Raw genomic sequence first — 144179 nt, forward strand, 5'->3', positions numbered from 1 at the left:
ATAGAACTATGATACAAGCAACATACTGTATATAATTTTAAAATTTCTAGTAGCCACAATAAAAAAGTAAAAGGGAACAAATGAAGTTAACCTCAAATAGCCACAAATATTATCATTTTAACATATGGTCAACATAAAAATTAATAAAATATTTTATATTCTTGTTTTCATATCAAGTCTTTGAAGTCTGATGTGTCTTTTACACTTCTAGCACATCTTGGTTTGGACTAGCCATGTTTCAAGGGCTCGATAGCCACACGTGGCTAGCGGCTACTATATTGGACAGTGAAGTTCTAGAGTATAATAGGTCTTAACTGAGTGATGGAGGTTGAAAATTCAGGCTTAATTCAGGGCTAGAGTCATAATTCCTCTGTCACCGGGGTGGTTGGACATGGGAGAGACTGGATATAGGGAGACTTGAACTAGGCAGTTACAACATGCCAGATGAGAGATGGTTAGGCAGTGAAGATGAAGACAAAAGAGTAGTTTGGAGGGATATTTCAAAGAGTGAATCCACAAGATTCAGAGCCTGATTTGTTGTGCTGATGGCTTAGGGTTTGGTATAAGCATATCTCCAATCGATGCTGGGAATACCAGAGTAGGAGCAGGTTGAGGTAAGAAGGAAGTTTGTTTTAGACAAATTGAGACTGAGGTACCCATAAGACATCTTAACTAAGACCTCTGGCAGAGAGAGATGAAAATTAGTGCTCATTCTGGGGGTCAGCACAGACAGGGCAGAGAGGAGGCCTTCATACATGTCTTTAGTTTAATACCAGTAACCCAGGAGGCAGGGAGTAAGAGAACTGACTCCACAAATGTCATCTTCATGCAACAACAACAGCAGCAATGAATCAACCATGTGTAAAACCACATTGAAAGAGACTAGAGAATCTATTTCTTGTTTTGAAGTCTAACAACAAAGTAGATGCTCATGTAACTGACAGTCGTTTTTAGGAGCAGCAAAGAGGGCTAGCTCACTTTTCAAAGATTTTTTCCAATCCATGAGTCAAAGAGCTGATGACAAAGAAGGGGTTGTGTGGCCAGCCCCCGTCTGAGACTTTTCTTCTGTTTTCCAGCAGTGCCGGCTTTTCCAACACTGTCTGCTGCTTTTACTCATCGTGACTCTGCCTTGGCTTAGTGACAGTTCACCAGCTGGGCTGAGTGGCCACAGATATACGGGGTATCATGCAGCCTTGACTTTTTAGGAGAAAAAACAGTATTAGAAAAATTAGTGTGGGATTCTGAATGCAGAGATCTCACTGCAACCCAGGAGCTCATAGGGGCATGGCATAAATATCCGCTATTATTGTGTTACTTGGGATGGGAGCCAGCAAATAGTAATGTGTATATTTAGGAAACATTTACTAGTATCCAACCTTACACTAGGAGCTCTTCAAACACTGTCACATTTAATTCTCACAACATAGTTATAGTTTTCTGCTTTTTAGTGATTAAAAAAGTTGAAGTTCAAAAAGTTGGGTACTTTGCCATAGATCACAGAGCAAAAAAAGTGTCAGAAACTCAGATCTGAGCCAAGTTTTAGCTGATACAAAAGCTCTTACTCTTCATGCTGCACTAGATTTTGTAAACCTGTTTGAGGAAGACTCACCATCTAAAGGCAAGCATCACAGCATGAGGGTCTCTTGTGTAACCACTGCTCGAGGGGACATGGTATCATGTAGGTGTGAGGATCTGATGATGATGTGGGCAAAGGTAGTTAGAAAATCTGTAGGTTCTGAGGTTTGACCCCCAGGATGAAGAGTCAGAAGAAAAAGTAAAATGGTGTGTAAAGGGGGTTTGAATGTTGGATAAAGGATGGTGCCCTGGGTGGGCAGAGGGCTCTGCTGGTGAAATATAAGACAGTCCTGGGACATTGAAGCACATTGGCTGAAAGATACATTCTGGAGCAACACTGTAGTACCTACTGAAATATTCTTCCACTGATCTGCAGAAAAAAAAATCCCTTACATTCTTTGGGAGTAGGAAGTAAAATAGAGCTAGCAACGGTAAGAAAACTGAGAGTGGGGCACCTGATTTGAAAGCCTAGTTTAAGAATTGCAACCAGTTCCAAGGGGAGACCTCTTAGGGGCAACCATAGCTCTGTGGCCTTGGTAAGTTAGTTAACCAACCTAAGGCCCAAATTTCTTACTTGTAAAACGGAGAGAGTCATACCGACCCTGTGTGGCTGTTGTTGGGATTAAATGAGATAATGTGCATGAACCACTTGGTACAATAAAGTTACTTTCCCTTCACTCTTGCCTTTCTTCCATCTTTCCCTTCCTTTGTTGAACAGCACTTGTGTTTTGTAATCCAGAACTCTTAGGGTCATTACTATTTGAAAATTTCCATATTGAATGCACAGGTTCCTGTTCAGTTAGAAACTTGTCGATGTGGTATGAAGAACCTCTGGTTTACAATCAGAATAATTAATGGTAACACCTTAGTTCCAGTTTTTCAGGCCAAAAACATTGGGGTCATCCATAATTTACCTCTCTCTCAAACCCCACATCCAAAGTTAACAAATCTTGTTGATTTTATCTTCCAGATCTATTCAGAATCTGACCACCTCTCATCACCTCTCCTGCTACACCCTAGCGATAGCCACCATCACCTTTTATTTGAAATAATGCAGTAGATTCCTAATCAGTCTATTTGCCCACCTTGTTCCCCTTTGGTCCAGCCATTCTCAATACAGCAGCTAGAGGTACTTTTTTACCTTTTATGTATAATTCATATCATATATCAAATCTGTTGCAAACCCTCCTATGGGTCCTCCCTTATCTCACACAGAGTAAAAGCCAACGTCCCTACGATGGTCTGCAAGGCCCTACACAGTCTGGCTTCCTTATTACTTCTTTGATTTCACCTTTTACTACAGCTGTCCTCACCCCCAGCCAGTTCCAGCTACATTGGACTCGTATTCTTAGAGCATGAGCAGGCACCCTCCTGTCTCAGGGCATTAGCATTTGTAGTTTCCTCTGCCTGGAATGCTCTGTGTGGCTTGTTCCCTCATCTTTTAAGTCTGGGCTCCAATGGCACCTTCTCAGTGAGGCTATCCCTGACCACATTATTAAAAATTACAATATTCCACTCTCTGTTCATCTTCTCTGAAAGTATTTATTACTCTCTAATATTCTACTGTACTTTATTGAACCCTAAATGCTATCACTGGAGGTTTGTATTATTATTTCATGGCCCATCGTAAAGAAAAAAAATCACCAAATAAAATACAACTCACCATCATTTAAAAATGCATACTATTATGTGAACTCCATGACAGCAAGGATTTTGGTGTGTTTGATCATTGTCTAGAAGAGGGCTTGGCCCCTAGCAGGTCCTCAATGTATAGTTATTGAATGAATGTGTAAGACCTGTCTCCTGCCAAAAAGCAACTATGGTGATAAGACATCGACATTTAAAAATAAGCTTTGCATAATGAAGGTCAGTTCAGTAGCTGTGCCCCAAGCTCATGCTCTGGGAACCTCAAAGGAAGGGAACAGAATATTCTTGCTAAAGCTTTTATTTTAATTACAAACATACTGTGTAGCTAAACCTGATATGTGTTAATACATCTCAACAAGACCCGCCTCCATTCTTCCCATCCCAGGACCAGAGAACATTTAAAAAGGAAAAGGAGAGAAGATTTAGGAGTAGGTTAAAGATTTATTTTCCTTCCACTCTACAGCACAAACTTTTTTTTATTGCTCATGTGCCCACACTTGACCTCTTGTTTCCCTCTTTCACCCTGGACCCCTGTAACAGCTCCTTGACAAGGACATCTAATCATTTCTAGCATACGACAACATTTGGTTCAGATTCCGTTATCAGCATTACCTTTTTTTCTCTCCTATTTGCCCCACCTCCACCTTAAAGGAGACCCGGAATGGACCTCAGAGATCAGTGACACGTCCACCACTTCTTCAAACACTTCATGTAGAAAATCTTTCAGAGATGTGATTGTGGGACCCTAGACCTGGAAAATACCTGTCATCAAGACCTTTACATCTGTTAAAGGAATTCATTCCAATGACATTGCTTGGCCCTAAATTTATTGCTAGAAGTTTATACACACACACACACACACACACACACGCACACACACATTTTTGGGCTTTTTTTTATACATTTAAAATAAATTCATCTAAACTCACTTATTTCCAATGGGCAATTATAAATCAGTTTATTTAAATAATTGAAGAACTCCAATTTGATTTCTCTCAATAGCATGTATTAAAGGTTTCAGTTAGATTTTTGAAAAGTTGGTTTTCTGCTTTTGAAAAATGTGTGGATAGCATTATAATAATTTTTAAATATGTTACATATATAAGATGCATTTTCATTATATACAATGTATATTCAGTAATCTGAACTTAAGTTATATCTAGTATGTATTTTGTTACTTCCCATTATAATTACCTTATTCATATTCAGGGTAACAGATCCAACTAAAATGAAACATTAACCATGGCTTTTAATTTTCACTTAAAAGGAAACTTTAAGCTGCTGAAAGTGTTGCCTTTTAAAATCAGAATTACTTCCAGATTTCTATAGTGCTCTGACTACAAAAATACTTTTAAATATATACAGTTATTGTGGTGGGAGAAAAATTTGAAATTTCTATCTTCTTATTGACTTTTAAAGATTTTCTTTGACTACAAAAATACTTTTAAATATATACAATTATTGTGGTGGGAGAAAAATTTGAAATTTCTATCTTATTGACTTTTAAAGACTTTCTTTATGATTCATCTGAAAAAGTAACACATTTTTGAAGTCAAGCTATTTTCTAAAGCTAACATGTAAATCCACATTAGCTTAGTCACTGTGATCCATGGTCCTTAATCAGAAGTGAGTGTTAGGAGAATTCCTCACATATAAATGTGAACTTTCCCTTCACCAGCCCAACTTTCTAAATAAGATGAGAAAATAAAACACAATTAATGTATAAGCAATGTGTTCAATTCACACAATTCTTAGAGAATTCTTTGAAATAGACCTTTATTTTTTATGAAGTTACAGAATGAGAGACACATAGTTCTTAATATTCATTGTTTGGTTCTATGCTTGAATGGTATATTTTCTTTAATTTGTTTTCTATAATATAGCAAGGTGAACACCAGAATGGTGGCAGAAATTTGAAGCGATTTGAAATAAAATTAATTTGGGGTCATTAAAAAAATTATTGCATTACAGTAAAAGGTTTAAATTTGAAGTTTTCTTTATTGTAATAACCTCTGCTTTTAAAATTATTTTAATTTTATTTTTTAAAACACTTTATTGAGGTATGATTGACATAAATTATTTTAATTTTAAATCTACCTTCAACTTTAAATGATTTTAGATGTAGTTTCAACTGCTGCTAAATATTTTCTAGTCATATATAAAGAAATGTTTATAAAGAGAAGGCAGGAATCAGATCCTAAAATTAAGGAGCATGTAACTTTTCTAAAATGATGTCAAATATAAATTTAAAAGAGAAAAATATTAAACAAGGGCACTGTGGTTAAATAAAGTGAATCTTGAAGATATTTTAATAGCAATTAAAGTATATATGTTTCTGGTAACTAGAAGCCAAAAACTGATAATAGATAACACAAAAAATAAACAGAAAGATTGTTATACAGCAGAAACTAACACAACATTGTAAAGCAATTATACTCCAATAAAGATGTTAAAAAAAAATTAACGGAAAAGAATGCAAACAAAAAATACTGAAGAGGGCTTCCCTGGTGGCGCAGTGGTTGGGAGTCTGCCTGCCAATGCAGGGGACACGGGTTCGAGCCCTGGTCTGGGAGGATCCCGCAGGCCGCGGAGCAACTGGGCCCATGAGCCACAACTACTGAGCCTGCGCGTTTGGAGCCTGTGCTCTGCAACAGGAAAGGCCGCGATGGTGAGAGGCCCGTGCACCGCGATGAAGAGTGGCCCCCACTTGCCGCAATTAGAGAAAGCCCTCGCACAGAAACGAAGACCCGACACAGCCATAAATAAATAAATAAATAAAATAAAGCTTATTAATTCTCCAGGGTCACAGAGTGAGATATTATCCACTGATGCTTAAGTTAATAAATTTCCTGGGAACAAAATAAAAAGCTAGACATGTTTAAAAAAAAAAAAAATTCAACTGTCAAATATAGTTACATTTTAGTGATATAGTTATATATTTTAAAAACTAATTAGGGGCTTCCCTGGTGGTGCAGTGGTTGAGAATCTGCCTGCCAATGCAGGGGACACGGGTTCGAGCCCTGGTCTGGGAAGATCCCACATGCCGCGGAGCAACTGGGCCCGTGAGCCACAACTACTGAGCCTGAGCGTCTGGAGCCTCTGCTCTGCAACAAGAGAGGCCGCGATAGTGACAGGCCCGCGCACCGCGATGAAGAGTGGCCCCCACTCGCCGCAACTGGAGAAAGCCCTCACACAGAAACGAAGACCCAACACAGCCAAAAATAAACATAATAAATAAATAATAAAAATTTAAAAAAAAACAAAAAAAAAAAAAACTAATTAATCTTTGCTGTTTTGGTAGTGAGGTTTTTTTTTTTTTTTTTTTTTTTTTGGTTTGCTCTTTTTTTTTCTTTTTTTTTTTTGACTGAGCTGCGCAGCATGTGGGATCTTGGTTCCCCGATCAGGGATAGAACCCGTGACCCCTGCAGTGGAAGCACAGAGTCCTAATCACTGGACCACCAAGGAATTCCCTGGTTTGTTCTTTTTTGACTTTCTGTGAGCTAATGAACTCTTTCTAATTAACATAGCACTAATGCAATCTTTTTAAATTAACAATTTTATTGAGAAATATTTCACAAACCATGCAATTCATCCATTTAAAGTGTCCAATTCAATGGTTTAAGTATATTCACAGAGTTAGGCAACCATCCCCACAATCAATTTTAAAATATTTTCATCACTCCAAAAGTAACCTGTAACCATTAGCAATCTCTCCCTGTTTTCCCCCATTCTTCCTAGTCCTGGGCAATCACTAATTTACTTTCTGTCTCTATGAATTTGCTCATTCTGAACATTTCTTATAAATTGAATCATGTAATATGTGGCCTTTTGCGACTGGCTTCTTTCACTTGGCCTAATATTTCCAAGATTCACTGAGCATTTATCACCACTTTATTCCTTTTCATTGCGGAATAATTATTGTATGGATATATCACATTTTGTTTAGTCATTCGTCAGTTGATGGACATTTGGGTTATTTTCACTTTTTGGCTATTGTTAATATGCTGCTGTGAACATCTGTGTGCAAAGTTTTGTGTGGACATATGTTTTTATTTCTTTTGGGTATATTCCTAAAAGTGGAATTACTGGGTCATAGGTTAACTTTAAAGCTAACTTTAACGGTAACTCTTACAATTCTGAGGACCTGCCAGTCTGTTTTCCAAAGTGGCTGCTCCATTTTACATTCCCACCAAGTGGTGAAGGAGGGTTCCAAAATTTCCTCTACATCCTCACCAACAGTTTGTTACTGTCTTTCTTTTTGATTACAGTCGTCCTAGTGGATATGAAGTGGTATCTTACTGTGGTTTTGATTTGCATTTCCCTGATGGCTACTAATCCAATCTTAGTCTAAACCAGAAAGACATGCTTTCCAGCAACCAAAATACATTTTCCAGAATTTCAAACTTTTTTTCCCCAGAAAAATATATGCATTAAGCATGTTCATATACATGTGATCTATTCTACTTAATTCTCAAAGTGTGAAGGTTGGATTGATGGACTAGGAGACTGTCAGACCAAGTTCTCATTTCTTTCTCTTTATGGACACATTAATCTTTTTCCTATACTCAATTCTAGAGCAAAAAATTTTTGGACTCTTCATGATAGGAGTAACTAATACTATTTGATTGTCAGTTCTTCACATACATCGGTTCCTTTAATTCTTATCACAATGCTGGAGCAGGTATCATCGTTCTCATTTGGAGTTGACTGAGTGATGTAATTTGGCCAAGGCTACACATCTAATAAGAGTTGCAGTAGACATTCAAACCAGGGTCTGCCTGATTCCAAAGCCTATGTTCATCATCACTGCCCCCTCTTAACTCTTAAATATTGTTGCTCAGTTGGGAATGTCATTTGATATGGGTCTGGAGTATTATTTTTAAGTCCTGTGTAATTATTGCTCAAGGGAGTCTTCAAACAGTATCCCACTGTGTGGTGTTTCCTACAGGCAAGCGTTAATTGATAACTTGTTGTACATACTCTGGACCTAAGTCTATGTTAGGTCCTTTGAAAAAAATTGAAACTGCTACTTAATGAGCTCTTACCATGTGCTATATACTATACTAGGTCCTTGATATATATCATCTCTTTAAACTTGCACAACAAGCTCATTACATAGTCCTGAAGCAATTTACAGTCTAGTTGTTGAGATGAGACATATATTTGAGTGCACGAAATAACATTTAAAAAAGAGACAAATAACAGTACATGGTGCCATTAAGCAGCATGTGATTAATTTCCAAGTGAATCATATAGTGTGGAAGTCTCCCGCATTCCTTCTGGTCCTAATCCTTCTCCATCGTAGAAAGAACCTGAATCCATAGTAGATGGCCACACTCTGTCCTCTGCTGGAGTCAAAATTTCCATAATGGCACTGGAACACTTTCTTGGAAATAAATATAGCATAATGATTCTTTGTTTTATGAATACGGAAGTAGTCCTAAAGATGAAAACTCAGGAAATAAGTGAATAAGTTGGTTGCTAATGGCAGCCCTTGAGTCCCCAGCTTTGCGAAGGTTGGACTTGTCAGCGCCTTTCCGTCCAAGGCAAGGTGAGTGGATATTTGCCACTTTCCCAGAGGGTGCTCATTGGTTTAACTGAGTAGCACAGAGTGCTGATAAGTTATCAACACCCCAAACCCCCACTTCCACACCCCAGCCGGATGGGATCGGAGCCTCCAAACATTTGCAGATGGGTCCAGTTTGAAGTTATTCTCCCCGCCCCAAATCCTGAGTTTGCCATTTTTGAATTCAGTAGGGAGAAGTTTAAGATTTCACCGATTCATCTCTAGGCCTGTACCAGGGGCAGGAAATCTGGGGCCGGTGGTTGGAGTTAAGGGTTGGGCAGGGGCAAGGAACAAAGGCTTTCAAGACAGAAGAAATAGGGCCTGCAAAGGGCTCTGGACTTTCTAATGAGCAGGGTCTGAAGAGGATGAGTTTTGGTTTGTACAACACTCATCCTCACTATCATCCCAGCAACAGACTGCTGTAATGGAAAGATTCCAGTGTGCGGGGAAAGATGCCACTCTGGACCTTTCGCTGAGTACGCTTTCGATGTACTCTTCGCCAGTCCTCAGACAGGCCGTAACCGATGCCTCTAGAAAACAATTCGAATCATGGGGAAAATCTGAAAGCATAACAACAGTTTAATTAAGTGCCTAAATGTGAGAGTCAGGAGAAGATAACTAGCTGTCTTTAAAATTTTCTATAGATATGAATTATGATCATTTTTCAATGAGGTGCTTGTAGGGCTTCTAAAAACCAGCAGATGCTTTTATTTTCAGCTTTTTTATTCTTTTAGATAGCGGCCATCTTATGAACAGGGTAAGGCTCTAGATACAGCCTGGAAGAGCAGTACTGGGTATAGGGGAAGAGCACTGCAGCTAATTGGAAGCCTTGGGCAAGTTGCCAAACTCTCTGGCTCTCAGTGTCCTTATCTGTAAAATGGGGCATTAGTAGCACCTTAGCTGGTAGGGCTGTGGGAGGAATGAAGGGTTAGTACAGATAAGCACTTGGAACAGTGCCTGGCTCAGAGTAAGTGCTCCAGACATTTTAGCGGCTCTTAGCTCTTAAACAACATTATTATTTTTTTTTACTATTTTAATTTATCATCCATTTAAAATGGTTTCTCTAATTCTTTAACATATTTTTACAGCTATTATAACATTTTATTTACACTTGCTTGTCTTTTCATTTAATTTCTGCCAAGAAGTAAGTTGAATTGCATGGGCTTCTTACGGGCATTCACCGCATAAACAAAGCAAAATTTTATGTTTAACAAGATATTTCTAAAAAGTTGAATTCTGTATTTCAGACTCTTTTGCACCATTTGCTTTATTTATATAACTGAAATACAATTACCATTTTCATCTCTGCATAAAATAATTCATTTCGTTAATTTCAATTTACATACTACATTTCCAGAAATCTGCCCATTGTGGAATGCAAGGCACACTTAACAGTGACGTTGCCTGTAGTCAGGGCCTCTGACGGCAATTCTAAACCTTGTCTTCCAGTCACCAAGCAGTAGTGAAGCAGCAGCTGCTACTCTTCTAGTATTCTTTTTTCAAATATACTATGTTTATGGCTGTACTCACATTTCTGCTAATTTGGAAGAAGGGCTGGGGCAGGGTTTCTGAGTCAGTTAGCTTCCTTGGATGATTTGAAGCCCCTGGCAGCAGCTAACAAGCTGTGGCAGATTCATAGACAGCAGCAGCCTCAGAAAGGCCAAGAAAAAAAATCAGTAGAGCTTCTACGGTTTTTTCTTTTTCTTTTTTAATGGGGACTGGTGGTAAAAGATACATAAAGTGAAGTATACTATTTTAACCATTTTCAAGTGTATCCTTCTGTGGCATGAAGCACATGCACAGTGTTGTACAATTATCACTACCATTCATCTCGAGAACTTTTTCTCCATTGCTTTTTGAGTCAGCCCTGCCCTATTTGGGGAACCTGGAGACTGAGAAGGGAGCAAAGCAGATACAGATTCATGTTCTCTTCAGGTGGAGAGAGGTTTTTTTCCTTTCTTCAAACACCTCTTCAAACACAAAGAGAAAATACATGTACTTTAATTTTTTTTCTTGGGCTTTTCATCTCCTCTTTCTGTCATAATATTTTAATATAATACCCAAAAATGAATGTGGATTTTCAGATAAATTTTCTAAGCATCATGAGGGCTGAAATATATCCCTCTTGCAGAAAATACTGAAGTGTGAGCCTCTACTTGTCATGTTAAACTTATCAGAGAGTAGCTGAGAGCTTTTGCGTTCCATCTATGTGACAACCTCCTTCCCTAATCATATAGAATTATAAGAGTAGCCCTGTTTATTGCAGAAAGACAAAGTAACCTCAAAATATGTTGTATATTTGTAATACGCTTTTTTTAAAAAATGGTTGCATTCAGAAGAACTTGCTGAGAAACCATATGAGTGATTGGATAAGACAACCTACCAGGAGAGGTGTGTGAGGGGAATGACTAAAACTTAAGATAAAATAAAAGCCAATTCAAATGAATTTTGAGTGCTGTTGATGGTGATAAAATAGATAAGGTACTTAAAAATGCTGCTAATGGAAAATAAGTTAGTAAACCTGTGAGGAAATTTCTATGTGTATATTTAATATACATTTATTTCTATATAAATTATATATCATATATCTATTTATATGCTATTGTATTTATTATATATGTAATATATATGAAGAATAATTGGGGGAGATTCTGTATATCAAAATATAAAGATAGGTAGATATAGATACATACATCAAGAATCAAACACTTGATTTTTTCCCCAGTTTTATTGAGATATAATTGACATATCACATTGTATAAGTTTAAAGTGTACAACGTAATGACTTGATATATGTATATACTGTGAAATGATTACCACAGTAAGTTTAATTAACACCCAGGAACCAAACACTTTGATCATAACTTCACTTCTAGGGAATTATTTTAAGCAAATGGTTAGACAAAGATTAACACATTAGAATTATCACAATATTTATAATAGCTAAATTTTAGACAATTTAAATAAATGTCCAAAACTGAAAAGTGGTATATTATAACTGATTTATTTGAGGTAAAATGATATTGCAATTATAATTTGTTAATAAAGGATTTTAATGACGTATAAAAATGCTCATGATAGAGGGACTGTTAAATGAGAAAAGAAGAATATAAGTTTTCTATGCAGTGTAACCTCAACCATGTAGAAATATGTACAGAAAAAAGGCTAGTTATATCTGGATGTGGGAATCTGAGTTCCTACATCCATATGCCCATATTCAAACCAATAGAATTTCTTTGTTTTTCTACACTGAGCTCCATTTTATGGGAAAGAAATAAATAAAAAGTAACCATGTTAATGTGAAGAATTTGTTTAAAACTGCTTATCCCAGGGTCGGTCTGTGGGGAGTGAGCTTATTCTTCCACGACTGTTAAAAATGTCATGTTTAATGGTGCCCCTGAGGCACGTTACGTTCTGAGGCGCTTCTGAATCAGGAGTGGTTTTGCTCTGTATCGTTTTAATACTAGGTGAGCGTATTGTCTTCCAATTTTTTGAAATTGGTGGTCTATGTATGGGATCTACACAATTCTGTAAGTAGAAGATCCAGTTAACAGAACACTGCTTTCTTCCATCTTTATGGATAACCTGGGGCTTACAATCTTGTGACTTCAAGTTTTATTCACTTAAGGAATTACAATTTTTAAAATAATTATTTAATTAGTGGATGTGACTTGGCCCCAAACGGTCTCCCACATGAGAAGGTCTACATCTGAATGATGAGAATAAAGTAGTTTCCAAGGTTTCTTTAGGCAACATAAAATACCAGCTCACGCCAACTGAAGGGGCAATTTGTACCATTAATACATGAGGCAATGACAAAGGAGACAGACCACCAATGTATTTCACACAGACCACTGCATCTTCCCCATGAGGCTCTACTGTGGCAGAACCTTCCAGTGTTACCAATAGAAGACTGGCGTCTCTCCAGGAATTGAAAGGCTCCTTTTCATATGCTGAGCTGCCATATGTTTAGAGTTGATGTTGAGACTTTAAATGTTTTGCGTAGTGGCCACAGGGCTTTGCTTGTATGTGTGCCTTTGGAGCTGTTTCTGAAGACTACCCCACTGTGGCCGTTCTGGGTATTTTAATAGCTTTGTTTGCAATTTGGGATACATATTTTGGTCTAGGATCAAACATGAGCTGTGAATGAAAGATAAACATTTAACTGGCCAAAGGGACTTGCCTGGTGGTGCAGTGGTTAAGACTCTCTGCTCCCAATACAGGGGGCCTGGGTTCGATCCCTGGTGAGGGAACTAGATCCCACATGCATGCCACAACTAAGAGTTCTCATGCCACAACTAAGGAGCCAGCAAGCCACAACTAAGGAGCCCGTGAGCTGCAACTAAGGAGCCTGCAGGCTGCAACAAAGGAGCACATGTGCTGCAACTAAGGAGCACGCCTGCCGCAACTGAGGAGCACACCTGTTGCAAACAAATAAATAAATAGTTTAAATAAATAAATAAATAAATAAATAGGTCAAGAAAAATGCTTTCCTTCCAAGTGGGTCCAAAATGGCAGCTTAATTTTGCGTGGCACCTTTTTGGGCCCCATAGGCAGGACTCCTAAGCTTTCCAGATCGAGTATTTCAAGAATCTCTTTTTCCAACTGTTGACCTGACAGGAGGTGCCAGAGTATTTCAAGTGACTCTGATTCATCCTGTAGGGTCCCTGGGTTTTGTCCCTGTGACACCTGAACTGCATTAGAGTGGATGTATCATTTGGAGTCTATGCTAGACTCGAGCCAAGACAACAGTGGTCCTTGTTCTAACTTCTTCTGAGTGAGGAGACGCTTTCAGTTGAGTTTGTCAGGTGGCAAGCATTTTCCTGAATGTCTGATGAACAATGTGTTAGTTCCAGGAGACAGGAATGAGCTTAGAGAGAAATGATGGAGGTTTTTATGTTTAAGTTGGAGGGATGTAAGTCCTAGAATCACAGAATGAACCTAATACATGGCTCTGTGCTTAGTAGATTATTGAATAAATAAATGAATAAGTGTACATTACATGAGAAAAACAATGTCTAGATGGGCAATTTACATGGTACAAATGGACAATTTGAGAAAATTAAGACTGTAGAAGTGTTTGGAGTGGGGTTAGATTTAACGGCAGCAGTTGTGAGGAGATTAGAAGAAGGTATTTAAGAAACTAAACTACTTTTTGGAGTATTTGTTGGAATACAAGTATCTCTTTCAACATAACAATGCAAAATTACTCTCTATAGGACAAAGACCATTCCTCTGATGATGCTAAGGCCGTTCTAGTCATGAACATGACAAAGAATACTCACTTACACAGCAAACTCCAGCCTGCAGATAAGTTGTTTTCACTAATTCTTTAAACTCATCCTACCATTTGTCAAAATGTAGCTTTTCTTTTTTTTTAATTTAAAAAAATTTTATTGAAGTATAGTTGATTTACAATGTTGTGTTAATTTCTGCTGTACAGCAAAGTGACCCAGTTATACATATATATATATTCTTTTTCTTCTTCTTTTCCATTATGTTTTATCACAGAATATTGAATATAGTTCCCTGAGTTATACAGTAGGACTTTGTTGTTTATCTATCCTATATATAATAGTTTACATCTACTAGTTCCAAACTCCTAATATTTCTGTCTCTTATCCCTCTTCCCCCTTGGCAACCACAAGTCTGTTCTCTATGTCTGCGAGTCTGTTTCTGTTTTGTAGATAAGTTCATTTGTGTTGTATTTTGGATTCCACATATAAGTGATATCATATGGAATTTGTCTTTCTCTTTCTGACTTACTTCACTTAGTATGATAATCTCTAGGTCCATCCATGTAGCTGCAAATGGCATTATTTCATATTTTTATGGTTGAGTTATATTCCATTTTATATATATACCACATCTTCTTTATCCATTCATCTGTCGATGAACATTTAGGTTGTTTCAATGTCTTGGCTATTGTAAATAGTGCTGCTATGAACATAGTGGTGCATGTATTTTTTCGAATCATAGTTTTGTCTGGGTATACACCCAGGAGTGGAATTGCTGGATCATATGGCAACTCTATTTTTAGCTTTTGGAGGAACCTCCATAGTGTTTTCCATAGTGGCTGCACCTATTTACATTCCCACTGACAGTGTAAGAGGGTTCCCTTTTCTCCACACCCTCTCCAGCATTTCTTATTTGTAGAAAATGTAGCTTTTCTTAATACAGAAATCAAAATATTCTCTTTCAACTGAGTTTCCATTACACTTATCTTTTTTTTCATGAATTTATTTTCTAAGTATGAATCGAGAATCTACTCCATCCCAGACTCCATGATTAGTGCTGGGAGTGCAAAAATCAGGGTCCCTGACTCCAGGAAGCTTGGTGTTTAGGGAATATAAGCAAATAGGCAATTAAGATACAATGTTCCTAAAACATCTCTATTGTCCTTATTTTTTAAGATGTCTGCTTCTATTTATTTAGATGATCTAATTTGTACTCTTTGAGCACATCTCATGTATATTTGATTCCCTAGCATCTGGAACACATTCCATGCACTTAAGTAGATTTATTGAATTTATTCTAATTGAGTAAAATCTAGCATATGATAGATCTAGAAGTAGTATCCAGTGGTTATTATTTGTTCATATTATTATAGAACTTTTGTATTTTGGAAAAATACTGCATACACTGAGTCCAAATTGAGTCAGACCTGATTCCAAAATGTCACTTTATTTTCTAAAATTTATTTTAAAGGGAATATAGTGTTATATAATGGAAAGAGCTTGGAGTTTGTACTTAGAAGATCTGGATTTCAGTTCTGTATAAGTGACATCTTTTCTTAGAGACCCAGTTTTCTCATGTCTAAAAGAAGAACATAAAACTTAGTTCAGGAGTTTTTAAATGAGATTAGGTAGCAAATGTGAAAATCATTTCGTCAACTATAAAGTTAGATGAAATGTTAATGGTGAATCAAGGAGTCAGTTAGATACAAAAAGCTATTGGGCATTGTGGAGTCAATTATTACCTTTTCTTTTTTTTTCTGTTCATCATCTCCTCCTTGGGGAAACACCCTTTCTCCATTCCATGTGTCTTTGCTGTGCCTCTGCCCTGACCTCAGCGTGGCACATATGACTGAGTCTAGGCCAGACAGTTTCTGTCTCCTGGGAACTGGGATCTTGTGCAGACAGACACCCAGGCATTGAAGGCCACTGGAGTGGTGGCAGTATCCAAGGCAGTCTGCCAGCTCCCGAGTAGAACATTTTCGCTAACCTGTTTTCTGCCCTTTCTCAGACCTGGACGTTTAGCTTTCCCTTCCAGTCTGTGAGCTGCCCCATAGTTTTTCAGAAAACTCCTTTTTTTTTGCTTAAGTTAGTCACAAGTTGTGTTTCTTACCACTGAAAATATTAATTGATAAAGGCTCTCTCCCAGTTCAATTTTAATTAGTTTTAAGCAATATTGATTCTTTGTATATTCGTTGCATACACACTCCCTAAAATATGAGTTATGCTTTCTGATTTTGAGAAGCTCAGTCTCCTCTCTGTCCCATGTTTCCCAGCCTTCCCAGCTGGAAACAATGTCTCCATCACTGCTGTGGTCCATACTTCTTTGTGGAAGCACATGACACTGGCAGATTGCGTGGAAGTCCCCAGGAATGCCTCACAGGTAGTTTGCAGGAGTCTCTTGACCACTACTTGGTATTGACCATGCTCTTCTCCTGCTCCAGCTACTCTGGTGTGAATTCTCTAACTGCCTATGCCCCCAAAAGGCAGCTGTGCTGGCAGTGCCTTCTCAAAACTGTTGAGCTTTTGGAGCCATGGCCTTGCAACATGTAATGTCATGTGACATGCGGTGATGATGTAAGGTAGATTACCATTCAATGTCAAGTGAGTGCTCCTGAGAACAAGCACTGGGAATTCCACTGGCGGGGAGAGTTCTTGGAAGATAGAGACTCCCGTGGCTTATCAGAGGGTGTTTTGGGCTTTGATAGAGAGGAATGAAGTGGGAGTGTAGGAAATGGGAAAGCAAAGATGCTGAGGTGATAATGAATAAGGATTTTAGATAGCACTAAGAATAGACAACCTTGAATTGGAGGGGAGGATTCCTGTGGGCTCACAGAGCAGCACAACCAGAAAGGCTCACCAGAGTGAAGCACGAGGGTGTGGCTTGGCTGGGAACAGGTGGGTGAGATTGAGCCCCTCAGGCTTTGGGGTGACCTGGAGGGGGCTGGGGCTCTGACAGCAGCCAGCTCCAGCCATGACCTGCTCTGACCATTTACCTTAGAGTGCTAGGCAAATATTATCATTTTCAAGATGTGCCATGAATGACATTGGTTGGGAAATGCTGCTACAAGACAAGTGGAAGATGAGACTGGAAAGGTAACCTGAAGCCCTACTGCACAGGAAATTGGATGCCTGGGTGGAAATGAAGGAATGGATGGTGACAACCTTCTAAAGGAAGAGTTGCTTGATTTCTTGAGTGAAGGCAAAGAGGTGTGAAGGGTTTACCAAAGGTGACTAAAGTCTGAAAGGGAAGCCTATTTAGATACATGGGGAAGGTAAACTCTGAACTAGACATGTTAGTTGTTTTCAACTGAAGCACAGAGGGGAATTCTGGGGTTCTAAAAGGACAGAGAAACAGAGTCAGCTGAGCTGCCTCAGCCCTGGAGTGTGTACCCTCTGGCAGGCTGGCTCGGGCAGGGGCTATGCGTGCCACTCTGTCTCTCACCTGGCACCACTGGTGACAACAGCACACTCTGGAAGGACACCTGGCTGGGGTTCAGGTGAAGTGAACGACACAAAGCCGACGGGCTCCCACTGGCCAGTCTGTGCTGCCGACCTTAGTACATCAAGTGGTACTAGATCCTCCTGGGCTCGAGTCTCAATTCTGCCACCAATACCTAGGCTACTTCGAACACATCCAGAATCTCCTGGAGCCTTTGAAGCCTCAACCCTGAATCAGGGGCAATAAATATTAGCCACCTTTTTTTACTGTTATTTTAAACTTTCTAACCAAGTAAACTAACTTGCTACAGATTCACAACAGTGACTCAATGTGAAATAAGGAAAATGTTGGCATCGCCTTTGCCAGCCCAGGAAGCAGAAAAGTTTTATCTTCTATGTGAAAGCACAAACTGACTTAAAGAAGAATCTGTTAAGCTGTGAGAAGGTGACTCCGTGAGGAGAGAGCATCGCTGGTGTAAGAGTACGTGACAGCTTTAGTCAAATAGATTTCCCTTCCTGAGATGCTTAAAGAATCAATAAATGTTATCTTTTCCTAAGGCATGCTTAGATAACTATTTTTATATAGAAATAGGACATTTCACCAGATTGAGCATTCATGGATATTTTAAGATCCTCTGGAATTGTCAAGAAGCAGGGAAATTTTAGGTTTGTTATCTGAGAAGACTTCTTCACTGTGAGACTTATCATTTTATAGTGACTGTTCTCAAGGGACAGGTTGCAAAGTCCAATGTTCGTATTGTTTAGAAGCTATACTAGCCTTTATATTCAAAATTTGAACGTGGAGGCAATTCCTGTCCTCAGTAGGAAGAATCAAGATGTTCAGTTGTTTCACTTTCCACAGCTTTTCCACTTATTTTTAAGCCCCCCACAGTATACCACTAAGTAGTCTAGAATTAGCTAAAAGCTGGATTTCAAATGATCTTGATATCTCCCTGAGTTTTCTAGCATCTAAAGTCAACAGGTAGGCTGTTATACTAGTTCTGCAGGATTGAGTGAAGCAGTTATTAGAGAAAAATAAATGATGAGGAAATTAACCCATATTTACTGCCCTTGTCAGACTACATTTATGTTCAAAAACCATGATTCAAAGAACTGCTGGTAACTAGCTTTAAAGGCAGCTTGCTGCATTAAACAGTTACACATGTCGTCTCACTCAGTTTATTCAGCCACTTAGAAGTAGGTGATGAATTCCCATTTTACAGATGAGGAAACTGAGGGCTCAAAGAAGTTAATAACTTGTTAAAGTCACCAGCCTAGAAGGTAGTGGACTTGGCCTGGCAGCCAAGTCTGTCTGGTTCCAAAGCAGAGGCTCTTTCCATTGCATCTGCCACCTGAATGGCCAGCAGAAGCATTAATGACAGCCGTCTAGATCTGGAAGCATGAGTTCCAGCTTGGGAAAAGTTGATACGAAATGAATCACAATCAACGTTGCAGAGTAAGGGCTGGTTGTGTTCTATGAAAAGAGATGATAGGAAAGGACCCTTTCCCCCTGTATAAATATTTCTTGGGCCAGTCATCTCCCTGGGTACTTAAAAATTCTGGCATTAAAAACATTTCTTTTGTTTAAGTCACTATTAAAATGTTTTCAGAAGGTATCACACATTCAGCCTTTGAAGGTGTATCACATCTTTGTGTTAGTTAATACTAATTAACTTGTTCGAAACCTGTTCTCCAGAGAATAATTCACTGGGATGGGACAGGGAAAAATGTAATGCAGGGGAACTAAATTTTGATGCTCTGGAAGGTGGAAAAGAACATTTTAGAGAAGAAACTATGCGAGGATGGCAGGACGAGGTGGGGGATTGCAGTGAGGGACTTCTGCTGGTCCAGGAGTTAGTGTGAGGGCGGCGAGAGGGGCCACCAAGGGTTTATGTATCTCCTTGTTTTATCATTTTTAGCTAAGGCTGGCTCTGAATTGGGGTTTGGGGCACATGTGATGGGGAAATCTGATTGGGAACAGAGAGCACTAATTAATCCTAGTAATAGTCCAACTTACCTTGGAAGCGAGTTGAAGGCCTGGGGGCTATTGCTGTCCTTAAAGACAGACACCAGGAGACAGCAGGCCTGGAGGCTGATAACAGAAATCAGGCAGACGGGAAGATTAGAAAGACTCAGCCGGCTGGCAGAGCAGGTGGGAGCCGCCTCCTGGGGCGAAATGGAAAGCCAGTGAGACAGCAGGACCACCCTGAAAAGGAAAGGATGTGTAAAAGGGAAGGAAGGTCCAGAACCTGGGTTTTGTTCCTACATTCAAAAGAAAAATGAGCCTGCTGCTGTGTAGTGAGGAAGGATGTTTCTGTTAACACGGAGAGCTGGGAAGAGCCTTGGAGGCTGCGGGACGCCTTCTGGCGTGTTCTGCTTGACCTCCCACTTGACTCGTGGCACCTCGCCTGTGATAGACACCGTGAGCAACCCCCAGGCCTCCACTTGTGACTGTTGAAGTGTTAGTCCCATAATCCAGCCTACAAGTGGCCAGTAAGATGGGGTGCATGGGGCACAGTGCAAATTCCAGCCCCTTTGATAAGTCGTCTGTGGTCTGGGGGCTGCCTGATCAAAAGGTGCAGACTGGGATTAAGACCCCAGATAAGTAGAATGAGTGTCTGGGGAGAGGCCCCTTCTACCCTTTGAGGCCGACTGTTGTAACTTGTGATCTTTATTTAACCCGCACAGAGGTAGGGATTCTTTTCTATTTCGCCTCAGTTTAGTGGACAGTCTGTCTCTCTGATGGCCTGAAATATAACTACTGCGCACGCCAAAGTGAGGTATTTTCCCGTGCAATGCCAAAGGCTGGTTGTTGAATCTCCTCTGGGAGGGCAAACTCTAAATACCATAAATGTTTGATTACAAAAATATTGGGCTATGTTATCTGCTCCTCATCTGGGCTACATAAATAAATGGATCTCTGGGCCAGGATCCTAACTTACTTTCATATGTAGTCTATTTGCTGGCTATGGAAGTTTTGAGGATTTCGTCGTAGGACACTTTGACAATGAAAGCATTATCTCAGTGATTCATTATTTTTTTTTAAAGATTTTATTTATTTTTGAAAAATTTATTTATTTATTTTTGGCTGTGTTGGGTCTTCGTTGCTGCGCTGGGGGCTTTCTCTAGTTGCAGCGAGCGGGGGCTACTGTTCGTTGTGGTGCGCAGGCTTCTCATTGCCATGGCGCGGGCTTTTTTGTTGCGGACCACGGGCTCTAGGCGCACGGGCTTCAGTAGTTGTGGCACGCAGGCTCAGCAGTTGTGGTTCACGGGCTCTAGAGCTCAGGCTCAGTAGTTGTGGCACACGAGCTTAGTTGCTTTGCGGAATGTGGGATCCTCCCAGACCAGGGCTCGAACCCGTGTGCCCTGCATTGGCAGGTGGGTTCCTAACCACTGCGCCACCAGGGAAGTCCCAGTGATTCATTATTTAATGTTTTTGTTGCATATTTATATATAAATGTAATTTGGGTAAAATAGATAGATAAACTGAGGAAAATGAAATATTCCAGGGAGGAGATGTTGTGATAACTGATTGGCAAAACTGTGATGGAAAAATCTTGATACATGAGACACTGTTCTCAGAAGTACAGAGAAGGAACACTGACATGAGCCTGAGATGTAGTCCTAGAAAATACAGATTTGCATGGATCAAGCATTATTATCAATGGAAGTAAAACGGCCCTTTCTCTTTCGCATGCTAAGGAAGTTTTATCTTTTCGTGTAAGGATCTCATCCCAATGAAGCAAATTCTGGGACACTTCTAGCTAAGCTTCTGTGTATTTGCTTGCTGTAGAACCAGAGATTGAAAAACCCATTTCTCAGATTTATTCACCAGTACTGCTATTTCTCAGACTTTCCTTATAAATCTCATTCTATCTAGAAATATGTCAAGTGATGAAAGTAATTGACTCCTCAAATATTGTCACCAGAGACCTCTAAGGAATACCTTTGAAGGAATTGGCCACCTCAAGCTTAAGAAGGAGCAAGTGGAGTTTCCGAATTGGAAATTGTTTAGACTGAACAGTTATTATTAACTGAGTTATTATAACTGAGTTAATAATGTCAAATCACTTGCAAGCAGTTACGCAATTTGCATTTCTTTTACTGGACACCTGAAAAATGAGGTACCTGCTCAGATTTCCGAACTTCCAGCAGTTCCAACACGTCTGACCTCTTTGAGAAGACAGCCTCAGAGTGCCATGCTAGTAAAGTGTTACTTAATTAGAGAAACTAAATGAAGAAATTATACCAGTTAATTCTCTATACTGGAAACTATATTTATTTTTGCCTCCATTGTTCTTTTTTATTTTGTACATTATTATTACTGATGAGTTGAAACATGCAAAAATAGACAGATTACTATAACGAACCCTGCTTTACCCATCACCTCCAGACACCATTAACTCCTCATCAGTCTTGTTTCATATAAACCTCCCCAACTCACCTCTTTTTTTTTTTTAAAGGAATTCCTTTATTTTTCTTATTTATTTATTTACTTGGCTGTGTTGGGTCTTTGTTTCTGTGCAAGGGCTTTCTCTAGTTGCGGCAAGTGGGGGCCACTCTTCATCGCGGTGCGCGGGCCTCTCACTATCGCGGCCTCTCTTGTTGCGGAGCACAGGCTCCAGACGCGCAGGCTCAGTAGTTGTGGCTCACGGGCCTAGTTGCTCCGCGGCATGTGGGATCTTCCCAGACCAGGGCTCGAACCCGTGTGCCCTGCATTGGCAGGCAGTTTCTCAACCACTGCGCCAGCAGGGAAGCCCCTCACCTCTCTTTTTATTTTGAAGCACAGCTCAAAAATCATTTCATTTAATCCTTAAATATTTCAGTATGTTGTAGAGTTTTTTTTTTAAACCCAAGTATAGAGCAATGATTTAACCCCAGCAATAAAAGAATCTTTGAAAAATACCCTCCTTTGTAAAGGAAATTTCCCTCCATTAAAAAAAAAAAAAAAGAATACCCTTCCATTTTTAAGAGAATGTCTCCTCTAAAATGACTTTGACTAATCTGATTTTGGGGGAAGAGGTCCCTGAAAAAGATTTTACAACTTAAATTTGCTCCTGGTCCTAAGTAGTAGGGACCACTGTTTTCTGGAATTATAAATGGAGACGGGCTCGGTATTTAAAATGTGTTCCAAGATCAGCAGCTTTGCAGCATGGGGGTGGCACAGGGCATGCCTTAATCCTTTAATGAAAAACACGTCTTTATTTGAAATAAAGGAATTTGATATGTTTCTATTACATTGGTACTTTACAACTTTCTACTCTTCTAACAGAAACCTGGAAGTTTACATGTTCCTGGCAACCACATTCCCCTTTAAAACTTGAAATAAACAAAATCTCTTTGATGAGTGACCCTTAGTGTCATAACTGGTGGGAAAAGTGTAATGAAAGGAACTGGCAAAAACCATGAAAGTTCCATGGAACAAATGCTACCAAAATAGAACCACATACTTCTGCTAGGTGACAGTCAACAAAATAAATGTGTTTTTCGATACATTTCTTATGAAAAACCAAGCTGCAGTTCCGATGTCAAATCTTGCTCAGTTCACTTTATTGGAATTGCACTTAAAAAAATGCCCAGGGTTACAAAACTAAGCCAGTGTGTTGCGTAGTCCTTCAATGGCATATGGACCACAGTTTCTTCCCACTTATATTTGAAAATCAACATAAGCCCAGCATTGGCATTTCCATGGTAAATAAAAAGACATCACATTTCTCTTTCCCCAGGCCAGCTACTTTTCCAGTTCCCTCTCCCTGTGCTCAGGAAAACAACCCAGGATCTGAGGTCCTGTGAGAACCTGCCTGATTCAAACTCTGCCAGGAAAACATGAAGTGGTTTACCTTACGCTACAATGCAGGTTGGGTGAATAGTGGGCTGATCAAAAAGGATAACAGGCTGGAGCACTGAATAGAACCACAAGGAAATCCATTCCTAAGTGGGTTTCATTCGGCATCCCTGCGTCCTGTACTTGGTTTCAGATCTCTTGTTTAGCTCCCCTTTCAGTACAGCTCAGTTGATTTTTTAGTTAATTTAAAAGCAGTAAGAACATGTCAAAAAACCAGAAAGCAAATGGGACAGTCACAGCTTCCTTTCGCAAAGATGGTTATCAGCACTATCAGACATCTCCAGTCTTCACCCCTGGGAACAAGCCTTCGTTTAGATAGTGTCTGAGGATTAATTGGCAAGGAGCTGTCTCCTGATATTGAGTTTCTTCCTTCCCTAGCTGACAAGCACACACCACTCCCGCCGGTTTTCTGTGATATTCTGGCGCTTGAGAGTGGTTCTGAAATAGCCCCGGCAGACCTGCCTTCTTCCACTGTTGTGCACCTACTGGCCAGTTCCCAGAGACTAGAATATGGTTAGAAAGAAAAACAATGGCCCTCAGTGCCACAGTGTAGAATGGCAATGGGAGGAAGTGACAGAGACACAGGAAACAGGGAGAGAGGTTTTCTTACACAAACAAGCCCAGGGAGGAACAGGCTAGGAAAACAAAGGTAAAGCTGGAGAAAGCAGCCACCGGGCCCTGGGGAGAATGTGGTCAAGGGCAGGGTCCCCCTGAGCAGTGGAGCCAGGGGCCTCGGCGCCTGTGGCACTTCAATCGGTGACCAGGCCTTCAGGGGCTCCTGAGGTCTGAGGCCAGCAGAGGCCAAGAAGGAAACATAAGAATGCACTAACTCCCAGGGTTTGGCGTGTCTGGGAAGGGCTCACCCCATCCCTGTGGGAGTCAGGGGCCAGCCCCCGCTGCCTTTTCTGCCTTCCATCCGGCTTCCCCATATAGCAGCAGGTCATAAGCCCTGCCCAGTGCACAGCCCCTGCCCCTGAGCTGTGACTGATCTCTGGAACTGCCTGCTTAATTGTTTCTTCTTGCAAAAGCTGGAATTCCTAGCCTCTCTAACTGACGCTGCACCCTTGCTCCATCCTTCCTGGTTCAGGAGTGGGTTCCTCTGGGTTGGATCCTTGCCTCAGTTGCTCCCTCATCTGCATTCCCATAAACTCTCCCAGAGCCTGCATGATCTCTCATCATTGCTTGCTGCTCACCCACCTCCATGATCCATGGCCTCAGCACAGGCCTGCACTTAGTAGGTGCTCAGGAAAGGCTTGCTGACATAAAGCTAATTGAACTTCCTGCCTGCACTCTTGCTTCCAGGTAGACCCTTCCTGTCCTGGGGCTTCTGATGCTGGCCACTCCCTGGTGACCCCTCTTGGCCACCTGCAACGTTTACTCACTTTTTCTTCCAGAAAGGGACCAGGGACTATTCTGATAGAGCAATAGGAAACCCTTTTGCCCACTCCCTATTTGGGGAGTGGGTAGCATAGTAAAAGTAAGACTACTGTCTAGAGATTCCTGTCATCTCCAATAGTCCTTTGTGGAATTAGTCTTGGAAGGTTTTCCCCCTCCCCCATCCCCAGGGGGAAATGATCCATCCAGGGGCAGCTCCCCGGGTGGCTGGGGGGATGGTGATGGCTAGAGCTGCCCTACAGTCTCTACTGCCCTCTCTCCTAAGCCACCATGAATGAAGACAATGCATTTTTTTTTATATGCACTATTTCTTTTGTATGACTATTGCTGTTTTCTAAATGTAATATTAATAAAAGCATTTGACCAATCTAAGCTGGAGTTTCCCAAAAGGTAGCTGGAGACTTAAAAAAGGTGCTCTCAGAGTGAAAGGGAGGACCAGCTGAGCCCAGAGAATGTTGTTCAGAACAAATTTATTCCTTTACATAGGGTTTCACTTTGGGGGTATTCCCCCCTTGAGATATGATGCCGTATTTAGCATATAGTTTGACATTTATTCCTTCATATTTTGTGATTCCCCTTAATATTGCACAACTATTCAGTGACATTTACATGTCCATACAACTTTGTGTGGTGAGGTTATGGAGAAAGAAAGAGATGGGCCAGCAAATGGATGTGAGACCTGCCTTGTACTCTGAAGCCCTCCCCATGGGCCCTTGAGGAGGAAGCAGAATTTTACAGGGGTCCTCAGTAAATAGCAGCCAGGTGGCCCACGGTGGGGCAGGAAGGAGCTTTTGGCTCAAGGAGAAATAGTCAACTGGATGACTTGAAAGCAGGTGTGAGAGAGAGGGACGTTCCCAGGGTGGATGGGAAAAAAACCACCATTGGAATCACAAATTAATTGGGTGGTTAGTTGTTTAATGTATTAAGTTACAAACTCCTCTCATTAAATTACAAACTCTACATGGGTAGCGACTGTGTCCAGAGTTATATTCAATAAATATTTGTTGAGCGGGTGAATAGATACATTTATTACACTATTGATTTAATAGTTTCTTATTTACTTGTTCATTCAGTCATTAAAAAAAACACAAAAACACATTGACTCTCATCTTTGGGCTGAGCACTAGAGAGACACTAAGAATAATGTAGAGCAAATAAATAAATGAAGCTGCTCCATTAGGATCTGCTTCTCTGCTATAGTTCCCAAAACTCACTGAGCTTGCCCGGCAAAAATTACTTTTATTTATCCTGCTGGAAACCAGCACCTGCATACATGGTTCATATTTACTGGATTCGGCAACAACTTCCCTGTTTCTCCCAGCTGGAATTATCTCGTTTCTTCATCTTTCCAAGGGAGAGTTAGGATTCTTAGGAACTCTAGCTCACTCCTCTGTTAAAACTGTCACCATCATGGAACCATCCTAGTTGGGTTAGATTAAAGTGCATTTCTTTTTCTTTTTCTTTTTTTTAATTGGGGTATAGTTGCTTTACAATGTTGTATTATTTTCTGCTTTACAACAAAGTGAATCAGCTATATCTGTACATATATCCCCTCCCTCTTGGACCTCCCTCCCACCCCCCCCCCCCCCATCCCACCCATCTAGGTCATCACAGAGCACCGAGTTGAGCTCCTTGCGCTATACAGCCGGTTCCCACTAGCTATGTGCACAGACGTCAATCCCAATCTCCCAGTTCATCCCACCCTCCCTGCACCAGGCCCCACCCGTGTCCACACGTCCCTTCTCTACGTCTGAGTCTCTATTCCTGCCCTGCAAATAGGTTCATCTGTACCATTTTTCTAGATTCCACATATATGCGTTAATATATGATATTTGTTTTTCTCTTTCTGACTTACTTCATTCTGTATGCATTTCCAAAGTTAGAACCCATCTCCACATCTGTGAAAATGGAGAGGAGATGAGCTTAGATTTGACTTTAAGATGATAAACACAGGACTATTTTTTAAATGTTCTGGAAGTTATAAAGCTGATTACCTCTTAGTCTTGGGCAAAAACATAGGGTGGGGATTTTGAAACTAGAAAGAAATTTGAAAAGAACTTGCAAGTTTTTCTCATTTTATAAAGACAGAAGACAGAGTAGGACTTAGCTTCTATTTTTAGCTCTGCTGCTCCTTATTTGGTTGTCCTTAGGCAACTCCACCAACACGTTCTTAGTTTTATCAGCATCTACCCTATCTACCATGTATCTTAAAGAGATTATGGATATGGAAGAACTCAGAGAAGTTTAAAGTGCACATAAATGTACTGCTTCTGGAAATCTAGGTGGATGATGATTCGATTATATAGTACCTGGGAATCGGTTTCAGATAAAGCAAGTCAAAACTATTTCTTTAAATGAGATAATAGGTATAAAGCTCTTAGCACAGTCCCAGGCCTATGATGAGTGCTTGATAAATATTTGCTATTATTACTATTATTCTTTCCCATTCTGAAAAATATAATCATTTCAGAGCGCTACCAATTACACCTGAAAATAAACCTGTCTTGGTTTATACTGAAAACTCAGTATGTGCATGAAATATCTTTATTGTGGTTAATACAACAAGCTCAAGAGCAATATTTTCATGTTAAAGGAATAAAATCCATGCATTAAGAACTGGAATTAATTCCAGAGAGCAAATTGCTTTGATTTCAACCCTCAATAAGTTCTTATCTTTCTTTATCTACATTATTCACTTAAAGTATCTTGGGTGAAAACTTTGTTTTGAAGCATCAGATTTAAAATGTTATTCTATGACTCCAGTGGTTTTGGTATAATTGTTACACATATTTCTAATCAGTTTTCCTAAAAGTCCAGAATTTGGGGGGAGCAAGGATAATCATAATACTCCCTACTTATCCATACCATTTAAATAACTGGAACACAAAAGTGAGGTAATTTTAGCCAAATAGTTGGAGCTTCAAAGAACAAATCCCTTATTTTCTTTTTTAAAAAAAATCTCACTTTAGGAAGCGGTTTGTGTCTAACAGCACAAGCTGCTGAATAGGAATATTCATTCTTTAAGTGGGGACATGCAAAGGCCATGTGAATGTGGAGTTTTAAAAGTGTATAGCTGATTCAATTTGTTATAAAGCAGAAACTAACACACCATTGTAAAGCAATTATACTCCAATAAAGATGTTAAAAAAAAGTGATTCTAAGGGAAAAGTATAAATATCTCAGACCGCTGTTACCCATTCTATAATCTTCCTCCCCAGTTTGTGTTTCTCCTCTCCTTCTGCCATGGCTGATGTTTCCTTTGGGGCTGTGCTATTACTCACAGTGCTTCTAATTTGGTATTTGACTTCAATTGGATTTTAATTAAAATAGATCACGACTGGAATGAGACACCTTGTGAGAGAGTGAACTCCATCACTGAATGTATAGTCAGATCCTGGATGGCTGTATGGTGAGGATGCTGAAGAGAGCATCCTTTGGCAGTTGGCCTATGTAGTGAATAGAATCCTTTCCAATAACTGGAATTTTGCTCTACAGAGCAAATTTCTTTTTTTTCTTTTTTGCCGAATTTTCTTTTTCCACCATTTCAGAAAGACCTGGGGGCAGTAAGGAGCTATGAATCAAGTCTTTAGGTAAATGAGAGAAGGATTACTAGAGAAACTTGGTGGTGATGGATGTTAACTAGACTTATTGCGGTGATCATTTTGTAATATACACAAATATCGAATCATTACGTTACACGCCTAAAACTAATATAATGTTATATGTCAGCTGTATCTAAAAAAAATATAACAAAGAAACTCGGACCCTAAATTACAAAACCATAACATTTTAGAACCAGCAGATACCTTAGAGATTATCTTGCTCACTGATTCTCCACCTTGACTGTACATTAGAACCATTTCGGTTGCTTTAAAAAACAATACCAGTATTGGACCTTCACCCCAAAACACTAATTCCCTTGAATTGGCTTCACAGAACACCTTTCTTTTCTGACCAAAAAAAAAAAAAAGAAGATGAAACCTGCAGATTCTGTTAATTGCACCAGGTTCCAGAGTAAGTGGTGGCAGAACAGGACCAGCACCACCAGTGTCAGGGCAGTGTACTCCTATCAGAAATCACTTTTTTAAAGTCCTGTTTATTTCTCTCTTCCATCTCATTTTTTTACGTTCCAGGTGGAAATGGTGGTCCTCCATTTTTTCACCCCATTTCTTCACCTCAGCAGTCACCACACACCAACTACATCTTGGAAGGATTCATCTTGCAAAATACCTTGGAAACTCCAGATAGTTTTGTTTATTTAAAGGGCCTCTGACCAGGGACACTTGGGATAAACTGAGATTGTGTGGAGTTGATGAAGCTCCCCATGTTAACGCACACGCATCTTGAGAACCAGTTGACCATTTGAGAGGTTCAAAAGTGTAAGAAACCTGATTGGAATGGGGTCAATGCAAAAAAGGTATTCCGTGGTCTTTCGCTCTCTCCCTGAATTTTGATGAGTAAGCTGCAGTCTGGTTAAGTGGGTCACCCAAGAGGCTCCCAGGTGGCTCAGCCAACCTCAGGAGGAGACACTGTGGCCCTCTGACCTGAGGGCAGAGTTTTCCGTTACAGAAGTGAAATGAGGCTCCAAAGCTGGAAAGGGGGCATTGTCATTGGAAGGTGCCTGACTTACAACCCAGAGCAAAAACTCAAAGCTTTCTGTCTTCCCCCAACCCCTCCCCACCACGTTTCTTTTCAAAAAGCAACAAATTCTGGCCGGTTATCATTTCTTCTAAGTCAGCTTTTGTGCAGGAAAATAGAGAACTATTTTCATTGCCTTATCAGTGTCCCAGGAAAGGGGAAAAGAGGTCTGGCCTGCTATCTGTGCCTTGCTTGGGGACAATGAAACGCTGAAAGCAGGCTCCAAGGGTGAGGGGCTGCCACTTCAGACCCACAGAGTGTCTGCAAGGACCAGGGAAGGAGGTGATGGAGGAGGGGCTCTGCTTAGCTTACTGAAAACATAATAGCTCCTTGGGGTGGGCTGCTGCAAACAGGAAGGGTGTGGGCAGGATCTGAGCGCAGCTGCCATTCTGCTCATGCTGCCATTCTCACAGCCTTTGATCAGCAGGCAAATGGCATTTTGTGCCCTGAGATAAATGCCTGGTCAGAGGGTGTGGGCGGCTATGGAAGGGGATAAGGATTAAAGATGAAGGTGGCTTATAGACTGCCTTAAGGATGTGTGTTTCAAGTCTGGGATCAGGAAGGTGCTAGGTGCAAGGACACAGAAAGTTTCCCATGGATGCATTCATTCATTCATTCATTTGTCAAACGTTTGTTTGGCACCCAGTAAGTTCAAGGCTCTGTGCTAGACACTGTAGGGGGTGCAACGGTGAATAATACACAAGCCGTTTCTAGTCTAATATGGAAAATCTTAAGCGTGGGAGGTTATTTGAGATGCCAGAAATTGCAGGTTGGAGGGGAGCAAGAGGGGGGGTACTTGCTCAGCCTATATACATTCTCCCCCACCGTAACCTCAGATACTCGCTGCCCCCATTTCCACCCCTCCCCACCTTGGGATGTGTGCCCGGCAGTTGAAAATGACTGTGAACAAGGAACACTCTGGGCGTGTGAACTGGGTGGAGACAGATTAGTAAAAACAAGGGAAACTGATGCTTGGTCTAATAGAGAAGCTAAGGCTTATACAAAAACAAATACACAAATAAGCAAACAATAACCAAAACAAACAACCAAAACCTTCAAATATACAGTAAGGAGTGTTATTGCAGTGGAGGAGATGGAGGTCTTAAGTAGTGAGAAGGAGGAGGAGCGGTCCCTTCCAGCCAGGGCAGTGGTGGTCATTGTGATGATGGGTGTGTGAAGAAGAGCTTCATGGAAGGATGATTCCTGGAAGAGGCCTTGAAGGGTGGTGAGGTGGCAATGGGCAAGGGATGCCTGGAAGGATGGGAAGGTAGAAAGAACATTTTGGGGGCAAATGAAATATCACAAACAGAGTGCAGTGGCAGGGGTGAACACACCTAGTAGAAAATAGCTCCCTTTGGCTGAGAATGTACGTTTGTCCCGAGAGAGAACACTGGAAAGTAGAGTCGAGCCATTCTCTGGAGTGTTTCAAAGGCAGGCTAAGAATTTTAAGCCTCTAATCAGGCCACAGTGAGTGGAGGTTTTATCCTCTCACCCATCACTTACCAACCTTACACTTTCCCGTAGCCTGAAGGAAGTCCCCCAGATCCTGTGGTGTAGTGCCTTGCCTCTGGGCCAAACACAAAATTTGAGGGCCACACACCAAAAAAGTTTAATAAATGGCCTAAACCTTTTCTGAAATTCTAGGCAAAGGCCTCTTACCATTCATCAATTGATTTCATAAAGCAAATATCTCAGAGGTGTCCTATTTTAATTCATAATTTATAATTAAAGTATAACTTATAATGCATAATTAAAATTTAAAAAATTTTAAAATTTATAATTGAATAACATCCTGACATTGTTCCAGACCTTGGGGGATATCACACTGAACAAAAAATGCAAAATCCTGCCCCTAAGGAGCTAACATTTTAATTGCAGAAAAGCAACCAAAAAACATATGCATCAAGTCATGGTTATGAGGAAGAAGAACGCCGGGTAATACATCGGAGAGAGCGTTGGTGTTGGTGGGTTAGTTTGTGTAGGGTGGTCGGGGGAGGCCGCTCTGATACGTGAGTGATAACGTGGGCAGCAACATGACTGAAGTGAGAGAAAAGCATTCCAGGCAAAGGGAATTTGGTCCATCCTATAGTGGTTGCAAGGAGCGGGGACCTTGCCAAATTCACTAGTGATGGATACACGCATCTCTCCTTGGGAGGTGAGGAGACAGGTAAGGGAAAGCCCGTGCCGTATGCTTGACCTGGAAACCGTCACACAGCCTTCGGGAGCTTTGCCCCTTGGTGGCCAATCCTTTGTTGCTTAGTGTTGTATAGTGGTTTGATATGATTTCAAATCCAGTTGTTTGTGACAAAAATGAAATTGTTTTTAAGAGTAAAGGTGTTTTCAGAATGAAGTTATTCTTTTGATATAAAAGTGAAATTGTGTGTCCAGATGGCATCATCCACATCTGTGGTTGCTGAGAAGCACTCGGTAGCTCAGCTGCTCAGGGTGCTGCTGGGGGCCTATCAATAAGAACATATAAAGAAGCAGCTGTGGCCAGGGGACTGGTTTCTAAATATCCAGAGTTTGTGAGGACTGTCTGAGGATGTTCAGTCTGGGCAAGGCCACACTCTGCTGATCTAAATAGCTCTCGTAAGACCTTGGGGCATTAGCTCCTGCCTTAGTAAAGGCCACTCTTTGACCGGCAGTGGCGAAAGCCAAGCAGCAGCCCCAGGAAGGTCATCTTGCCGAACGACATCCCCGTTCCCTAGCAACGTGATCCAGCAAAAAGGGACTTAACATTTTCCCCAACTCATCTAAGGGTACACCTCAAACTAAATTTGGATTTTATTCCTTCATTTCCCCTTGCCTGAAACAATAGTGTAATTAATCTACCTTTGGTTTGGAGTATGTTATTTCTTTATTGGCCAATTAAGAGACATTATCCTGCATGCTATTGGCTTGCGAAATCTTGATAATTCCCACAGTGAACTTGTGTTGAATACAATATTGGCAAAGACATCTCAGTCTCTGAGCATAATTTGCTGCTCCTCCAAACAAAACACTCAGTATAGGCTTCTTAGGGTGGAAGCAAACAAAATTTACCCAAAATATCTTCATAGGCCCTGATTTTGGTGAGTAATCCTGGATTAGGAAAATGTTATGGTTTAGAATTCTTCTATGACACTGAAGGTGGTTTTGGAAGGAGACTGTGAAATTTTAAAAGGGTGTTGAATTGTTAGGGATGGGGAAGGCCTTCCTATAAATCGGTTCCTCGTTAATCCAAAAAACGGTGTCTCCTTTGAGGTGTAAAGGAGGATAACATCTCTGTTGCCTGCTTGAGAGCCAAGAACTCATCAGTAAACAATTCACGAATGTCAGAGTTTTCTTTGGCAGATGAAATCCCTGTTGAAACACTACAAAATTTGGTATATTTCTCCCTGCCCTGAAACTGCCTGTTGCTTTCCCAAACTTACGTAAATATAGTTGGAAAAGTTCAAAAAAGCGTGTGTGTGGAAAAATTGGCAAGTGGAATGAGTCTCATGTTTTGGTATACAGTGTGCTCCTAAAAATGAGAAAGTTGAACCATAGATGTACTCATTTCCTGAGAACTAAAAATGTTTTTTTAAATCCTAATTTTTAAAGAAAAATTTAGACATAATTCAAGAACTATTGTCAATATTAATTAAGATTGAGAGTGATCCTTCTTTTTTTTTTTTTAAAGTTATACAATTTTTATTTATTTATTTATTTATTTATGGCTGTGTTGGGTCTTCGTTTCTGTGCGAGGGCTTTCTCTAGTTGCGGCAAGTGGGGGCCACTCTTCATTGCGGTGCACGGGTCTCTCACTATCACAGCCTCTCTTGTTGTGGAGCACAGGCTCCAGACGCGCAGGCTCAGTAATTGTGGCTCACGGGCCTAGTTACTCCGCGGCATGTGGGATCTTCCCAGACCAGGGCTCGAACCCGTGTCCTCTGCATTGGCAGGCAGATTCTCAACCACTGCACCACTAGGGAAGCCCCGAGAGTGATCCTTCTTATAACTAGTATTGGTCTTTTGAAAATATTTTTATTTTAGTTTCATAAAATAATAAGGGAAATGTAATTTTAAAAAGGCTATCAGAACTTCCCTCTATTCTTTCCTTCTTTTTTGTAATGACATTTCTTTACGTGTGATCGTAAGAAGACCTGGAAGAAGACTTGGAAGACCTCTTTTCAAGGAGATGAGATCTGTTTGAATGCACTTTCCTGGGCTGCTGTGGGGATCTTCATTTTTTGGCCCCAGGAGGATCTTAACAATGTATGTATCAGGACCTCTGAAATAGTCAGCAAATGTCAAGTATAAATGGGTTATTCAACTGCATACTCATCAAAGAGGGAGTTTTAAACTAGAGAAGGAAACCTATTCTGAAGAGACTTAATTTTGTTCTGTACTGGATCCCTGGAATTAAACATGTACTCATACATACATACATACACAATCTGCATAGATACATAAATCTCTAGAAAATATAGCTTTTATTTTTCCCCTACTCATGACCACAAATCTTTTTCTTTTTTCTCCATATCTTTTGGAAAATGACCTGGGACAGCTTTAATGGTCTCTTTGTACCTTTACAGAGTAACAGACCCTAGAGCATGAACTCCAGCTTGCGTGAGGGATCTAGGTTCTGCCCAGGCTTGAGGACCTATCTGCCCGAAGATTGGAACTCTGGAGTGGCCCTGTGGCCCTTTGGTGTCTTGGCTTGGGCCCAACTGTAGGCTAGTGGGACTAATGGGGGCCAGGAGGAGGGGGATCTCTTCCCGTCTGCTCTAAGAGTAATGGTTTAGAAATGGCTGCTTTTGAATAGCCTGCCTGACCTAATTGGAAAACCTAGGAGATGTGCTATTGAACAGATTTCCCTGTCTGGGAATTTTTCTTAATTTCTGGGGCAGGTCCAGGATAAATCAGATATTTCAGGCATGGATAAAATCCATTTGACCCACACTTGCAACAGGGGCAGAAGACCCCTTAAGTGTAGTTCATCTTTCTTCAGCTACTTCTTAAGTCTGAGAAATTGGGTCAGTAACCTAACCTCCTTGAGCTTCTACTATGGCTTTATAATGGGTAGCAATTTCTTCCTCCTAGTGGTATCACAGGGCTTAAATGAGACACTGTGTAGGGCAACCATCATCATCCCTAGCACGTTGTGCCTGATGCACGTCAGTTCCCCATCCCTTGTCTGTGAACAGGGCACAAACATTGGTTCAGGTGCTCTGGCTATGAAGCCATACGCTGTTCTCAGACCCACCTGACAGCTGAACACACGATATTAACTATTTCAGAATTAGTTGTGAAATCATATGACATTCCACTTTCTTAAAATCAACATTAATTCATTCAACATGAATATCTGCTAGACTCTGCTAAGTTCTGGAGATATCAATGAAGTACAGTTTCTATCTTAAAGCAGTTCTGAGTTTAGGGGAAAGCCCAGCACATAACAGACAAGGATGGCTCCAAGGATTACTTGGAGTCAATCAGGCGAGAAGACTGGGGGATGAAAAAGGCTCCGAGGGTGGGAATCATTTTTAGTAAGGACACTAGATAATTCAGTTGGAGGTGCCTAAAGGAACATACTTGAAAACAACACTGCTCTTAAATACATTCATTCCAGAAGTCTTAATTTTTGTGAGTAACATGACTCTCTTATAGTTAACTATAAAAAATAAACTGACTTCATCACCCTGCATCTGTCTTATTAGGTACTCCTACATTTATTTTTGTAATCTCCAATTGTATTTACCAAGAAAATCGCCCTTTCTCCAATCATCACTTTTTCCAATCATCACTTTAAAAACAACAACAACAACAAAAACAAGCACCCAGATAATTAAATTCACTTAGCTTCCTCAAAAACATAGACTTCCATGAGTATGTCCTCTAAGCTGCCAGGATTGTGCTGAGGTCTCCGAGTGCTACAAACAAATATGTGCAGGCTCGCTGATCTGAGACACATCATGAGGTGTCCAGTGCTCACTCAGATGTGTTCGGTTTGAATGAGGAATGAGCATTAAGTGTGTACCATAGGCATTGCATAATATTGGAGCATCGTTTTGTTTGAGTTTTGCTATCGTAATGACTTGCGGGTTCAAGTTGTGTTTATGCAGCACTGTGACAAACAAATTGAAAAGTGAAAAAAATTCAACAAGCTAGCTGATTGTGTTCCCTTCTTATCACACCAATGATTCACTTTCTAACTTCAGCAGAATGAGTAAGTATTTTCATGGATAGCAGGTACAGATTTGGATTAAGTATTCCATCTGGAGTAGGTTATTTTTGTTACAGCTTAACTTTGTGAAGAAAATTATAAGAAACCACTATGTGTACTTGCATGAGGCTTGGTATTTACTTTTACCAAAACTTAAAAATCCGCGTACAGAGAGAGGTGCCCAGCCCTGCTGTATCCTGGTTAATTTGCAGTATAATTGCCCTTTGGGCCAGAGGTGGGATTACTTATGTAGCAGCATCGATGTTCACGGTTTTGATTTGTCATAGTGTCCGGAAGAGGGGTAAGTAATATATTCCTGTAAGGTAGAGCCAATTGCTGGCTTCTCTTTCTAAGAGAATTTTTTTTTTCCATTGAAGTGGCCTGTGAGATGCAGATGGCTAAGTGATTCCGTGATGCATGGTGTCTCACACATCTTAACCAGTTAGAAAGGGCTGTAGAGAATTGCATGGAATTAATCCCATCCAGAAGGTCTAGGGACAGCCTCAACTACTCAAACTCTAGTTACTTGGTTTACAATGTCACAAGAGCCCTTGAAGGGATTAAAACTGTGTATCTCCTGGCAGTTTGTCTGTTATTTCTTGTGAACCGTGTGTATGCCTCTGTGTGTGTGTGTGTGTGTGTACAACTGTGTTAGCATTTGTCAGGGGTTAACTTTAAGCTCTCACATTCATTTTATTCAATCCACCAAGCTAAGAGGTTCTTTGAAAATAGCCACTTCTTTTACATTTATAAAGACCATGCCATTTAGTTGACTTCGCTTGACTTTTTCGAGTGTTTGTTTTGAATTTTCATTTTATACAGGAAATAGACATAATCACCAATAAATTTAACTTTAATAACTTAGACCCTGGGAGCCTTTCCTGGTTGGCAAAAAAATTCCCTGCATGCTGCAAATCCTCCTTATGGGATATCCTATTTCTTATCTGGAGTTGAAAGTAGGATTAATCCACATGATTAAGAAAATCTTTCTAAAAGATACCCTGCATCCTCTTTAAAATTAAACTCTGCTTGGAAGTTTCTTTCTTTCTTACCAAAATCATAATCTCAATTTTAAAAGTAAAAGTAGATCACAGGATTTTGGTGTTTTCTATAGGTAGTTTTAAAACTCAAAGATAGTGGGATCCTACCCATTAATTATACCCCCCAAAAATGATGTTAGAATATAATTTTGAATCAGCTGATTATTAATAATCAATATTCATTTAGCAATATACTCAATAGATCAGAGAAATTGGGCAATATAAATAAAAAACTTTTGATTCTTACAATTAAATTATCCATATGAAAAACTTCTACATCATATATACTGCATATATATGGTGAGTGTACACACACACACACACACACACAAACACATACAGAGTTCATCTGCTTTGTACATCCCGAAAGCCAGAAACCCTTCTGTAGATGGCATTACTAAGGTTTCTCATCTTTCCCTTTTGCTTTCTAAGGGTGGAATAACATGGCTCCTTCCCAGACAGTCAGACGTGCTATAAAAAGTAACATCAGCCATGGGAATTATAAAGGCAGAAGGGATATGCCATAAACAGGGATAAACATCTTCCTTTATGCAAAGCTGCCAGATCCCTTTAAGCTGAGAACTGCTCCCCGTCCCCACGGTGGCCCCCCTTTCCTGTCCAGGGACCAATGAAACAGGGCTTTCCCTCCTAAGTGACCCATCGTGAGAGGCTTAGATAAGGCACAAAGTTGCCCTCAATAGACTTCAAACCCCCATCTCTGGGACAAAGTGGGAAAGCTATACTTTTGTTACCACTCTATCGAAGAGAAAAAATCCAAAGAAAACATTCACTGGACAAAGCCTACTTTGTGTGCTGAGAAACCCTGATCCTTGACTATTGTCTCCATCCTATTTATGCAACAGAGATGATTTTTCAGAGGTTAAGCAGAATTATCAGCAGGGCAATTTTAATACTCTATGTTTATTTGCTTAGCACACTCTCCATTTTCTAAGGGAAGAAAATATTCAAGCAACTTTCTTTAAACAAAAGTTTATAGAGGAGAAAACATAATGTTCATTTCTGAATAGGAAAGGCCTCTCATTGTGAAATGTTCTGATATAATGAGAAATATACTTTATGCCAAGCCTTAAGAAACTTATTCCATACACATTATGTGTAGATAAAATATGTTTTATATTTATATTTTTTATTATATACTGTATATTAGTATATATAATATACATTATTATTTCAATTCTTTTATATGTGAACAAGTGCAAGTTCTAGACATGATGTTTTTTTCTGACTAACTCCCAAATTCAAACAGGTTTTAAAGATGTGTAATGCTTTCAGGTCATGGAGGAGGTAGGAGATGGAGTGAGAGGTGGAGAGTGCCAAAGACAAAGAGATGCAGAAGGGGAAGCATGGGCTTGGGGGCCCTGTGGTCCAGGTTCTGTATCTCAATTCCACATCTTACTCATTAATAGACCTTAATAAGTATTATTTTATTTTGATTTTGAGCTAAAATGGTGGGATAATACCTCCCTTACAGACCTACAGTTACACTTGTAAAAACCTCCATTGTAAAGTAGCCGTGAAAAATGAACTCTAGAGGTGGTTAAGTATCAAAGGTAGATAACTTTGGAATGACTTAGTTTCTATTCCACCTCCCCTTGAGAGGCCAAGGTTGTTTTGAGAAGCCTTTGCTACATTATGCCAGTGAGTTTTCAAAAATCCATTACCCAGTCAACAAGTATTTACTGCCGACTCTGTGCCAGGCATTGTGCCAGATACCAGAGGGATTCTGCAATGTGCTTCAAGGAGCCGCAAACGTTTGATTTGAATTTTATTCTAGACATATATTTTAACTATTTGAAAAAGGAATAGAAATGGCATGCATGTTCAATATGCTATGTACTAAATTTTAACTCTTTTGACATCACTGATACCATAACTTGTGTCCTCAGGTTAACTCATTTTTGTGTAGATTCAAAATACAGCTTCTTCTGCCTTCTCTGAAAATATTTTTCCTTCTCCTAAATGTGCCATTGATTAGGAATGTAATGGTGCTTAAATGTTCCTTTAAAAATTCAGGTCTGCTCAAGTGTACTCATGTAAAACTGTACAAGTACATGACAGTGTTATGTGAATGTTGGGCTCGATTAAATTTCAAGTCAGGCCTGGGGATCTGCTCAGAACATGCCCTATTCCCAGGATAACTGTACAATTGTGCAAAAATAAACGACAAGCTACTTTGTTCGATACAGTTTGGGACTCTTACTGTAAATGTTGGGTGCTTTTCTTCCGACTTTTATATTTATGAGAAAGAATAAAGAGTTCGCATATTGTTGTTGATTCAGTTTTTTAAATGAAATGCTCCTCACTTTTTTGAAGCATATGTTAACTTTGCAAGGAGAACCGTGCACAAGTTTCATCATTTGTAAAGACTTGTATGGTTGGATTAGGATTTCTCTCAATACTGTGCAACCAAAACAAAATACAGCAAAAAATGAAATGCTGAGACTGATTTCAAATTATTTTCTAAATCAAAATACTGGTTGTGCTCAATGATTGATTTTGTAGTAACTCAATATTATAAATTAATTATATAAAAGAAGTACACTAATAAAATAATGTTTTGTCTGTTATATGCTGGGGCATAAAGTACTACTAAAGAAGTATAAAAATAAAAAAATTTAAAAAAAGAAGTATAGAAACCATGGCTCTATATATGAATTTCTCCAAAAAGAGGGTCATGGGGAAGATGGCAGGCAAATTGTTGCAGAAGCTCCATTTAAGACAGTGCTATTTTCCTTTTTTTTTTTTTTTTTTTCTGGATAAAATGGAAACTTAAACCCCAAACAAGTAGGTTGTATGGTAATACCAGCACGAGCGTTTTACAACACAACTGGATGTTGTATAGAATTGCGAGTGAGATCATCTTGGGACCTTCATGTTTTACTCATTTTATGCACAAGGTCCCTTGTGTAAAAGCATTATCAAATTGCCTCCCCTTACCCACTTCCCCCAGGCTCAAAACCAGGTGTATATCTGGACAAGGGTCATGTGGACTCTTCTGGTTTTGTGGAGCATATTTCCCCTTTAACCCAAATACCAATTCCTCCTTAATTTTTTTAAAAAAAATTATTTATTTATTTATTTATTTATGGCTGTGTTGGGTCTTCGTTTCTGTGCGAGGGCTTTCTCTAGTTGCAGCAAGTGGGGGCCACTCTTTATCGCGGTGCACGGGTCTCTCACTATTGCAGCCTCTCTTGTTGTGGAGCACAGGCTCCAGACGCGCAGGCTCAGTAGTTGTGGCTCACGGGCCTAGTTGCTCCGCGGCATGTGGGATCTTCCCAGACCAGGGCTCGAACCCGTGTCCCCTGCATTGGCAGGCAGATTCTCAACCACTGCGCCACCAGGGAAGCCCCCTCCTTAATTTTTAAAAAATTACCAAAAAATGTCATTTAGATGTTTAAAAATGAAAGCACCAGCTTTATAAGTGTTCCTGTGGGAATGTTTCCCTTGCTGTGGTCAATATTTAGAGTGGAGTACATCCTTAGTATCTATCATTGTTCTCAACACCAAGGAGTAAATATCACTTCCTGTTCGCAGATCTTACAAACTGAAAAGGAGGAAAGAAGAAATAGGGAGCAACCTGTCAGCATGTGAAGCTAATGCTTCCCTTAGATGATAAAGATTGGATAGAGGCTACGTGTTGTTTCAAAAAGTTTTTGTGCATTTGGGGGTGGGGTGGGATGGGAGTACTAGAATAGCTTTTATTAATGCAGTGTGCACTGCGTGAGTAATGATGTTCATTTATTACTCCATGTAGAGTCTTGATAGTTTAAATGTTGGCTTTTATATTAGTGATGAGTTACAGTTACTTTTTGACCTGTTGCACCTATACTAGACAACTAAATAGATACAAATTTCCATTTAGAAATTAGTGATATATTTTATTTTATCTTATTGTCTAGGACATTTGGTGTGATAAAATTGCTTTTCCATCAACTCACTGTCTCCTGGTTGGCTATTCCCTTTGATCTTCCTGGTCCAGAAAGGTTACATGCCTCTCCTGAAATCTGTTTGCAAATTAGCATTGGTATTATTAGCCTTAATGATGCCAGTTTTCATTTCTCAGTCTCTACCTTCCTCTCTTACCTCTTCTTCCAGTGGACTTGCCTTACATTTTTTGTTTGTTTTTCTGAAAGGAACGTTATTTCTTTTCTTTTAAAAAAAATTTTTATTTATTTATTTATTTTTGGCTGTATTGGGTCTTCGTTGCCGTGCGTGGGCTTTCTCTAGTTGCGGCGAGCGGGGGCTACTCTTGGTTGCCGTGCGCGGGCTTCTCATTGCGGTGGCTTCTCTTGTTGCGGAGCACGGGCTCTAGGCGCGCGGGCTTCAGTAGTTGCGGTGCGTGGGCTCAGTAGTTGTGGCTTGCGGGCTCTAGAGCGCAGGCTCAGTAGTTGTGCTGCACGGGCTTAGTTGCTCTGTGGCATGTGGGATCTTCCCGGACCAGTGCTTGAACTTGTGTCCCCTGCATTGGCAGGCGGGTTCTTAACCACTGTGCCACCAGGGAAGTCCTGGAACATTATTTCTAAACATAGACCATTGTTTCTAAAATTTTTCCCTTCTGTAATTTTCTGCCAATGTTCATAGGTATTCACGGAATTCTCTTGCGTAAAATTCGAACAACCTGAACGAAATTCTGCTACTTTTTCATTTTGGAACCACTCTCCCCAGTCAAGGCCAGGTTAAGATGGTCACTATATTTACTTCTCTCCCCATGGATCACCACCCAACTAGGCTGAACACGAACGAGTGTCTAAGCAGTGAAAAGATCCTTGATTATCTCTCTCATCCCCTACATGAGACACTTTAAACAAAAGACACTCAGAGCTGATTATCTGAAAATCCTGCCAATGTAAAAACTTCAAAAAAGTGTTAAAACAGGTGGAAAAGAATGTATCTTTATGCTTAACTCATATACATTTAAAATCATTGTTTTTGTTTCACAAAATAAATGTGTGAGGGCAGGAGTAGCCTAGAGGTTAGCTTTGGTCTGAGTTCTTGAGATATAAGCCTGACTGGGACTTATTCTGTGCTCTCCAGCAAAGCACTCCTTGCATCTATTTCCCTGACTGTGAAATGGAAATAATTCCACCATCCCAAGGGTCCTGGGGTTTACTGTCAGTGAAGTGCTTTGGATTCCACTGCTGAAAGGCACTCAGCAAGTTCAAAGCACAAGTATTAAGAAAGGTTTATCATATTTATAAACCAGTAAATCCTTCCCATGGGTGTAAAATGATTCTTCCTAGTTTTATTCCCTACACAGACTTAAAAAAAAAAAAGCTTCAGATTCTTCCATACTATCAACTTAACACTGTGCTCCAGCTGTTTACATGCACAAAACTCTTCCCATCCTTTTTTGATTTGCAGCATGCGCTGAGCCCAAGACAAAAGAACGCACTATTCACAAGTGTGACTCATGTGAAAATTGAAACTTCATGCTCCATTTTCTTAAGGGCCTTGCTTTCTTTCTGTGGGTTAGAATAATTGGGAATAAAGATAAACACTGTAATATAAACATGAACGTTGAGTCCAATAAAGTAAATTTGAATCAACTGTTCACTGGTAAACCTAGTGGACAAGTGAGGAAACACCAAGAGTCGAAGAGGTAGTGATGAACTTGATCCATTATTTCACTAGGCATTTTATGTAAATACGTTATTTTAGTTAATAGAAACAGTGCCCAATTACAAAACACATGGTGATTGTAGTAACTGGTGTTTTATACAAGAGAATAGGGAGCCCAGAAGAAGAGTAGAGGGCACCTGGCTGGCAGCACGTACGAAGGACCGTAGGCTGAGTAGAAAAAGCCCAACAGAAGTGATGGTACCACAGGTTAGAGGGAAAAACAAAGAAAGGTGACCTGCAATGTGTGCCAAGTTTATGGCAGACATCATGCTAAGCACCTTACATGCACTATCTGATTTCATCCCAATAATGGCTTTACAAGATAATTATTATGATTGCTTCCATTTTGTTGAAGCTGAGAGCTATGTCATTTTTCCAGGGTAATGGAACTACTAAATGATAAAACAAGAATTCCTACCTAGTTTCATAAAACTCCCAGTCTAACTCCTTATACCATGTCCTGGCACCATTTTGGAAAAAAAAAAACAACTCTGTTGATCCTCAAAACTATTGTTATTTTTCTTATTATGACTGGGTAACAAGCACACTAAAATAATGTTATTAGTTTTCATCTTGGCCTAGTGTGTCTCTTTCACTTCTCTGTGTCCATATTCCCTTTTCCTAAATCACTTTTGGACTGAAAACCTGCTCTTTGAATACTTAGATTGAACTCTGTTTTAAATATGATGCTGGTAGTGAAAATATACATATATAAGGTATAATGCTTGGTGTCCCCTTATGCCCTAATGATAAGGGTGGAGACGCATTGAGATGAAATTTGAGGATTTTAGAGAAATTTTGGCATAAGGTATATGAAAACAAAACCCCATTTTGGACATCATTTCAGGAAATTTTTTTCTGAGTTGTGTACTAGGAAAGGAAAACTCTAGTTCTGGGAAGTTCTATGAGAAGAAATTAGCATCTGGATTGCTCTGAAGAAAGCAACTTTTGCTCCAACCATTTCTATCCCTCAAAATCTGTCTCCAGAAAGTCTCTAGTAAGGAACTTTACCTTTGTGAGACTAGTCCCAAGCTGTGCACTGACCTACTAGTATCTCAGCGCTCACTTCATTAATCCATTCTCTCCACTGCCCTCTAAGGTTACCTCCTTCTCTATTTCTCAGATCTCTAGTTTTAGTTCCCTGCCTAAAGTTTATCTCTTCCCCTGTAGCCTGGGGCTGTGAATTGCCTTTGGTTCTATACTAGACCCCTACACTTCGATCTGCTTCTGGGTTCTCTCTGTTTCATCCATAAACTAAAAGATGAACAAGGATAGGGAACAACAATGCTTCTTCAGCGACCAGAAAAGCACTGAGGTGTATCTTCATTAAGGTTAGGGCAAGAGTGAGGATCCAGTAACTGAGAGTTCCTATGAGAAACAAATTTTTGTTGTTTATAAGACTCTAATCTATGGATTGCTGTTATAGCAGCCAGAAGGGACTCAGACATCCATACAGTGGACTACTCAGTGATTAAAAAAAAAAAACAACAAAAACCGGAACTATTGATACCCCAACAGCTTGATGGATTTCCAGGGCATTATGCTACATGATAAAAGCCTACTCAAGCAGTGCCCCAGAAGCCACCCAGATCTTTGTCAGCTGCTGCTTCACCACAGCTCACCACCACCCCCTCACATGTAGAGAGACCACGGGGGCCCAGCCTGCTCTGTGGAGTGGTTCCACAACAGGGCGGGAGCTGCTGAGGCTGGGGATAGTGAGAGACAAACGGGACTTGCCCCTGAGGCAGGGTAGAGAGACACCTACTGCCAGGTTTCCTGCCACAGCCTTGCCGTGTGCCCCAGCCTGAGCTGAGCAAACACTCCAGCCCTGCTCACTCCATGCCACAGTGTGACACTGGATCTGGGGCACTCATGACCAAAGAAAAGACTCGACCATGGGACACAAAGTTGACCTAGTCCTGAGGTGGAGCCTGGGTGGGGCAATGGCAGCCATTGTTAGCACTTACTCAACCTACCAAGGTGATAGCGGCCAGCACACCCTGAGGAAAGACGTGACTTGCATCCATGTCAAATCCAGCTCTCCCATCAAAGGCATTGTACAGACACAGTCTGTGTAAGGATGCTCCCCACATAAGAACACCCCTTCAAGATGATAATAGGTAACTGCTTGACCTATATTCATAGAAGCAGAGAAAGTTAGGGAAAATAAAAAGGGAAAGGAGCTATTCTCAACTGAAAGAGCAAGAGAAAACCCCTGAAAAAATAATGAAACAGAAATAAACAACTTACCAGATAAAGAATTTAAAACATTGGTAATAAAAATGTTAATTGAATAAAGGAAAAGAATTGATGTAAGCAGTGAACATTTTAACATGAAACTAGAAAATATATAAAAGAACACATCAGAAATGAGTAAATCAATAGCTGAAATAAAGAACACACTAGAAGGAATTATAGCAGATAAAGTGATACAGAAGAATGCATAAGTGATCTGGAAGATAGAACAGTAGAAATCACCTAATCAGAGCAGCAGAAGGAAAAACAAATTAAAAAAAAAAAATAAAAGCAATTTAAGAGATCTCTGGGATAATATTAAGCATACCAACATTTACATTATGGGGTCTCAGAAGGAGGAGAGAGCTAGAAGGGGATTGAAATATATTTGAGGAAATTATAGCTGAAAACTTCCCAAACTTGATAAAGGAAATAGATGTTCTGATACAGGAAGCACAGAAGGTCCCAAATAAGATAAGCCCAAGATAAACCCACACCAAGAAATATCATAATTAAAATGGCAATATTTAAAGATAAAGAGAGAATTCTAAAGGCAGCAAGAGAAAAACAAAGACTCATATATGAAGGAATCCTCATAAAGTTATCAGCTGATTTCTCTGCAGAAACTTTGCAGGCCAGAAGGGAGTGGCATGATATATTCAAAGTGCTGAAAGGGAGAAACCTACAACCTAGGATACACTACCCAGAAAGATTATCATTTAGAATAGGAGACCCTACAGGACTTCTCAAGCAAAAACTAAAAAGTTCATCAATACTAAACCTACTCTAAAAGAAATGTTGAAGGGTCTTTCTCTAAGTGAAAAAGAAGTAAGAATCTATAGGAAAGGAAAAGTCCCACTAGGAAAGGCAAAATCCCCCTAGGAAAGGCAAATACGTAGTAAGGACTGAGGATCAACCACTTAAGTAAGCCAGCACATAGATTAATAGAAAAAAAATTGTAAAAGAACTGCAACTACAATAAACAAAGAATAAGCATGAGGATGTAAAATATGAAATCAAAAACAAAAAATGTGGGGGAGGGGAGTAAAAAATGTAGATCTTTTAGAATGTGTTTGATCTTAAGTGATTACCAGTTTAAAACAAGTAGATATAATTATATGTCAACATATATGAACCCCATGGTAACCACAAATCAAAAACATACAATAGATACACAAAAACTGAAAGAAAGTCTCAAGAAATTTAAGAGGATAGAAATTATATCAAACTTTTTTTCTGCCCAAAATAGTATGAAACTAGAAATCAATTACAGAAAGAAAGGTGAGAAAAACACAAACACATGGAGACTAAACAACATGCTACTTAAAAACCAATTGGCCAATGAAGAAATCAAGGAAGAAATCAAAAAATACCTCGATGCAAATAAAAATGGAAGCACTACACTCCAAAATCTATAGAATAAAGCAAAAGCAGTTCTAAGAGGGAAATTTATAGTAATACAGGCCTTCCTCAAGAAACAAGAAAAATTCCAAATAAACAACCTAACCTACCACCTAAAGGAATTAGAAAAAGAAGAACAAATAAAGCCCAAAGTCAGCAGAAGGAAAGAAATGATAAAGATCAGAGAAGAAATAAATAAAATAGAGCAAAAAAAAAAAAAAAAAAGGAAAAGATCAATGAAACAAAGAGCTGCTTTTTTGAAAAGATAAACAAAATTGATAAACCTTTAGCCAGGCTCACCAAGAAGGGAGAGGAGCCAACTAAACAAAATAAGAAATGAAAGAGGAGAAATAACAACTGATACCACAGAGATACAAAAAATGGTAAGAGAATATCAGTAACAGGTATATGCCAACAAATTTGACAACCTAGAAAAATGGACAAATTTCTAGAAACATACAACCTGCCAAGACTGAATCAAGAAGAAACAGACAATTTGAACAGACTGATGACTAGCAATGAAATTAAATTTGTAATAAAAAAAAATTCCCAGCAAACAGAAGTTCAGGACTGGATGGCTTGACAGGGGAATTCTACCAAACATATAAAGAAGAGCTAATACCTATCCTTCTCAAACTATTCCAAAAAATTGAATAGGACAGAAACACTCCCAGATTCATTCTACAAGGCCACTATTACCCTGGTACCAAAACCAGACAAAGACACTACAGAAAAAGAAAATTATAGGCCAATATCTTTGTTGAATATAGATGCAAAAATCCTCAAGAAAATATTGCAAACCCAATCCAACAATATATTAAAAGGATCATACATCATGATGAAGTTGGAGTTATTCCAGGAACACAAGGATGGTTCAACATTTGCAAATCTATCAATATGATACATCACATTAACAAAAGAAAGTTTAAAAAAATCGTATGATCATCTCAGTAGATCTTGAGAAAGATTTTGACAAAATTCAACATTCATTTATGACAATAACTCTCATCAAAGTGGGCATAGAGGGAACATATCTCAACATAATAAAGACCATTTATGACAAACCCACAGATAATATCATATGCAACGGTGAAAAGCTAAAAGCCTTTCCTCTAAATTCAGGAACAAGACAAGAATGCCCCTCTCACCACTTTTATTCAACATAGTATTGGAAATCCTAGCCACAGCAATCAGACAAGAAAAAGAAATAAAAAGCATCCAAATTGGAAGGGAAGAAGAAAACTGTCACTGTTTGCAGATGACATGATACTTTAGAAAACCCTGAAGTCTCCACCCCAAAACTACTAACAAATGAATTCAGCAAAGTTGCAGGATACAAGATTAATATACAGAAATCTGTTGCTTTTCTATACACCAATCATGAACTATGAAAAATAGAAAATAAAAGAACAATCCTGTTTAAAATCACATCAAAAAGAATAAAATACCTAGGAATAAACTTAACCAAGGAGGTGAAAGACCTATACTCTGAAAACTATAAAACATTGATGAAGGAAACTGAAGATGATTCAAAGAAATGGAAAGATATCCGGTGCTCTTAGATTTAAAGAATTAATATTGTTAAAATAGCGATACTACCCAAAGCAATCTACAGATTTAATGCAATTCCTATCAAAATACACAGGGCATTTTTCACAGAACTAGAACAAATAATCCTAAAATTCATATGGAACCACAAAAGACCCCAAATTGCCAAAGTAATCTTGAGAAAAAAGAACAAAGCTGGAGGTATCATGCTCCTAGACCTTAGAATATACTACAAAGCTACAGTAATAAAAACAACATGGTATTGGCATAAAAACAGACACATGGATCCATGGAACAGAATAGAGCCCAGAAATAAACTCATGCACCTGTGGTCTATTAATATATGACAAAGGAGGCAAGAATATACAATGGAGAAATGGCAGTCTCTTCAAGAAAATGTTCTGGAAAAACTGGATAGCTACACGTAAAGCAATGAGATTAGAACATTTACTCAGATCATATACAAAAATAAACTTGAAATGGATTAAAGACCTAAATGTAAGACCTGAAAGAATAAAACTCCTAGAAGAGAACATAGGCAGAACACTCTGACGTAAATCGTAGCGATATTTTTTTGGATCTGTCTCCTAAGGCAAGAGAAATAAAAGCAAAAATAAACAAAGGGGACCTAATTAAACTTTTGCACCACAAAGGAAACCACTGACAAAGTGAAAATACAATTTACAAAATGGGAGAAAATATTTGCAAATGATATGGCCAACAAGGGGTTCATATCCAAAATACATAAACAGCTCATACAACTCAATATCAAAAAGAACAACCCAATCAAAAAATGTACAGAAGACCTGAAAAGACATTTTTCTAAAGACATACAGATGGGTAACAGACACATGAAAAGATGCTCAATATTGCTAATTATTAGAGAAATGCAAATCAAAAGAATAATGAGATATCACCTCACACCTGTCAGAAGAGCTATCATCAAAAAGTCTACAAATAAAAAATGATGAGGATGTGGACAAAATGGAACCCTTATGCACTCTTGGTGGGAATGTAAATTGGTGCAGGCACTATGAAAAACAGTATGAAGTTTCCTTAAAAAGCTAAACATAGAACTACCATATGATCCAGCAATTCCACTCTGGGTATATATCCAGAAAAAAGGAAAACACTAATTCAAAAATACATATACTCCAAAGTTCATAGCAGCACTATATATACTAGCCATGATATATGGAAACAACCTAAGTGTCCATCAACAGACGAATAGATAAAGAAGATGTGGTATATATATATACAAGGAAATATTACTCAGCTATAAAAAAAAGAATGAAATTCTGCCATTTGCAGCAATGTGGATGGAGCTAGAGAATATTATGCTTAATGAAATAAGTCAGACAGAGGAAGACAGATACTGTATGATATCACATATGGAATCTAAAAAATAATACAAACGAATATATATACAAACAGAAATAGGCTCAAAGATATAGAAAACAAACTAGTAGTTACAAGAGGGGAGAAAGAAGGGAGGAGGGGCAAGTTTGGGGTATGGGAATAAGAGATACAAACTACTGTGTATAAAATAGATAAAGAACAAGGATATATTGCATAGCACAAGAAATTACAGCCATTATCTTGTAATAACTTTTAATGGAGTATAATCTGTAAAAATAGTGAATCACTATGCTATACATCTAAAACAATATAATATTGTAAATCAACTATACTTCAATAAAAGAATACTAAGTTCTGCCAAACAACTTTTTCATTTTCCTTTGTTCTTATTCCTAGGCTCCCAAAGAAAATTTCACGTATGAAAAATTTACCCAAAACATAAAATATAATCTATATTATTTCAAGGTCTCTTGATTAATTACAGTACTGTACCAAATTAGAGCATAATAAAATTCAAGGTTTGAAAAGTAATGCATTTGTTCATTCTGCATTTTCTATCCCATTCTGATGAGTAATGCAGATGAGAGAATGTTCATTCCTCAAGTAAGTTGCAAAGTTTTAAAACTCATTGATTTGTTTTTTAAGCTCGCTGAATAGGAGGATGTCTGTAGTTGTTTAGAACCTTAATTATCTTTTTTTACTGACAAAATATAAGAAAGTTACTTACTACCTCCAAATCTCTAGGAGTGAACAGTTGGTCTTTTGACTTTCCCTGGCAGAACAGTGACTTTAAATCTTTGCCAGCACAGGTTAAGAGATCAACTCTTCTCTCAGGGCCCACAGAAGTCAAACTCCTGACTTGTAGAAAGTGTTTGATTTTTGTCCTCCCTTTTCATTCTTTTCCTTCTACCTTCCCCAACGCATTTTCACTCTAGATAAAACATACAAACTCATAATAAGGCAAATTCACTGTGTGCTGGCCTAAGCCACCTGCCACCCCTGCCTCAGCCCCACACAAAAGTAACAGTTTGAGCATAACTAGCTGCCCAGGCTTTCCTGGGGACACTCAGGGACGGAAACTCGTAAGCTTATTTTAGGACAAGCTGTTCTAAACCCCTGCTTCCAACCACTCCTAAAGTGGTGACGGAAGCTGCTGTGACCCCAAGCTTTACAGAAGAGCTGGTTATCCAGGGTTTCTCAAAAGGGATATATTGGGATTCTCTTCAGTGACATATGGGGGTTAGGAGAGTGAACATTAATACAACCATTTTTTAGGATTGCTAGCATATGGTGATAATAAAAAGCACGCTAACTTTTAGGTTTTTGTCACTGCTTTAAATTCTCTACAGACAGTGCATCCACTTGTTGCCTGTATTTGGAAAAACTACCCCTATCATCCTCGCTTTCAGAAAGCCACCGGTCTTCTCACTTCTCTGCTAAGAAGCATATCCTGCTCTCATCTTTCCAGACACATAGAGTGAGACTCAGATATGACCCAGAGGGTAAGCTCTGAAAGGGTAGGGGACAGAAAAAAGACAAAAAGAAGGAACGATTTTTCTTTTCATGCTGAAAGATAACTCTACAAAATCAGTTTTACTACAATTAACTGAAAAATAAATTCCAGATTACCATTACAAATACCGGTTTGAACTTGATCATCTTTGAAAAGTCTCTTTCTCAGTGTAAGAAGCTTAAGCACAAGAATATTAAAACCAAGACGTTAACTAATGTCCTTTTCTGACTTTTTACTCTTTAATACTTCAAGTCTCATATCAGCCATTGTCTCCTCTAAAAAGTTCTTGGCCACCAGAACTAGACAATGTTCTATCTTGGGTTATGTTCCGTAGCAGCAGAACCAGAGACAAGAATTTTTGTGCATATGATTTATTGAAGGATTCTTCTCAGAAGAAAGGGAGTGAGGGAAGCAGGGTAGGGTAGGGAAAGAGCTAAACAAGAACATAGTCTTAGTGGGAACCAGCTTCAGCCTGATCCGTGGAGAGCTCTGGAGCATTGCACCATGTTCTTGGGTCAGCCTTGGACTTGGGTACACAAAGTCAATCAGTCGTTGACTACAGGTTGCTCCTGTGGGGGAGGAACCTAAGTGTCCATCAGGAGAGGTAATTCCCATTTGGTCAAGGGTAATTTTCTAGGTAAGAAAGCAGCTGTGAGCCTTTAGCAGACAAACTCACAGTAGCTGCAGGATCAGCGCACTGGCCTGGAAAAAGGGGATCTTGGCAGGGAACCAACAGCATCTACGATACTCTATTCCTTGTGCCACTCATAGCCAGTTGCTTCTCACGTGAAATTCTCTCCATCCAGGAACATATTTTCCAAGACCTGGTTAGCCAGTGGGGTGGTGTTTAGTTGATCAACATCAACTGGCCAAGTCATTGTGTCCACAATCATTTCATGACTGGTGAATTCAATGGAGTTGATGGAGACCATGATTCATTCACCCTCTAAGTCTCTGAGGGTGGTACCAATCTCTGCCTTTCCCTCTGGGATGTGATATTGTTTTTGATGTATTATCTTGGAAATTTCAGGGATATTCACTTGTTTTTTTTCCTACTGTAACAGCTCTTTCTCTACTAGGCTGAAGAAGGGAATCTTGACAGGGCAAAACAGTGGCATCCACTAAAAGGTCTTTCCTTTCTGCCCCAGGTCCCTGCTACGTGGCTTTATCTTAGTCCTTAATATACTGGCATGATCTGTTTACATGACTGTGTCCCTCACTAGGGCAAAGATCTTTCCAGATCAGTTAGAGAGGTTCATCTCCATTTATCTTTGTACCTCCCAAACCTAGGACAGTGCCTTTCAGATAGTAGGTATTCAATGATTACTTGTTGATTTGAACTCTCACCAATAATAATAAAGCAATAAAATAATGAATGAGGTAAGGATGTAATGTATGTGTGTAGCACTGTATCTTTTGGGGGCTGAAAGACAGTAAAACCTACAAACCTATTGTCTATAAAACAATAACAAAAAAACAAAAACAAAACAAAAAATGAAACAAACTACATACAAGGCTAAGGTACAAGTTATTTCCATTGCAAAAATTTTTTTTTCATATTTATGAATCCTACATTCCAGTAAATACAAATACAACTCTAAGACTCTTATAAAACAATATCCTCCAAATAATATTTTTGATATGACAGAAGTTCATCAGTAGTTCTCTTATCTTTTGAGTCTCTCCAATTAACATTCTGAAAGTAAAATTGGAAATTCTCTAAGTTGTAGGGTTAGGATTTAATCCTTGGACAAGTCCTCCTCAAGTCACAAAATCTATAAATTATTCTTTTGAAAAACAATAAAGTAGGAGAGAATTGCTTGATGGAAGAGTGAAGGGGTAGTGATAAAGCCACCCAGGTAAAGCCAAGGAAAAAGTAGGCCCTAATGTGTATGTGTGATACTGACAAAAAGACTTTGGGAGTAGTGGGGCTTCAGACAAGGAAATTACTCTGTACACTCAAGGCTTTCTTCATAGTGTTACTTAGTTTAATCTCAACACTGAGGTGTTTCCCCAGTGGATTTTGAATGTTTTTTTCTGAGTGCTGCACTAATAACAACCTTAACAAACTCAGCTTTGTTTTCCTTGCTATAAAAATTTTGCAAAGATTATCTTTTTAATCCGTACAACTTATGCCAAGTGACTGCTAATTTTCTTTCTGATGAAAAAGCATCCATGATTCTTGCAGCAAATTTGAAAAGTAAAGAAAAACATAATGGAAAAATAATCAAATCCTGCTACCTGAAGACAACCACTATTAACAATTGCACTCACTTCCAAACATTCCCCTCTTTGTGTGTGTATGTATACGTATACATATATATCCTATTTTTATATAACATAATGTTTTGTGAATTTTATCATGACATTAAAAATAATATTTGTAAAACCCCTTTTTTTCCCATGCTGCGTGGCATGCGGGATATTAGTTCCCCAACCAGGGATCGAACCCATGACCCCTACAATGGAAGCACAAAGCCCTAACCACAGGATTGCCAGGGAATTCCTTGACTACATGATATATTGTCATGTGATTGTACTATTATTAGTTTAATTAATTTATTTAAATGTTCCTCAATTTTTGGACATTTAGATTTTTCTTAATGTTTTATTGTTATTATGAATAACACTGTAGTGAACAACACTGTAGCAAATAGTTTTTGGTCTACCTTTCTAGTCACTTAATTCATTCAGTATTCATTTAGTCAACAGATATTTACTTAGTCCTTATTACAAGCCAAAGGTAATGCACAATAAGCTAAGCATACAGCAAAAGGCAAGCTAGGCCACTCTCTGCCCTTTCTGCCATCATGGAGATTTTGATCTGCCAGGAAAGAAAATTCTGAAATTATTGTAATTACAAGTGGGATGACTGAGAGGAAGTGCAATGGGTCTTATGTGTTAGTGAGGTTGGCTGTCATAACAAAATACCATAGACTGGGTGGCTTAAACAACAGAAATTTATTTTCTCAGTCTGGAGGCTGGAAGTCTGAGATCAGGGTGCCAGCATGGTCAGGTTCTGGTGAGTGATTTCTTTCTGTCTTGTAGGTGGTCCCCTCTTATTCAGTGTTCACATGGCTCTCCCTCAGTACTGTGCTTGAAGAAAGAGATTTCCCTCTCTTCCCTCTTCCCTCTCCTCCTCCTTCCACCACCAATTCAATCGGATTAGGATCCCACCCTTATGACCTCATTTAACCTTATTATTTCCTAAAAATCTTATCTTCAAATACAGTCATTTTGGGGGTTAGGGCTTCAACATATGAATTTGGGGGCAGGGGACACAATTTAGTCCATAGCACCTTGGGAGGGAGTCTAGTTGAATATTTTCTTCAAATGTTTAAAAAATTTAAGGTTTTACTAATTTTCTTTTGAATTTAGATGTACTCTTTTAGGGTTGCCAGACTTAGCAAATAAAAATACAGAATGCCAGTTACATTTGAATTTCAGATAAACAGCAAAAAAACTTTTAATATGTCCCACACAGTATTTGGTGTCCTGTATTTTCTCTGGCAGTCCTTTCTTTCATGCTTTAACATGACCAATGTTACTTTTTTATCCATGTAAGGGATCATATCCTACATATTTGTTATTCTTCAGGACACCTTGTTGAATTGACATGTAAACAGTGATATTAAGTATTTTTAAAGTATCCAGGTAAAATTTATTGCTCCATTTGTCTGACATTTCTGTGGGTAGAAAGTTTTTTAAAAAGCTATTTCTCTCTATCTTTTTCTTTTAATCAAATTTGTATGCCTTTATTATTATATGACTAAATTTTTTAATTATTTAATCATCAGTTCCTAAAGCATCAAAACATATGTACTTCTCTTCATTTTAACATAAGATGTTAAATGGAGGAAGTCTTGTTTAAGAAAAAGCATTCTTAATTCCTTAATAATTCTTCATGGAACCCCCATTATAAAGTGAACATTTAGTTTTCCTTGAAAAGTCTGTACTCCTGGAAAACTTTTTATAAATACTCAGAACAATGTGGCAATGGTGTAGGGCTTTCAGAAGACGTGTTGGTTGCACCTCTTCACATTAATTCTTTGTCCCAAGGCTGCTTTTCACTGTATTTTAGGCAAGGTCTCTCTTATCTCGAGAGTAGGGTTTCAGCTGCGAGAATACTTTGTGACTCTCAACCACTTTCTCTGCCTTAAAGTCTTTGTTACTGTTCCTTGAAAAACACTCAAGCCAAGAAGGTGGCACAATTAACATTTGCTTCAGTACTCTCACAGAAGCTCTACCCAAGATAATTTTACACTCAGCCATAGACACATTATACGAATTTTTTTCAAGGGATTACCAACTGGAAATGAGAGCTGAAATGTATCCTATACAGTACAATTGTACATACCAAGTACTAGCGTCTTAAGAGACACAATGTCACCTTATCTATGGAATCTAGCTACCCAATGAAATAGTCAGCAAATATTTATTACATGGAAGTATCTGATTTGAATGTCAATGTTCTCTAAAGTACTTTACTGGTCTCCACAATCCTTTTCAGGTTTCCTAAGATTGCTTTTCTTTCTCTTCTCACCTCTAAGTCCATAAACACCTTGCATTGCCTTGCTTATCATCTCTGAAGAAATACACTCTACCAGAATGACCCAAGCTCCTGGCTAGTAAATGCTGAATTGTAAACTGTTGAGGATGGAGAACATAGAACATACAATTATGTTTCCCTCTTTTAGTTAGGTGTTGATTTAATCAATTCAGAGAATGGGAAGCTGTGAATTAAAAATATTCTCACGACGAGTTGAGAGGAATACCTTAGTTTTCTATATCCAAAGGAGAAATTTCTTTAGAAGCCTGAACTACAAATGTTTTAATACAATTGCAAGTGACAGCTTCTTTGCCATGTACTTTTCTTGCCTAGCAGTGACTTCCAAGCTCTACAGTTCTTTTAGAACCTAAGCTTTGTGGGCATAAGACGTTTTAGTTACCTAGCTCACTTCTCTATCTCTAGGGCCTATAGCAGTGTTGGCATATAGTATAGTCCCTTTAAATATGTACTGAATGTATGAATAAATAAAATATAGCCAAAAAAAAGTGTGTTTGGTTTCACCCCCCTGGTGTATAATCATGAACAAATGCTTGGTGAAGTAAGAGGGATACTCATGATTAGCCCTAATTTCTTTTCTACTGTCGAGGTGGGTGTTCATCAGGCATACCAACTCTTTCTAACTGATGTTTTGAAAACTTCCCTTGTTAAACATTAGTGACTTTTGTCCTGCCATGTTTACATACCTGAGACCAAGCACAGGCACTTTTTGAAGTTAATTAAAGATTCACTTATGTTAAACATTTCCGGATGATAGCAAGAGACCAACTTGGCAGACAAGAGAAATAATCTCTAGTACTTCCCTCTGTGATTTTTCTCAGACAGGTCTTGAAGGGTCTGGTCCTAATGGGATTGACAGAAGCAAGATGGGGTGATGGGAAGATGCTGTGCTACTGCCTAAAGCAGGAGAATGCAATGCATTCAGGGACAGAATCACCCACAGCGCCCTTTGCCTATCTGAGTGCACATTATCCAGGACAAATGCAAAATCCCCTATCTGACTCCCCTCAGCACCCACCACCTTTCTGGTATGCCTTCTATTAATCTGTTGTGTGTTTGAAGGCTAATTTTAATACCAGCTTAAAAGGTGACCTTATCAGATGGCTTCCTAACTTTTTCACGTGAAAGTGTCCTTTTATTTATTTTCTCCCATGATCAACTAGGTTCTAGAAGATTTTCTCTATTTAAAAATGGTATTTATAAACGAATAATTAATTTTTCATTTTCATATTTATTTTATTCAATTTGCTTATTGGAGTTTTTCATCGGCAAATGATAAGCTGTTACCACAAGGCATTGATTTAGTTCCAGCCAAGAGCAAAGAGACTCAGTGGTAACCCCAAGGAAGTTTATCATGGGAGAAATATATGACTGGCCTTAGGCTGTTTGAAATATTCAAAGTAGCTGCTGTGGACTCCTGCCGGTCTGGGGCTGAGAATCACATTACACTGCACATTGGGACCAACTGGGGAGCTTAGAAATACCCTATTCCAGGCCAAACAAATTAAAATTTCTGGGCCCTGGAGTGATTTTTTTTTTTTAATAATAAATTCATGTGGTTAAAAAGTCCAACAATGGGGCTTTCCTGGTGGTGCAGTGGTTAAGAATCCGCCTGCCAATGCAGAGGACACGGGTTCGAGCCCTGATCCAGGAAGATCCCACATGCCGCGGAGCAACTAAGCCCGTGCGCCACAACTACTGAGCCTGCACTCTAGAGCCCACGAGCCACAACTACTGAAGCCTGTGCACCTAGAGCCCATGCTCTGCAACAAGGGAAGCCACCGCAACGAGAAGCCTGTGCACCGCAGCAAAGAGTAGCCCCCAGTCGCCGCAACTAGAGAAAGCCTGCGCGCAGCAACAAAGACCCAACACTGCCAAAGAAAAACAAAAAAAAGTCCAACGATGCTGATTTTGATGCATGACTAGAGTTAAAACCGTTACACAGTGTAGCATACCTAAAGCAAATGTTAAAAACAAAACAAAAGTAAAAAATAGAAAGGAAAGGAAAAAGCCTGCCTAGGAAGATGCATCAGTATCTGTGAGAGAGGCTTTTGGAACTGTGGGTCCGGTGCTAATGGCAACTCCTGAATGTGAGGGCAGAGGTGCCCCTTTCCCCCGAAGGACCTACCTTCCCAGGGCACGTCTCAATAATAGAACAAGGCACTGCCAAATCCAGCAGGAAACAGGAGAGTGAGCTCCAACTCAAGATGTCTCAGGATTAAATTCCCTGCATTCAAATACGTGTGGGCACATTAATTTCTCAATTGGAGTTCCTTCAGCCAAACAGTCCTGCATTTACAATGGCTTTCTCTCCTTCCTATACGGCTTTGGTGTCATCCCTTCTGTCATGCCCAATGTTTGCTAACATTTTGGTGACAACTAAGGTTACAACGTAGGCTGGTAGTAAAGGTCAGGCATCTTTGCAAGATTTTCTACTTTTTCCATGGTCCTCCAGGCCCCAGCCCTGGCCCCCTTGCTCCTGACTGGTGACCATTCAAAACCTCAAGAGAAGTTATGTGTTTATTAAAGATGTCCAATATTACCCCTTAGGATCTGCAGATGAACAAAAGCATTCTGAGCAGGGATATTATTGCTGTTGGAAAAATTGCTCATAAAGGACGAAATCGTTGAGAAGAAATAAACAATAAAGTGAATGCTGAACATTTTATGAAATGTGAAAATTCTCTGGTTCAGTATATTTGCAACTGTCCTGTAAAAATAAAGAGAAGACTTCCATAGGTTCTTTTTGATAAATTTAGTATATCTTGTAGTACCTCACTGATTTCAAAAAACAAATGCCTATGCTTTTTTCACTTATCATGTCTTTCTAAAAGCCGAGCATAGTAAGGGACCTAAAAAAATTATTGGACTCAGCTCTCTGGCTAAGTAAGGGAATATAGGAACTGTTCAGTGACTACCCTCAGAGGCAGCTTAGCTGGGTGGACAGAACAAAGGCTTTGGAGAGAGCCAGACCTGGGGTTGAACATATGTTCTGTTCTTTACCAGCTGTGTGATTTTATGCAAATTACTTAACCTTAATCAGGCTCAGAGTTCATATCTATAAAGTGAGGCTGATAATACCTGTCTCACAGAGTTGTTAGAAGGATTAAACGAGCAATCTCTGCAAAGCTTACTGGGTCTGTTGTTTAGGGATAAGTCACACATATGCTACCATTATTATTATTATTCAAAAAAGTAGATGACATTCCCTTTTCTCAAAGAGTTTACAATCTTTTGAGGGGAAGGATTGATGCCCCCCCCCCAAAAAAAATACAAGTTAGAATATAATGAAGTTCTCGACTAAGAAGAAAGATAAAGGAAGGGGTTCTGGATTAACGTCAAGACTGGGGTCTAGCTCTGGGATGGACTGTGTGACCTTGGGCAAGTTATTTAACCTCTCGGGGTCTCTCATTTCCTTACCTATAAAATGCAATTATTAAAGTACATCAGGTGTTTTCAACTTCTAAGTGTCCACGAGGAATGAGAATTCTCAAGCCATTTTGAGTATTTCAAAAAGCTCAGTAAAATTGGGGTTTGCACAATAAAGGTGCTCAGACTAACTAAGTTGTCAAAATTCTCTGCTTTTTCAGGATTAAAAAGGTCACTCTTGAACAATAATGTTAGTTTTCATGCAGATGAGAAATTATGGTCAACCATAATATTGTAGGAATTTGCAAAAGAGATAATAAAGTGGATTCTTGATTATTAAAAGATTGGAAGGGCTTCCCTGGTGGTGCAGTGGTTAAGAATCCGCCTGCCAATTCAAGGGACACGGGTTCGAGCCCTGGTCCAGGAAGGTCCCACATGCTGCAGAGCAACTAAGCCCACAACTACTGAGCCTGAGCTCTAGAGCCCGCGAGCCACAACTACTGAGCCTGTGCGCCACAACTACTGAAGCCTGCGTGCCTAGAGCCTGTGCTCCGCAAGAAGAAAAAGCCACCACAATGAGAAGAGTAGCCCCTGCTCGCTGCAACGAGAGAAAGCCTGCATGCAGCAACAAAGACCCAACGCAGCCAAAAATAAGTAAATAAATAAATTAAAATGTTGGAAACTACTGTAGGAGTTAATATTTTCCAATACTCTTTTCTATTTGAGTTTTTTAAATTTTCGGCCGCACGGCTTGCAGGATCTAGACCAGGGATCAAACCCAGTGCCATGGCAGTGAAAGCGCTGAGTCCTAACCACTGGGCCATCAGGGAAATCCCTTTCCTATTTGATTTTAATCACATGTCAAAAGCACATGTTCCTGAAAATCTGTGAAATGGATTTTCAGTTTCATAAATTTTTACTCTTATTTTCCCCAGGCTCCCTAACAAAAACCTATGCTCCGATAGTGCTTTGCTTTTTGCCTCAGCCTCTGTTTCTCCTTCCAAGCCTAAATCTTCCTCATGTCCCAGCCAGCTTGACTACCCCAAGTCACACTTCTCTCAACAGCTATAGTACTTCAGTTCACCAGCCTGATACTCCATCATATAGTTCCTTTTCTACTTTGTATCTATGTCTTAGTTTCCCAGTTAGACTGTAAACTAAAGGGCTCATCATTGTTTTAGATTGATATTCTAGCTCTTATTTTCCATAAAACTCATGAATTTTAATTAAATAAATTGAATATTTATATACACATCTTCAAATTATACGCTTCTGAAAATATCTTGGCTCTCTGAGATGAAGGATTTTTAAAAATGTATTTGTGGAGATTGACTAAGTGAATTGATCTATATGGGGCAAATATTAAAAAAGAAACTGAAGTTTGGTTAGAATATAAAGCTGAATTGCAAAATGTATATTTATATTATGCATTTTAGGTCTTGGGACCAAGCCTAAGTAGGGCAGCAGGTATAACGGCATTACATGTTTAATTACACATATGGCATAGAAAATCTTAGAAATGGACAAAATGATCATTAGGACAAGTCCAGTTTGTCCCAGCACATGGGATTTAAATTCACACTATTTTATTGCTATATATTCTCAGGTACATAGAATAATTATATCACCGTACTGTGTGGAATGGGTTTTTTACAGCCTTGTTGACCTACTATGCCACTTGTTCAGACTGAGATTTTATCAGATTTCACAATTGCTCTACTGTTAAGAAGAAGGTGTTATTTTTCTGTGCATGGCAAGAGAGTTTTGGTAACTGTCTTGAAAGAAAGCATTGTTTTTTTTTCATCATTTGATCCACTATTTCTTTCACTATTTGCCATTTCTTCTGACCATGGATACTCTTCTATTTTCATATATTCAAACTATTTTTAGTTTTCACTTAATTTTTAAGTCAGTGTTTAATGTCAGACTAAAATTATTAAATGTAGATATTTTATAAGAGATTAAAAATGTTTCCAGTGTAGTTTTCATCATCACTGCCATTTCCTCAAACTGATCTTATTAGCATAATTCTACACAATGAAAAATATAATGATGAATTATCTCATATTGGACAAAAAAATGACTACTGAAATTCATGTATTATACTAAATTGGGAGATTAGAAAAAAATTTTTAAATTAGCTTAAAATATAAAACTAGCCAAATTCTTTAAATTCTTTAAGTTTAAAATTTTAAATCTTTAATGAAGACTCCTTCTGGGACTGAGGATTTAGTTGACATTTTTTGGCTAACCCAGGGACAGGGAGGTGACCCACCTAGTTGTGGTTAGAAGAGCCAGCACTGAGGACTTAGCCCATGTGGTTGGGAGATTGGTTACACACAGGGGATTGAACAAGTAACTAAATATGTGGAGGATAGTGAGAGCCAGGCTTCTCACTGTTGGAGATTAAAGTTACAAATATGGAAAAAGAGAAGGCCAGAATAAACCCTGAATTGGAATTTGCAGTATTGATGGAAATTCATGGGTTGTTTTCTTTGATATAAATAGAAGTAGATATAGGTATAGATATAGATATAGATATAGATATAGACACAGACATAGATAAGATATCAATTGTATTAGTCTGCTTGGGTTACCACAACAAAATACCACAAACTGAGTGGCTTAAGCAACAGAAACTTATTTTCTCACAGTTCTGGAAGCTGGAAATCCAAGATCAGGGTGTCGTTGTGGTTAGATTCTGGTGAGACCTCTCTTCCTGGCTTGCAGACAGCTGCCTTTTCAATATGTACTCACTTGGCCTTTCCTCAGTGCATGCACATGGAGAAAGAGAGAGAGCTTTCTGATATCTCTCCTTATAAGGTCACTAATCCCATTGGATCAGGGCCCCACCTTTATGACCTCATTTAACCTTAATTGTCTCTTTCTAGGTCCCATCTCCAAATACTACTACAATGGGAGTTAGGGTTTAACTTAAGAATTTAGGGGCACACAGATATTCAGTTCATGGTATATATATATCTCCCTAGAATCCAGATCTTGGTTCACTGAGAAGAACCAGGACTCCTTAGAGAAATGACTTATTCCAGGGCTTGGGCAAATAAAATTCAAGATGAGTCTAGAATATTTTACTAAGCCAGGTAGTAAGAAAGTGTTCAAATGATGACACAAAAGCCAGCTTGAATGAGCTCCCACTTGCCAAATCTGGGATAATTTAAATATCAAAATAAGTAATAAAAGTAATGGATTATAATTCATTGAATAAAATTTAAAAACTGTCTATTAATATCTCTCTAGATAGATGATAGGTAGATTAAAGGACCAGAGGGAAAGCTCTACCTTAAAGTAGAAAGAATGATGGAATTATGAAATTACCACTTGGCAAGTACAATTACAATAATCAATTCAGGCAAAAAAAAATCATTGGAGGATACCCAAGCTAGCTGGTGATAGTTTGATGAGCAACAGGATATTTACAGTGTTAATGTGTATCTTACCAAAATACTTGTTAATCACTTACTAATAAATAGAAAAAAAAAGAAAAAAACTGGCAGATACCATTGTAACCAAGTGGTAAAAGTTAACAGCAGCCATAATGGGACAAATTGACATCATGTGCTTCCTCATATCATACTCCAAGAAGAACACAGCATCACTGCTGTGGTAGTATTGTCATAAAGCATACCCTGAATCTAACCATGAGGAAAAATCAAAACCTTCAGGTTGAAGACCACTGCACTAAATAGTCCTGTTCTCTTAAATAATATCAAGTACCTAAAACACAAGAAAAGACTGAGAATTTTTCCAAGTTAAAGGAACTAAAAAGACATGGCAACTAAACACAAGTAATCCTAGATTGGATCCTCAATTTATAAAGGATATTATATTATATAATTTGAATGGAGTCTGTGAGTGTGATGGTGGTAATTTATTTATGTGGATTTTCTGATGATTATGATTGTTCTGTGCCTGTGTGGGAGAATGTCCTTATTTTTAGGAAATGGACACTAATATCTTGAGGCATAAGGGGGTATTTTGTCTGCTACTTACTCTTTTTTTTTTTTTTAATATTTATTTTTATTTATTTATTTATGGCTGTGTTGGGTCTTCGTTGCTGTGCGAGGGCTTTCTCTAGTTGCGGCAAGCGGGGGCCACTCTTCATCGCGGTGCACGGGCCTCTCACTATCGTGGCCTCTCTTTTTGCGGAGCACAGGCTCCAGACGCGCAGGCTCAGTAGTTGTGGCTAACGGGCCTAGTTACTCCGCGGCATGTGGGATCTTCCCAGACCAGGGCTCGAACCCGTATCCCCTGCATTGGCAAGCAGATTCTCAACCACTGCGCCACCAGGGAAGCCCTGCTACTTACTCTTGAACGGTTCAGTAAAAGTATATTTATTATATAGAGTAATTAAAGTGATGTTAGATATATATGTTCATATTTTACTTATACATGATGTATGATATATATGCATATGTATATATAGAGAGAGAGCGAGAGAGAGAGAATGGGATAAAATGTGAACAATCAGCCAATCTGCATGTAGGTTACATGGGAGTTCTTGATACCATTCTTGCAACTTTCTTATATGTTTGAAATTATTTCAAAATAAAAGGTTAAAAAATTAATGAATTTCAGTACAAACAACATAGGAAATTAACTTAAATCAATTATCTAAGACTGAGAATTAGCAAGTGTAAAAGAAATTACCCTGAGAGAACAACCTAAGGTGAAATATTAGAAATACTCATATTTAATAAAAATTCTTTCAGGGAAAATCGTAATCTGTTGATAAAGAAAAATAAGCTGAAATGAAATCAAGAGATGTCAGAGTTTGCCAGAGTTAAGGCATAAAAAAACCTTTATTGCAACTTAATTACTAAAATTATATATGGTTATTCCTTACTCATTCTAAAAGGGAACATACTGAGGTATGGACTTATTGGACATAAAAACATCACTGGACTTGCTTGAAAATTAAATGTAATTATTTTCTAATTGTCCTGAGTGATCCAGGAAAAATGTTGCTAGATTCACATCATCATGCTATTTGGCTCAGCCCCACGTATGTATTAGATGTTTCTCCATGGTAATGACTGGGAACAGACACGATATTTTTTTTTTACCATAAGCAGTGCCTAATCTATAGGCAATTAGAAGAGCATAGTGTAAGGATGGGAGTGCTCTCTTCTCACTGGGATAAAGAAAATGGAGGGGCTGGGGTGCTTGTTGGAGGACCATATCCTTTTAAATCCTATCCAACAATGACAGATGGACTTACAACAATGACAATCCAACAATGACAGATGCATTAACTCAAAGTATATTCTATACCAGTGGTTCTCAAAGTATGGTCCCTAAGACTTCAGCAACAGCATAGCCTGGGAACATGTTAGAAATGCAGGTTTCCAGGCTCTGCCCCAGACCTACTGAAGCAGGGATGCTAGGATTGGGGCCCAGCAATCTGAATTTATTAAGTTCATCAGGAAATTCTGAAGGTTTCGAACCACTGATAACTCATCCACTCAGCAAGTATGAAAGAACACGGTCTGTTAAGAAATACTCAGGCACCTGTGTCTCCTCAGAAAAGGAACTAATTCCCAATTTCCTTACAGTTAAAAGCCTTCAGAAAGAATCATCGTAATTTACATGGCTCGAGCCCTCAGAGAACTGCTTAATATGACCATAAATAAAAATTTAAAAACAATTAGAGAGGCACCAGAAGCTCTTTTTATCCTCTTGTGATCCTCTACATGCACCACGGACTTGCCACTTGGCTATAATAATTTAAATCCACCTCTATATTAAGGTTCTTGGTTTGCAGTATTTGCATTTGGGAACCAGCTGCCTGTCATTTTGTGGCACCATGGAATGATTAATAATGCACTGGATGATTTATATAATGCGCTGGATCACTCTGTGAACACATCCTGCTCATTAAATGGAAATGGCTTAATACAATACCTGCAGGCCAGTAAGCACAAAATTCTTCTACAGGGTTAAGCAGAGGTGGGGAGTCTGTTTTAAGTTTAAGATAAAGCAAGATTGGGAAGTCCAGACAACCTTGTAAGAGATGTGGAAGGGATGAGGAGCAGAGGAAGGCAGAAGAGGGAAGGGTGTTTCTAAATTCCCATCTGCCTGGAATGAGAGCCAAGGTGGGTCTCAGTAAACGTGCACTGCCTGCCCTCCACAGATTCCTGAGTGGTTCAGGTGCATTTGGAAAGGATGCAAGAGCACTCCAGTCACATTTTATTTTGGTGTTTCTAACACAGACAGCGTTTTAATCAGTTTGGGCTACCATAACAAAAATAAGATAGACTGGGTGACTTCAACAACAAATGTTTATTCCTCACAGTTTTAGAGGGTGAGAGGTCCAAGATCAAGACAGCAGCAGATTTGGTGTCTGATGAGAGCCAGCTTTCTGTTTCACAGATGGCCCTCTTCTCACTGTATCCTCACATGGCAGAAAGAGGGTAAGAGAGCTCTCTGGGGTCTCTTTTTATAAGGACACTAATGCCATTCATGAGGGCTTCACCCTCATGACCTAATCACCTCCCAAAGGACCAACCTCCAAATACCATCGCAGTGAGGATTAGGTTTTGGCATCTGAATATTGGGGAGACACAACATTTAGTCTATATCAGATAACTTTTTCAGAACTTAGGAATCTTGCTGATTTTAAAGGAGAAGATGCTTATTTAAGTAATTTGGATTGGTTATTTTCTCTCCCCAAAGGACAATCCCCATGCCTCTGAGATCTTTGAGGCCAAATTCTGCCTGAGGTTTCCCCTGACACCTGGAAAAAGTCATTTTACCTTCATTTATAGATTACTTATTTCTCTCTTAGAAGCAAAACCAGCTCTTGACACATGTATGATTATCAGTTCCATTTAACAGCCCCTTCATTGGCATTCCTGGACTTGAAGCCCCTCTGGATCAAAGATCCCACTCATGGGATGGCCCCCAGGCCTGAGACACAGGCAAGACTAAAAATTTCATTCACCTGGTGGGCAGTCCATCCAGGAGGGTTATCCCCAAGCCAAAAGCTGCAATTAGTTTTCTGAGCCCTGCAACTTCAGATCCTTTAAATGGTGCCGTGGAGGAAGTTCTGTGGGCCAGTGATCCTGGGGGCTATAGACCTACTCCGAGCTATGCGGCCAGTTATCTTAAATCCAGCTCTGGCTTCCCATCCCTGCCACTCCCTGGGATCCACTTTACCTTTCTATTAGCACTTAAATCTTTTTACCTACACTAAGGCCCGCTACCCTAAATTCACACCCCGCTTCTAATGGATGCTGCCATAAACCCACCATCAACCAACTCTTTGAAGGGCAAACAGGTTTTAATGGGTATTCTGGTATATTATGTAGTTGGTGCAATGTACAATTTCTGGTCTACACCAGAGCTGGGAGAAGTGAGCACAGTTCATTTTGATTACATTTATCCTCTGTGCTCCCACCAGTTTGAACTATTTGCTTTTCCTGGAACGTTCAGGATTATGCTATGTAATTTTTACCTCTGATTCTTTGAACATAATGTTCCATCACCATCAACAACATCATAGTTAACATTTATGGAGTATCAACTATGTGCCTGATGCTTTCCTAAGAATATTACACATCTTTGTTCATTTGAACCTCACAACGCTTTTTAGGGAGTTACTATTGATAGCTCTATTTTCAGATAAGGACATTGAAACTCAGGGGATTGTGTAGCTTGCCAAGGGCTTATAGCTAGTTAGTGGTAGAATAGAAATCAAATCTGGTTACTGTGACAGGGGTGCTTCCCCCAGCCCAGCCCAATGCTTGCACATCCTTTAAGATCAGTATCATCTGTTGCACAAGGTCTCTGTGTCCTCCATGTCTCTTCTCCCATGGTACTTTCCACCCCATCACATTGCAGGGCTTTCCCTTACACATCCTGCTCACCTCTTGTTTCTGACCCGAGCCTCTGTGAGTGGTACTCATGTAGATCATGACATGACACATTGTTAGTATTTTTTTGCCTTTAGGATATCTGTGTTTTTATACTGCAGTTGTGTAAGAAGCCATGTTTTTAGCTGGATTGATGAAATGTGCCGAAACTGCTTGAATTCCATCTGATTACCTTAGAACATGAGGTGATCAGAGTAAAGGTAGGAAACACTTAAATGAAGGGCAAGGGGGACTTTTCCAGGTTTGGGGTGTCTGAGAGGCCAGACCAGGTGGGAAACTCTAATTCCTGTGCTATTTGAAACTGGGCTGCTGGACAGGGTATAGATACTGTGTTTAGAAATGGGGGAACAGAATCCTAATTCCAGATCTACCTCTCACTGGCTGTGGGACTTGAAGCAGAATATTTAAAATTCTCTGAGCATCAATTTCCTTTATTAAGAACTTTTTAGTTCTTAAGTTCATTTTACTTCAAAGATGTAGTTAAAACACTGAATATGAAAGAATTCTTTTATTTCTTAAAAGTAGGGCAAATGAGGATAATTATTCTTACAAAGAACTTCAAATTCTGTCATTCCAGTTAAAAAAAAGAAAATGCATAGCCTGAAAGAAAAATATTATGTGTTTGCAAATAACTGCTCTCTGACGCCTTTGCATTTGCAGTTCATAGAGAAAACAAAAAAGTACCTTTATAGGCCTACTTAGAAGTAACCCCAAAGGGCTGAGTATGCATACTTTAGAGTCCTGTGATTTTTATCAACCCTTGCGAGCTGACAATAGCGGATTTAGCAAACTCGGTGTTTCACAGAGGTGTGGGCAGCATTCTAGGGCCTGGTCTCCCATAGACTAACCAACCCCTTCCTTTTTGAGTTTTATCTACAGTTTCTCTATTAACATTAAGTCAATGCTCTGGGAAAGTCTGTAAAACAAAAAGTCCAGGACGTGACTTGGACAGATTGCTGACTGTCTTTCACAAGCTGGATTTTATGAACTCTTCCATGTATGACAGTGTTTTGTTTTGGTTTTAATGTATTCGATGGTGGAGGGATACTGAACCAAACCATTGTGGTGAGGCTCACAAAGATTTAATAGAGTCCTAAACAGGGCACAGAGAGGAATTCATTATGTGCCAGGAGTGAGATTCCAATGATATATATTCAAAATGGGACACTATCATTAAAAATTGAGTGTATTGAGATGAAAATGCTTGAATTTATTAGCAGGTCATGCACTCAGATGGTAAAATAGACCATGGTTACAATGAAGTATAAGAAGGAAAGATCATCAGTGATGAATAACTAAATATCAAACACCACACCTCTGCAAGTTTCACAAGAGATCCAAACCCTGTAAACTTATTAATCCATAGCAGTTTCTAAATCTCTTCTTTCAGAAGCCAACAATCCATTCAGTCAGAAATGTAGCTGGGTGTTTGTTGCTGTCTGAATGGCGAGCAGAATTATCCACTTTCCGCCTTGATATTGTTCGGTGTACCATCATGGTCACAGGCACAATATTGTCAGTTTCTCTGCCCCTCACTGTGGAAGACAGGGCTTGATATTTTCCTGTGGTACCTGATGTTGCACAAATCTAGAACTTTTAAGAAATTTGAGGGCTTTCCTGGTGGCACAGTGGTTGAGAATCTGCCTGCCAATGCAGGGGACACGGGTTCGAGCCCTGGTCTGGGAAGATCCCACATGCCGCGGAGCAACTAGGCCTGTGAGCCACAACTACTGAGCCTGCGTGTCTGGAGCCTGTGCTCCGCAACAAAAGAGGACGCGACAGTGAGAGGACCGCGCACCGTGATGAAGAGTGGCCCCCACTTGCCGCAACTAGAGAAAGCCCTCACAGAAACGAAGACCCAACACAGCCAGAATAAATAAATAAAATACATAAATTAAAAAAAAAAAAAGAAACTTGAAATTTATCTGGAGAGAAAGCATACAGAAAAATAACTATAACGTTTAATATTCTTTGAGCAGTTGCTGTTTGCCAGCACTCTATTAAGTCTTTACGTGCATTTAGTTAATCCTTAAAACAACCATGTGGGTAGATATTATCATTATTACAGGTGAAGACATTGAGACGTGGGGACATTGAGTACTTTTCCAACATCCCAGCTAGTAGCAGAGCTGGAGTTTGAACCCAGGTGTGTCTGGCCTCACATCCTTACCTCCTAGCCACTGCAAATGGCATTAAAACTCTCTACCAAGAAATACAGAAACAAGTGCAAATATGGTGCAGACTGACTTCATGAGCTTTGTGAAGACACAGAATAAGGAAATAGAGTTTGTTAATAATGATGTTGTAGAGATAAAGTTTGAATATTTTTCATTGATCAGAATGGACATAGAATTTTACCAAGGAACACAGTGAGGAGACTAGAATATAGTAGCGAGTGTGGTCGATCCTTAAACAACATGGGTTTGAACTGCATGGGTACACTCATAAGTGGATTTTTATCAAAATGTACAGTCAGCGCTCTGTACCGGCGGGTCCGCGTCTGAGAATTCAGCCAACCAGGGATTGCACATTTAATACATGATGGGCGATTGATTGAATCCATGGATGCAGAGGGCCGATGATGGGATTTGATTATGTAGGAATTTTGATATCCCCTACTTGTCCTGGAACAAATCCCCCGTGGACACGAGAGACTAGGACTGCCTATTTTATGTCAGTTTCTACCACTAAACTTCAGCCCTTTATAATCTCGCCTTACTTCCTCCCTAAACACCCTGTCCTGCCAGCTCCCCACGTTCCCCCTACTGTATGCTGAGTTACTGCCTGAACACCTGAAGGAAACGGGAATGGGGTCTTAGTGTAGATTTGAACTCTGTCCTTTTCATCGAAAGAAGTGGCATTATGTGGCTAAAGGGACTTATTTTCTGAGTAATCAGCTTCCAGGCTTGACCATGGCCACTTCCTTCTCGCTGGCCCACTTTCCTCCACCTCAGATCCTGGCAAGCCAGGTGATGCAGCAAGGCCAGTGCCTTCACCACCTGCACCAGGTTACCTTACCCTTTGAAATCTGCTGTGCTTTCCTTTGTTTCCTCTATGTAGGCCAGGCTGCTCGGGCCCTTTTATGGGGCTCTTAATCGGATCCCCGGGGTCTGTAACGAATCTCTTCCCTTCCTTCGTGCTCCCGTCACTTTGCCCAAGCCTATCTCCTCAGCATTCACTTCATCTTGTTCGACCGAGCAGACCCCACTCTTTCATCGAAGTCATTCCCAGGCTTTGTCCAGCAGTCTCTCTACTGGGAAAAGTCCTTTCCTCTCTTTCATTTCTTCTCCACTGTCCATGATCTGAGTGATAATTGATCTCTCTTTTTGGCAATGAAAACCTCAGAGGAGTTGTTAAACTTAGTGATCACTTGTGTGCTTGCTGCTGTATTGAGGGTCTCGTGCACTTCTTACTCTCCTCTTGTACGGTGGGGTATGCGGTTATGTTCCTCGCATTGTTCTGTGCTCATGTTGAATTTCAGATTTTAAACTTCTAAATAGTAGGAACCCTCTCTACTTTACGTCCTGTTGAAATGTTTTGAGCTACACTGTGTGTATTTAGGCAATTGAACCCTATTTGGCTATTAGAACCAATGGAATACAATTTAAATAAAAACAAGATAATACTAATTTTTGGACTGCTTGTGTGGAATTCATTTATTTTTCTTTCTGAGTTTTGGCTAGCACATGTGAATTTTGTGGTAGAGTCATACAAATTCTAAATAATTAAATAGAATAGTCTGAAGTGGTGAAAATGCCAGATTACATTCATTTAAAAATGAAAACAGTTGTATCACTTTCAAGAATGTATAATGATATGAATCATTTACAAAGTATTAACAATATTTGTTCAAGGAGACCTACAGTATTATCATCACAGTCAGGACGCCATATATTATATTGAGCACAGAAAGACCTACATTTGAATCCCAATTTGCCACGTAAAACTTTATGTTCCTGGACAAGTCCTTCACCCTTCAGACTGTGCATGTCTTCTCCCAAATCAGTACTGAGGATTTGGTGAGATACTGTATGTGTGTGTGCTGAGCAAATGATAAGTATGCAAAAAGTTTAGCTAATATTAATATTTTAACTTGCTTTTTGAAAAGATGCTTCAAAAGCACTTCATTTCTTTCTTCCTATAATCTTAATTACATTTGTAATTCACTCAGCAAACCCTTTTTTCCTAGTGCTTTGTCTGAATGATCCATCCACTCTCTTTAAGAGATTTCAACTCACGAGAGCTAGGTGGAATAAGGATGAGAGAAAATTTTCTCTGCTTCCTCGGCCCCCAGCATCTTCTCATATCTGAACTGAGTGCACAGGGAATTGTAGAGGCTAGAAGTGGGAGGTTTGATGGCCTCTCCTTTGCACGTCATGGTCCATAGTGACGCTCAGAATTGAGGCCCTCCTGCTTGGAATCCCCCTCTTCTCTTCCAGTCCAAGTTCGCCCACACACTGTCTCAGAATTCTTATAAAAGCAGGAATGATGACACTATTGCTATCACTGAGTAGAGATAAGAGATGGGGGCTTGGAATTCATTCTCCTGCCAACAGTGTCGAGATGCAAATGAGCAGTGTATCAGAGCAGAAACACTGGTGCAAGGCTGCAGGGTCTTTGTCATAAGTGAGTGTTTGGGGTTTGTTTGTTTTTGTTTTTTAATAGGGAGCTGTGGAAAAGGTCTGTAAGATGCCTGAGGATTTCACCAGCATTTCCATGTTGGTAAGGAAAGGTTGGGGAACTTGTTTCAAAGGGTTTAGGATATACTAGTGGGGAGAACAAGTTGGATTCAGTGTTAACCAATAAAAAATAAATGATGCCTGATGACTGGATTAGTGTTTCATTTCTGCACTCTGGCAACTTTCTCACAGGGATCTGAACCCCACCATGGGTGGCTGACAGGATCCACAGAGGGCAGAGCCCGGCCTTTGCAGGCTGAGTGCTTCGTTTGTGAGAAAACGATTAATTCAGGGACTCTGGAAAGTCTCCTGCATCGAAACAGCTTTGCTTGTTTACTTAGTTATTTATTTGCATCTACTCTCAAATAATCACTGAAAATGTATTACTATTTTTAGCAAAATTTCTGACATATCTAAAATCTTTCAGTGACCTTTAGGATAAGTGAACTCTTTTTTTCTTTCCATTTCTTTGAAATGTTGCACTATACATTCACCTGGTATTTTCCAAACCAGTTATTCTAACACAGAGGCTTCTTAAAACATTTCTGCACCTCAAATATATACATGACATTAGTTGAGAACCTGAATTTCCCTTTATTCTTGTTTTCATTAATAATATAAACCTTTTCTAAAGATAAATACCCTGAAATGACTTTATGCAATGTAGAAGTAGATGAGTTATACTGAATAGCTTCTAGAATTAAAGAAGCATTCTGAGAGACTAGCCTTACAAAATGTTTCTTTGTCTTTCATATTCGTTTTACTTAGGGGATAGACAAACATGTAAAAGCTTTTCATTCAAGTTTGGCTTGGTGACAGTGAAAACAAACAACAGTCAAGTACTAATAGGCAAATGCAACTCTGTAAGTGTCCACGTGAGTCAGTTTGCTAAGGAGAACTGTCTTAATTAACCTACAGTATATTTGACAACAAAACAAACAAACATAAAACCTTTAGAAACTGTGTTTACTTTAACATCTGTGGAATTCTTCCAAAAGTCCTGAAGGTCTTGTACATGTTCAGGTTTCGTGTGCATTTCCTTGTCCCTCCCCCAGGGTGATTTTTCTAAAAGGCAAATCTAATCATGCCATTTCCCTACTTAATGGAAACTATCTGCAAACCAGACCCTTTGAGAGCAGCTTCATCGCTCCCCACTTTCCTCATTGCCCTCTGTGCCACATTCCTGTGGACTAGTTTGTAGGCTTGTGAATGTGCCCGCAGCTTCACTCTTTGTTCAAGCTGGTCCACCTGAGAGAAGTGCATTCTCCCTTGCTTCCTCTCCCCTGGGCCTGCCAGCGGACTATCCACTCTTCTTTACAACTTGGTTCAAGCATTACCTCCTCTCTCAGCCTAGGCAGAGTGCTGTCCTTCTTGCCTCCCTATCACCGTCATTGTCTCACATCCTTCTCTGACCACACCTCATATTGTTAGGTTGCGTCCTATCTTCCCAACTGGCTTAAGTTCCTTGAAAGAAAGATCTGGCCACAATATTCATTTTGTATCCCAGTACCGGTCACTTAGTAAGTTCTCCAAAAGTGTGTATTGACTGAATGATTGAATAGGTGAATAAAGAAAGAATTGGATTAAAGATGATATTCTCTTACAATAATAGTTGATGATTCCCTGCCAATAATGTTATCAATCCATGCTTCCCAGATTGTCTCCACCCCTTCCATTTGTGATTCTGCTGCAGGTTTCAGGGAATCACAAACAGTCCAGAGTTGATGGTTAGAAATTTATCATTTCCTCCAGGGCTCATTTGGCTTTCTGTGGTTTGACACCATGGTTCTCTGCCTGCTAGTAAGTGAAAGGGAAAAAAAAAACCAAAAAACAAACTAGGAAATGTTTCTGCAGAGTATTAAAGAAATTCCAGCCCATTCTCACTTGGCTTTGAGACTTAGAAATCTCCATGCTCAAGGACAGTGGTACCACTACACCTGGACCTTTGGGAACTGATCCATTCAACAGGGAAGTAATTCCTTCAAGAATCAAAGGACCGGGATTCCTTGGTGGCGCAGTGGTTGAGAGTCTGCCTGCCAATGCGGGGGACGCGGGTTCGGGCCATGGTTTGGGAGGATCCCACGTGCCGCAGAGCAACTAGGCCCGTGAGCCACAACTACTGAGCCTGCGCGTCTGGAGCCTGTGCTCCGCAACAAGAGAGGCCGCGATAGTGAGAGGCCCGCGCACCGCGATGAAGAGTGGCCCCCGCTTGCCGCAACTAGAGAAATCCCTCACACAGAAACGAGGATCCAACACAGCCAAAAATAAATAAATAAAAATTAAAAAAAAAAAAAATCAAAGGACTGCCAAGGCTTGAGTCTGGGTGGTAGAAAATAGCACGTGTGTGTGTGTGTGTCTATTATGAAAGGGAGCTTATCTTACATGTCAGAAAGCAAGGGAAAAATCTTACAGATTTAGTGGAGTTTTACCCTTAATATGTCCAAAACTGAACTCCTAGTACCTTTTAGCTCCAAACCTCCTGCCCCTTTCCCTGCCTCAGTTAATGGCAACTCCATCCTTCTAATTACTCAGGCGAAAATCCTTGAGTTATCTTTGAGTCTTCTATTCGGGATTCAACTCCTTCCCACCAGCCCCACAGCTGTCTTGTTGCTCCATACCACCGCCATATCTCGCCTGATGACTCCAGTTGCCTTCTACCTGGAGCTCCCGTAATTGCCCAGCTTGTGTGTTTCTGACACCGTAGCCAGAGTGATCCTGTTAGGACATGTCAGCTCCTGTTGCTCCTCTGCTTCAAACTCTCTGAAGCGTTGCAGCTCATTCAGAGTAAAAGCCAAAACCTTTCCTAGGAGCCACAAGCCCCACATCATCTGGCTTCCTCGGACCACATTTCTCCCCACCTTCCTGGCTCTCTCTGCTCCAGCCACACAAGCCTTCCTCTCCCCGTTCCTTGGACCTCCAGGCACACTGTTGCCTCAAATCCTCTGCACCTGCTGTTCCCTGTGCTTCAAATTTCTGCCCTGCTTGGATAGATCCCTCACATCCTTCAGCTCTTTCGCCCAAAGCTATCTTCTCAGTACAGCCTTTCCCTAATTAAATTTTACTCTCCATCGGCACTTCATCTCCCCCTTCCCTTGCCTCTTCAGTACTTACTATCCCACTGTTCACTGCTGTATCCCTAGCACTTAGAACAATGCTTGGTACCTAAGAGATGCTCAATACATATTTGCTGAATTAATGTTGGATATTTTAAATCATTACTTTCAGGATTAGAAGAGGTATGATTTTTCTTTTGGCTGACATTCAGAACGTGGTGTTCAGCAGGAGACTATGGAAGTTTATCATGGTCTGTGCAGGGGAGGAAAAGGGAGAGGGAAGAGATATTTCCTGATTACAATTTGCGATCTTAGGTGGCTTTTCTTAGATGGTTACTTGTTTTTGCTCGCCTAGAAAGCCTTTAGTCAGATTCTTGGAGGGGTCAGAGGGCGGAAAAAGGAGATTTCAACACAACAGTGTCAGCAGCAAGAACCATGTGTTCCAAGATGCAAATGACACTGGAATTTTTATTTTTTAAAGATTTTCTTGAAGTGAAATGTCTACTCTATTTTTAGAACTGTATTTTTTTTAAAAAAGGCAAAAAAATTGAGCATTAGTGAATGTAGCCACAAATGGTATGAACTCAGAATAAAAACTCCAAGGGGGTGTTTCTGCAGAGGCGAAGAGGACAGGCTGAGTGGGAAGGGGGTGGGCAGACTCCCAGAGCTGAAGTGGTGGGAACACCGAGGGGCTTCAGGCTCCCCGCTCTGACTGTGGCATTGGCGCTCCTCGTGCCATCAGGGGTGTTTACCAAGGCTGTTCAAGGAATCTGCAGCCTAAGGAAGTTTGCTGCTTTGTCTCTGGACAAATTGCCAGGCAGCAAACAAGGTCTAGAGCCAGAGAGCCAGCCTGACTTGACAGGGAGACTGTGTGCCCACCCTGCTTTCCCGCTTAGCGGGTATTTGGAGCTGCTGTCCTGTCTCTCCTCACTCATCATGCCACTGTTGCTTATTATATGTAAGGCAAGTACATCTGGACTTCAGGTTTTAGGCCACACGTTTTCTGAAAGGCTTTCAGCAAACTTGCAGCATTTACAAGTTTGTGAAATTCTCTGGATCTATTCTTGGGCCCTCTACCTTGATAACACTTTGCTAAGAGATGTTGTTTTCTCTTCTTTATAACTGATCTTTGAGAGCCACTTAAAATCTGCTGCAAGAGAAATTATTACAGTGGACATTTGGTTGTGTGTTGTTACTATTTTGTCTGAAAGAGCTCAAGATTTTTGTTCCCAGAAAAAAGGCCCCAAATCAGTTTTCTATATTTGATGTATGTATGTGTGTGTGTGCATGTGCTCATACCATGACATTAAAGATATGTGTGAAAATCCACTGTCAGATTTGGATGAACAAATTAAGGAAGAATTGAAATATTTCATTTATTTTTATTTAAACCTGAATGTCTTTAAGGATAAATGAGCAAGACTGTAACATATGTTAAACTCTTCCCAGGATCTCACTGCTTTGTTAAAGCAAACATCCACTTTTTCCTTTACACAGATGTCTCACGTTCACTCATAGACCCTCCACTCTCCCAGGGAAAAGGACTAGATTTCAATATCTTACAGGGAAAAGTTAAGGTAATTTTTATTTGGGGAAAGAGTGGACTTTGGAAGCCCTGAGATTCTCCCTCAAGTATATGATGGGCTGTATGTGGCTAAGGGGTAAGCATTCTAAGTTGCTCCAGAGAGAAGAGTTAGAACCTCAAGGAGAAATTAGAAATAAGCAAGATTTTAGTACTAATATTGAATAAGGCTGTCTAAATGTGGAAGAGCTTTATTGGAATGCGTTCTCTGTTTCTGCAAGCATATTGGTTGACAGATTACACAGATATTGAAGAAAAGAATACTTTTCAGGGGCATATATATCTACTTCTAAAATTCCATGGTTGAAATAAGATGACATCAACTGAAGGGTTTTGTTTGTTTGTTTGTTTATGGTTATGGACATCTCTTTATCCTAAAATTTTACAATTGCTATTTTGAATCCAGATGAAGTCCTTTGCCTTTTTCTTTTCCTTTTTCTTTTTTATTAAGCTTCATCTGGCTGTCTCTCTTGGTAATGAGCTCCCCTACTCTGGAGAAATTTTCCCAGAAGTTCCATGCCTACTTGCCGGGGTTGCTATAAAAGGAACTCTTAGCCTGGTAGGAAGGTAGGAGGGAGAAAGGAAATGAATTAGCATTGTGCCAGGTACTTGATACACGTCATTTCATTTAAGCAACCCTGTAAGTTATGAAATATCATCTTTGTCTAACACATGAAGAAACTGCAGCTAGGTGATGTTGTAAAACTTCCACGAGGCCAAAGAGCTGCTAAATAGTTCAATAGAGATTCACATCTGGGCCCACCCCTACATGGCCTCCTCTCCCGACCCTTCCACTCTGATGCAGGATGTCTGTACAGGGAGGCTGGTTGACCATTGCCACTAAATTGATTAATCAAATCAATCAAATAATCAGTTCCTTCAATACTTTAAGCGATTTGTTCCTTCAGTTGACAACTTTGATTTAGTTTGCAAAATTGGACAATTGTTTTGGGGTTTGCAGAAAAATCCAAAGATATCTCTTAGGCTCAATTGCCAATGAGATGAATTATTTATGGGCACTATATCAGAGAGTTTGACCTGGCTTTTTCTTTTTTACCTTTTTTTGTTCCAGTTTAATTGAGATGTAACTGACCTGTAACATTGTATTAGTTTAAGATGTAAAATGTAATAATTTGATGTACGCATAGATTGCAAAATGATTACCACAATAATATACGTTACTTCACATTGTTACAAATTTTTTCTTGAGTTAGGAACTTTTAAGATCTACTTTTGTAGCAACTTTCAAATATACAATACAGTATTGGTAACTGTGGTCACCATGATGTACATGACATCCTCAGGACATGTTGGCTTGGCTTTTAAGCAAGAATATACAGAGACTAATGTGTGGCTGTGTGTTGAGGGAACAATGTTAAAAGGTGGAAGGATAGATGGAAAGAGGCACAAAGGCCGACAGAGTGCATTCCTAAATTTTTTAAATCAGAAGTTGCTCAAGTTGGAAAAGATCTTAGAAAACATCTTCTTTCTGCCTTGTCCTATTGCTGATGCCAGAGAGTTGGATGAGCAGCCCACAGGCATACCCTAATGAATAACAGACGGGCCACCTGTCTAGTGACGCCTCATCTAGAATTCTCTCTACCCTCAAACAACCTGCTTTAACAGATAGATGATCCCCTAGGAGAGAAAATGAAGGCCTGAAGAAAAGACCCCAAGTTAAAATTAGTGCAAAATCATTTGAGTTAGTGACAACACTGACCTTTCGAAGGTCTTGGGGGTATGTACAAGTTTTAATTTATGATTTTAGGTCAGGCTGCTTTCAGTGTTTCAAGGTAAAGAGAAATTCTCTCACTGGTGAAGCAGCAAATATCACCAATACAAATATTATATCTGTTTTGGCAAAAAGATTGCCAAGTAAATATTTACATGTTTTGGTTCAGTTTTTCTTTGGGATTCTGTCCTAGTCACATTCTTAGCTGAAAAAGAGCTGACAAATGGATTATCAGGAGGCACCAATGTTCTTCCTCTCCCACAGACAAGCATACATTGGGAGTGTGGAGTCTTAACCACTGGACCACCAGGGAAGTCCCTCCTAATTTGGTTCTTAAGGGGAGAAGAAAGCTCTAGCATTTACTTTACCATCTTCTACAGTGTTCTCGGCCATCATGGCTCTATACTGCTCTGTAAAATTTGAAGACAGGGAGCAACCATAAGGTTACACATACTTCTTTCCAAATAACTAAAAACCTGTCTCCAGTGTTCCCCACCCTCCTCTCTTCTCTATAGCTCTATTCCCAAGCACTACTCTCAGTTTTATTTATTTTATTTTATTTTTTAACATCTTTATTAGAGTATAATACTCTCAGTTTTAAATGGATGTTACGTTAAATATTGAAAAACTGCAAAGATCGAGAGCGAAAGAGAGCGAGAGAGAGCGAGAGAGCGCGTGAGCTCTGTAATAATCGCTTTGAGAGCTGCTATATTCTCTCTCTTTTTTAAAAATTTTATTTATTTATATTTTATTTTTGGCTGCTTTGGGTCTTCGCTGCTGAGCAGGGGCTTTTCTCTAGTTGAGGTGAGCGGGGGCTACTCTTCGTTGCGGTGCGCGGGCTTCTCATTGCGGCGGCTTCTCTTGTTGCAGAGCACAGGCTCTAGGTACGTGGGCTTCAGTAGTTGTGGCCCGAGGGCTCTAGAGCGCAGACTCAGTAGTTGTGGCTCACGGGCTTAGTTGCTCCGCGGCATGTGGGACCTTCCCGGACCAGGGATCGAACCCATGTTCCCTGCGTTGACAGGCGGATTCTTAACCACTGCGCCACCAGGTAAGTCTGAGAGCTGCTACATTCTTATCTCTGGGGACCCCTGAAGAGTAGAACAACTTGCTTGTAACTTTATTTCTTTCCATAAAATGGAAGTTGCTTGTCAATGCCTTTCCTTCTCAGTCTATATACTCCTTGGCCCACAGGCCTGGCTACTGCTTCCCAGAGAACACTGACTCACATTTCCATTAGGCAAATCCAAGTGGACTTAGTGGGTTGCCTTTCAGCCACCTAATTGCTGCTTTGGGTGGCTGAGATCCCAGCCTTGGACCACAGTTTCTGAGCTCTCAGGAAAATTTGGCAGAGTTGCAAACTGTCTGATAAAATGTCTCCTCACACTAATTCTAGCTCCTTCCGATGAATCCTAAACCTCAGTAACCATAATGAATTGAATTCACACACTGCAAAACCCCAACATGGTTCAATTCTGACTTTGGAGTATAATCATCTGAAGTTTAGATTCTAATCAGAGCTCTGGCCAGAAAGGAGCCTGCCAGCTTAGCCAAAGTAGTGGTATTTAGGGGCTCAAGGATCTGAGGATGGGAAGCTCATTTGGATACTGTAAAGCATATGCATTCCATTTAAGACCCTTCTCCTGAGACTGGCTCTGACTCCTGTGCAGAAGGAACATGAAACTAGCATACTCCTGTCAGCTGTATAAATATCATTTGGCAAAAGATATGAGCCAACATGCCAGCAATTAAAATACAGCCTTTCATCTCCATCATAGCCTCAGCTAGGCTGTCTGCCTATATCTGACCTCCTTTCTGGGCTTGTAGGCTTCGTTTAAGCCAATAGAATGCTGCGATGCAGCAGCATAGAAGATAAAGAGCAAGCTGACAAGAGGACTCCAGGAGAGCTCCCATAATAACTTCAGTGATGCAAAGATAAGCAGTGGGTTCTCTGCCTGCTGCAGGCATTGGAGCATTTCCCACGATTTTCGGCCGAAATTAAAAAACTCTATTTGAGATGCTATCTATTTAAGTCCAATTTTTCCATCCTCCCTGCTTTGACTGGTTCTCATATGGGCCAGATTTCCCCTTGTTCCTGAACTGAGAAGGACTGGCCTCCCCAGGTCTTGTCCAAACAGAGGTGAGACACAACATTTATTTCTATTCAGCACCTAGTGCAGAGATTACCAAGCTTTCTTGGTTCATGGTCCCCTTAGTGTCTTGGTAACTTTTCTTTATGACTTTTTTTGATGAAAAAAAAGCCCAGTTCCATGTATTAAGTAGAAAGATCCAAACAACTTAATAGTAGTAGGTTACTCAGTGACCAAAATGGACATGTCACCGTGTTAAAATACCTTGCAGCATCCTTCTGAGTTTGCTGTGGTAGCCTGGGGCTGTACTGTACACAAGGGGGAGTTTGACATAGTTACGTCCTGTCTAAACAATCTATCGGAGTACAGTAAACATGTTATATAGCAAAGCAAGATGGTACGCTATAATAAGAAAGGTATTTTATTGGTTAAGATGTTTAATTGCAGAAAACACTCAACCTACTTTGAACAGAAAGGGTTTATTAAAGATTATTAGGTTGCATATGGAATTTCTAGATATGTCATGGAAGCAAAGTTGGATGTTATGCAGCCAAGAGAATTGTCCAGCCATACTGCAAAACTGTTTAGTGATATCATATGATATTTGTCTGACTTACTGCACTTAGTATGATAACCTCTAGGTCCATCCATGTTGCTGCAAATGGCATTATTTCATTCTTTTTGATGGCTGAGTAATATTGCATTGTATATATATACACCACATCTTCTTTATCCATTCATCTGTCGATGGACATTTAGGTTGCTTCCATGTCTTGGCTATTGTAAATCGTGCTGCTATGAACACTGGGGTGCACGTAGTTTTTGAATTAGAATTTTCTCCGGATATATGCCCAGTAGTGGGATTGCTGGATCATATGGTAGTTCTATTTTTAGTTTTTTAAGGAACCTCCATACTGTTCTCCATAATGGCTGTACCAGTTTACATTCCCACCAACTATATATATATATATATATATATGTGTGTGTGTGTGTGTGTGTGTATTGTGTATATATATATATATATATTTAAATTGTTGAACTTTTCCATGAATTAGGGCAGTGCCTGGTATATAGTACAGTTCAATATTTGTTGAATGAATGTAATCAATCAATGGCAGATTCATAATGAGGACATACTGTAAAATAAAGAAATATCTAGTAAAGTGGTACATGATTTTTTACTTCCATATCTCTGGGTCCCCACCCTATCATTCAATCCATGAAAAATTTGCTAAGGAAATCATGAAAAGTATGTGTACCACATGAAACAATGTGTTCACCAGCACTAGATACAGAATAGCACGGTTTAGAGACCAAACAGGTGGCCAATTACACCTCCATACACTTTGTTAACCACTGACAGTTTATATGGCATTTTCACATTCATCTTCTAACCATATCCTCACAACACTAAAAATCAGCTGGGCATATTATCCTCATTTTAAACATGAGGAAAATGAAGTTTAGTGAAATAAAGTTACTTCACTTGGTCACACGGCAAGAAGGTGGCAAGTGAGGAGCTCAAATGCATCTGAGAAACTCTCAAATTCTTGGCCTTTTCCCATCACACCAGGCACATGGACCCTAAATGCATTGTGAAAATGGAGCTCATTACCTACACCCTCTCTCTTCTTCTCATATTTGAACAGCTGCACCAAAATAACCAGTAAGTTTTGGGTTGGTGCAGCTGCTGAATTCAAGAGAAAATGATCTGGAATTTGTAGCATGTGCTCGGTGTGGAAGCACCTTCTAGTCAGTGTCTGATGTGTGAAATTGCCCAGTGTTTGGATTAAATGTTTGGATTTAGAACACAACGTTGTTCAGACTGATTGAAGGATACATTCTGCTGGTGGAAAGAAATCTGGTGGCATGTGAACATGGATGAGGACTTTGAGGAAGTTTCTTTATCAACAGGTGCAACACTGATGTCTTACGTTTAAATGATTTGTGTGCATTTCTTGAGAAAGGGCGTCATTTGGAGGATCCAGAGGAGATTTCCTTTCCTTAATGCAGCTGTGATCTTGGTTAGATGGAAGGACAATCCTTCTGATGAGCGTCAAGGAAGACCTCCTGGACAGGTTTCCCAGAGTATTTGTAGCTCTCCAGCCCTTGAGAGAGAGAAAAGACGGGAGTGAGGGTCCTCCAGCCCAGCCCTACAGACACAAGCCTGGAGACAGCAAAGTACTGTTATTGTGAAGACTGGAGACTGAAGTCTAAAGACTTAAAAGTCAGTGTTTCTGGGAAAGTTATTTCCCCTGATTCCAGTTGCCTGGCACCTGAGAACAACTGAGAGAGACAGATGGGCTTCATATGGAAAATGAGAGACTGAGAGATGACAAAGATATCAAAAGTATAATTAGGCAGTGTTTAATTGTTCCTACAATAGACAGTTCAAATAATAACATATATTCTATAAAAAGTAGAAAACAGGGACCTTTTAACATAACGTAATATAATTCAGTGGCATAGATATATTGATGTTTATAAAAGAAATTACCAGCACAATGTTGGTAATGAGAGGGGCCCTATATCCTCTGGACCTTGCACACATAACATTAATGGAAGATTTAGGCAATTATCTGCACAACTGAAAATTTTCTACATCACCTCAGTTACTGGAGCTCTCAGGTGGAAGGTTTCTGAACCTAGATCATCACCATAATCTGCAGGGCTCTTTTTACTTTGTGTGGGTAAATATAACCATATGACAGTGTGTTTGTCCTCCTGGCAAAAAAAAAAAAACAAAACACTTTTGGTCCAAGTTCCTCTCACCTGAATGGTTTTTTTTCCAAAATAAAGATGCTCACATTTTACCCCTAGAGATTCTGATTCAGTAGATTTGGATGAGGCTGTAGAAATCTAAGCTGGAAGCAGCTTGCAGGGTAATTTTGATTTTCAGCTAACTTTGGGATGCACAAAACCACAGTCCTTTTCCTGGGCTGTGGTATGTAGTGGGCTGTTTAAACAAACTCCAGTTTTCATTTGCTTTCTTATTATTTTCCTAGCTGTGCTGATCACCAAAAAATTCCACTTATTTGAAAGGTCCAGTTTACTGGATTTCTCTGTGTTAACACAGTTCTGTACTTTCCACTGGATTTTCCCCCCCTCGGAGTGTGAGAATTTGACATGGAATTGTCTATGCAGACTCCAGCGTCTAACATCTGCAGCTTCAGCGTATCACGCCTCTAGTCTTATGAGAGGACACATCACAGCCTCATATTTTTTCTAAACCTTAAAAAAATGTTACCTGCATTTTCATGATTTTTCCTTTTTCAGTTTGATATTTCTATTGCCATTAAGAATAGAAAGGGGGCAGGGATAAATTAGGAGTATGGGATTAACAGATACACACTACTATATATATAGTATATATATATATATATATATATATATATATATATATATATATATATATATTATAATGGAACCTATAATGAAAAAGAATCTGAAAAAGCATACATATGTATCAGTTTGCTGTACACCTGAAACTCACACAACATTGTAAATCAACTATACTTCAATTAAAAAAAAAGAATAGAAAGGCTGTGTCCTCCATGAAGAGAAAAAAATAAATAAAAGAAAGGGTACATTGATGTGCCTCCTGAGAAAATAGCAGATCATGAACAAGGGCAACTTTGAGTGGGATTTCAGTCTTACCCAAAAACAACAACTCTCTTTCCTCAGCAAAGAGCACGATGTTCAACCTTTTCACGGAAGGATTTAGTATCCTTTTCAAAGCAATATATCAAAAACCACACACAATGGAAACATTCCCTCTCACTGGGGCATCAAAGAAGAGGGAACTTGCACACAGCCTTTCTCAAATGAAATCTTTTCATTTGCAGCCTCAGATATGTTCTCTGGGGATCATTGACTTAAAACCATGAAGAAGAGGATGAGGGGCCATCATGCCATTTCCATTAAAAGCAGTTGTAGAGGCCATTTTCCCATTTTCTTTCTCTTCTTCCTTATTTTGCAGTAATTCTTGCATTCCAATAAAATGAGGCTTCCTACAATAGGCCAGACAACACTGTTCTTCCTTAGCCCTAATGCCAGTTGCTTTTCAAGTGGGTGGTGGGATAACTAAGAACATTTGTTATTGGGGCAGAGTCTCTTCAAGACTTATTAAAACAAAGTATTCTGCTCTTTCTTTTTGTGGGGATTTTTTTTCTCTATAAAATTTAATTTCTTTTGGGAGAGGACCAGTGGTCAGTTAAAAGTCACATCACTCCATCTACAAAACCAAAGTGAAACAGGAATAGAGACTTTTCCATTTAACACAGAGTTCTGTTTGGTTGACCTTATCCTGTGTACTAGGAAATGCACAGGGAAGTGTAGCGATATAAATATTTGTATACATTTTGTTGTTGTTCGCCACAACTCGTACCAGGCTGTGGCACGCGGACTTCTAAAATGGCTCCCAATGATCCGTGCCTCCTCGTATTCATGCCCTTGGGTAACACCCTCGCCTCTTGTGTGAGCTGAACCAAATGAGTAGACGTGGCAAAAGTGATGGCTTGTCACTTCCACAATTAGGTTACAAAGGACTGTGACTTCCTTTTTGCCAGCCCTCTCTGTCACGGGCACATTCTGTTGTTATGTTGTGAGATGCTCTATGGAGAGGCCTACAGGACAAAGAATGAATGGAGACCTCCGGCCAGTAGCTCAGGAGGAACGGACTCTAGCCAATAATCGGCAAGGAACTGAATCCTGCCATCAGTCCCAGGAGTGAGCTGGATACAGATCCTTCCTAGTTGAGCCTTGAGATGACTGTAGCCTTGTGAGAGAGCCAGAGAGAGCCAGAGGACCCAGTAAAGCCCTGCCTGGGTTCTTGACCCATAGAAACTGCATGATAATAAATGTGTCAAGCTGTTGTTTCGAGATAATTTGTTACAGACCAATAGATAACTAATATACATGCAATGTTTTTGTAAATGCTATCTTTGAATGTATACATACAGAAAAATATGTAAATCATAAGGGCACAGTTCAATGAATTTTTATAAAGGGAACACACACATATAATTACCATCCAAATAATAAAGTAGAACATTGCCAGTGTCTCAGAAGCCTCTCTGTACCCCTCAGATCATTAATCCCCTTCCTGAGATAATCATTGTTTTGATTTCTATGATTATAGATTAATTTGCTTGTTCTTGGGTTTTATGTGTTGGGAATCAAGCATTATATATACTCTTTCATACCTGCCTTTTTTTTTCTCTAACCATTATGTTTTTGATGGTCATCCCTGTTGCTTCAAGTAGCAGCATTTCATTTATATTTATTGCCATATATCACAACTTTTAAAAGCCATTCTACTATAGATGGACAGTTGGGTTTTGGTTTTTATTTTTGTTTTCTCACTATTTATTAGAAATAATGTTGCTATGAACATTCTTATCCATGTCTTTTGATACATATATTTTTTTTTAAGTTTTTTTTTTAATGCTATTCTTGTCTGCTTACATTCTTTTTATGTATGTATGTATGTATGTATGTATGTATGTATGTATGTATGGCTTTGTTGGGTCTTCGTTTCTGTGCGAGGGCTTTCTCTAGTTGCGGCGAGCGGGGGCCACTCTTCATCGCGGTGCACGGGCCTCTCCCTGTCGCGGCCTCTCTTGTTGCGGAGCACAGGCTCCAGACGCGCAGGCTCAGTAGTTGTGGCTCACGGGCCCAGTTGCTCCGCGGCATGTGGGATCTTCCCAGACCAGGGCTCGAACCCGCGTCCCCTGCATTGGCAGGCAGATTCTCAACCACTGCGCCACCGGGGAAGCCCTATATATATTTTTATACATATATTTTGCATTACAGTTGGGAAAGGAATTTGTAGATCAATGGATGTGTATTTTCTCTGCTCTAGTAGATACTACTTAATCATATTCCAAGGTGGATGTACCAATTACAATAATATAAGCAGTGTATGAAAGTTTGAACCCCTCTCATCCTTATCCATGTGTGGTATTCTCAAGTTTATTTTGAATTTTAGGCAGTCTTGAGGATATACAATAGAATCTCATTATAGCTTAGTTGGTATTTTTCTAAAAATTAATAATGTTAAGCACTTTTTGTATATTTATTGACTTTTGAATATTTTCATTCATAAAATATCAAGATACATTTGTATCCTTCTTTAGTAAAATTTTTATCCTCTTTAAAGTAATATCAAGATATATTTTTTAGAAATATAGATATTCAGTTTACCCAGCACCATTTGTTGAAAGATTGTTATTCCTACTTCATTGCAGTGGCATTGTATGTGTTTCCTAAGGCTGCCCTAACAAAATACCATAACTGTTTGGCTTTTAACAACAGAAATTTATTGTCTCACAGTTCTGGAGGCTACAAGTCCATATAATTGCCATTATACAGATGAGAACACTGAGGCTCAAAGAAAAGGTAAAGCTTGTCCATGTTTCACAGCTGCTAAGTGCAAGTTAGGATTCCATCTAAGGAAGTATGTCACCCAAGTTCATGGCCTTGACTGTTACACCAAACTGCCTCCTGGCAAAATCAGAGCAGAAATAACTCTTGGGATTGAGATACAGCACAGGCGAGGGAGAAAATGACATCCCAAATCTGATCATAGAAAAAGTAAATAGAGTGCTTAGAAACAGAGTGCAAAGAAATGTGCTTTGGCAAGGCAAAGTGGGTACAAAATTATGAGTTTGATACAGGACAAGGAGGAAAAGGGCAATACAGAGGACAGGACACATTAAATAAACTATGAGTAAGTATATGGTGCATACGGCTTGGGAGAGAGCATTCTTCGGCATGTGGTTTGCACAGTCCTAATGTGGGGGGCACAGCTGTCAGCAGCGGGGTAAGAAGAGCCAGAGGCTGTTTAATGCTGAGTCCTGGCAGGTCCTTAAGGTCAGGAGATTCTGACCACGATGGTGGTAGTGAAGATTTGGTTGATAATTGCTAGGTTTGAAAGGTAAGTATCAAGAAGGCAAAGATGTGGTCAGGATGGTCCACAGGGGTCCCAGCAAAGCAGTGGGAATCTGAAAACTGGAACTGAAGAAGCGGGGATAAACTCTGTTAACTCTGGGCTGTAATTACCAAACCACTTCCCAGCCTTTCTCAAAACACAGAGATATATATTTAATAAGTGTGTTGGGGAGTTTACAAAAGGCATTTTGTTTGTAATAAGTGACATTAGGCAGTTTCCGTGTCAGCAGATAGGACTGCCATTTCTATTCCTGTGTTGCTACATGTAAATAAATTGCTCCTTTTATGTAACCCAGTTTGAGATTCCTATAAACGCTGGGGATAAAGAGCTTGTTTTTTGGTTTTCTTCAGACAAACCACATGAAGAACCCAGGCACCAGAGTGGCATCTGGGCCCCTCCCCCATCCGGGAAATGCAGAACTGAAAACGACTTGTAATAAAAGGATTAATGAAGGAACGCATACATCTCTGCCAATTAGCCTTTCTCAAAAAGGCAGAGTAGAAAGGACCCTCCTCCTCTTCAGTAAAGCACTCCAACATTTAGCATCCTTTATCGTTAGAAATGCCCAAATCTAAATCTTTTTTTTTTGTTAAAATTGAAGCTTTCCCCCCTGTTCTCAGGGGAAACAAACAGGTTGCATGTCCAAATTTGTCTTCTCCTTTAATGTCACTCATATTCTCTTCCTTCATAGCCCACAGCATGGTTTGCAACCATATACTTACACATGTATTTATTTGTTTACTGCCTCTCTCTGTCCTCATTTACGGTTTAGTACCCCAAGGGCAAGGAGCATGTCTGCTTTGTTCACCACTGCAGGCCGGGAGCACAGTTCTGTGCCTACTCCGTAGTGGGCTGTCAACAGATATTTGTTCAATATATAAATGGGAGAGAAGGTAAGGTGTATAATGTTGAATCTACCCTAGTTCTTTGTCTAATGCCAATGCATACAGTGGGCATTTAATGTCTGCCACTGCCATGTTAGATGCAGTCAGTACGTCGTCCTACTTTTGCCTCAGCTCCCTTCATTGCACTTCCAGAGATTGTTCAAAATAATACTCCAAAGTCTCTCACTTTGCCTAGTGAAGCCCCTACCTAGCCTTTTCTCTTATCAGTCAATCTCACACAATTGTAACAGTTTAAGCTTTAAAATTACCACATTCAAGGCTAGAATGAACGATGAGGTACTGGATTAGAGCTGAAGACATGATTATGAACTCATGGTTAGCTTAATATAGATACTGTAGGATCCATATAGAAATAATTATAGAAATGTGTGTATATATAGTTAGTATACATACATTTGTTTCCCAGATCTGTCTGCTAAGAGGGGCGAGAAGCAGTTATATCCCAATATCAGCAAGTAAAACCTCCACCCAGATCTTGGTTTCTAATACTCTTCTCCAATAAAATGAATCAGTAATCTGTGGAGAAATGACTGGTCCTAAGGCTTGGTTAGGGAATATACAAGACAACCTCAGTCATCTTGTAGTACCAGAAAATGAGGAAGTGCTCCAACAAAATGGCATGAGTACCTCAGAGGGACATAGGAGTCTACTGAAAGAGAATTCAAAGACCAAAGATGGTACAACTCATGGATCAAAATACATAAAGTAGCATTGGCAATATAAGGCAAAATATATAATAAATATCCATCAGCCCATAGTCTAAACACATGATTGAATAAATAAATAAATTGAGGGGGGAGACAAATTTATACAGAAGAATTCCAAATAATTTGTATAGATACTCTGCCCTCAAGGAGATGGAGCGTAACACCCCATTCTTTAAACGTGGGCTACACTTAGTGACTTGCTTCTAAAGATTACAGTAAAGAGAAACCTGGTACACACCACCCTAGCCAGGTTATCAAGATTAACATCATCAGTGTTAAGTCATGTTGATAGCACGAATCCTTCATATGATTTGTTGAGAATGGCACCTTACCTCTCTGGTCTTTCTCCCAAATCAATAACCTCAGTCTAATCATGAGAAAAACACCCAACAAATCCCAACTGAGGGATATTCTACAAAATACATGACCAGTACTCCTCAGACTGTCAAGGTCATCACAGACAAAGTCTGAGAAATTGTCACAGTCCAGGGACACTTAAAGAAGCAAAATGAATAAAGGTAATATGGTCTCTTGGATGGTATTCTGGAACAGAAAAATTACATTAGGGGAAAATACAAATAATGTATGGAGCTCCGTTAATAATAATGTATCAATATTGGTTCAGAGTAGGAGTTTAACAGCAGAAAGAGTGAAAGATGCTCATATTCTGGATATGTCATGACAGTATGGTCAGCAGGATTTGATGGTAGATTTGATCTGCAGAATGAGAGGGAGGGCAGAATCAAGGATATTTCCAAGGGGTTTTGCCAAAGCAACTGGGTGAAATGGAGGTACCATTTACTGAGATGGGAACAATGAAAAAAGAGTAGGTTTGAGTGGCACAATTAAGAGTCTGTTTTAACACTGTGGCAGAGATAGCTCACGGTCCACAAAATCTGCCCTCCTTCCATAGAGCAGAGTTGTATTAGCAAAGCAGCTGCCCAGCCAGAGCCCACCTTTCACAATCCCCTGTGCCATGTGACAAGTCTCACCAATACAATGTAAGTAGAAATGATTGTATCTCTCATTGGCCAAGGCTTTTATGGAATAGATGTGCCTTCTCCAGATTCTCTTTCTATTTTCTCAGCTGGATGCAGAGGACATTGAAGTCCTAGGGAATAATGAGCCACACGCATTAATGATCTTGGTTCCCTGAATCACCACATGGAAGAAAGCTCCCCAACAACCCAGGAACAGGTGCATTAAACAGTTACTTGAACCAGCCAAAAAATTCTACTGTGTTAAGCCGCTGATGTTTTGGGTTTCTTCTTATTCTTCTCTTCTACCTCTTCCTTCTCCTCCTAGAATTAACCTAACTAATACAGAAATATAAATATTGAAATGTCTCTTAGACATAAAAGTGGAAGTGTCAAGCTGGCATTTAGATACATGTTAGGTGATCAATTTCTTTTGTTGATGGGGTTATTACCAGAATGTTATTTCAAGGAAGTGTGGAAATGAGTGTAGTATAACTGAGCTCTAAAAAACTTCCATAGATCTTTCATTAGAGCCTATAAAATGAGAGGAAAAGAGATCTGTGGTTTGGTCACCAGGCCATTTAGATGACAGCAACTGGTCAAAATACTGGATGAAAAGAATCCTGACTGATCATTGGGTGTCTTGATGGGTGTTTCTGGTGCCATGTTGTGGGAGCTCTGAATGGATTCTGTTCCTCTTAGCATATTTATCTATGTCTTAGATGGAAATACAGAGGATAGCCTCATAGTCTCCACTGATGACAGGGAGATCAAAAGTTTTGTAATTCACTGGACAGCAGGATTAGCATATAACATTATTTAACAGATTTGAACAGTAGTCTGACTCTAACAAGATACAATTGAACAGGGCCTCCAAAGACAAATGCCCAAATATAGGAGGGTGGAGACTTGTCTTAGCAGAAACATGTGTGAAAAACAATTAATGGATTATAGACACCAGTTAGTGCAATTTGAGTAAAAACAAAAAGTGGCAACTATGAAAGTTATGCCACTTTAATCTGCTCTAACAGAAGCATAGTGTGCTTATTCAGGAAAGGAATATCCTTTTTTCATACTGCACTTAACAGATGATGCTGGAAGCATTGAATGCTACGTATCCACTATATATTTCATATGGTCATATGATATATAATATAAATGCACAGTATATGATGTTTTATTTTAAATGTTTCATCTTGAATGGAATATAGACAAACTAAAGAGTGGTAACTATAAAAATAGTATCTAATCACTTCTGAACATTTGATACATGCCAAGTATCATGCCAAGCATTTTACTTACATTCTTTAATTTAACCTTCCTAGTCCCTTAGGATCTAGGCATGATAATTATCCTCCAGTTTACACATGAGGAGATCAAGGCTCTGGAAAATTGAGTGACTTACACAAAGCCAGACAACTAATAAAAGATGAAGCCAAGATTCAAATCTAGGCAAACTGACTGTAGGGCTCACTCTCTTACCCACTCCCCTGTGGAACTGAAGAGGCTGGTCTCTGAGGATAAGATGAAAGAACAAGGAGTAAACTGGCTCAAGGACAGGCTGACTTGACGGATATGATAGCTGTCCCCAGATAGTGGAAGTTCTCTCAGGTGGAAGAAAGGTTGAACTTGGGCCCAAAGGAGAATGTACGAAAGCCTTAAGGAAGCAAGTTTAACCTAAATTAAAAGAATGATTTTCTAACAAAAAGAACTGTTCTTGATAATAAAGATTGTCTTGAAAGACAGTCTTACTGTCATTACTCAAGGTACTCAAAAGAGAAAGAATGTGGAGGGAATGGTTTTTACCAAGCCATGGATATTTCCCAAATATTAGATGCTGAAATTAATTTAGTAGGATATTAACAGTATAATTTTTAAATGAAACAGAAAATGTAGAAGAGAAATTATTCAAAGTACAACATTTGTGAAACTTGATTTGTTTGATGTATGTACATGTGCTCACTGAGTTGTGAAAATGTTATTAAGTAGGTATGAAAGCTGCTGGCTAAATAATTGGTCTCCAAACCTTGGCTGGTCTTTGAATCAGGGCTGTTCTTGATAAAGTTATCTCTGGTATTTAGTAAATAGAGAAACATATAAGCAACATGCTAGGTTTTTCATTAAGCTAGATTTATTCGATTTAAATGGTCTACCTTTAGTCTGAGATTATGTCCTTCTAAATATATCAGTGTCAAAATGTCCTTTCTTTTTTTAAAATGAGGGATGGTAAATAGTATTTCCAAACATTGCCACATTGCCCATTCCACATGACCTTTTTCAGTGTAGACTTTGTCGCTCTTCCATCAAAAGGTAGAATCTGTTTTGCATCCCCTTAAATCTGGCCTGGCCCTATGACCTATATTCAGTAACGGAACACAGCAGAAGTGATGCTGTTTAACTTCCAAGACTTGGATTTAAGAGATCTGTAGCTTTTTTTTTTTTTTTTTTTTTTAATATTTATTTATTTATTTATTTATTTTTGGCTGTGTTGGGTCTTCGTTTCTGTGCGAGGGCTTTCTCCAGTTGCGGCGAGCGGGGGCCACTCTTCATCGCGGTGCGCGGGCCTCTCACTATCGCGGCCTCTCTTGTTGCGGAGCACAGGCTCCAGACGCACAGGCTCAGCAGTTGTGGCTCACGGGCCCAGCTGCTCCGCGGCATGTGGGATCTTCCCAGACCAGGGCTCGAACCCGTGTGCCCTGCATTGGCAGGCAGATTCTCAACCACTGCGCCACCAGGGAAGCCTGAGATCTGTAGCTTTTGCTCTCATTTAATAGCCTGCTTCCTCTTGGAACCCAGTACTGTCTAGTGAGGAAGCCCGAGTAGCCAGGTGGAGAGGTCCATGTGGAGGAGAAGCAATGCCCTGGGCTGACAGCCCCTGCTAACTGCCAAGCTGACATGTAAATGAGGCTGCTTTTCCAGCTCTTCCAGCTGAAACCATGTGAAGTATGCATTCTCAGACAACCTACAGAATTGTGAGAAATAATAAATTGCTGTTGTTGTGAGCCATTAGGTTTTGGGGTAGTTTGTTCTGTAGCAATAGATAATGAAAGCAATAGATCCTAGCCAATTGCCTGATTTTTTGTTTTAATATTCACTCTTGGCAAAATAAAAATGGACAATCTAAAGTATGTCTCTTGCTTTATTTTTTTTTTAACTTTCTGGTTCTATGAGATTGGGCCCATGGTTGCCTCTGTACTAGGATTGACCTTCCTTTCAATCCTGAGATGCTACGAGATGTCCCTTCCTTTGTGAAACTTCTCCAAATACTTTTAATGGAATAAACAGTCTTTTCAATTATTGTTTCATAAAACTAGGACCTTAAAACTATTTTAGGGTTTCTCACACCATTGTGTAAAGATCTACACTTCCATTTGGTGAACTACTTGAGGGCAGGAGCTCTGTCTTATCCATCCTAGTTTCCTCAGCATCTGTATTAGCGCTGGGCATGTAGTGTGTGCTTAATAACTTAGTGGAGCTGAATTTTATCTTCTTTTTAGAAAAATTCTCTGTAAACATCTTTTGTTGCTCTCAGTTACCAGCATGCTAGGGGAGAGTATCCTATTAAATACATAGATGCTTAACTGATGGAAATGTAACAAGAAGAGAGTAAGAGTGTTGAAGAAGGCTACAGGAAAAGGGGAAATCACCATGCATACGTAAGGGCTGGTATGGTCATTGCTGTTAAGTATGTCCCTAAATATCAAATTACTGTAGTACCAGAAACAAATGGCTATTATTCTATGTAAACACTGAAGAATTTCTGCAAGAACTTGAAGCAAATCCTAACTAGCAAGAGCCAATTCTTTTAACCTAAAGCTTCCTGTTGGCACAAAAGAATCGACTAAAGGAAGTTTGCCATATTGATACTTATATTCCTGACTAGGTGGATGTATTGTATCCTTTGCTCATGTCCTACTTTTCACACGAGACCTAAAACAGAACAATTTTATTTGATATTTTTAGGTGTTAAATATTGTAATTGAACCAATAGTAATTAAACCATCCACCAATTATACTAGAACCATTTACTGATTATAGCAGTTAGTTATGATATAATCATTTAATTTAAACACCTATTTTCAAATTACTGTGTATGTGATTGATCAAAACATTTACTGTAATTATTCACTGCTGTGAGTTCCTTGCTACTGATACAGGTTACTAACATCCACTTGAAAGATTGCTAGAAGTTGACTATCAAGGGGGAAAAGAGGACTTAATGAATGTCGTAACATTCATTTTATGTCCACAGATACTTCTTTTCAGAAATTGTGTCTGTGATAATGGTAACCTGGACTTTATCACTGAGTACATCTTCAGTTGCATGGATTTACATGGTGTTTGAACAACTGAATTGCTCAAATTGCTGAATCTGTGTAAAGCTGTATTGAATCTATTTTTCTCCCTGATTGAAAATGACTAATTTTTAACATAGCTAAAAAAAAACCTTTGTAAAAATTAAATTCTCCTAGTAAAACATAAACTGTTAAGATTTTTTTGTCCTTTATTAAATGAGTGCAAAAGAGCCATTGTTTTGATCTAAAATTTTAAGATTTTAAGAGGAAAATGATTATGAACTGGAGAACACTTTAATTCTGTGGTTTGGTTCCATATTATCACAAGATCTGAGAGCATCATTGAAACATTCCTCCCCAAAGAGTTCATTCATAAAGAAACCAAAAGGAGAGGAAGTGGGGAGATCATTGGGCAATTCTTATTTTTGTAATAAACCGTACGTTAGTTTTGACTTTCTTGGATCTGATGATCTTCATCATAAGAGGAAACATCTTTAAAAAATTAGGAGGATTGTGGTTGTTGAGTATAGGAATTCCCTGTCCCATTTCAATGAATTAAACAAAGCATTTTCTTAAAAGGGAAACGGAAAACATTTTCATTTTAGATATTTAATTTTTCAATTTTTCATCCACATTTTACTTGCTCTTAGGGCCACTGGATGTGCTAAAACCAAGAATCATTTCTAGAGTCTGGTCCCATGAGTTTGGAGTTGGGAGTTGGTGGATATATTTTTAAGGATATTTTACTTGTGTGTAAATTCTGATCTAGCACATGATAATCTTTTGGCATTATCAGGCAAATGTCATCACTCTTTATTAATATTCTTTTGGTTGGGTGACATTACATACCTTGTACATTGAAATTAGTATTATATTAAATCAAGGGAAGTGAAAAAATAATTCCAGAAGTGAAAATGAAGCTAAAATGATATCTATTAGGTGTGGAGGGATCACCAAGGAGTTCCATAAAAGGATAATACATAACATGCAAATATGGAAAAGGCAAGTGTTCTATGGTGTTCATATCTGAAAGGGCTCATGTAAGATTCTTCTGTAACTTCAGAAAGGCAGACAGAGATCACAACTATTGAAAGAGAAATTCTTGATTGGGAAATAGTAGTAGAGTAACTGAACAAGGTCTAATGAACCATTGTTTTCATAAACACTAAGAACTGATCAGAGATAACTTCAAGAGCTGAAGACCCTTGGAGTCCTTGGAGTCCTCCTAGTTCCTCTGCCCACACTCAGCAGGCTCCTACCTAGGATGTTCACCATCATATCCCCTCAACACACAAGGGCTACACAAATGCTAACCTCCTCCAGTACCATGCTCACTGGGAATTGAAGTTTGGGTTTTCTAGAAGTGCCAGTGGCCTCTAAATTTTTACCTGGATCCCTGCCTTCTATCAGAGTACAGTCCTCCCTCACAATGCCAGTTCCCTTGTTCCTTAGCGCTCCGTGTTCTAGTTGTTTCACTGATCCGTCCTAGAAGCGCAGAAGTCACAGAATTCAGTCCAGGCTCCATTCCTCAGGGACATCAATCACAGTGAGGCTCCCTAGGCTCCAGTTTAGCCCCTAGGAAACTACCCTAGGCTGTAGCTCCCCACCCCAGAAATTCTGCAAGGAGATATCCAAGGCGTTACCCACAAAGCATCATCTGCATGAACTAAGAACTCTCATTAGAAAGTAATTAAAAGTTCTATACTCCCCAGGATCATGTGATGATTCTGATTCCCATTCTCACTTACCAGATTTCTACCATCCCAACGTTCACTCTTACACCCACACCCTGTAGACCCCCAGCTAGTATCCCTGGTGAAGATGGTAGAGGTGAAATACAGCTCAGATGAGGAAAAGATATGAACTTAGAGATAAACAGTGGGCCATGACAACCAATTGGGTTAAGAATGTGAATACAGAATACAAAAAGGATGGTAAAGATTAAATGAATAAAGACAAAGATAGATGACTTTGGTTTTAAATGACTACAAGTTTAAAATGACTCCTTTCTGGATTAAGACATGATATGAACAGTTAAGTGAAAAGAGATTTGGGTTCCAGACAAGGGATGTGTAGGAGACAGATAGAATATAATTATGATATGATTTTAAATTGCAGTAACTGTAGGGTCAACCTAGGATAATTTCCCACAATGTCCCCAAGCTATGGGGGGTGCAAGAGAGATACAGTAGTAAAATATCCATGGTCAAGAGCAATTATGCTTTGCTCTCAAACCCAGAAAACATCAGAGAGTAAATAATTGAAGAGTGACTCAGAAATTAGAGCTATGGCTCCCAATAGCTGGCCCTGGACAAGAGCCAAGTATACATGCTGTATCCTCCACTAGAGCGTAAGTTCCTGAGGGCAGTTACGACCCTGTTTAATATTATGTGATGGTTAAACCGTGGGCTCTGGGGTCAGATCACCTAGATTTGTGTTCCAGACAAACCCCTTAATAGATATGTGTCCTTGGGCAAGTCAGCCAATCTGAGTCTCAGTTTTTTCATCCGTGAGTTGAAATAATAATAACAGCAATAACAACAACAACAATAATGCTACCTACTTTGTAGGGTGGGATTATAAAGAACAAGTGAGAAATACATGTAAAACACCACAATGGTTAGTAGCAACACAATAAATCTTAGCTATGATTATTATCCTTTGTAAATCCAACGATACATAGCACAGTGCACTCAAAGGGTGGTGCTCAAGTAGACATTTCTTGAATAAACTGAATACATAAATGAATGAATGAGTCTCATCAGGCACCTTAGAAATGGAATGTTACATAGAACAAGCCTCAGAGTCTCCAGGGCAGAGGACGGAATCAGTGATGGCCAGAGGTCACAGCTCTTAAATTCCCAGCCTTAAACTGGCTTCCTACCATGTAATGATTCTGCAGATTTTATTTGGTTTCCTTTCTTTTAGGTTTTACTATGTCGCAAAGTCATCTTGGGCCTTTTGTGGACTGTTCTGAGGAAGACCACCCCAGAGTTTTACAACACAAGGCTTTGTTTTGAGAAATCTTATGCAGTTTTCCACTTCCGGCATTTGAGAGGAGCCCTGCATCAATGTGAATCTTCTTGCATCTTGCCCTTCCTGTGGATTGCCAGGGAGACATTATAGGTCCAAAGAACATATTTTGTGCTTTACTGTCAAAGCCGTGACTCAGATTTTTCCAAAGGTGATTTCTCATTATTATAAGATATTAAAATAAAAGACATCCTTTTGTTCATAAAATGCTTTCACAAGCTTTTTACTTATAGTTTAAAAGAACACTGTTTCCTATGGCAGAGCCTAAGCATCTTGTATGTGTTTTGTCTAAGTAACATTTAAAGCTTCCTGATCTTTCTTCAGCCTGATCTCAAGTTCAGAACTGAGGTGTCTCCAGGAGAAGAAGAGGGAAAGGTGGCTTAGAACAAGCTCAGGAGATTCTTACAATTTATTCAATAGCCTAAAAGTCCTCAGCATCTGCAATGCGTTTTTGTAAAATATCCGAGAGCTTTGCAGCACAGAAGAAAATCCAGGTATACCTTACCCTTGCTTCCCTATTTTTCCACTAAAATAACAATAAGCAACAGATGAGGGAATTTGCACAAAAACATGCACATAAAGTGCTCACTTCCTTTGCTGATGTTATGCAACTATATGCAACCAAGTGAATCAGCAAAGAAGGAGGGCCGTAATCCATCCTTTTAGCAACAGTGCAGAAGCAGGGCTGGCAAGCTCCAAAGAGCTGCATGGAGAGGCTACTTTTGCTGCAGATAAGTTTGCAGAGAAGAAAATTGGAATTTAACGGGGAAGAGGTGGGTGAGCAACTTGGAGATTTCCGGGTAGCCTTTCAGGAGCTGGAGGAATTAACTAGTAAGGGTGCAGTGGGAAATAATTAAGTCCTAAAAGGAAATAGCTCAACAGCTTGAGATCATGGCTGCAGCTTTATGGAAGTATGCATCCTCCAAATCTCCATGTAAGGAATTTTTGAAATGCATTTTAAAGGAAAACCAAAGAAGTCTTTTAATTCTCTTGTCTGAAAACGACCAATGCATATACTATGATTTTTCTTTTAATTGTTGCACAAAGTAGGGCCATGGTTCCATTATGTCTGTCACATCCCTCTGTTTGGCATTGTGGTAATTTGCTGGGATCTTTGTCTCTATGTGAGGGATGCCACATACCACCCTGGTTCCCACCAGAGTCAGCGGTCTGTTTCCTCTTTGTCTTCCTCTGAACTACCACTGCATGCCTTTCACCTCCCCAAATGTGCTGTCTTGCATTATTCAACTGAAAAGATGCTTTACTAGCACCAGCGTCCTCAGATGTGGTTCACTCAAATCGCATCCTACCAGCAACTAAATAGTAACTGGCATCCACCAGCCTCTGATGAGCGAGGGAGCTGAGAGACAAGACCACTTCTGGCTTAAACAAACAACAATAAGAATATGTGCAGATTCCAAAAGAACACACACAAAATCTAATAAAGACTTGATGGAATGAAAAGAATTGAAGACAATCTCAGAGACCTCTGGGACAACACTAAATGCACCAACATTCAAATTATAGGGGTCCCAGGAGAAGAAGAGAAAAAGAAAGGGTCTGAGAAAATATTTGAAGAGATTATAGTGGAAAACTTCCTTAACATGGGAAAGGAAATAGTCACCCAAGTCCAGGAAGCACAGAGAGTCCCATTCAGGATAAACTCTAGGAGAAACACACCAAGACACATATTAATCAAACTAACAAAAATTAAATTCAAAGAAAAAAATATTAAAAGCAGCAAGGGAAAAACAAAAAATAACATACAAAGGAATCCCCGTAAGGTTATCAGCTGATTTTTCAGCGGAAACTCTGCAGGCCAGAAGGAAGTGGCAGGATATACTTAAAGTGTTGAGAGAGAAAAACCGACAACCAAGACTACTCTACCCAGCAAGGATCTCATTCAGATCTGATGGAGAAGTCAAAAGCTTTTCAGACTAGCAAAAGCTAAGAGAATTCAGCACCCCCAAACCAGCTTTACAACAAATGCTAAAGAAATTCTCTAAGCAGGAAACACAAGAGAAGAAAAAGACCCACAAAAAAAACACCCCAAAACAATTAAGAAAATGGTAATAGGAACATACATATCAATAATAACCTTGAATGTAAATGGATTAAATGCCCCCACCTAAAGACACAGACTGGCTGAATGGATACAAAAACAAGACCCATATATATGCTGCCTACAAAAGACCCACATCAGACCTAGGGACACATACAGACTGAAAGTGAAGGGATGGAAAAAGATATTCCATGCAAAGGGAAATCAGAAGAAAGCTGGAGTAGCAATTATCATATCAGATAAAATAGACTTTAAAATAAAGACTGTTACAAGAGATAAGGAGGGACACTACATAATGATCAAAGGATCAATCCAACAAGAACATATAACAATTATAAATATTTATGCACCCAAATAGGAACACCTCAAAACATAAGGCAAATGCTAACAACCATGAAAGGAGAAATCGACAGTAACACAATAATAGTAAGGGACTTTAACACCCCACTTACACCAATGGACAGATCATCCAAACAGAAAACAAATAAGGAAACACAAGCTTTAAATGAAACAATAGACCAGCTAAATCTAATTGATATTTATAGAACATTCCACTCAAAAGTGGCAGAATACAATTTCTTCTCAAGTGCTCATGGAACGTTCTCCAGGATAGATCACATCTTGGGTCACAAATCAAGCCTCGGAAAATTTCAGAAAATTGAAATTTTACAATCGTCTTTTCTGACCACAACGCTGAGATTGGAAATCAATTACAGGGAAAAAACTGTAAAAAACACAAATACATGGAGGCTAAACAGTGCACTGCTAAATAACCAAGAGATCACTGAAGAAATCAAAGAAGAAATTTTAAAAATACATAGAAACAAATGATGACGAAAACACGATGACCCAAAACCTATGGGACGCAGCAAAAGCAGTTGTAAGAGGGAAGTTTATAGGAATACAATCTCACCTCAAGAAACAAGAAAAATCTCAAATAAACAATCTAACCCTACACTTAAAAACATCTAGAGAAAGAAGAACAAAGAAAACCCAAAGTCAGTAGAAGGAAAGAAATCATAAAGATCAGAGCAGAAATAAATGAAATAGAAACAAAGAAAACAATAGAAAAGATCAATAAAACTAAAATCTGGTTCTTTGAGAAGATAAACAAAATTGATAAACCCTTAGCCAGACTCATCAAGAAAAAAAGGGAGAGGACACAAATCAATAAAATTAGAAATGAAAAAGGAGAAATCACAACTGACACTGCAGAAATACAAAGGATTATAAGAGACTACTACAAACAACTATATGCCAATAAAATGGGCAACCACGAAGAAATGGACAAATTCTTGGAAAGGTACAATTTTCCAAGACTGAACCAGGAAGAATTAAAAAATATAAACAGACCTATCACAAGTAATGAAATTGAAACCGTAATTAAAAATCTTCCAACAAACAGAAGTCTAGGACCAGATGGCTTCACAGGCAAATTCTATCAAACATTTAGAGAAGAGCTAACACCAATCCTTCTCAAACTCTTCCAAAAAGTTGCAGAGAGAGAAACACTACCAAATTCATTCTTCGAAGCCACCATCATCCTGATACCAAAACCAGAAAAAGATATCACAAAAAAAGAAAATTATAGACCAATATCACTGATGAACATAGAGACAAAAATCCTGAACAAAATACTAGCAAACAGAATCCCACAGCACATTAAAAGGATCATACACCATGATCAAGTGGGATTTATCCCAGGGATGCAAGGATTCTTCAATATGCACATATCAATCAATGTGATACACCATATTAACAAATTGAAGAAGAAAAACCATATGATCATCTCAATAGATGCAGAAAAAGCTTTTGACAAAATTCAATACCCATTTATGATAAAAACTCTCCAGAAAATGGTCATAGAGGGAACCTACATCAACGTAATAAAGGCCATATATGACAAACCCACAGCAAACATCATACTCAATGGTGAAAAACTGAAAGCATACCCACTAAGATCAGGAACAAGACAAGGATGTCCACTCTCACCACTCTTATTCAACATAGTTTTGGAAGTCCTAGCCACAGCAATCAGAGAAGAAAAAGATATAAAAGGAATACAAATTGGAAAAGAAGAAGTAAAACTGTCACTGTTTGCCGATGAAATGATACTATACATAGAAAATCCTAAAGATGCCACCAGAAAACTACTAGAAGTAATCAATGAATTTGGTAAGGTTACAGGATACAAAATTAATGCACAGAAATCTGTGGCATTCCTCTACACCAACAACAAAATAATCAGAAAGAGAAATTAAAGAAACACTCCCATATACCACTGCAACAAAAAGAATAAAATACCTAGGAATAAACCTGCCTAAGGAGGTGAAAGACTTGTACTCAGAAAACTATAAAACACTGATGAAAGAAATCAAAGATGACATAAACAGATGGAGAAATATACCATATTCTTGGACTGGAAGAATTAATATTGTGAAAATGACTATACTACCCAAAGCAATCTACAGATTCAATGCAATCTCTATCAAACTACCAATGGCATTCTTCACAGAATTAGAACAAAAAACTTTACAATTCGTATGGAAACACAAAAGACCCCGAATAGCCAAAGAAAACTTGAGAAAGAAAAACAGAGTTGGAGGAATCAGGCTCCCTGACTTCAAACTATACCACAAAGCTACAGTAATCAAAACAGTATGGTACTGGCACAAAAACAAATATACATCAATGGTAGAAGATAGAATGCCCAGAGATAAACCCACGCACATATGGGCACCTAATTTATGACAAAGGAGGCAAGAACATACAATGAAGAAAAGACAGCCTCTTCAATAAGTGGTGCTGGGAGAACTGGACAGCTACATGTAAAAGAATGAAATTAGAACACTACCTAACACCATACACAAAAATAAACTCCAAATGGATTAAAGACTTAAATGTAAGACCAGACACTATAAAACTCTTAGAGAAAAACATAGGGAAAACACTCTTTGACATAAACCACAGCAAGATCTTTTTTGACCCACCTCCTAGAGTAACGGAAATAAAAACAAAAATAAACAAATGGGACTTAATTAAACTTAAAAGCTTTTGCACAGCAAAGGAAACCATAAACAAGACAAAAGAGCACCCTCAGAATGGGAGAAAATATTTGCAAATGAAACAACAGACAAAGGATTAATCTCCAAAATATACAAACAGCTCATGGAGCTCAATATCAAAAAAACACACAATCCAGTTAAAAAATGGGAGGAAGACCTAAACTGACATTTCACCAAGGAAGACATACAGATTGCCAAGAGGCACATGAAAAGATGCTCAACATCACTAATTATTAGAGAAATGCAAATCAAAACTACAATGAGGTATCACCTCACACCAGTTAGAATGGCCATCATCAAAAACTCTAGAAACAATAAATGCTGGAAAGGGTGTGGTGAAAACAAAACCCTCCTGCACTGTTGGTGGGGATGTAAATTGATACAACCACTATGGAAAACAGTATGAAGGCTCCTTAAAAAACTAAAAATAGAACTACCATACGACCCAGCAATCCCACTACTGGGCACATACCCTGAGAAAACCATAATTCAAAAAGAGCCATGTAGCACAATGTTCATTGCAGCACTATTTACAATAACCAGGACATGGAACCAACCTAAATGTCCATCAACAGATGAATGGATAAAGAATATATGGCACATATATACAATGGAATATTACTCAGCCATAAAAAGGATGAAATTGAGTTATTTGTAGTGAGGTGGAGGGACCTAGAGTCTGTGATACAGAGTGAAGTAAGTCAGAAAGAGAAAAACAAATACTGTATGCTAATGCTTATATATGGAATCTAAAAAAAAAAAAAAATGATATTGATGAACCTAGCTGCAGGGCAGGAATAAAGAGGTAGACATAGAAAATGGACTTGAGGACATGGAGTGGGAGGGCAAAGCTGGGGTAAAGTGAGAGTAGCATCGACATATATACACTACTGAATGTAAAATAGTTGACTGTGGGAAGAAGCGGCATAGCACAGGGAGATCAGCTCGGTGCTTTGTGATGGCCTAGAGGGGTGGGATAGGGAGGATGGGAGGGAGGCTCAAGAGAGAGGGGATATGGGGACATGTGTATACATATGGCTGATTCTCTTTGTGGTGCAACAGAAACTAACACAGTATTGTGAAGCAATTATACTCCAATAAAGATCTATTAAAAAAAAAATAAAGACTTGATGCCACAAAAGGCTGTGTTAGTGGATGTTGCTGGAGTTCTTTTCCTCCTGGATTTTCTTGTATTGGTTTGTCTCTGGAAGCTGTGGGTCCAAATCTACACTCCCCATTATGACCATGAGTTGATTCACCTTTGAGTGTGCTGCCTCGGTAGCTAAGAGATGGGGCCGGGCAACTAAGGGGCTTGTTAGATCACTGCTCCAATGGAGCCAAAGTGTGAGCTCCAGCCCACAGAGTCGCTAGGCTCAGTTCCTCCAGCCACCCCACAAAGGCCTGGGCTTGGCCACAGAGGCATTGAGTTAAGGTGCTGGTGAAGTTTCCATGCCGTAGTGCCAAGAGAAGAGCCTTAAAAATCATTGCTTCACTGGTAGTAGCAAAGAACTTCATTAAAACTAAGTAGTAGATGTACGTAGTTCCACTTAGTAGTGCAGAGTAGAGAGTAGTTGTACCTACAGTGTATAGAGAGAAGTGAATATCTGAGAGCATCCAGAAGGCTTCACAGGAAAGGAGATATTTGAACTGGGTCTGGAGAGAAGCAAGATAGCACTGTTGCCCTGTGGAGAGAGAGACAAAGCATGAGCCATGAAACCCCACGGTGCATTCAGGTTTTCTAGAGGACTTAACTTTTTTTTTTTTTGGCTGCGTTGGGTCTTTGTTGCTGCATGCAGTCTTTCTCTAGTTGCAGCGAGCGGGGGCTACTCTTCGTTTCGGTGCTCGGGCTTCTCATTGCAGTGGCTTCTCTCGTGGCAGAGCACAGGCTCTAGGCACACGGGCTTCAGTAGTTGTGGCACGCGGGCTCAGTAGTTGTGGCTCGCGGGCTCTAGGGCACAGGCTCGGTAGTTGTGGTGCAGGGGCTTAGCTGCTCCGTGGCATGTGGGATCTTCCCAGACCAGGGCTCGAACTGGTGTCACCTGCATTGGCAGGCGGATTCTTAACCACTGTGCCACCAGGGAAGTCCCCACATTTTTTTTTAATAAAAGTAGAGATGATGACAAATTTCAGACAGTGCAGTAAAGAAAATTCTTTTTCAGACAACATTAGGAGGCGAGTGAAAGTTTAGCTGTTTGGATGCAAGAGGGGCAGATTGGCCCTGAGAGTCTGGCCCAGAGCGCTTTCTGATTGCACATTCTCTTACTTTCTTTTGGTTTCTGAACTCCCAGCTTCTCTCAAATTCTAATTTTTTGTGTTTTGATGTGCAGTCGTCGTGGTGGCGTGGGGAGAGGCAGGAGAGAGGAGAGGGAAGGCACTCAGGTTCCAGGGAGCTGCGAGGCAGGTACTGGCTGCTCAGGGACGTCTCCTCTGTGTGAGGGAGGGAGGGGGGCACGGGCGGCCCCTCTGCCCCAGGACGGAGCCTGCAGCGGCCCTCGCGGCTCCTTCTCCAGCCTCACCCAGCGCTGCCCACGCCTGACACTTGGCCCTGACCTCCCACGCTGTGCAAGCCCAGCACACTGGGCTGTTCTGTTGAGTGTGCCCCAGGTCTCCAGAGGGAAGGGAAGGAGGTAAAGGGAGGTCAACAACAGTCCCCGGAACCGTACACGGCCGGCCACTACGTGTGTCCCCGTGTGACTGAATTCTCATTCACAGGTATATTGAGCTAAAGGGTCCTGTTGTGGGAAAGGGACTGCAGGTTGGATTTCATGACTTTTTCACTGCAGGGGAAAGAGGCAAAGAAGAGTGGAGACTCCCCCATGGTCATCAGCAAATGTCCGCGTTTCATCTGGCCTGTCTGTGTAAATCTGCTTCCCTGCCCTTGACCCTGAACGACTTGATCCTGTCGGAAGGCAGCTGCTTTGGTGGCAGGGTGCTGCTCAGCAGCCGCCTGGGGTAGGGGGGCGGGGGGGGGGCCAGGAGGTGGCCACCCGACTCCAATTGCGGCTGCTCTGGGTGAGCAGTGGCAGCGAGAGGTCCTGTGAAAATTGTCTGGGCTGCTTCTGCTGGCCCTCCTCCAACAAGAGCCGTTCACAGGCCTGTTCTCAGGCGGCCTCGTTCCAGAGGCTCTAACTGGGAACACAAAATGCATGGCTTTTTTTTTTTTTTTTCCTACCAACCTCAAAGAGGTCCTTTTATGGACAGACCAAGCCTGCCTCCTTTTTGAAAATTCCCGTTGAGAAGCTGACCTCCTTTGACCTGGGCGAGGCAACAGGTGATGACCCTCTCGGAGAGTGGGTGGTCAAAGCAGCTCTGCCTCTGGGGTGTCCGTGGAACTGAAGACAAATAAAGCTTTCAGCCTGAAAGGACACAGGCGATGCCTCAGGACATGCCCTTGAGTTTGGTGGTGCGTCAGGGCAGTGGGACTCCTGGCCTCACAGAGAAGTTGTGGCTGTTCCTAACCCTTGGGGAACTCACTGGGTTATGGTGATCGTGTTGGCAAACGGGAGAGCGGAATGTGTAACTACCCTTTGGGAAAAGTTCCTTGGGTTTTTACCCACATATACTTGGTTGCATTTGGCTTAAAAACTTACCCTCAGTGCAATCTCCTCTGTAGACAGTTGTGGAGAAGAGATTCTGAGTTAGGTCAAGACTGTCAGCATCACTGACTGGATGGGAAACGATACACTAGGTTGAAGAGATTTTTCTTGAAGACTGTGGTGTCTGGGATTTTTCAAATCTCCCAGAAAGCATTAATTTGATGTCGCTAATTTATCAAGACATAATTAAGCACTAAAACAGGAAATGAAATGAAATTCAAAATCAGCTCCAGCTACCACTCAAATGTCAGCAACTTGAGGTACAGATCTTGTTTTAGGAAAGGACTAACAGACCTGGATCTATATAACAGAAAGTCAAAAGTTTTGTTTATTTTTGGTGCAAATGCTTTTGAGTCCATTTTAATGGCATTCTTTAGCCATGTATTTAGATCTCTATATTTATTTTATGTTTGAAGTGATAAAGAGGAAGGAAGCTACAAAAATGCTGGGCTCTTATATAGAAAACAAGTTTGTGGTTATGAAAGGGGAGAAGGAAGGGGGAAGGGACGAATTAGGAGTATGGGATTAACAGATGCAAACTACTATAAAATAGATAAGCAACAAGGATAGACTGTATAGCACAGGGACTGATAGCCATTATCTTGTAATAACCTGCAATGGAATATAATCTGTGAAAACACTGAATCACTATGCTGCATACCTGAAACTAACATAATATTGTAAATCAACTATACTTCAATTTTTTAAAAATGCTGTGTTCTTTTTCTACTATTAGGAGATTTGGAGTAGATGACTCACTTATCCCTTTTGTGTATTTTCATTCTACTTTCAAACACATTTTTGTTTTATTTTTTATTCTGTTAGACTCTCATTTATTATACATATATGTATATTAAAAAAATTTAATAGGTATTTAGCACTCATACAGTGCCTTGCACTAAATTAATCATTTCAATTGGTGTTATAAATCTGGAAGACACAGTGGTTATCACAAGTGATATAAAAGACCTAAGGAAAAAAACAGTGCCAAACACAGAGTTCTTATAGACTGTAGAATTTAGGTGTGTATTATTTCACCCAGACAAGAAGCCAACAAGGCAAGTATCATGGCTTCTGGGAGTTGACCCAGAGTCAATCCCAAGTTGAGTCAAATCTCATCCCCAAATCATTTGACTCCTCCTCTTTGCTCTTTTAGCCATTGGTAAGGAGCATAGGGAAAATCACTGGCAATTAAAAAAAAAAAATTCTTACAGTGCTTGCTTGCTTCTGAAGAACTGAGCCCTGGTCTTGAGTGGCTGTTAGGCTCTAGGTCACTCCCTACTGCCCTGTATATCCCAGCGTCTGCATCTGTGAAATGGGGATACTTAAAACACAAGTTATTCTGAAGCTATGTCTCAGGGGGTAACAATGACAGTTATTTACATAGAGATCATTCTTTATTGCTTGGAAAATTCTTTTTTGTAAACAAAGATATTACACAAAAGAGCTTTGAAAAGTAAAAGACTGTACAATTGCAAGTGATTACTGTGCTTCACTTTCTAGAACTCCTGTTTCCCCAACAGTAAAAAAGATGGCTTGTAACAGTCTCAAATATTTAACAGGAGTTTGGAAAGTCACTCAGTGTCACTTGGACAGTCTTTTCTGAGCTAAAGAGATGGTCATTCAAAACATTTATAGAGCATCTATTATCTGTTAAGCATTGTGTTAGGTACAGGACAGGTGAGCAAAATCCTTAATCCTTTGATCTCGCCTCCAGGGACTTGCATCTTCACCTCACTTCCGCAGTCCATAGTAATTGTTACACCGTTAACCTTGGCAACTGAACTTTTAAATTTCAATATCCCACATTTTTAATGTTATCTTAATGCAAACCAATTAATGTTATTGAAATCCAAGATAAAAATTGTCCCGTATCACACTACCTAATTTGCCTGTGATATCATCTACTACTTGTCCATATGTTCATCAATTTTTGCATATTTACAGTATTAATATCAATAGAGTTCTTCAAGCTGTACTTTGTCACTTAGTATTATACCAGAAGACTTTATTTTTAAACTTTCCTAGTTTTTCTTTTCTGCCTCTAATAATCTTGTTCTAATATACTTTCTCTGTCCACTGTGGTGGATATAATGGTGGATATTTGCTTGCTTAATAGCTATTCTAATCTCCTTCTACTTTTCTTCCTATACTAAAAAGGCTTGAAAACTAAACAATGACATTTCCCAGATGCCCTTGAAGCTAGAGCTGATTGTGATTTACCTTCCAGCACACAAGCTACCAGGGCAAATTTAGGCCCTGGACAGGAATGATAACCTGAGTCAAAGTCCTCAGTAAATGAGAGAGTGATTGGAGAGTGGTGGACAGCAGAAAAGAGGGAGGAAGGATGATGGTGTGAATCTAAAACACGAAACGTTTAGCATGAGGTTGGGAGACGTTCAGACAGTGTGGGCATTTTATGAAATGGCCAAGGGTGCCCATGACCCTCTATTGCCTTTCTCCCCTGCCCCCAGTGCTTTCATTTCAGTACCTGAGGGGAACTTCAGCTCAATGTAGCTGCTATTCCTGTAGATTCCAAAGGGTCAAATTCTATCATTGAGCCTCTGCTCACGCTGCTTTCCCAGTGCCAAAGCCCAATCCCTTCTTCTCAGTTTACACACTTCATGGTCAGCCGGAAGCTTTTTCTCTTTCATGATTTCCTTGTCAATTGTGACTCTAAGAAGTGTGTGCTGTACATGAATATCTAACACAGCTTAGTTGTGTCTTCATCACAGACTGCCATTTATTACTACTCTTCAATGGTTCAGTAGATCTTGTTACACAACAGTAGTGTCAAAACCTCATTATTCTTCTCAAGCCTTCTACCCTATCAACTCCCCATTCTTTTTTCACTCTTTCATTTCACGGAGAAAATAAAACATATCAGTTGAAAGAATCCCTCACATTTCTCCCTCCTCACAGTCTTCCTTCATGTCTTCTTATCAGGGAGGAAGAGGTACCCCTCCATGTGTCAAAGACACACATCCTCTACTGGCATCCAGTTCTCTTCATAATTTCCTGAGCATCTAGATGTTCCAGCACCAGCCCAGGTGCCAAGTAGAGGGTGATGATCTACACAAACATGGTCCCTGCCCTCAGAAGTTGAGAACCTAGTAGAGAACAGGTATTTGGTTATTATAAATAGGATGAGTGTAAAGTCACACAGGGATTCTCTCTCCTCCTGCCTTCTTGGAAACTGCCATTGGCCACCCCCTACCATCTTCACTATCTCCAAGCGCTTGCTTTTTATAACATCCCCACGATTAGTATTTATGCTTGCCGCTTCACCTTAAAAGTAAGATAAAAATTCCTTTATGCCTATTTCTCTCTAAATATAGTCCTACATTGTCTTCCATTCCCCAGCAAAACTTCTAGAAAGAGTTGCTTATAATCACTGTATTCTTTTTCTTACATCCTCCTGCAGCTTGGCTTCTGAAACACTTCCCACCTCCATCACCAGATCCCAGGAACCTCTCCCACCAAAAACAATGACTTTCATCACGTTGTGAACACAGTGCGTATTTTTCAGTTCTTGTTTGACCTCTCAGCAGGATTTGAAGTTCTTTATCATTCCCTGTTTCTCCAAACCCTCTTTGTTTAGCTTCAGGCACTCCACAATCTTAATTCCTCTCTCCTCTTTTGCTACTCTATTTCCATCTTCTTTGGAGGTTCATTTCAGCTGTTAGACCTCTAAGATTCAGTTCTCCCCTCTTTTCATGTGCTGTCTTCCACCTAGGCGATTTCATCCATTCCTGAGCCCTAAATTAACATCTTCAGAGAACTGTTCCACATTTATACCTCCGGCTCAGATCTTTTCTCTGAATTTCAGACTAGCATACCTAACAGAGCTTGGGTAATTTCCTCTGGGAATGTTTCACAGAATTCTTGACCAGCTTAAGGTCTCTTACAGTGCATTCCCATTTCACTTTGTATTTTTCTATCTACTTTATTGTGATTTTATTATGTCTTCTTCCCTGAAATGTACTCTGTGAGGGCAGGAACCCCAGTACTGTACCTATTTTATTCATCACTTTACCCGCAGTGTCTAGCAAAGTGCCTGCTTTGTAATTACTATTTATTGAAAGTCTGAATTGATCAATTTAATGATTTTCATTTAAGCCATTGTGGGAGTTGTCTGTTTTAAAGGACATCAAAATTAGTGTGTCTTTCACCTTTTACAATATGATAGCCCTTTAATAACTGATACTTTTGTGAAATATTTATAAAAACAAATTACTAAAAAAGTGAAGCCAGCAATAACAAAAAAGACATACAAAATGCAAGCCCCAATTTTTCATTATTAGATACAGCAGACTTGTTTTTACTCTATGGGATAACTGTAAAGGTTTCTAAATGTTTACTCTAAATTTCTGCAATTTTCCGGATGCTGCATGGTGACAGCTCACAAACCAGCATTAGATAGCTGACCATACTTTGAGTAGTGCTGGGTCGGATGACAGAGGTGGTCATACCTCTCAATTTTTTTGCATTTGCATCTTTCCCTGATCATTTTATTTGCCAAGGAACATTAGAGAAAAGTCCTTTTTGTTTTTGCAAAGCACGTAAGGAGCTGCTTCTCTAATGGTCAATGAATTGAGTATCCCTCATAGTTCAAGTTGTTGTAGAGGGTACAGATGTCACGGATGGTGCTCTGGGGTGGTGCAGGGAGCATCAGTGTGCACGTGTACCACGGAGACTGCTCGAGACTTTTGCTGCGTGGTTATCACGTGGTCCTCGACAGCGTGACCACTGCGTCAGTGCCCTCTATCGTGCAGCCTTATCCTTGGCACTGAGTGCCTTCAAACCAAAGACTTCCTGAAGATACCTGCATCCTTTCATTGTTTATCAATACTACATTCAGAACCCCTCAAACACTACAAATATTATAGCCGTTAGAAAACTCTTGCATTATTTCTGCTAAACATATGAGAACTGCAACTTCTCATGGAATTGCCAAAATTTTTTTTTCTAGGACCAAATATCCATGACACTAAAAGTTCAGGGTGATGATATCTATAGTTTTCCCACATATTTTTTAACAGTAAGACTATGGGGAAGTTTCAACCTCTTCCCCTTGTCAACTTTGGAATATTTCTCTGTTTAATATTTGAAGAACTAATAAAAGCCCAGCCTCACACTGGAACCTCAGATTATCTCAGGCAGAAATTGCTGGACAGAAGCTGTGTTTTTAATATCTTATTAAGGTTGCCAGATTTAACAAATAAAAATACAGGACACTCAGTTAAATTTGAACTTCAGCTAAACAACAAAAAATGTTTTTAGTATGGATGAAGCACATATCCGTTAGATGGGACACTAAAAATGTATTCTCTGTTTATCTGAAATTCAAGTTTAACTGAGTGTCCTGTATTTTATCTGGCAACGCTGTCTTGGGTAAATTATTTTATTTAGATGGGCGCTTTTTCCTATGTTACCACTGTGGGTTTTTTTGTTGCTGTTGCTTGTTTCTTTTTTTGTTTTTGGACTCTTTTCTTCACTATTTGAACACACTTTTTAAAAGGCTCTCTGCCAATCCCCAGCTCATTATCAATGACATCATTAGCATCACCATAGCTCTAAGTTATGTTGAAACAGGATTAGAACTACTGACAAATTGTAAAGACAAGAGGCTCCCAAGGAAGTTAGGATCAAATTATGATCAAGAAAGGAAAGGAAGGAAATGCCAAACTTAGCCTGTAGATAATGCCCAGCATAGTGAATGCTCTGTGAAGGCAGTCAGACACGAAATACCCCTGGGAGGCCCATGGGCACTCAGCCTCGCATTTCACAGATGGAGAAACTTGAACACAAAGGGAGTTAGTGACTTCTTGAGGGGGCAGGAAGCAGCTGTATAAAGGGATGGGGGAAGAGAAGAGAAAGAAAATCTTCTGAAAGCCAGTCTTACCTGGCAGGGTGTGGAGAAGGCAGACATCACTGAAATGTGGATATTTTATTGAAATATTTTTCTTCTAGACGAGTGGGAAAGTTTGGTCTCTACAATCCCACCCTTTATATGCACAAATCGCGGAACAAGCACAGTCTAAAATTTGGAAGGGACGTTAGAGAACATTCATCCCAATTCCTTCATTATATTGATGGAAGAATGGAGGCCAAGGGTTTGAGTGACTTTAACCAAATTGTATAACTTGTAGGACTCCGCCTGGGTGTAGGCCTAAGGATGTCTACTTCTTAATGTTTTCATCCAGCTACTTTTTAATTAATAATTGATCCATAAACTATAAAAAGAAAGCCAGGGTGAGTTTTTTCAACCAAGGAAAGTGACTCCAGTAAATTGGGGCATAAAAGGGTCTTAAAATATCTCTCTTTTAAGTAAGTTTAAGAGCTGCCATGTAAGAATAAAGTCTGATCCTCTTGTTAAAGGGTAAATTATAAAAGAGATATGACTTATGCAAGTATAAAAAAACCATGTCAAATATTTGATTTAACTAATTAATTAATGAGGGAACCAGTAAGATGTTACAATTGATTTAAATGGCAGTTTGACATACAGAGAGAATATATTATCTACCTGAGTGCTAAGGACTGAATTGTGTCTGCCCCTCACAACTCCCACCCAAATTCATATGTTAAAGCCCTAACCCTTCATATGACTGTTTGGGGTTAGGGCCTTTACGGAGGTGATTAAGGTTAAATGAAGATTTAAGAGTAAATCCTTGATCCAGTAGAACTGGTGTCCTTGTAAAAGAGCAAGAGATACCAGCGATCACTCTCTCCCTGCCATGTGAGGACACAATAAGGCGGCAGCCACCTGCGAGCCAAGAAGAGAGCTGTCACCAGAACGTGACCATACTGGCATTCTGATCTCAGACTTCTAGCCTCAAGACCTGTGAGAAAACAAGTTTCTGTTGTTTAAACTACCCTCTCTATACTATTTTGTTATGGCAGCCTGAGCTAACACACTGAGAAATCCATTTGCATTGCCTTGAACAGGAATCATTTGCATAGCTATGGACAGAAACATTAGCAGTTTTGTACGGTTAACTTCTCTCTACAGAGTTGTAGGAGCCTAGTCAAAGACAGACAAAGGCACACAACCCTATAGAATTAGATAATCCCCATAAGCTACATCATTCCATGGAAAGGCTATCTAATAATCTCTCTTAGCCATTTAAACATCTTCTATAATTTCCCCTCACGATTTTTATGAAGATACATCTGTAGGAAAATATTTTACCCTTGCTACTTTGAGCCTGCCTGCACTTCACTGGAGGTCACTCCATTCCTTACAGCACACTTTTTACAGGCTTCTATGGACAGAGAGCTCTACCTACTTCTCTTTCCTCCATTTTCAACTTTTTACTCTCCTCACTCTCCATCCTTTTCTGTGATTGAAAGTGTTAATTACATTTATCTGCAGTTAATTTGTATAAAATAAATATAAAACCTCTTTCCATTGGAAGATTAAAACACTTCCAAAATCAATAACCAGTTTATTTAGGAGAAAGAAGAGGAAGACTCTTTCCTAAATGTGTCATACTTCTCAGAATTAAGAGGCATCTCAATAGATAATTTTGTTCTTCATATTTAAGTACCTAGAAGATAAAGTTTTATTTAAACTATTCAAAAATGATTGAGTCATCCTGTTTCTAGATGATTCATAATAAAAATTTTATAACTACTGATAGAAATATAAATATTCTTATTGTAATGGTACTCATCCTTAGAGAATCACAGATTTAAATTTTTGAAGAAATTTAGAGATTGAAGAATATTTTCTCACCAATTTTTCATTCCTTTTGTATTACTCTTCAGAAAAATTAAGACTGCTTAAATATTTTTGATTATCTCAACACAAGAGGAATTCCTTTCTCTTGTTAAATAGCTCCAAAAATAATCATAACTCCCCCTAAGCCTTAAAACATTAAAAATATACTACTAATGCAAAATAATTTTAAGAACTTAGAGAAAGCTACTATTTCTCTGGTATGATAGCTACCAATTACATATATTAATCCATCTGTTACAATGAAGCTCTTCCAAGATTATTTTCCATCTTCTGAATTCATATCATCTAATGATGAGAAGTCTAGATTTTGGAATATATATATAGGTTACTAAGAAAGCTTTCAATTCTGCTTAATTTAATCTTCATGTGACTTTGGCTTCTCTATAAAATTCCACTTATTTTCTAGACCTTTATGGAGATTTATAATGACAATATTATAAATATTTTACATGAAAATAATTATAATTATTCTATTCAGGAAACCTGTAACTGTACTTATGGAAATTAAAAAACGCATCCTCTAAAGTTAACCAATGAGTTCTTTGTAAAGTGTATCTTTACAAACTCATTGATTTTAATGTATTTTTGTATATCCATCCACTGCTGTTCTTCTTTTTCTTTTATGTTCAAAATTTTCCATCTTTGGCCAGTAGCATTTTCTTCAAGTTGGCTCCTGAGTCCCTTTGTTACAATTCCAATAGTCTTAGAAAGCTTTTACGTTTTTTGATATGGCATATTCCATCTTGTTCATCCTGGCCCAGGCCTGGAATCAGCCATTTCTTTCAAGCCCTGGTTTCTTCTTTAGGAGGAAAATAGTAGTAGTAGTAGTAGTATTTTTTTTTGGTTGCGCCGGGTCTTAGTTGCGGCAGGCTCCTAAGCTGTGGAATGCAAACTCTTAGTTGTGGCATGCAAACTCTTAGTTGTGTCATGCACGTGGGATCTAGTTCACTGACCCAGGATTGAACCCGCGGCCCGTGCATTGGAAGGTGGATTCTTAACCACTGCACCACCAGCGAAGTCCCAAAACTAGTATTTAAATTGCATAGTCCGTATGCCAACATTAACAATATTACAGAATCAATCCATTATTCTAATAACTGGCAGAATGGAAAAGAATCAAACATCTATATTGCTTTTCAAGAACAAATTGTACCTCAGGATAACCAAATAAGTGAACATTCTTCTTTATGAGAAGATTTCCAATTAATACGTGCAGAAAGAATGGTAGAATTGGAATGTTACCATTTTCAAGACCCTAATGAGATAATGGATTTAGACAGTTATTAAGTAGAAAGTTGTTGAACAATTTATAATGGATTGGGCTGACAATATCAATCATTGATCAATTAAACAATTACAATGATAAAACAAAAAGAGGGATAACCATAAAATATGTACCTTCTGATAGGATGTAACAGGAAGTACAGAACATCACTTACATAATGTCTCTCTCCCCTCCCCCACCAAAAAAAAAAAACAAAAAACTGGAACCAAATCAAGCCTCTAGATCTAACTACCAGTTTGCTAATATGCTGGAGACAGTGGACCATGTTAAATGACACAACAAGGGCACAATTCTACATCCTGTTTTCCTAATAATTTCCTAAATTTTAAAGAACTAAAAAAAGGGGGAGAAGGAACTTATAGACTAAGAGAAACTTATAAAGCATATCAACCAAATGAGTGTGCAGACCTTGCTTGATCCTGATTTGAACAAAACAACTATACAATATGTTACAAAACAATCAGGGAAGTCTGAATATTTTTGATAATATTAGGGAGGGGATATGAGGATATATGTATACATATAGCTGATTCACTTTGTTATACAGCAGAAATTAATACAACATTGCAAAGCAATTATACTCCAATAAAGATGTTAAATTGAAAAAGAAGTTATTAATTCGATCATGGTATTTGGTTATATTTTTAAAATGAAAGAGTAGATATGAAGCAAGTTTAAACATGTGCTGATAATTGTTGATGGTGGAGGATGGGTTTCTGGGGTGTCGCTCTCTACATTTTGTAATCCCCCTATTTTTGTATGCTTGAAATTTTTCACCATGAAATACTGAGAAAATTTTAAATCCATGTATCCTTTCTTTTAAGAATTGCATTTCTAAGAATTTTGTCTTGGAGATATATTTGCATTTGTGCTGAACAACATGCATACGTGAATATGCATTGCAGTAGTGCTACAATATCAAAAGATTAGAAAGTATCTAAATGTCCATCACTGAGGTACTGCTTATATAAATTAAGATATATCCATACACTGGAGTACCATGCAGTCTTTAAAAAAGAATGAGGTAGCATTAGATATAAAATTAGGAATGATCTCCAAGACATAATGTTAGGTGAAAAAAGCAAGCGGAAAAACAATTTATATATCCATATATTATTGACTCTGGACATATCAGGGAGCACATATTCTCAAGTACCATTGGAAGATATTTTGTCATCATGAGGAAAGCTGGTGTGAGAACTAAGCTGATACAAGGGCAGAGCTGAGTGGATGTCAAAGGCATGGAGCTATTTCATTTTCTAAGTCAACTTGGTTTTCCATGCTTGCAGTCTAAAATAGCCTAATGAATGCATCAGGGCTAGTCCTGCATCACCAGGAGAAGATCACAGGAAAGGATTGGGGTTGGGATGTGGGAAAGACACAAATCACCTCTTCCAAAAAGTGACAAGTCAAGGAGAGATATTAAAATTTTTCATTGATAGCAAAGCACACTTTAGAGCAGTTTAAAAAAACTCCTTTAAAAGGTTACTAGTATAACCCCTGAAACAAATCTAGTACATTCAGATGGGATATCCAAGATTTCTGTCTAATTTTCTGCCCTAAGATCTTCCTATCCACTCAAATGTCCAGAAGTGCATTCTGGTATCTATAACACATAGTGTGCTGGGCAGGACTGTAAAGGTTTTTTTTGAAACCTAAAATAAGCAAAAGTTTCCTTGTCTGATTTTTGCTCTAAACACTAACCCAACCTGAGTGTGTGTGCGTGATTTATAAACCACAAAGAATTCTGGGCCAAGTTTCAGGTGAAACTTCTTTTTTCCCCCTGGTTTCAAGTTAGGCAAAAATCAATGTTTCGGGCCCATTAAAAGTGAAAGTTATTGAGGTCAACTGACAGGAATTCAGATATAAGATTTTCCAACTCCGGTCTAAGCAGCAAGCTGCATAGAAAAAAGTTCTTTTATTCAGATCATTCCAACTGGTAGGCATGATTCTCCACAGACAAAAGGGCTTTGCTTAGTTATTGTTTGTAAACTAAACTTTAACAAATTCGATCAGGTAACTCATCCAAAGCTAAGAAAGTTTAAGTCAAAAGGATCCCAGGATTAAATTATCAAAGCAAGCCTTTAGGGTGCTTATTTTAGGTGGTTTAAATGTAATCATTATTTACGGAGTTTGTAGACCTCCGATTTGGTCTACTAAGGAATAAAAATGGCTCAAGTCTCTTATTTGGCTTATTAGGTTCCAACATCTTCTCAAGGGTAATAAAGGAATCTCAAATAACATTCTTTCCAAAAGTTCATCCAGGCCTTTAAAGTCTCTGAATTGAAATTACTCTTTTATTAACCAGATTCATAGTCCTAAGAACGCACGTTTCCATGCTGATCTGCAGAAGAGAGAGGTAAACACATTTATCTCTGATTGTAAAAGGCAGGGAGTAGAATTTATAAAAGAGGAGACTACGTCACAGATGAAGGGCTCAGATTCCCAACCCAGGAGAGAGTTGTCTTTTCCCTGCTCCAAAAGACTGAGTGGCTCTGAGAAATAGGTGCCTGCCCAGGTCAAATAACTAACATATATATATATATATATATATATATATATATATATATATATACACATACATACATATACACACACATACATATATATATATATATATATATATATATATATATATATATATATAATATATAGGTATATATATAAATAGGACCGCAAGCCCCACAATAAGCAAGTGAGAGGAAGAAGACCAGTAAGACAGGAGCAGGGCTACCAAAAAGGAGAGTGGAAAAAGAAAGATCAGGTCAGAGAGAAGGACTACCTAGAGCCTTGGAACCAAGGTCAAGTGTTCATATTCTTTTCTAATTAGAATGGAGAGCCACTGGAGCATTTTTAACAAGCCACAGTCTCTCCTTGTAAAGTGGTAAGTGTAACTACTTCAAAGGAGTGAATCATAGAGTACCTGTTTCTTAGTAAGGGTTCAAGAAATGGTACTGTTGCTATTTTTTTCTGGATGAGAAAAGCACTGCCCACCTCATCATTCTTTGCTCATCAGCACCATATTCCGAGAGCATCTTACTTGTCCTGTATCTCATTATGTCACAGTCAACTAACAAGTCCGAGAAAGCTACTTCTGCAGCGCTGTGCGGTACGGGAAGCTCCTGGAGGATGGGTGTGCAGTAAAGGTGGCTTCTCAGAGGTCTTACAACATCCCTGTTCTCTCAGAGTGGAGGGCACCACAGGATCACTAGTTTTTAATTGAAAAAAAAAACCTGCGGGTTTAATAGTAACTCCAAAATTGAAAATGTGACTTGAGTAAGCATCTTCAGTAGGGTGACAGCTCATACGCTCCCCCGGACCCCCAGGAGATTTCCTTAACCCCACTTATGGGTCAGGCAACAGCAACATGTTTTTCCTAATCTTCCAGCCTGAACCAAATTAATAATGTCATAGTTCATCTTCTGTGAAAATACATGAATGTTTCTAATACTATCTCACATTGTTATTTTAAATAAGGATTAAATGACTGTTCCAGAAGAATCATTTGTGGTTCAAGTAGTCTACCCTTGGCCAACAAATACTTTTTGAGGGTTATCACCAGCCAGGCATTAAAGTTATTTAGTACAGTGGTTTTACACTTTTTTTAAAGGCAGAGACAACTTTCTTCAAGCAAAATCTATCAAATGAATCCAACCTGTGAAACAGACCAACATGAAGCACCTTTTGTGAAAGCAGGGATGGGGTCTCAGGCCTGAGATGGGACTCTCAGATCAGCCATTGCTTTCCAAGGGGATCCCTGAAGGGTTTGGAGGAATTTGAGCACATTTGAAAACTAGTGCCCTGGGTGAAATTCAGATACTGACAGAAAATAGATTTTTTAAAAAATCACTTGGGAATGGTGGCCCAAATGTTAATCCCTCGTTCTTTTCTCTGTATAAGATTTTGTGCGTGGGGGGGGGGGAGGGTTATGAATTATATATCAAATCCTTTATAGTTTTAACACTTAATGTGCCTTTTTAGTCAAATTTCCTACAGTCTACTGTTCACATAGCTATGCTGAACCTTCTAGGTCCAAGAAGCCCCCCTTCAATCCCCTTTCAATCACTCATCACTGCTGCATCCCACCAATAGCATCTAGGAAATAAAATCCCACCAGGTGCAAGACTCCTTCACAAATGTGCATGAGAGAGTCAACTGACTCCTAATGTACCCCCAGTGAGGTTGGACTGATTTAAGTATGTTAAAAGATAAACCGAGACCTGTTAAAAATTTTAAGAGCTTATTTGAGCAAAAATCGATTCAAATCAGGCAGCACCAAGCCAGAAGTGTTTAGTAGCTCTGACAAGAGCTGGGGAAAGTCTTTTACAGAGAAGAGGTGGAAGCAAAGAAAGGAGATTATTTGATTGGCTGTAGCTTAAGTGCTTACCTTATTTGAAGAAAGCTAGTTGGCTGTGTGTGATTGGTTGTCCATTAGGTTCCAATTTTTTCATCTTGAGGCATTTACAGGCTTAGGTTTTGTTTGCTTACAAATGCTGCGAAGGCATTAGAACCTCCTCAGTCTAACGGGCTCCTTACTTACTTAATTTAATAAGCAGGAACATGGTGGGTGGCAAGTGCTGTGATTTTAAGTTCTTGCTCTCCCACTTACCAATAGTCGGACCTGAGGCAGGTATTTTAATTTCTCCAAGTTAGCTGTCGTTTCCTAGTACACAAAAGAAGGATAATAAATAATACCTTTCTTACCCAAGAATGGTATGCAGTCAGTACTCAGTAAGTGCAGGTTTCCCCTTTTCACTCTTTCCTTTTCCGTTGTGTGGCACAGTGGTTCCCTCCTGCGAGCCTGCAGGGATGAGGGAGAGCTGGGGAAGGGCTGTGCCACGATTTGTAAACTATACCCCCTGTTTTCCCATGTATGCAGCTGCTGTTGAGCGAAGAAAATACAAATTCACTTAAAGTGTTTATCAAATTCAAGGTAGCCTTTTTTTAAATTTTATTTTAAAAAAAAACATGCATCTCCACTCATGTAAAAGGCCACAAAATAGGTTAAGAGGTCCTTTGACTTCTAAGGAGTGGAAACAGCTTTCGGGTGGAGCAAAAGGGCAGCCGCAGAGCTCTGGGCCTCGCATTAAATCCTGCTGGCTTCGTTTCCTCTGGTAGCACCCCCTCCGCATCTCTCATTACTGGTTATCAGTGGGTAGGTAAGGACGATAGCTTTGCTTTTCTTCACGTCGCCTGTCGTGTTTCCTGGCTTCCTGCCCCTCCTCCTCCCTGTCTAAGCCCCTCGAGAGCACATCTTAGGAGCGCGGCCGCAAGCAGGCCACTGAGTCACAGGCTCCGTGGTGGCGTGGGCCCTGCTCCCGACCCGGAGACAGCCCCGTGGCTGTGTCTGATTGCTAATGAGCCTTCTGGAAGCTGCGCCTTCTCATCTGCACCGTTTGTTTTTACAGGGCGCCGGTATAGACTTGACACGTGTTTTCCTTGCCTCCGAGGCCTCCGAAGGTTTTCCTCTTTTCTTTTGAGACTGTGTGGGAGCTAAATTTAAACTTGATTAACAACATTTTAGCCCAAGGAGGGTCAGCATACTATTTTCATGTTAAATGCTGCTCTTTCGGGGATTCTGTTTTAAGACACAGTAGGCCCTCACGATGGGAGCCCTTCTGATTTTGTTGCTATGGTGTGAAAGACAAAAATAGCATAAAGCCTTGTGTCCTTTGATTCCCATCAGAGATGGAGGGGGAACTGATACCCTTTTGTGAGAATATAGTCTACTCTTGACAGAGATATTTGACAAACCTCACAAATACTTTTAGTAATGACATTTTGACACTTTACTTCTGAATAACTTCTTCCACTCAACATTTGGGGTCCAGCTTGATGTCATTTACTCAGGTAAACTCCTTGACTCCCCAGATATGTCAAGTCCACTCTTAGGGATCTCTTTCCACACCCAGGAAGCATGGTCTAAGGCCTGATTAAACCATTATTCATCATCTGCCTTCTTCCATAGCCTGTAAGCTCCACAGATGGGGCACGGCTTCTCTGGCTCGCTACCAAAGGGAATGAATATATAAATGGACACTGGCCGGATCACATAAGACAGTAGAACTCTGACCCTCAACCTCTGCAGCAACCAGTTCCGGAAGTCAAACTGCAACTTCTTGATCCAGAATGATCAGGAGAATCATCAGGGCTTGGTTGATGCCTGCCAGCTTCTCCAGTTTTGTCCCCATACCCAAATCAGGACCAAACAGAGAAAGCAAAATATGCTCCACAAACTTATCACATAGGATGCTCCACCCCCAGTCAGCCCCCCTCCAGCTTCCCCCAGGCCTAAAGCCTTCCTTTTTTTCACTATATTGCTTTACCACTCCCCTGCCTGCCTTGGAGTCAACTAGACTTAAGTGATGGTGGCTGATTCCCTTGCAATAGCAAACCCCAAACAAATGTCCTTTGTTTGTTCTCATTTGGATGGTCTTCATTTATTCCCACACTATAACCTTGTACTCAGGATAGTGTCTAGCACATAGCAGGCACTCAAAAGTAATTTAATGAGTGAAAGAGTACTCATTAATCCATTACTGGATTATAGTTCAATCTTCCTGAACAGAAAATTCAGGAGCCAAGAGGACCTGGGGCTTCACCTTAGGTCTTTATGTATCTGACTTAGGTCTTTAAGTATCTAAGGCTTTGGGGACGTCACTCGCTGAATCTAGGTACCATTTTTCTCAGGCTGTAAACTAGCAAGTTTTGACATGATGCCCATGTTTCAAAGATCTCTCATAAAACCTCTCTCTACAGCTGGGAGCTCAGGACATCCACCTAAACTTCTCCACATTGTGCTTAAATAGAAAACGTACTGAGTGCTTTCTCTGATAACACACCCTAGCTGACTCATGGAAAGAAAGAATAGCTTTTAAGAAAATGAGTTTTTTCCACCTGAATTAGGACTCGGTGAGCCATGATGTGTGCAGGGAAAGAGCAAGATCGTTTTTGTTATTTATTTCGTTATCTGCTAAAGATCCTGGGGAAAGCATCATGCTTTCATGTTGGAAGGCCATACTGTTAAGCTCTGTGCACCTCTGCTTTCCTTCAACTTATTTCACTTGGCTAGGATGTTCCCTCCTCTGCTCCAGCAATGCAAACTCTTCCAACTTCAAGGCCTACCTCACATTCCATATTCTACATGAACTCTTCCCCAATTTGTCTTGTTCCTGATAATCCTCTTTCTCAATTCTTATAAGACATCATTGGAAGTTCACATACAATCTTTTCAACTAGAATATAAATTGCTTGAAGAAAGGGATTATATCTTCTGATACTTCTACATTTGGCCTAATACCTTTAAAAAGTATAAAAGAAAAATATCACTGGATGAGCCAGTATTACATGCCAGCAGTTTTCATTTCTGTTATGTCATTGGGTTTCTGCCACAATCTCAGGTAATGGTTATAGATTCCATATTACAAAAGGACAGACTGACTTTCAGAGAAGGTAGGTGAGTTCTCCAAGGTCACCTGGGTAGCTGTGTTGGGTCTCAAAGCCAGATTTCCTGACCCCTGGTCCAGCACTACACAGTTTACCCCACACATGTTGATTACTAAATCAGTTCTTGTGCTCGTTGACAAATCCAGCTGAAATATCTAAAATGGTAGCAAATACAGACTGGAGGACAAGTTCCAAAGTTTCAAGTTATATTTTCAAATTCAACTGAAATTTTCAGTTGGTCACAGCATTTAAAAAAATTTTTTTTCCTAGATGTTTTGACCGCACAGACTTATGTCCATTTGTATGGCAGCAATAATGTTTGTCTTTATGTACTGAGTAATTTAAATATTCTGAAACTTTTTAATAGCTATTCGGTAAAAACCTAAAAACCAAAATAGGCAAATCAGAAGTAATTCCACTGCAATAAAAGTTTAGTTCAAAGTCAATGTATTAGATACTAGGAGATATTGTCACCTCTCATGATTTTTTCTCTTTTCACCTCCATAACAGGGATGTGAAAATAACTGGAAGAAAACCTAAAAGGAGAAAAGATTGAGTAGTGTACAATTCAGTAGAGTAATTACTGTTAAAAGCATTTTTAGAAGGCTGGGGTGTAGAATTGGAATAACGCATTTTTTATTACTGGTCAGACCTTTACCAAAACAAGAAGTTCGAGCTCTAGAATACAAAGTTTAAACACCTGGGGAATTTAGAGACAAATCAGAATAGAGTGTAGAAATGTTTAAAATGATCAAAAATGAACCGGAAATTCGACTAAAGCAATTGTGATTATTTGGCCTATACAATACAACTCCACAACTCTGAGTGAATGAGGGCCTCCAGGAGTATCAAGTACAATAAATAAGACAAATATGAGTGACTTTCTATTTCCACTGAAGACTACAAAAAACAGAAGAAATGGGCATATGTATAACTGTGTCTTTCCCTGGCTATACTCCCTAATACTTTACAGGTACTTCTCCCGGGGTACTCATCACTTTCTCTGTGTCTTGTCAGTCATCCTCCTCTCTTACTTTCAGGGGCTATTTTTTATACATCTTACATTCTTACATTCTTGCACTTAGAAGAAATGAAACCAATGGGAGAACAGCAGAACTGAAAGATGCAAAGAGGCCAAGTCCTGACTATGGTGATGTAGCGCTTGGATCCAGCCAAGTTTTAAGGTGGTCTGCCGTGGACTTTTCAAACCATGATTTTATAAATTCATATTTTTTCTTCATCAAGTTTGAATAGGAGGATTTTTAAACTAGAATTATGGGTAGGTGACCAGGACCATCAGAATAATAACAATGTTTAGCTGGGTTTTTAATTGGCATCTATCCTAAGCCTGGTTTTCACTCTTCATGGTCTTCTTGTCTGGTTTTCCTATCCTCACAGTTTCAGTAACCTCTATGACAATGACTCCAATATCAGTCCATATTCATAGGTCAGGACTTCTCCAGGCTTACACATCTAGCTGCCTACTGTCCCCTTCATGGGCACTTCAAACTCAATATTGTTAACACCACTTGTTTCCTTCTCCTTCAGACCTGTACATCCTCTCGTTTTCCCTACCTCATGTAAGGAATTCAGGCACCCAAGTCAGTCTTTTCTAATTAAATGATCTCCTCATGGGTGGGCATGATGTTTTCCTCTTGTTAGCAGTCCTAGCAGCATACCTAACACTTAATAGATACCTCCCAATTTTTTTGCTAAATAAATTATTAACAAAAACAGAATGAAGAAATGGTAAGACTACTCTGTTATTTAGTGATATCAAGAGCAGGTCTTAATCGAAAAAGAATAAACTAGAGGACCTCTTAGAATTCCTTTCAGCAAACTAACGTTTTTAAAAAATGACTCCTTTGCCTTGTTTTTAAAGTAAAGAGGTAAACCACTTTTACAGGTAAAAAGTGTTTTTGGTTGTTTGTTTCTTTATATTTCATTTCTGATCCATTTAACAAAGTAAGATGTCTAATTGGTGTTGATGCAATACAGTTGGTCAATCATAGACCATAGACTAGTCAATGGACTAGTTTCTTAATTCAAAGATTTGGAGTTGTCCTAAGTATCAATAATGCAACTTTGATCAAAAGTTGTTCTGAAGAAATACCTCTTTTATGAGTAAACTAGGAGGAGAAACAGGAAACTGGAGGAAGTAGACTAAGATGGGAATGGATGAAAAGACTATGGGAAGGTCTTAGTGGCAAACAACAAACAACTTCACATCAAAAAAAAAAATGTATAAGACAATTCAATATAAAGGGAGTATTGAGAGAAGAATAAAGAAATTATATCCTGGGGGAAGTTCTAGTTTGATGAGCATTCTCTAAAATTTATTCCCGAATATAGCATAACATGTTCTTGTTTAAAAGAAAGTTTATAAATTAGGAGTTTGGAATCAGCAGATACAAACTACTATATATAAAATAGGTAAACAACAGGGTCTTATTGTATAGTACAGGTAATTATATTTAATATCCTGTAATAAACCATAATGGAAAAGAATATGAAAAAGAGTATGTATATATATAACAGAATCACTTTGCTGAAGACCAGAAATGAGCACAACATTGTAAATAAACTACACTTCAATTATAAATAAATAAATGCAGAATGGGCTCCAAAAAAAAGTTTAGAGTAATTGTTTTAATTGCAACATTGTAAGATGTTAAGATTGACTTCTTCAGGTGTCTGTATTTTATTTTTTATTGTAATTGGGGATGGGAGAAAGGAAGATAAAAAATAGTAAAATTTTCAGAAGCCTAATTTCTTCCCAGGGCAAGTTCACAAACTCTAGATTTAGGTTGGAAACGTTGCAATACCAACTACTCCTGTGTACTTATTTACCACACAAGTCTTGTGTTCTGCCACAAAATCCTTTCCTAGCTAGCATATTGCTCCCACAGTGGTTTTAACTCAGGACTCTGAGATGCCAGTGATGACCACCTCTGACCTGGAGAGGCTAATGGTGCTGAATAAAATCACCTGAGAGATCTCACACAAATTTCTTCACAAAGCAACCACTTCCCAAAAGGGCATTCATCAAATTCTTCAGTATACAACCTTAAGATCTAGCCTAGACCTAATTACCATAATCTTCTTGCCATTTTTTCCCTGTAGGACAAAGTCAAGATGCAGTACTTGTAATCAACAGTAATCTCCTCTCCAGAATGCCATATTTGCTCAGAATGCCCACCAACATGGAGAGATGTGATGGTTCACAAAAAGGACACGAGAGAGAATGATTTATCTGGCAGCCAAGAACACAGACTCAGGCCTAATCTCTATCGCTTAGATGTAGAACAGGGCAATCAGGCAGAAGGCTCAATGAAATACAAACAATAGCCTGAAAAAACATGAATTACACTCTAATATCTTTTTGCTTGTGGGAGAATTCTCTGTGTTTGCTAGGTAGAAATAGCAAACAGATTTCTTGTTTCAGTCAAGAAATCTGGGACTCCGAAAGGACAAGTGAATATGATTGCAGCGGGGGTGAAAAGGTAGGGGAGATATCAGTAAATGTGGGCACACCATGAGGTCCCTTCAGAACCTCACTTTGGTCAGAAAATATGTTCATACAGTCACTCTAATCACACCTCCTCTCCCCACCATGGCTCTCATGCACATCACTCCCTAAACTTTACTTTTGTTGTACATAGTTATATGCATTCCTTTGTACCCATCTATTCGTATATATGTTTCCGAGTTGGTTTAGATACTCCTGCTAGCTCTTGAGAATTTTAAGGTCAACCTTTATATCTAAAGTATTTTCATTCCTTCTCCCTTGGGTTACTCTATGATTCCTTTTTTTGAATCAATGTTACCAACTAAGCTGTCTCATTTTCAATCTCAGAGAATCCCTTCTGAGAATAATGAAAATGTTATGGGTATCTATAGCTATCATTATGACTATGAAAGAAGAGTCTGGCTAACATGGGTGTGATGTCATATTTATATGCCAAGGGATATATGTTTTGAGGACAAAGCTACCAATTTTCTTCCCACTAGTCATTTGTTTTTAAAATAAATATCTATCAAGTGCCTGCGTATTAAACCTAGAAAAGGAGATTCAAAATATTAAGACAGGCTCTGACTTCTTTGTACTTTTGCTTGTAGCCCTCTTTTATTGATTAGGGCATCAGTTCTCTATTATTGCATAACAAACAACCTCAAAACTTAGGGGCTTGAATAACAACCACTTTTTAGCTCACAATTCTGAAGGCTGGCAATTTGGGCTGGATTCAGCTCGATGGTTCATCGGGTCTCAGCAGGCTCATTCATGCCTCTGTGGTGAGCTGGCATGCTTGCTGGGGCACGAAAGCACCAAGGCTCAGAGCAGTGTGGCATCATTTCCACTACATTGTAATACAGTATTAAAATAATAATTGTTATTAAATAAGTAGTATATGATATGCTATTAAATAATAATTTAATAATTTTTTTTTTTAAGCACTTTTCTTTTTTTTTTTTTTATAGCTACTTTATTTATTTATTTTATTTTATTTTTGGCTGTGTTGGGTCTTCGGTTCATGCGAGGGCTTTCTCTAGTTGAGGCAAGTGGGGGCCACTCTTCATCGCGGTGCAGGGACCGCTCTTCATCGCGGTGCGCGGGCCTCTCACTATCGCGGCCCCTCCCGTCGCGGGGCACAGACTCCAGACGCGCAGGCTCAGTAGTTGTGGCTCACGGGCCCAGCTGCTCCGTGGCATGTGGGATCTTCCCAGACCAGGGCTCGAACCCGTGTCCCCTGCATTAGCAGGCAGATTCTCAACCACTGCGCCACCAGGGAAGCCCAATAATTATTAAATAATATTAAACATAATAATTATTTTTTAAAATCTCATGCTTTTATGGTTTTAGTTTTTTACAGATAATCTTTGCAGTTTCTGGAAAGCCAGGGGCTCTTTATAAACATACATGAAATTATTGTTTTTCATCACAAGCGAATTGTAGCAAAAGCAAAGACCAGAGAGTAAAACTTTAGAAGCAAGCACTGACTCTGACACTTGAACTCTTCTAGCTCTAGTTTTCAATCTGTTGTCTTATCTGCAAAATGGGGTGTCATGGACTTGTCTCCCACCCCAAATTAACATGTTGAAGCCCTAATCCCCAATGTGCCTGTATTTGTAAATAGAGTGTTTAAGGAGGCAGTTAAGGTTAAATAAGTTTGATCCCTCATCTGATAGGACTGGAGTCCTTATAAGAAGAGGGAGACAGTGGCGCGCACTCTCTCTCTGCACATGCGCACGGAGCAAAAGCCCTGAAAGAACACAGTGAGAAGACAGCCACCTGCAAGCCAGGAAGAGAGTCCTCATCAGGAACTAGCCCTGCTGGTCCCTGGACATCTGGCCTCCCGAACTGTGACAAAATAAATTTCTGTTGTTTAAGCCACCCAGTCTGTGGTATTTTGTTATGGTAGCTTACAGTAACTAATCCTGTAAATTAAGATAATACATTTCGGAGGGATTTGTGGGGTTCAAATTAGATTTGCAAGTAAAAGAAATTTATAAACAAAAAAATCACACAGTAGCTAACTATGAGTAATATTTATTGATAATTAGAATTGGTAATTATTTATACTTGAATTTAATAATGGAATTAAAAATTGCCGAGGGTAGGTTAACAGGGTAGGGACAGGCTTGGTGTAGGGGTGTAGGATTTATGAGCCAGCGGAGATTGTCTTTCTGCATTGCTGTTGTCACTGACTCTGCACGTCGTGCAAAGAACCTGCCTAGTTTCAGGATGATGAGTGGAGGAACATTCATGCTTTAACCTATGATATGCCACTCAGGTACAACATTTCATGTCAACAGGGGACAAACGACTCCAGTGATCAAACTCCAAATTATAGAAATCATCATCAAAAGCTAAATGGATTTGCTTACAATGCAACACTTCAAAGACTAGTAAATCACATACATAAAAGTTGAGAAAACTCATAAGAGTAGATGGAAGAGAATTTTCTGAGATTAAAAAAAATTAATCAGGTTCAGCTGATATGTTTTCCTGATGCTTTTCTATTTTAATCCATTAAACCAAATACATGTACATTTACCATTGTATTATTTTATTATTATTTATTATTATTAATATTACTGATATAATATTAATATATTAATATAATATTATCATTAATATTATAATATAAATATAATAATAATTATTATTAATAAATTATTTATTATTATTAACAGCTCCCCTACAATCTCATTGTCACTATGAACTGGGTTTTAGAATATGGTTTAAAAGATGAGCTCCAGGGGCTTCCCTGGTGGCGCAGTGGTTGAGAATTTGCCTGCCAATGCAGGGTACACGGGTTCGAGCCCTGGTCTGGGAGGATCCCACATGCCGCGGAGCGACTAGGCCCGTGAGCCACAACTACTGAGCCTGCGCATCTGGAGCCTGTGCTCCACAACAAGAGAGGCCGCGATAGTGAGAGGCCCGCGCACCGCGATGGAGAGTGGCCCCCGCTTGCCACAACTAGAGAAAGCCCTCGCACAGAAACGAAGACCCAACACAGCCAAAAATAAATAAATAAAATTAAAAAAAAAAAAAGAATTGTCATTATTGGGCATATCGAGAATTTCATAAAATACTAACTCATAGGGCATTTAAAAAAAAAAAAAAAAAAAAAAGATGAGCTCCAGGCTCTGTCTCAAAATATAAAAGGTCATCCCATAGTATTGGGTGTTTTCTTATATTTTAAGTAATACCTAGTTGGCTCTTTATCAAAACTTGAGGAGAAAACAGAAGTTCTATGGTAATAAAAATAAGATTGCGTCAGTTTTTTCCTTTCCATCTGGGCTGCCCTAGAGAATGGTGTGGTCACTGCAGCAGCTAGACTCCAGAGGCAGCGGCCAAAAACAACCCTTGGACACTGCATGGAGATGCTGGCCCAGGGGCGGTGAGAGGCAGTGAGCAGCCCTAGCTCAGTGACACCTTCCCCACTTCCAACCTGCCTGAAGTCCAGGTATTCTAGGGTCCATGTGGCAAGGGAAGAGGAGCTTCCGTCCAGGAAATAAGGGCACCATCTCCTTTCCCTTTCTATTTCAGCCACTCCCCTTGCCCCACTTGTTTTTTTGAGTACTTGAAACTGCCTGGATTCTCTCTTCCTCCTGAAAGGAAAAAAAGTCAATTCCAAAATGACATACTTGTCCAGCATCATTTTCTCCAAAGAGCTCAAAATATATTTTTAAAAACCTTCTTGTTTGCATAGCTCTTGGAAAGATAGATGGCAAATATTAAGTTTACAAATAGGAAAAGTTCCAGAAAAAGACTCTCCAGGGACTTTCATGAGAGAAAAGTTATAGAGTTGGACTGAGTTGTTTGAATGTTTTTCTCTATATTATATCCCATTACAAAATGCCTGGAAAAGTATAGTCTTTGTGTCTTGTACCTCTTACAAATTAAAAAGCAGGATACTTAACATGAAGAAAGAAGGTATTATAGGTTCTTCAACAGTGTACTTCCAAAATTTCTAATGGGATATGGGCAAAGGATGGATATTATGGTACTCCTTTTCCCTCAAAAATGTCTAAAAATATACAAACTAATAAAAACATCCCAATGATTTATAAAGAATGATTTTTAAAATAAATCAAGTTGAGGTGTGCATGCAGAAGGCCCTGGGTCTTGATGACCATTAAGTGGAAAGACAGGGAAGGATTGTGGTCTATTTGACATATACGATCTTTGGGATTTTTTAAGCCCAGCTGGTGAAGCCATGGCCACAACTGCTGGTTATTTCCATGAGTCATATTAGAGAGCTTAGACCAGTGCAATCATCAAAGAAGCTCTGCCTTCTGGTTAACTCTGTTTATAAATATATCACAGCTAGTTCCTCCCTGGGGCTACAGAAAAATTTGATTTGTTCTTTGGGTCATTTTAATGAAATGCTGACTTTCAGTTTGTGATTCTTGGCAGTATCCCAATTGCTAATAAAAAGAATTAGGAAAGAGACCCCTCTAAATATATACCATCATCTCCTAAATATACACCAGTATCTGAGAAACACTCTCAATTCATCACTCTGGGATGAATTTGTTTATGTCTGTGTCTATGTAAGAGCCTACACATAGTCTTAGAAGGAATTATCAGACTCTGGGATCAAAGTGTATATTTCTTAATATGTAAACTAGTTTCACCAAGCCAAACAATCAAAATAGGCTTTGCTGCCTTGTAAGCAGGGACTTCAGAGCAATTTTGAATATCCAAGAAAGACAATCTTAGAAATGAGGCTAGAGAGAAACATTTTTGTGAATGAATGCATAGAGACTTGTGTGATTGTAGGCAAGTCATTCACTCTTTCCAGGTATCAGTTTCCAAGATTCCTTTCAGCTTTAAAAATCTCTGCTTTATAATCCCCTCAAATTGAAATTTTCAATTCCAAAATTATCACTGAGTACATAGGGTGAGCCAATTATATCCTAGAGCTGCAGGGGGTCAAAATATTAAAGAATTAGATATGGTCCCTGCCTTCCAGGATTATGCACCAGACAGGACATCTAGATGAGAAATGATAAAATAACGATTCAGATTAAGGACACAAATGATAGCAGGGAGTTTTTAGCAGAGAGAGTAATGTGGACAGAAAAATAATTACAAAAATGTAATTCTTAAAGGATAGGTTAGATTTGAATTAAAAGTATTCAGTGTGTTCTTCCTCACTTAATTTCTTCTCTCCACTTTGGCATTTTCCCCTTACTGATGCCTTTCCTTCTGCTGACAGGTCCAGTTGTCACCAGTGTTGGAATGCTTCCTAGAATTACTTTTTCTAATAAAATTTTTGTTCTTTATGTCATTCCTTCAAGACAAACCATAGATCAGAGCAACATATAACATTTACTAAATGTTTGTTGATGATGATGATAAAAATGCAGTTTCGAAGGTAGCAGCTAAATAATTTGGGGGACTAATCTAATCCATTCTAAGTTTATTAAAAAGAGAGAGCTACACAAATTTTATATATGTTATATATAGTTTATATAATATATAATATGTACTTTATACATAATATAATTAATATAACTATAACATAAAATAATGAGCTTCTAGATGATGGAGAAAATAAGGTAGTGACCACTGAGTGCCATCCTGGATTCAGTAGGAAGAAGTCATAGCATGCTAACCTCTTTTCTTTAGTTAGCAGAGTTGATGAAAGAACAGAATATGGAAATGCAGTAATCCAAAGATCTCCATATGGGATTTTTTAAAGGTCTGGAAGAAAGTTTAGTTAAATGGATTCTTGTGATGAACAACAATGCTCAATGAACATTTCCTCAAAATAAACCTGATGGGAGGATTCAGTAGGCTGTTTGGGACCCTCTCCTCAAGTTCTGTCCTGTTCTGCATTTTAATCAAGGAGTTGGATTAAGTTATGTAAAATTTGCATATTAAGTTTTCAGATGCTTTGAGACTGGGAAGAATAGCTTATTTTGTTTGCAGAATATGAGACATTTTTCAGAGACTTGAACAAAGAAATGAATCTAAGATTGAATTTTACAGAGATAAATATAAATGCCTGTGTTTGACAGCAAAAGCCAAAACACAGGATGGACGAGTTATTGGTGTGGTAGGGTTGATAACTTGGAGACCTTAGTTGATAGTTGATTCTTAATCATCAGAGGTGGGATGTGGCTTTTAAATAAGTTAACATGTCCATGTAGTATATAAACAAAGGAGTTACAAGTTCTACTCTCCTCTGGGCTGTTTATCCAGACTGCACCTAAAAGATTTTCAGAACAGTATATTTTAAAAGAAGATAAATCAGACTGCATTTAGCAGAATGTCACCAGGATGGTTGAAGAAACTGGAGATAATTAGATTATAAAAAAAGGAACGTTTCCAGGAGTGAGGAAAGAATAGAAAAGAGGCATGTATATTACAAAGGCTTTCAGATATATATGTTCTCTTTAGATCCAAGGTATTAAAGAAGGCCCAGTAGATTAAAAATCACAGATTAGATGAGAATTTTTAAAGAAAAATGTTCAAATGTTAGATTGAGTTGCTTTGTGTGAGGCAGAAATTTTCTTTTTGGAAAGGATTTGGGCTTCAGTGGTATTTGAATCAATGGCTTTTAAGATAGTATCTGTTGGGAGACAATTCTTCATGAATCTCTCATGTGTTTGTGCATTTTGTGAGCAGAGTTACTGATTGTATTTTAATCATAATTTAATCTTAATTGAGGTATGGTGAGGTCATACACAGATCAAAGAGAAAGGGGCCTTGAAGTCATGGAAGTTTATGATACTCACAGTTCCCCAGGGGAAAATTCAGCGGGCCATGCAGGACCACATGGGGAAACACCAGGGTCAGTCATGAGGTAGAGAGGAGGAGAGGGTGGAACATAGGCAAACAACTTTATTGTGGTTTCCACAGGAAAGAGGAGGTGAATCAAGGAAGGATGCTCTGGGGGTTGGTTAAAAGTGATGCCTCTGCAAATCCTTGCTGGGTGAAGAGTGTGAGGATGCCAGGTGATTAACTCAGGTCCCAATTGTTTACTTAAGGTAGCTGATAACCATCTTGAAGATGTTAAAGCATCAAGTTACATAAAGCCCAAAACATAGTTAATACAGATACTTTTATTCAGAACTATCTTTCAAATTTGTTTTTACAGAAATCAGTCTTGGAAGTTAGATATAGTATCTCCCCCCAGAGCAAGGGGGTAGGCTTGTTTACTCATCAGTACAAAGCAAACAAAGGGCAGGCAAGGTTATCGTCCATTATAAAATATTAGGGTTCCCTAAGTTCAGGGTTCCTTTCCCTAATGCATCCACTGCATGTGCAGGTATCATCTGACTTTCTTTGCGTTACCTTGTGGGAAGTGGGGCTCAGGGAACCAGAGAAAATGCTGATACTTTGGCTACTGCTATGCCTGTGAATAGTAAACTGTTCTTATCTATGACCCAAACCTCTCCTGTCTTCTGCCAGCACCTAAGAAGCTGTGACTGGTTAACCTGCTAGCATGCAAGTAGGATAAAATCTGAGACCCTTCACAGTTCTTCTTTTTTTTTTTTTTTTAATTTGGGTATAGTTGCGTTACAGTGTTGTGTTAGTTTCTGCTGCACAACAAAGTGAATCAGCTATATCTATACATATATCCCCTCTTTTTTGGATTTCCTTCCCACTTAGGTCCCCACAGGAGACCCTTCACAGTTCTTGACAATACCTTTTGACACCATGATTCTGTGATTTTCAAGAGTCTGGAGATAATGCCTTACTGCAAAAAAAAAAAAAAAAAAAAAAAATTCTAATGGTGAGAATTCCAGAGTCTGCTATATGATAGAGAGGTGACTGAGAGCAGGTGGGAATTTGAAGAGACTATTGGGACAAATTTCATGGACAATCATCTGTTCAGCCTCTGTCATTGTCCCTTCTCATGCAGTGAAAGATCTTCAGCACAACATTGATGGGGCCAGAAATACAGCCACTTCCCGGGAAAATTGTGTTATTTCAAATTTCTACTGAACAAGGATATTCTGTTTTGAAATATGACATAATCTGAACTGTATTTGAGTTCATACAATAGTGGGCTGCATCATACAAAGTTCCTCTTCTTTTATTGTCCCCAAAATGTATGAAGGTTTATCTGGCAAACACATGACCTATTAATTTTACTATCAACACCAGATTACATTTCTTCTCCATGAGACCTTCCCATTGGTGTGGTTGAAATCATAAAACTATAGTGTAAGGTTTTTTTTTTAATATCAATTCTTTTTGAGAATAGTGATAAAAGAGTGATTTATTTCCTTGAAATTCCAGCAGCTTTAGCAAGACCGATGTCTGATTATTTTTCCTTTTTCTTTAAACAAATTTTTACAATTATGTTGTAAGTATTTTATCAAGTAAAGGAATGTGAAACATCACATGTACCTGGGAATTTATGTGTGTGTAAACTTACATGTAACATGCACATGTGTTGAAGTGGGATTCACAGTCTAGATTCTTCAGGTCTTGAGCTGGGTGAGAGAAAGCTATAATGAGAGTCAACCCTAGCCACTCATCCCATGTCTCCCATGACTGGGTTTAGGACTGATATTTAGGATTGATTCTTCATCCAATCTTGCTCTCTAATAAGGGGAGGCAACTGATATAACACCCAGACTGGAATGGGAGCAAGGAGTGCCTGGATCTCCTTGTGGACAAGTTGACAGCTGAAGACTATGAGTGCCAAACTGGTGTCTGGCTCTGGAATGCCTCTGGTCTATGACACAACACAGCTTGTACCCTAAAGACTTTGAAAAATGAAAGGGAAAAAAGTTTGCTTATTGAAATACTTATAGTTAGGGTGGGAAAACTGCTTTCATTGTTTATAAAAATAATACATTCCAAGAATGGTGTATAGGGGAGAGCTTTAATGTTCTCACTCTCCACTGGATTTTTTTCCTCTTATTTCAGAGAATAATATGGGGAAAAATGGAAACTGATAGCATGCGTTTCCGTTGGATCGCTTGTAATTGGAGACAGGGCAATCCTAAAGAGAAAAAGAGTTGCTTATCTTATGGAAGAAAAACTTTAGTCATTGGAAACAGAGCAATATTGAGTTGACCTGTTAGAAGCAGGAAAGCATCTGTACTTACATTCATGACTGATCAGTGAGATGCATAAAACCCTGGATCATTCCACTGATCGTGTAAACCATGAGAAGACTGGCTAGAATTGCAGATCGGGCATATGCCCCAAAGGGCCCATGCCCTGTGGAACAGGCATCAGACACAATTCATGAGGAATATCCCAGTCTCTCTGATTCTTCTGACAGGCTCGGCCCCAGTATCTTTCATGGGTCTTGTATCTAACTGGCTCTGCTTCTCATTAGACAAATCAATTTAGTTCTCAGTGTTCCCTCACCTATTCTTTGGTTCCTGGATTCATCTCAGCTTCCCTTCCCATTCTTTTCCCGTTTGATTCTCAGTTTAAATTGGTCGCTCGTTCCCATTTCCAGTTTTTCTGATATCAAATCTCATCCCTCCCTCTACCCCCATCCACACTTGCGGCTCCCACCTTCATCATAGCACCTTTGTCTAATGATTGACACAAGAGTTTTCTTGCCTCTTAGGTGCATGTGAGCCTACCACTCCAGCAGTGCTTCATTTAGGGCATCCTGTTAGTATCACTTGCTATAATCACTTATAAACACTTTGGCAGCCTGGACTTAACTCTTCAAATTTTGACCCTTATTTATGTCTCGTACTGGAATTGGGGGAAATTTTCTTTCGAAATGGGAATTGGATTACAGGCAGAAGAAAGGTGTAGGCATAAATGGTCGCATTTTCTGGATAAAATGTACAAAATGTATATTCATTAGGAATCAGTACTCAGACTCTTTTCTGACCTTTATTGATTAAATGTTACAGAATGAGGAGTCCAGTGAAACATGTTAGTAAATTAAATTCTTCTTGGAAATGAATGTCTGTGTTTGGGGAGAAAAATCACAAGCAAAATCTTGTAGAAATATGTAAGTAATAGAAATGTGGCAGGTAAATTTCAGTCTGAGCAGTTGTAAGGTAATGAATTTTAGAGGAAAAAATCCAAAAGTTACTTATGATTATTATCTTTGAGCTACCAAAGAAAGTCTAAGCTAGCAACTGGTGTAATCATTGCAGACTATTCCAACATCCTACCATGACCAAAAAAGGCTAAACGACATTTTCTAGTATAAATGAGATACATAAATACAACATCACCTCCATGATACATAAAAGTTGGTGAATTCTCACTGGAGTATGCTGTCTTGATTGATACATTTTAATCAAGATGAGACATACAGATCTCAAGGAAGCCCAAAGGAAGGTAAAAAAACTCCATCTGTGGAAGGAGCTTTTCATAATAAGAGAAAGTAAAAATATTTTTTAAAAGGGACATCAATCTCGAAAGATATAGGCAAAGAGGACACATTTTCCTGATGACTTTTAGAAAACATAATTTTAAAAGATGACAAAATAATTCTTTTAAGCCAGCAGCCACCTTTATACTTCATGATGTCCCACCAGAGGCTTTCTCGTTAAAAAGCCAGACAACATAACAGTATTCACTTTATTACCATCCTATCAGGCTACTATTTCGCAGAGCTGAAGCAATCAAGAGAGAAAGTTCACAAGGTCCCACCACAACAAATTTGCTCAACTATATATATATATATAGTTGTATATATGACTACATACTCTTTCTTGTTTTCCATTATTATTCATGAACTGGCCATGTTCCTACCTATGTCAATCCTGCCACTTGGGCATCAGAGCCCACCTACTTTTGCCCACTCCAGAATATTGCTCCAGCAATTCTTCCCATCTTGCATCATGATTTTTCTCTGTTTACTTTATTATTCTAATGAGTATAGAAATATGCTGTTATTTTCCCCACTAAAAAAATTCTCTTGATTTGAAAGCTCAGTATTGTAAAGATGTTAATTCTCTCCAAATTGATTTAAAGATTCAACATAATTCCAATAAAAATATTTGCTGTGTGTGTGTAAAGTGATAAGGTGCTTCTAAATGTTTACAAAATTAAGTAGGACTGAGAGTAACCTCAAGAAGTACAGAATTGGAGGAAATACACCACAGATTATTAAAATTTATTGTAAAGTTATGTCTTGTAACCCTTCAGGAAGAACAGACTTGAAAGGAATTGAATACTGGATATTAAGATTTATTATGAAGTTATAAGACTTATTTTAATAGTAATCTTCAAGAAGAACAGAGCTGGAGGAACTACACTGCCAAATATTTTGATTTATTATGAAGTTATGACTTATTTTAATGTTATAAAAAGTAATCTTCAAGAAGAACAGAGCTGGAGGAGTACACTGCCAATTATTATGACTTATTATAATTTACAGAAAATAAGGTGGAGTATTTGTGTAAGAATAAACAAATAGGCTAATGGAACAGAATAGAAAATACAGACAAATACCCACACATATATGGTCACTTGATTTTTGATAAAGTCACAGTGCAGTGCAGTGTATAAAGAAGGGTCTTTTCAGTTAAAGGTGCTAGATCAACTGGATAGTCATATTAAATAAAAAAAAAGACTCCTACCTCACACTGTACCCTAAGTCTCTTCCAGATGGGTTGTACTCTTTCTCATTTCAATTAATGGACATTTTATCCTTCTAGTTGCTAAGACCAAAAATTTTGGAGTCATCCTGATTTTTCTGTTTCTCTTACATTTTACATTCAAGGCATCAACAAATCCTTTCAGTTCCTCTTGAAAACATATTCAGCACTAAATCAATTATCCCCACTTTAAGGATACACTTTGGTCCAAGTTATTATTCTGTCTTGCCCGGATTACTACAACTCCTATCTTAGTTTGGGTGCCTCCAGGAACTGTCCCTAAGAGGGTGATCCAGGAAGCATGGTGAGTTAGATGGAGAATGAAACTGGGAAAGCTGATGAAGCTGCACTAACGAGCAAGATACTGCTTGGAACATCAGAGCTCAGTTCTGCTGGGGACCCTCCTAGAGACTGTGTAGAACACACCTCGGAATTATCCCACTGAGAGAAACTGGAATCTTTATGCACAAACTCCCTCCCCCATTTGTTGAGAGTCCTTCTAGGTGTAATTCCCTGGCACTTCTGCTCCCGCTGCTGTTTTCAGACAGAGAAACAGGAAGCAGTCAGTATATATGAGAACTGTCTACAGGTGCCTTTTGGGGTGAACCAAGGCTGTATGGCCAGGAGAATGACAGCTTCTGTTCTACTCCCCAAATGGTCTCCTTGCTTTCATCCTCTTCAATCTGTTCTTAACACAACAGCCAGAACCACAGCAGTCTAAAGCAGTTCATATCACTTTTTGGCTCTAAATCTTCTAATATTTTCCCAACTCATTCCAAATAAGAACTTCAGAGTCTTTACTATGACACACAAAGACCTCCATGATCTAGACCTTCACTATGTATTTTTAAAATCTCATTTACTACTACCCTCTTTCTGAACTGTTCCAACTTCTTTGCTCAGAAGATATATTTTGGTGAGGCTTTTACTCTATCTAAAATTTCAATATCCACCCTGGTTATTTTATATGCCTCTTCTTTGCTCAATTGTTTTTCCTTTGTCCTAAGCACTACCTATCCTAATTTATGTTATCTTTGTTAAAAGCTGGATTGTTGTTCCTCTCTTGGCTAGAAATATACCATACTCCCCCCCGCCGCCCGCCCCCATCCCAGTATTCTGTGCCCAGTGCTTAGAACATTTGGCTGATACAGAGTAAATGCTTAATAAATATTTTCCATTGAATGAATAAAACATAATTTGTAGATTATAAGATTTGCTTTTGAGAAAACCCAAGATAATCAATCTAAAAACTATATATATAAAACTATATATCAATTATAAGCACTTATAAAACATTATAAACATATAAAGCATGATAAGAACCTAATAATCTAACAGTAAAATAATCTAGTAGTACCTTATCAATAAATGTGAGACTTATGTTAAGAAAACCATAAACATTTACTGAGATGGAAAAGAAAGTTTTGCTATATAAAGAGGTAAATCATATTTCATGGAAAATGGAATCTGACAAATACGTTAATTACTCTAAATTAATTTACATGTTTATACAGGTTCCAATAAAATTCCACCCCTGCCCAAAAAAATTGTGTTGTTTTGGGACATTAAAAACTACTCTAAACATTTTTAGAAGACTAAAGAGAGAAAGTTAGCCAATAATATTTTGGGATTAAAAAACATAGAAAGAGTAGCTAAGAAGGAATTTGTTTTTTTAGATATTAAAACTTTATGTAAAAATTTAATATGGGGCTGAAATCAATGGATACATCAATGTAACAGAATATATAGGTCTGGTGCTGACCCTTTACTCCTTGGGGATAACCTATGCAATCATAATTATCCTATTTGTGGGTTGCCTACCCCAGGAGTGTAGGTCTTGACTATACTAGGTCTCTACCTCTTCTACCCATCTCATTGTGGTTCCTTCTTTATATCTTTAGTTGTGGAAAATTTTTTCTGATAGTCTCCAGGTCGTGCTCATGGATAGTTTCTCTGTAAATAGCTGTAATTTTGATGGCCTGTGAGAGGAGGTGAGTTCAGGGCCTTCCTACTCAGACATCTTGGCCACACCTGCTAGTTCTAAACAAAGTAAATTTCATCAAATCCCTGTAAAACAAAAAGCCTGTATGAGTAGAAAAGCTTTGCAATATAAGTATAGAAAAAACGGGTTCTTCTGAATTAACTTGAACTATTATACACAGTTAAACTTTAGATTTATCTAAACCCATGGCATCACTTATTTAGTATCTTGCTTTTGAATTTTGTTTCTATTAAATTTGCTTTGATCAGAAAAATCTAGTCATCTAATTTTTCTGTTTTTATTAGGGACCCAAAATATTATTTTTTTAAGTAAAAATTTTTAAATAAAAAAAGAAAAAATGAAATTTGAGCTTTACCTTCACCCTTAACCTCTTTGTCAGAAAAATAATTCTACAAATTCTTCTACCTGCTAATAAGCAGTCATCTAAAAATAAAAACACTGCAGGCAACAAAGCTTCTGTTCTAAGAAAAAGATTGATTTCCTTGTTTTGATGATTTTAGTCTTTTGTAGCCTGTCTCCACTGAAAGAGAGCTTTCAATTCCCCTCAAGACCTCAAAATACCCCCACTTCTCCCTCATCATTGTGGTTACCAGTTTATTTATCAGTTGTGGCAAATGGTAACCCTTTACACCATACTTAGCTAAATGTTGTTTGCTTTAGGAACAAAGCACAGAGGACAAATATTTCAGCGTGGCTTTTCACTTGGGGAGGGAGTGCGACAAACACTTGAACTCCAGCTGATTCTCATCCTCTCAGCCCCATGTTATTTGGCAGCTGAAACTTCACAGAGCCCTCAAGCCTCCAAGGCCTTGGACCCTGACTTGCACAGAGGAGGCAGGAATTAGACTGGTTGCAATTAACCTGAGAAGCCCATAGATTCCAGGCCCCTGGTAAAGAGAAAGTTTGAAAGACCACTAGAGCACCCTAAGTTAATTATTATATAAATAGCTCATAGGGAAACAGTGTCTCTTCTTTTAAGGACCCTCTGCAAGGGATTTTTTGGGTCAGGATTTATGCTGATTTCAGTAAATTTGCAATGAATGTTAACTCAAGCAAAATCAAAATTAAAAGAAACTACCTCTACCCAAGGCCACCCAATATGAATCAAAGAAAATCCCCTTCAAGCCTAATATATTAGTGGGGGTCAAATGGTAGAGGAGAGAATGTACTCTATCTTACTTAATTAAAAAAATACATTAGTTATGACGCACTGAATTGATTTCATGGTGCACTAATGGGTCACAGTCCTCAGTTGGAAAAACACTGGTCTTATGGGAACCCATTTATGAGTGGGAAAAGATTTAGATCTGGTGCATTGAGCCTGTGAGTATCCCAGATGTGTAATTTTTTTTAAAGCAGAATGGCCTGAGAAAAAGGAAGTATAGGGTTGCAGGGCCACCAAGGAGGAAAACCTACATTTTTTTCCACTGGCATTAGATTTCCTGGAGTCAGAAGCTGATGTGCAAGAGTGCAGGCTATTTTACTGGTCTTACCCATTTGTTTTTCTACAAATCGATCAGTCAAGTTTTGATAAGACTATCGGTTCAGGCTTTCATTTTTACCAATGGAAATGACAAAAAGCACAGTACAAATGAGGCAAAAAAAGACTTTGAAGTACTGGATAAGAGCACAGACTATGGAGTCTGGCAGGCTTTGAATCCAGTTCTGGCCCTGCCATTTACTAGTTGGTTATCTTGGCGATTTACTTAACCCCTATGACACTGTTTTCTCATCAGAGTGTCTTGTGACACTAAAGCACTTAGCACAATACTGGGCACAAGAGGCTTAATAGATATATATGATGTGATTTTTATAGCATGGCTCTGTCACTAATAAATTATGTGACATTGTGCCAATCACTCAACATCTGTGAGGCGAGAGGAGCCATGACTTTCTCATCTGTAAAGTAAGGGCTTGAATGAGATGGGTAATGCGTTCCCCAGCTTTAGGTTTCATTAATTAAAATACACTACCACTAGGAATTTAGGAATACTGGGACAAGTTAGTGGAAATATACCTCTTAGCTAGATTTGTGGAAAACAGTCTTTTCGTTTTTCTCTATCATCCAGACACTGACTTCTTTAACAAACTGCCTTGTTTGTAAAAACCGTTTAGAGACCATTTCAGAAACAGAATAGGACTATAGAAGCCAAACAACAATTTTTCAGCAGGAAAATAAGCAGGCTGCAATGCCATGATATTGTGTTATTTAGATGCCAGAAGTCATGAAAGATGTTGCTACATATCACTGGTAAAGATCTAACTATGAATAAGGTTTTCCTGATCCAGTTATTATGAGATTTTCTGTCTTTAATACTATAAGGATTATGTATAGGTGCTTCTTTTGCTTTTATTTTTTTTTAATCTCAATCAGTTGCTTTTCCATTCAAGAAGGACATCTTGTCTTAACTATTGGAAAAATAAGTCCTATTTTCCATTTACCCCTATTCTACTTACTACTTTATTCTAGGCCAATGATCCATTGTTTAATTTAGTGAGAAGTCATTCAAAATGAGATTTTCCAGTCGTCCCTGAGCTTTTAGTCTTCCTCTCCCCTTCACTTTCTTCTGTTCTAAGAGAAATAAATGTCCTCCTTTCTGTGCATTTACCTGCTTTTGGTTAGAACCCATACCCTTCAGCTTCTCCAGCTAGGGTTATTTCTGCCTTATCTATATCTGTAGAATCTACCTCTATTTCTAGGGAATTTATTCTCCCTTCTCTATGCCTCCATTTTGGCATAGGAATTTATTATGTCTCTCCTTCACAATTGAAACAGCGTCTTAAAAGTTCACCTAGCCTCTCTTTTTTTTCTCATTTCAATATATTCTTGCTACAACTGTTAGCCAAAACTTTCTAAATCATATCACTAAGTCACAACCCCACTTCAAAATCACCAACAGCTACTGAGTGTTAAGTAAAAGAAAAATTCAAACTGGGGAACTCACTATTTCTTGGATGCTCATTACTTATTTGCATTTAAAAGCTACCCTATCAGACTTCTGCTTCTGGCCGTAATGTTGGGACTAATACTAAACTTATTCTAAGGCATAAACAACTATACAACTGGAAAAAATTAAATGAAATAATTATTTCAAATGTTTGACAAAAGGTAGCACAGGGCAGCAAGCCCTGAAAAAGGAAATAAAAATGAGGTGAACCCATTTTTTCCTAAGGCATATAATCTTAAAAGCAGACAGAGGAAAAGACACATCACCTTCAGGGGAATGTAGTAAGAATGATTGTTGCCTTATAATCAGATATAATGGAGAAAAAATAATGGATCATTATTTTTAAATTACTAAAAGAAAAGAAGACTGTGAACCTAGAATTCTATAAACAGATAAAGTATTTTTCAAATGAAGTTGAAGTGAAGAGATTATTAGACCAAGCAAATCTGAGAGAATTTATTGCCAGAAGACCTGGGCTACAAGAAGTATATAAAGAAGGTCTTCAGGTTGAAGGATAATGTTGTATTAAAATGTGATTCTACACAAAGAAATGAAGAGCTCCAGATACGTTTAATATATAGGTAAATATAAAATACTTTTTCACATCATAATTTTTTAAAAAAACTAGTTGACTCTTCAAAGGAGAAACAAACTATCATGGGGTTTATGATGTGTGGCAGCACAAAAGATGAGAAGGAAGAAAATGAATTTATTCTGTTGCTAAGATTCTTACGATATACATAAATTATTATAATATTTTTGGTGGCAGAGTCTAATATATTAAAATTCATGTAATAAATCCTAAAGTAACTATTAAAAAATAAAATTAAAAAATATGAAGATAAACCAGTAGAGGAAATGCAATGAAATGCTAAAAATTGCTCAACCCAAAAGAAAGTCAGAAAAGCAGGGGAAAAGCCTACAGATTATGTGAACAAATAAAAAGCAAACAATAAGATAGTAGATTTACAACCAAACATAAACATGCCAACAAAAATAAATTCACCAGGCCTGATTAAATCCACAGCCAAATTATTAGCTGCTTAAGAGAGGAGTAAATTAAGTGTAAAAAAAGCTACAAATAGGCTAAAATTAAAGGGTGGTAAAATATGTATCAGTCAAACACTAATCGTAAAAATTTGCCCATATTAAAAGCAGACAAAGTAGACTTCAGAAAAGAAGTACTGACAAAGATAAGAGGAACATTTCATAATGATAAAAGGGTCAATTCATCAGGAGGAGACAACCCACAAATCAATATGAATCTAAAAAGAGAATACATGAAACAAAGACTTACAGAATCAAAGGGAGAAATAGACAAATCCATGATTGCAGTTGAAGATTTCACTACTCTTCTCTCAGTAAATGATGGAAGAATTGGCATAAATCTCTAAGGATATAAAAATTTTCAATAATACTAACAACAAACTTAACCCATTTGACATTTGTAGAATACTACATCCATTGACAGTAGAATAAGTACTTTTTTCAAGTGCACTTAAGACATTCACAGAGATAGATCAGATGCTGGGCCATAAAATGAGTCTCAATAAATATCAAAGAATTGGGATAGTTCAAAACGTTCTCTGAACACAACAATACTACTTTAGAAGTCAGTAAAAAAATACACCTGGAAATCATCAAATATTTGGAAATTAAACAACGAAGTTCTAAACCATCTATAGATCAAAGAGGAAATTCCAAAGAAAATTGACATATATTTGGAACTGAATGATCCTGAAAAAAATTAAAGTATAGTAGTATATCAAAATGTGCGAAACATAGGTGTAGCAGGGCTTGAAGGGCAATTTGTAACTCTAAATGCTCATATTAGAAAAAAAAAGGTCAAAAGTCAATGATATAAGTTTCTACTTTAAGAAACCATAAAAAGAAGGACAAATTAAACACAAGCAATCATTAGGAAGGATAAAATAAACACAAGAGTGGAAATCAATGAAATTATAGACAATAGAGAAAATCGAAGAAACTGAAAGCTTTTTCTTTGTAATGATTAATAAAATTGATAAATTAACTCGACTGACCAAGAAAAATAGAAAAAAAAATCCCCACAAATTACAATTTTTGCGAATTAAAAAGCGACTTTATTACATACTCTACAGACATTAAAGCAATAGCAAGGCAATATTGTAAACAATTCCATGCCAATAAATTCAACAGCTGGAGAAGAGCATGGATTCTAAAAGTAGATAAATGCATAGAAAGAGGAAGGCATTTATTTCTTTTAGACCCAAAGAAAGTGAAAGGGAGAGGAAGCCTTAAAGATCAGAGACAACTGAAGGATCTCATTTTGAATGACTCCTTGCTAAATCAAACAATGGATCATTGGCCTGGAATGAACTGCAAAGGGAGTTGGAGATAAATAGAAATAGGAATTATTTTTTCTGATAGTTTAAGACTAGATTGCTTTCTTTAATGGAGAAGCATCTGATTATTGAAATTTTTTAATGCCAAATGTGAATGTTGAATTACTCTTTCATTGAAAATGTTAGAAAATATATTATTATGCTCAAGTTTAAAAGTGGATCAGAATTAGACTAGTATCTTCATTCAGGTTAGACAAATTTTCATGTTAGCTGATTACATGGATTTCAATTCAAGAAGTAATTTTTTAGAAGGAAAAGGTATTTTTTTAGTGGGTATTGGTGCTTTCAATTCAGTCCCCAAACGAGGCATCTATGGGTCCTTATCAGTATGAATTCAGAAAGTATAGATATTAGGTGTTCAGCAGATAGTATTCTCAAAGATCCCCTTCTGTACACACAGAGTAGTCACCAAATGCATAAAATGTAAGCATGAAGAAAGTCTGCCACTGCTTTCCCGGCTGGCTGGGTTTCCTGGACCCAAGTTAAAGAGTGA

Source organism: Balaenoptera ricei, chromosome 12 (genome assembly GCF_028023285.1).
Source record: "Balaenoptera ricei isolate mBalRic1 chromosome 12, mBalRic1.hap2, whole genome shotgun sequence".
Classification (NCBI taxonomy): domain Eukaryota; kingdom Metazoa; phylum Chordata; class Mammalia; order Artiodactyla; family Balaenopteridae; genus Balaenoptera; species Balaenoptera ricei.